At 43.3% G+C, this 144,179-nt stretch overlaps 2 protein-coding genes across 6 annotated transcripts; one reads left to right on the plus strand and one right to left on the minus strand.

The window, feature by feature from the left end:
- Window positions 1–10,213: 10,213 nt before the first annotated feature.
- tmem123 (transmembrane protein 123) lies at window positions 10,214–85,088 on the plus strand. Of its 2 annotated transcripts, XM_070891458.1 has the most exons (5): window positions 10,282–10,377; window positions 45,117–45,268; window positions 71,051–71,260; window positions 72,242–72,395; window positions 84,000–85,088. In XM_070891458.1, the coding sequence occupies exons 2-5, from the start codon at window positions 45,205–45,207 to the stop codon at window positions 84,022–84,024; spliced, it is 453 nt and encodes a 150-aa protein (XP_070747559.1). In that variant the 5' UTR covers window positions 10,282–10,377; window positions 45,117–45,204; the 3' UTR covers window positions 84,025–85,088. The 2 variants fall into 2 exon arrangements, with proteins under 2 accessions (XP_070747558.1, XP_070747559.1); XM_070891457.1 differs by lacking the exon at window positions 45,117–45,268 and having other exon boundaries at window positions 10,214–10,377.
- A 14,145-nt stretch (window positions 85,089–99,233) lies between these two features.
- Window positions 99,234–143,310, minus strand: birc2 (baculoviral IAP repeat containing 2). Of its 4 annotated transcripts, XM_070891902.1 has the most exons (10): window positions 142,784–142,919; window positions 135,108–135,364; window positions 120,844–123,200; window positions 119,968–120,067; window positions 118,618–118,699; window positions 118,478–118,523; window positions 111,765–112,004; window positions 105,978–106,229; window positions 100,095–100,133; window positions 99,234–99,784 (listed from the first exon to the last, which is right to left on the minus strand). In XM_070891902.1, exons 3-10 carry the CDS (start codon window positions 121,739–121,741, stop codon window positions 99,591–99,593), a joined length of 1,851 nt encoding a protein of 616 aa, XP_070748003.1. In that variant the 5' UTR covers window positions 121,742–123,200; window positions 135,108–135,364; window positions 142,784–142,919; the 3' UTR covers window positions 99,234–99,590. The 4 variants fall into 4 exon arrangements, with proteins under 4 accessions (XP_070748003.1, XP_070748004.1, XP_070748001.1 ...); XM_070891903.1 differs by lacking the exons at window positions 135,108–135,364; window positions 142,784–142,919 and adding an exon at window positions 143,190–143,310 and having other exon boundaries at window positions 111,765–111,974; XM_070891900.1 differs by lacking the exons at window positions 135,108–135,364; window positions 142,784–142,919 and adding an exon at window positions 143,190–143,309.
- Between the last annotated feature and the right edge of the window lie 869 nt (window positions 143,311–144,179).

Consider the following 144,179-nt stretch of genomic DNA (forward strand, 5'->3'; position numbering starts at 1 on the left):
CGCCTCGGGGAAATCCCCTCCGTGCCTTTCAGTTCCGCGCGGAGGGGTTTCCTGTACGGGCTGCTCCTGCACACCCTCAACTTTGCCATCCTCGCCGGCCGTCCGGACACGCCATGGCGTACCATCTTGCCGTCCGGAGGAGGCGGGGGTCCCCGATGGAGGGCACTCTACGCAGGGGTCCTCCCACTATTCATCGGGGACTTGGCCTGGAGGGTGCTGCACGGAGCAGTGCCGTGTAACAAATTTTTAAGCCGGTTCACGGACTCCCAGGCCGCCTGCAATTTCTGCGGTTTGGAAGAGTCCGTGTTCCATGTTTTTATGGAATGCACAAGGTTGCAGCCCCTGTTTTATTAATTGAAGAGGCTGCTCCTGAAATTCTGGCTGCACTTCAGTCCCACTCTCCTGATCTTTGGGCACCCTATTCGGAGGGGAGCGGGTACGTCCGAAGGCCTCCTCGTAGGACTGCTCCTGGGCACGGCCAAGGGTGCCATCAGCCGGTCCAGGCAGCTGGCGGTCGAGGGGGTCGTTCAACCTGACTGCCTGCCTCTCTTCCGCTCTTACATCCGGTCCAGGGTGTCCTTGGAGATGGAGCTCGCGGTGTCCACCGGTACGCTCGCGGCCTTCCGCGAGAGGTGGGCACCGGAGGAACTGGAGTGCATCATCACGCCCGGCAACCAAATTTTAATTTGATTTTACGTTTTAAAGTTTAATTTGTTTTAATTGCCGGTGTTTTTAGTGTCCCCTTCCCTTTTATAGGTGGCACCGGAAAAATTGTGATTTTAGTGCCCAAAAAAAAAAGAAAGAAAGAAAAACACAAAAAAAAAAACAAAAAAAGGAAAAAAAGGGCTTTGTAAATGGCTGGTGTGTCACCCAGGTCGGGTGGCACAGTTTAATGTTTATGTTTTGCAGGTAGACTCTAAAAGAGTTTCATGCACAAGGACCCCCAGGTCCCTCTGCACCGCAGCATGTTGTAATTTCTCCCCATTCAAATAATATTCCCTTTTACTGTTTTTTTTCTCCAAGGTGGATGACCTCACATTTTCCGACATTGTATTCCATCTGCCAAACCTTAGCCCATTCGCTTAACCTATCTAAATCTCTTTGCAGCCTCTCTGTGTCCTCTACACAACCCGCTTTCCCACTAATCTTTATGTCATCTGCAAATTTTGTTACACCACACTCTGTCCCCTCTTCCAGGTCATCTATGTATATTGTAAACAGTTGTGGTCCCAGCACCGATCCCTGTGGCACACCACTAACCACCAATTGTCTCGGTACAAATGCGGGTGTGGGTGGGTTGGTTAGTTCTTCACTGGTCTGTTGGGCAGCCAACCTTGCCAGGCTGCTGGGAATGATGAGTTCGGTTTCGTGGTCAACTATGATGTCAGTTGCCACTTGTGTGTGTGTTGGAAGGTCAAAGTTGGTGGTGTCCTCTTCGGGTTGTTCGTAGCTGTTGGTGAACCGCAATTTGATTTGGTCCAAATGTTTTCTGTGCATTTGTCCATTGGTCTGTTTGACCTGAAACACTCTACTCCCCTCTTTGTCTGTGACCGTGCCAGCAAGCCATTTGGGACCATGCCCATAATTGAGCACAAAGACAGGATCATTGATCTCAATATCGCGTGACAAATTTGCTCGATCATGGTACATACTTTGTTGATGCCGCTTGCCCTCCACATGATCATGGAGATCAGGGTGGACAAGAGAGAGCCTTGTTTTAAGCGCCCTTTTCATGAGCAGCTCAGCTGGGGGAATCCCGGTGAGTGAGTGGGGTCTGGTGCGATAGCTGAGCAGCACTCGTGACAACCGTGTCTGCAGGGAGCCTTCCGACACACGTTTGAAGCTTTGCTTGATGGTCTGAACTGCCCGTTCTGCCTGGCTGTTGAATGCGGGCTTAAACGGGGCAGATGTGACATGCTTGATCCCGTTGCGGGTCATGAATTCCTTGAATTCAGCACTGGTGAAGCACGGCCCATTGTTGCTGACTAGAACATCAGGCAAGCTGTGCGTGGCAAACATGGCTCATAGGCTTTCAATGGTGGCCGTGGATGTGCTTAGACATTATTGCACATTCAATCCATTTTGAGTAAGCACCTACGACAACCAAAAACATTTTGCCTAGGAATGGGTCCGCATAGTCTACATGGATCCTCGACCACGGTTTGGATGGCCACAACCACAAACTTAGCGGTGCCTCTCTGGGTGCATTTCTCAACTGAGAGCAGGTGTTGCACTAACGCATGCATGACACTAAATCTGAGTCAATACCAGGCCACCACACGTGAGATCTGGCTATGGCTTTCATCATTACGATGCCTGGGTGAGTGTTGTTCAGTTCACAAATAAATGTGTCTCTGCCTTTCTTGGCAAGAGCAAGCGCTTGCCCCATAAAAGACAGTCCGCCTGCAGGGCCAACTCATCTTTGCGTCTGTGGAACGACTTTATCGCTTCCTGCATCTCCACTGGGACAGTGGACCAGCTCCCATGGAGGACACAGTTTTTTTTACCAAGGACAGTAAAGGATTCTGGCTGGTCCAGGTCCTGATCTGGCGGGCCGTAACGTGGGACTTCTCGTTCTCAAATGCCTCCAGGACCATGAGCAAGTCTGCTGGCTGTGCCATTTCCACCACGGTGGTGGGCAATGGTAGCCGACTGAGAGCATCTGCACGGTTCTCTGTGCCCAGTCTGTGGCAGATTACATAGTTGTATGCTGACAGCGTGAGCGCCCATCTTTGCATGCGGGCAGAGGCATTGGTATGAATCCCTTTGATCTCAGAGAACAGCGATATGAGCGGCTTGTGGTCAGTTTCAAGCTCAAACTTGAGGCCAAATAAGTACTGGTGCATTTTTTTTACCCCATAAATGCATGCCAGAGCCTCTTTTTCAACCATGCTGTAGGCCCTTTCGGCTTTGGACAAACTCGTGGATGCATACGCAACCGGTTGTAAAATCCCCACATCCCTAGCCTGTTGTAACACACACCCGATCACGTATGATGACGCATCGCAAGCTAGCACTAATCGTTTACACAGGTTATACAGGACAAGCAATTTGTTAGAACACAACAGATTCCTGGCTTTCCTAAAGACTGAGTACTGTGTGTAATGAGCAAGTGTGACCGTAGCTCCTTTATTAAGGTTCCAGAGTGTAGGTACCTCGTGGGTGGCCTGCTTATATACTATGCTCCCAAGGGATTTTGGGATCCCTTGGGACTTCAATAGGTGGGCCCTCTGGTGGTCAGGTGTAATGCAAGTTACAAAGGGTTAAATATAAAACAGATTGCAACCTTCCTTCGGCTTCCTCCTCTTCTGCATATTCCTCTTCTCTCTGCAAGCAGATGCTGTAAATCTGAAATGACAGCATAAAATGTTGGAAATACTCAGCGGGTCAGGGAGCATCTCGGCCCAAGATACAGGCCGGGATTTTGCTAACCTTGGCGGGTCCGTGGCAGGCGACATCGATGGCAGCTCCCAATCCTGCTGCTGGCTCCATCCCACTCTGTGAAATGAATTTATCTTGATTGGACTTGTTAAGCCCACCCAGCTTGTTTCCAATTAGAGGAAGCAGGTCATTTGATGATGTGCCATCAACCGGTTTCCTTAAATCGACCATGTCCAAATTTATTTTGACATTTGTGCTGTCAGTGTTCTACAGCATTGAGGTGGGACAAACACTGACAATGACTGCACAAAGACACAGCTTGACAGACGTGGGCGAGCTGTCAAATGCAAACGGTGAGCTGAGAATCATTCTTAAGTGGCTCTAAACGAGCCACTAATTACCTGAATTGGGTCGCCCGCTGCTGCCTGTCCGGTTTTCTCAAAATTGACAGACCCGACATCGGGAAAGGCGCGTGGCAGCATGTTCACAGCGGGGTCCGGATCTGCAGTGAAGAAAAAACTTTCCCACCTGACCCGCCACCGATCGTGTCCGCTGACCCCCCGCAAAATTCCAGCCACGAACTCTGATTCTCTGTCCACAGATGTTGCCTGATGTGCTGAGTATTTGCAGCATTTTCTGTCTTCTCAGAGGCCTTTCTTTACCATCTAAGACCCTTACAAGCAGCCAGCAGCAATCCCGACACACTAAAAAAGCTTTTAACATGTATTGCAGCAAGCCACTACTTAAATAAAAAATTTTAAAAGCTTAAATGCAAACTTACCTGAAACATAGAAACATAGAAAATAGGTGCAGGAGTAGGCCATTCAGCCCTTCGAGCCTGCACCACCATTCAATAAGATCATGGCTGATCATTCCCCTCAGTACCCCTTTCCTGCTTTCTCTCCATACCCCTTGATCCCTTTAGCCGTAAGGGCCATATCTAACTCCCTCTTGAATGCATCCAATGAACTGGACTCAACAACTCTCTGCAGTAGGGAATTCCACAGGTTAACAACTCTCTGAGTGAAGAAGTTTCTCTTCATCTCAGTCCGAAATGGCTTACCCCTTATCCGTACACTATGTCCCCTGGTTCTGGACTTCCCCAACATCGGGAACATTCTTCCTGCATCTAACTTGTCCAGTCCCGTCAGAATTTTATATGTTTCTATGAGATCCCCTCTCATCCTTCTAAACTCCAGTGAATACAGGCCCAGTCGATCCAGTCTCTCCTCATATGTCAGTCCTGCCATCCCGGGAATCAGTTTGGTGAACCTGCGCTGCACTCTCTCAATTAGGAGACCAAAACTGAACACAATATTCCAGCTGAGGCCTCACCAAGGCCCTGTACAACTGCAGTAAGACCTCCCTGCTCTAAGACCTCCCTGCTCCTATACTCAAATCCCCTAGCAATGAAGGCCAACATACCATTTGCCTTCTTCACCGCCTGCTGCACCTGCATGCCAACTTTCAATGACTGTTGTACCATGACACCCAGGTCTCGTTGCACCTCTCCTTTTCCTAATTTGCCGCCATTCAGATAATATTCTGCCTTTGTGTTTTTGCCACCAAAGTGATAACCTCACATTTATCCACATTATACTGCATCTGCCATGTGTTTGCCCACACACCTAACCTGTCCAAGTCACAATGCAGTCTCTTAGCGTCCTCCTCACAGCTCACACCACCACCCAGCTTAGTGTCATCTGCAAACTTGGAGATATTATGCTCAATTCCTTCATCTAAATCATTAATGTATATTATAAATAGCGGGGTCCCAGCACTGAGCCCTGCGGCACCCGACTAGTCACTGCCTGCCATTCTGAAAAGGACCCGTTTATCCCGACTCTCTGCTTTCTGTCTACCAACTAGTTCTCTATCCATGTCAGTGCATTACCCCCAATACCATGTGATTTAATTTTGCACACCAATCTCTTATGCGAGATCTTGTCAAAAGCCTTTTGAAAGTCCAAATACACCACATCCACTGGTTCTCCCTTGTCCAGTCTACTAGTTACATCCTCAAAAAATTCTAGAAGATCTGTCAAGCATGATTTCCCTTTCATAAATCCATGCTGACTTGGACCGATCCTGTCACTGCTTTCCAAATGCGCTGCTATTTCATCTTTAATAATTGATTCCAACATTTTCCCCACTACTTCTGTCAGGCTAACTGGTCCATAATTACCCGTTTTCTCTCTCCCTCCTTTCTTAAAAAGTGGTGTTACATTAGCTACCCTCCAGACCATAGGAACTGATCCAGAGTCGATAGACTGTTGGAAAATGATCACCAATGCATCCACTATTTCTAGGGCCACTTCTTTAAGTACTCTGGGATGCAGACTATCAGACCCCAGGGATTTATCGGCCTTCAATCCCATCAATTTCCCGAACACAATTTCCCGCCTAATAAGGATTTGCTTCAGTTCCTCCTTCTCACTAGACCCTCGGTCCTCTAGTATTTCCAGATGGTTATTTGTGTTTTCCTTCGTGAAGACAGAACCAAAGTATTTGTTTAACTGGTCCGCCATTTCTTTGTTCCCCATTATAAATTCACCTGAATCTGACTGCAAGGGACCTATGTTTGTCTTCACTAATCTTTTTCTCTTCACATATCTATAGAAGCTTTTGCAGTCAGCCTTTATGTTCCCAGCAAGCTTCCTCTCATACTCTTTTTCCTCTTCCTAATTAAACCCTTTGTCCTCTTCTGCTGAATTATAAAATTCTCCCAGTCCTCAGGCTTGCTGCTTTTTCTGGCCAAATTATATGCCTCTTCCTTGGATTTAACACTATCCTTAATTTCTCTTGTTAGCCATGGTTGAGCCACCTTCCCCGTTTTATTTTTACTCCAGATAGGGATGTACCATTGTTGAAGTTCATCCATGTGATCTTTAAATGTTTGCCATTGCCTATCCACCGTTAACCCTTTAAGTATCACTCGCCAGTCTATTCTAGCCAATTGACGTCTCATACCATCGAAGTTACATTTCCTTAAGTTCAGGCCCCTAGTCTCTGAATTAACTGTGTCACTCTCCATCTTAATAAAGAATTATACCATATTATGGTCACTCTTCTGTCAGTCTGCTTGCACGCTGGGTTTACTTGACCTGCTTAGGACCAGCGCATTGCTAGGGTCGAAGTTCGCCGTGGTAATGTTAAGTCGACGTTGCACGACAACTGATGTCACCGTTGCGCCATTTTACTTTTTAGGGCGACACTGCTTATCGGCTGCGCTACCGGAACCACGAATATGGAGGATGCTACCAGCTGGCAGAAGAGCGGTAGCTGCCGCTTTCTCCGTGCAGATGTAAGGTAGGGAATTTCTCCCCCTTGGGCTTTACATCCTGGAAAGGAGATGTACGACAGCAATCGTATTGTTCAGAAAAGGTAAATCTGGAATATTACTGTCAATTAAATTGTTGGACTGGGTCTGGGGTCACAGGTTCAAACTAGTAAAAGGTAACTTTAGGACTGATATCAAAAGTTATGTTTCCCGCAGAGTGATGATACTTGAAAATCCTTGATGCATTTAAGAAAAAAGGAAGACTTGGATTTATATAGAGCCTTTCACGACCACCAGACATCTCAAAGCGCTTTACAGCCAATTAAGTACTTTTTTTTTTTGAGTGTAGCCACTGTTGTAAGGTAGGAAACGTGGCAGCCAATTTGTGCACAAGCAAGCTCCCACAAACAGCAATGTGATAATGACCAGATAATGTTTTTTTGTTATGTTGATTGAGGGATAAATATTGGTCAGGACACCGGATTAACTTCCCTGCGCTTCTTCGAAATAGTGCCATGGGATCTTTTATGTCCACTTGAGAGAACAGACGGGGCCTCAGTTGTCTCATAACTGTTTAACGGTGCAATAGTGTGTGGTGGGGACGAACTGTTGGGTGCAACTGGCTGGATGAATCAAGATGGGCTGAATGGTCGTCATCCATTAAAATCTCGTGATGTTATAAATTGTTTTGCAAGAAAGTTTATCATGGAAACAATAGGCCTTTAAAAGAAACAATATACATAAAGGCCAAAGCAAAATACTGCGGATGCTGGGGTCTGGAATAAAAACAGAAAATGCTGGAAATCTCAGCAGGTCAGGCAACATTTGTGGAGGGAAACAGTTAACGGCCCAGAAATCCCGGTGTCGAGGCCTCCTCTTCTTGCGCAACGGAGCACGTTCACGTTGGGACGTGCGCAGGCCTGGAGCTGGAATCACATGGCTCTGGGCAGCCAATCAGGTATAGTATATTCTCATTCCTAACAATGGGAACTCTGTAAGTTGGAGTTCCTATTATTATGAATGAGAAACAGCCCCCAAAACACACATAACCAATAATAAGATAGAAAAAATGCACACCATATTTTTATGAATTTAAAGTTATTTATGTATTTAAAAAAATATATTTTTCCGATTTTTAAAAAAGATTTTTTAATTATGGTTTAAAATAAACTTACCGTAGTGGGGAGGGTTTTTAACAATAACATGCGTTTTTAAAATTTTATTTTACAATGTTTTTGTGTGTTTTAAAACTCTTACGCCTGTAAAAGTAGGCTATGCGCCTGCTTTTATAAGGCACAAACAAGAGTTTTGAGGACATTTGCTGGGCAAGATATAGGTAAATCTCACAATCTTGCCCTTGCAAATGTCCTCGCTCCTGATGTGCGCGAGATCTGTCAAACCAGAAACTTGACAGATCGGAAAAGCTGGTTTTCAGTACGGACCTGGGGAGGCCGGGATTTCTGGGCCAACGTTTCGGGTCAATGACCCTTTGGCAGAACTATATATAATATACAAAAAGGTTTGTGCTTCTCATTCCAGCACGCCGCTTCTCCCTCCTCCCATGCTCTCACTTATTTTTGTTACTAATCATTAACCATACCCACAAGTTGCAATTTGCATTTACTGTTCCTATGAATTGTTCCTGTGTGAAGTGCAGGAGCTGTTTATCTTCTCAATCTTCCTCACTGACATGCTCCACCTCACAGTTGATAAGCTCCCCGCTGGAGTGGAACTAAACTACAGAACCAGTGGGAAGCTGTTCAACCTTCGCCGTCTCCTGGCCAGGTCCAAGACCACTCCAACCTCTGTCGTCGAGCTACAGTATACGGACGACGCCTGCGTCTGTGCACACACAGAGGCTGAACTCCAGGACATAGTCGACGTATTTACCGAGGCATATGAAAGCATGGGCCTTACGCTAAACATCAGTAAGACAAAGGTCCTCCACCAGCCTGCTCTTGCTGCACAGCACTATCCCCCAGACATCAAGATCCACGGCGCGGCCTTGGACAACGTGGACCACTTCTCTTATCTCGGGAGCCTCCTATCATCATCATCGTCATCATAGGCAGTCCCTTGAACCGAGGATGACTTGCTTCCATGTCAAAAAGTTCACAGGTCTTTCAATGATGGACCTAAAGTTCCAGGTCCAAACTAAATCTTGAAGGGTGGAAGATTCCTGTGCTTGGATTTTTTTAATGTGTGATGATCGTCGCACACCAGCTACCACATGGGCTTGACAGAGCTAGGTCTTGGTCCAGTAGCAAGGATTAAACAAGACGACTGGAGACCTGCTCTGCTGCATGGACCTAATGCACGCACATATCGCAGTGTGGGCTGGCCCGTACTGCCCCTGGGCCCTCGCCTCTTCTGGGCCCCAAACTCACGCCTCTCCTGGGCCCCGATCATGTCCCTCGACAGTCTCTCCGATCTTGCCAGTCCTGCAGTACCTGCCCACACTCCAATCACCGACCTGGACCTTGATGACATCCCTTTTCACTGCCATTGCTCTCCTGCTCCAGCACATGTTGCTCCCTGGAGTGGTACACCACCACACTGCTCCTTCCGCTCCCCGGCCTGTTCCGATGGTGCTCGCAGACCGGGGGCCGCGCAGAATGTTGTGCTAGGCTGCCATGCTGTTCCTTCCGCTCCCCGGCCTGCTCCGATGGTCTCTCGCAGGCCGGGGGCTGCGCAGACAGCGACTGAGACACAAGAGCAGGCATTGACGACGAGATCCAACACCGCCTTCAGTGCGCCAGTGCAGCCTTCAGTGCGCCAGTGCAGCCTTCAGCCGCCTGAGGAAAAGAGTGCTTGAAGACCAGACCCTGAAAACTGTCACCAAGCTCATGGTCTACAGGGCCGTAGTAATACTCACTCTCCTGTATGGCTCAGAGATGTGGACCATTTACAGTAGACACCTCAAGTCGCTGGAGAAATACCGCAAGGTCTTACAAATCCAGGCCAACATTCCCAGTATTGAAGCACTGACCACTCTTGATCAGCTCTGCTGGGCAGGCCACATAGTTGGCGTGCCAGACACGAGACTCCCAAAGCAAGCGCTCTACTCGGAACTCGTCCATGGCAAATGAGCCAAAGGCGGGCAGCGGAAACGTTACAAGGAAACCCTCAAAGCCTCCCTGATAAAGTGCGACATCCCCACTGACACCTGGGAGTCCCTGGCCAAAGACCGCCTTAAGTGGAGGAAGTGCATTCGGGAGGGCGCTGAGCTCCTCGAGTATCGCCGCCGAGGGCATGCAGAAATCAAGCGCAGGCAGCGGAAGGAGTGTGCGGCAAACCAGACTCCCTGCCCACCCTTTCCCTCAACGACTATCTGTCCCACCTGTGGCAGAGACTGTGGTTCTCGTTTTAGATTGTACAGCCACCTAAGAACTCATGTTAAGAGTGGAAGCAAGTCTTCCTCGATCCCGAGGGACTGCCTGTGATGATGATGATGATGACGAATTGTTCCTGAGTGAAGTGCCGGAGCTGTTTATCTCTCAAGCTCTCAGAAAGCTGCATCCGGCGCCAGGCCGAAGGACGTTCCGCTCGTCACGTGGCTTTGCAGGAGCGCGCGGTGTCGGGAGCGCGGCGCGAGGGGACACTTTGTGGAAACAGCTTCAGGAGACATTCCTCCGTTTAAAGCATCCGCAGCATGAGTCCAGCGCGAATTCCTTTCTGTGTAGCATTGTTGCTGGCTCTAACCGCTTTCATCCCTAGTGAGTACCTCTTACTTTTGTTCTTTACATTATAACGTATCCGAGACGAATGAGGATCTCCATATCAGAACAGTTGAGTGCAGCGGAAAGTTTTAATTTTATATCTTTTACTCTGATAAAAGGTACAGGAAACGTAGTTTTACTGAAAAGATGGAAGGACATTGAGGCACGAGTGCTGACAAGATATATTTAATATTGAAGTCCATGAAAAAGTGTTTAGTCCACATTTTTTGAGGACAGGCCAGTGCCATGTTGTCATGCTGCAGTGTATTCCCGTGACGATTCCATTATTGCTTTGTAAATAGACACACCGATAGGTGCGAAATATGTGGTGGGGGCTGAAGAACTGCAGGAATTTGTAGTCAGATCAACACAGCCAACAGCACATTTATCCAGTTCAATTCCAGCTTACACTTAATACATTTATTTGTAGCACGAAGGATTGCTGTACTTGTCATTAAATGCACAAACTTTTTATGCTGCTATTCAATTTAATTGGGTTTACGGGTGATAAATAACATTTCATACCAAGACTGTTAAAATCGCATAGTTATTTGCAATGCACATCTCCGGCTACATTAATAAATGATTATTCACTTTATTTTATGTCAAACTTTATTTGGTGTAAATGAACTCATGAATGTTATGCAAGCCTCTTTATTTACAGAGTAAACCAAGAGCGCTGTTTATACAGTAACTATCGTCCAAAATATTTGGAAAACATTTGTTATTTTGAATCCATGTTGTTATAATCGCCATAGATTACAGGAAGCCGAGGTCAGAGTGGGAGTGGAGCGGAGAATAAAAATGACAAGTGACTGGGTCACGCTTACAGACTGAAAGGAGGTGTTCCCAATCTGCGTTTGCCATCCCCAATGTAGAGGAGACCGCATTGTGAGCAGCGAATACAGTGTATTAAAATGAAAGAAGTACAAATAAATCGCTCTTTCCCCTGGAAGGAGTGTTTGCGGTCCTGGACGGTGGGAAGGGAGGAGATGAAAAGTGCAGGTGTTGCATCTGGTCGTTGCTTTTTGTGGGAGCTTGCTGTGGCAAATTTGACCGCCGCATTTCCTACATTACAACAGTGGCTACACTCTGTGGCCCCCGGCCTGCGAGCACCATCGGAGCAGGCCGGGGAGCGGAAGCAGCAGCGTGGCAGCCTAGCCCAGCAGTCTGCGTGGCCCCTGGCTTGCAAGCACCATCAGAGCAGGCGGGGGAGCGGAAGGAGCAGCGTGGCAGCATACCACTCCAGGGAGCAGCACGTGCTGGAGCAGGAGAGCAACGGCCGTGAAAAGGGATGTCATCAAGGTCCAGGTTGGTGATTGGAGCATGGGCAGGTACATCAGGAGCGGCGAAAGACTGTAGAGAGACGTGATCGGGGCCCAGGAGAGGCGAGGGCCCAGGGGCTGCACGGGCCAGCCCACGCTGCGATGTGTGTGCGCACTATGTCCGTGCAGCAGAGCAGGTCTCCAGCCGTCTTGGTTAATCCTTGCTACTGGAACAAGACCTAGCTCTGTCAAGCCCGTGGGTGGCTGGTGTGCAACGGCCACCACACGTTAAAAAATTCCAAGCACAGGCATTTTCCAAATTTCAAGATTTAGTTTGGACCTGGAATTTTAGGTCCATCATTGAAACACCTGTGAACTTTTTGACGTGGAAGCAAGTCATCATCGATTCGAGGAACTACCTATGATGATGAGATTACAGCGCAGAAGGAGGCCTTTTGGCCCATTGTGCCTGTGTCAAGGCTCTCTGAATGAGCAACCAGTTGGTCCCACTTAATTGTTCATTCCCCATTGTCCTGCAAATGTTTCCTTTTTTTTAAGTAGAGATCCAATTCCCTTTTGAAAGTTACTTATGAATCTGCTTCCACCTCCCTTGCGGGCAGTGCATTCCAGATCATCATAACTCACTGAATTTAAAAAAAATTCTCATCTGCCCCTTGGCTTTTTTGCTGCTTTATTTCAAATCTGTGTCCTCTGATTTTTAACTTACCTTCTGACAGTGGAAACTGAATTTCCCTATTTACTCTATCAAAACACCTCAATTTTGAACACCTCAATTAAATCTCTCCTTAACCTTTTCTGTTCTAAGGAGAACAATCCCAGCTTCTCCAATCTCTCCAGATAAGTGAAGCCCCTGGTACCATTCTAGTAAAGCTCCTCTGCACCCTCGCCGAGGCTAAGGCCAAGAGCTGAATGACCTTGTTATTTCATGCAAGTTCCTTCTCCTTTCTGTGTTATACCAGTCTTGGAACCAGGCAAATTATTGGGTGTAGATTTATTCATTGTAGAAAAAAGCATGTTTTGATACTAAAATTGTCAGTATGAACACACAAAATTACATTTAAAAATGTTCTTGTTTTCATTTCCAGTTCCATGATTAATAGGACTATAAATAGATATGATTATGGATAATTGTGCTACATAATTTTACATATGGAGTACTATTTACTTTAACTGTACAAAATAAATGACTTTTGCAAATTCACACATGTATGCTTGACTCATAATTTTCGGAATATTAATAAGTTAAAACCAATCTTACGAGTAAGCACTCAGCCCAAAAAATATTCCCTATTTCTAAGCTACATTCAGCAGCTTTTACTCAAGCACAAAGCGGGACTAAAATTATTTGATAGCCCTTTTTACTAGTAGGATTGCAGTGTTAACACCAGTAGAACATAAGAACTAGGAGTTGGAGTAGGCCATATGGCCCGTCGAGCCTGCTCTGCCATTTAATACGATCATGGCTGATCCGATCATGGACTCGGGTTCCTGCCTGCTCCCCATAACCCCTTATCCCCTTATCGGTTAAGAAACTGTCCATCTCGGTCTTAAATTTATTCAATGACCTAGCTTCCACAGTGCTCTGAGGCAGTGATTTCCACAGATTATGCCCCCTAGCTCTAGTCTCTCCCATCATTGGAAACATCCGCTCTGCATCCACCTTGTCAAGCCAACTCATAATCTTATACATTTCGATAAGATCACCTCTCATTCTTCTGAATTCCAATGAGTAGAGGCCCAACCTACTCAACCTTTCCTCATCTCCGAAATCAACCTAGTGAACCTTCTCTGAGCTGCCTCAAAAGCAAGTATATCCTTCCTTTAAATATGGAAGCCAAAACTGTATGCAGTATTCCAGATGTGGCCTCACAATACCCTGTGTCTGTAGCAAGACTTCCCTGCTTTTATATTCCATCCCCTTTGCAATAAAGGCCAAGATTCCCTTGGCCTTCCTGATCACTTGCTGTACCTGTATACTAATCTTTTATGTTTCATGCACAAGTACCCCCAGGTCCTGCTGTACTACAGCACTTTGCAATTTTTCTCCATTTAAATAATAACCTGCTCTTTGATTTTTTTTCTGCCAAAGTACATAACCTCACTTTCCAACATTATACTCCATCTGCCAAATTTTTGCCCACTCACTTAGCCTGTCTATGTCCTTTTGCAGATTTTTTGTGACCTCCTCACACATTGCTTTTCCCCCCCATCTTTGTATCGTCAGCAAACTTGGCTACATTACACTTGGTCCCTTCTTCCAAGTCATTAATATAGATTGTAAATAGTTGGGGTCCCAGCACTGATTCCTGTGGCACCCCACTAGTTACTGATTGCCAACCGGAGAATGAGCCATTTATCCCGACTGTTTTCTGTTAGTTAGCCAATCCTCTATCCATGCCAATATATTACCCCCAACCCCGTGAACTTTTATCTTGTGCAGTAACCTTTTATGTGGCACCTTGTCAAATGCCTTCAGGAAGTCCAAATACACCACATCCACTGGTTCCCCTTTATCCACCCGATTCGTTACATCCTCAAAGAATTCAAGCAAATTTGTCAAACATGACTTTCCTTTCATAAATCCATGCTGACTCTGCCTGACAGAATTATGTTTTTCCAAATGTCCTGCGACTGCTTCTTTAATAATGGACTCCAACATTTTCCCAACCACAGATGTTAGGCTAACTACTCTATCGTTTCCTCCTTTTTATCTGCCTCCTTTTTAAAATAATTTGCAGTTTTCCAATCTGCTGTGACCACCCCCCAGAATCCAGGGAATTTTGGTAAATTCGAACCAATGCATCCACTATCCCTGCTGCTACTTCTCTTAAGACCCTAGGATGCAAGCCATCAGGTCCAGGGGATTTATCCGCCTTTAGTCCCATTTTCTTACTGAGTACCACCTCCTTAGTGATTGTGATTGTGTTAAGTTCCTCCTCCCCTATAGCCCCTTGACTATCCACTGTTAGGACATTTTTAGTGTCCTCTACTGTAAAGACTGATATAAAATATTTGTTCAGAGTTTCTACAATCTCCATGTTCCCATTATTAATTCCCCGATCTGGTCCTCTAAGGGACCAACATTTACTTTAGCCACTCTTTTCCTTTTTATATACCTATAGAAACTCTTGCTATCTGTTTTTATATTTCGTGCTAGTTTACTTTCATAGTCTATCTTCCCTTTCTTAATCATTGTTTTAGTCATTCTTTGCTGGCTTTTAAAAGTTTCCCAATCTTCTGTCCTTCCACTAGTTTTGGCCACTTTGTATGCTCTAGTTTTGAATTGGATACAATCCTTTGTATAGTTAGTTAGCCACGGATGGCTATCTTTTCTTTTACACCCTTTCTTCCTCACTGGAATATATTTTTCTTGAGAGTTGTGAAATATCTCCATAAATTTACGGCACTGTTCATCAACCGTCCTACACTTTAATCTATTTTCCCAGTCCACTTTAGCCAACTCTGCTCCCATTCCTTTGTAGTCTCCTTTATTTAAGCTGAGTATGCTGGTTTGAGATCCAACTTTTTCACCCTCCATCTGAATTTGAAATCAACCATGCTATGATCACCTATTCCAAGGGATCCTTTACAAGGAGATTGTTTATTAGTCCTGTCTCATTACACAGGACCAGATCTAAGATAGCCTGCCCTCTGGTTGGTTCTGTTACATACTGCTCAAAGGAACCCGTCCCTTATGCACTCTGTGAACCCTTCCTCATGGCTGCCATGACCAATTTGATTTGTCCAATCAATATGGAGGTTAAAATCACCCATGATTATTGCTGTTCCCTTTTTACAAGCCCCCACTATTTCCTGGTTTATACTCCGACCAACAGAGTTGCTACTGTTAGGGGGCCTATACATTATGCTCACCAGTGACTTTTTCCCCTTAATTATTCCTTATCTCCACCCAAACTGTTTCAACATCCTGATCATTTGAGCCAATATCGTTTCTCACTATTGCAGCTACCCCACCTCCTTTTCCTTTCTGCCTGTTCTTCCGGATTGTCAAATACCCCTGAATATTTAGTTCCCAGTCCTGGTCACCTTGCAACCATGTCTCTGTTTTGGCTATCCGATCATACACATTTGTATCTATTTGTGCCGTCAACTCATATTTTGTTAAGAATGCTACGTGCATTGAGACAAAGAGCCTTTAAATTTGCTTTTTTACCCTTTTTTCCTGCTTGTTTCCTCTCCTTTAAACTCACATTTATTTTTGCTTTCTAATTCCAGCTTTACTCCTCTCCCATCCCCCTACCTAGCTAGTTTAAACCTTCCCCAAGAACACAAACAACCCCACCCCGAGAATATTGGTCCCGGCTCTGTTGAGGTGCAACCCATCCGACTTGTACAGGTCCCACCTCCCCCCGACGTGGTCCCAATGCCTCAGGAAACTAAAGCCCTCCCTCCTGCACCATCTCTCCAGCCATGCATTCATCTGCTCTATCTTCCTGTTTCTGTACTCACTAATTCGTGGCACCGGGAGTAATCCGGAGATGATTATCTTTTGAGGTCCTGCTTTTTAATCTCTCTCCTAGCTCCCTAAATTCTGCCTGCAGGACCTCATCCCTCTTTCTACCTATGTCATTGGTCCCGATATGCACCATGACCTCTGGCTGTTCACCCTCTTCCCCCCAGAATGCCCTGCAGCCGCTTGGTGAAATCTTTGACCCTGGCACCAGGGAGGCAATGTACCATCCTGGAGTCACATCTGTGGCCGCAGAAACGCCTGTCTGCTCCCCTGACTATTAATCCCCTACCACTATAGCTCTACCATTCTTCTTCCTCCCTCCCCCGTGCAGCTGATCCACCCGTGGTGCCATAGATTTGGCTCTGGCTGCATTCCCCAGAGCCACTATCGCCCCGACCGGTACTCAGAACTGAATACTGGTTGGAGAAAGAGATGGACTCGGGGGACTCCTGCACTACCTGCCTAGTCGTCCTCTTCTGTCCGGCGGTCACCCACTCCCTCTCTGCCTGCACACTCTTAAGCTGCTGGGTGACCACCTCTAGAAACGTGCTATCCACGTAGCTTTGTCTCGTGGATGCACCACAGTGACTCCAGCCGCTGCTCAAGCTCCAAAACACGGAGCTCGAGTTGGTGCAGCTGGAGACACCTCCTGCACACATGGTCGTCCCGGCTGTGCGAAGTATCCAGGATTTCCCACATGCCACAGAATGTGCAATCCACGGGACTGAGCTGCCCTGCCATCTCTCTAGTTAGACTCTCTCAAGTAGAAATAAACTCTAAACCTTAGCAAAACACACCCAGCCGCTATTCAGCAAACAGCTGATTTAATTAATTAGTTTACCTTAGATAATAAAGATCACTTATCTGTTTAATTGCAGTTCCTAACTTACACCAATGCCCAAGGTTTTTTAACGAAAAGAATAATACTCACCAATCCACCAGCCAGTCACTTACCTGCTTGGCTGTGACGTCACACTTCGATTTTGAATCTTTTTACTTTTTGTCCCTTACTGTTGTCACTGCTGCAGCTTGCTCCTCCGAACTGCCGCCGCCCTTTGTAGTCCCGTGCCCGCTCAGGTCTCGTGATGCTAGCCGCTCCTCCCGATCTGTAGATCACTGAACCAGAAATTCAAACCAGGACTTTGGCAAATTATTAAAATCTATTATTTTGGTTGTTCTGACTTATTTATACCACAATTTTGGATCAAATGATTACTTTGTCCTGGTTCTCCACAAACAGTTCTCCATAATCGGTACTCCTTAGAGAGAGACGATGGAGTAGCATTAATTATTCTCTCTTTGGGCCAATGAGCCTTGGCTATATAGTCTGAAGCCTTAATGACTCACCCTTCTAATGTATGTCTGCTCCCTGTGTCTATTCCTGTTTCTATCTTTTTTTTTAAAATGTTGCTAGGTTCATGTGTGAATTTGGCACAGGCGGTAGTTTGTAAAGGCCTGTTTCAAGATAAATCCTAAATGTGCCAATGAAGAATTGGTGCTGAGTACAGAATTTTATGAAATGCCAATCTTGGTTAAACAGATGAAATGCATTGCATAAGTAGGTGGATCTCCTGAAGTTGTATTTATGTTTACAAGTTATACAAAAATATTTACCGTATATACTCGCGTATCATGCGACTTTTGAAGACCTAAATTGTAACCTAAATTTGGGGGGGTCGCATGATACGCGAGATACAAAATTTGCGGGTGTGAAGTGCTGGCCAAGATTAGGCTGTTAGGCTGTTAAGCAGACCGTATCCACGCTGAATCTCGGCAGGTATCTCCTGGGCTGGATTGCAGCCTCTATTGTCGCTTGTACTGTATCTTTGCTGTGGTCTAGAGATCGCCACCTACAACTCCCTCTGAAGTTTGCTGCATTATTAGAGGCTCCATCTATCTCAGCCCATGCTTCTTTTACCCGCAAACACAGTAGAGGCTGTGGCTGAACGACGCTAGTCAAGCCAGCTGGAATGATTGCTATATCGGTGTTCGATTCACGAACAGCTTTCACAGCAGAATCCACTCGATGTTTCATGTTAAGGTCTGTATTCGATCGTTGTTATGTGTTAGGGTACTTGTTACGTGTTGGGTACTTGTTAAACTTATTTGAAAGCCTAGCCTAGTGGCATCTGGTATCTCAAAAAAGTGACTCGCATGATACATGAGATTTATGATAAAATCATGTTTTGGGGACGAAAATTTAGGGGTCGCATGATACGCGAGATCGTAGGATACGCGAGTATATACGGTAAATAAAAAAGCTGTTTTAAAGTGGATGCAGGAACAGAGAGACCTGGGCTGTATGTACAAAAGTTTTTGAAGATGGCAGTATAAGTTCAGAAGGCTGTTAAAGAGGCATATGGGATCCTTGGCTTTACAAATAGAGGTATGGAGTATATAAGCAAATAAGTTATGTTAAACCTTTATAAAACACTGGTTCGGTCCAGCTGGAGTATTGTGGCCAATTCTTGGTATCACACTTATGTCCAGGTCTTAGTCAAGGGGCTAGACTTTCCCTAAAGCAACTCACCGCCCGATTGCCGCCCAGAAACACCGTTAACGTTCTGTAACTAATGCTGGCGCAAATTTCCATAATAAAGGTAAAAGATATCGCCCGGCGAGAAAATGGATCATGCACCAATATTCTCGGCGGTTAAAGGCGCAACTAGGTGAAATGGGTGGTTCTTACCGGAATGGACAGTAAGTACTTAAAATTTAATCTGAAACTGCGGTTGGGCCAATGGAGGGGGGGAAAGGTCAAAAAATATTTTTTCACTTAAACAAAAAATAAAAAGTTACAAAACATTCTCAAGACACTTTTTAATGTAACTGCTGTTTTAGAATTTTAAAAATAATTTAAAAAAACCTTTAACTTGCCTTTCTTTGCAGGGTACTCACCTGGCAGCTTTTCGTGGGCGGTTTCCACGGCGGTGTGTACGGGTCCTCTGCTGAGACAAAACTTAGATCCTAGCGGTTTTCGCGGCGGTGCACATGGGCGGTTTGCTGCCCGGCAGTCTTTTCAAAATGCTTGCGGAACTCTTTTTTAAAAAAAAAATAAAGAGGAAACTTTTGCCGGGTGTTTTTTTATCAATAAACAGCTGTACCTCCAAGAAAACTGCTGAAAATGAAGGTGAACTTCTAGCCCAAGGTCTTCGAGAGCATGCAGAGGTGATTTACTAGTGTGGTACCTCATGAGGAACTTCAGTTATTTGGAGAGACTAGAGAAACTGGGTTGTTCTCTTTAGAGCAGAGATGGTTAAGGGAAGATTTGATAGAGGTGTTCAAAATCTTGAAAGGTTTTAATAGAGTAAATAAGGCGAAACTATTTCCAGTGGCAGAAGGGTCGGTAACCAGAGGGCACAGATTTAAGGCAATTGGCAAAGGAATGAGAGATGACATGAGGAAACATTTTTATGCAAGAGTTGTTATAATATGGAATGGACTGCCTGAAAGGGTGGTGGATGCAAATTCAATAATAACTTTTAAAAGGAAATTGGATAAATACTTGGAAGGGAAAGACCAGGGGAGTAGGATCAATTGGATAACTGTCAAAGAGCCGGCACAGGCACGATGAGCCAACTGGCCTCCTTTGTTGCATCATTCAATGATTTACAACTGCAACATGCATTTATATAGTATCTTTATTGTAGAAAAATATTCCAAAGTGCTAGTGAGTTTGATCCATGTGCTCCACTATAAGCCTAAGCTTGGGAAAATAACTCATCTGGGATTTCCACTAAAATGGTTGGCATTGTAACACTAGAGTATTTTAATATTTTTCTATAAGCAAAAGCAAACTTTCTGCCAGTTTGTAAATTTAGGCCCTTTATAAATCACTGGTTAGGCTCAGCTGGAGTATTATTTCCAATTCTGGGTACCACACTTTAGGGAGGGTGCAGAGGAGATTTACAAAAATGGTACCAGAGATGAGGGACTTTAGTTATGTGGGATTGTTCACCTTCGAACAAAGAAGGTAAAGGGGAGATCTAATGGGGGTGTTTAAAATGATGAGGGATTTTGATTGAGTAAATAGGGAGAAAATGTTTGCACTGGTAGGAGGGTCAGTAACCAGAGGACACAGATTTAAGGTAATTGACAAAAGAACCAGAGGGAAGATGAGGAATTTTTTTTATGTGGGGAGTTGTCGGGATCTAGAATGCAAGCAAGGGTGGAGGAAGCGCATTCAATAATAACTTTCAAAAGGGAATTGGATAAATACTTGAAAGGGAAAAAGTTGCAGGGCTCTGGGGAAAGAGTAGAGGAGTGGGACTAATCGGATATCTCTTTCAAAGATTTGGCACAGGCACGATGGGTGAATGGCTGCCTTCTGTGCTATATGATTCTATGATTTCTAAATATTAATTTCTACGGTGCAATCTATGTTGATGTTTCTGTGGGGGAGGAAAACAGTTTCCAATGATCTGACCTTGACACTGCTGCTGTGATACAGTAACGTGTTATCCCAGAAAATTGTCAGTCATAATAGTTGCAGGTGATTTGTTGAGTGAGTTTAACTCAATCTTGTTATCTGTACATGCACACCATCCACGCCTCCTCCATACTCAAATTTTGGATGAATTTTCCAACAGGTCAAATATATCATACTTCACTCATCTGCACTCAAGACGTCTGCTGCTGTTCCAATATAGTAGCAGTGTAATTATGATTGGCCTTACTACTGAGAGTTGAAAAGGTACATTTTTGTAAACAAAATTACATGGCAAGAATGGATTATGTCAGTGAACACTATGATCTAGGAGTGATGAGCACAGAGCTGGGAGGCAACATTATGCTTGAAAGAAAGACTTGCATTTATATAGCGCCTTTCACGACCACCGGACGTCTCAAAACACTTTACAGCCAATGAAGTACTTTTTGAAGTGTAGTCACTGTTGTAATGTGGGAAACGCGGCAGCCAATTTGCGCACAAGCAAGCTCCCACAAACAGCAATGTGATAATCCGATAATCTGTTTTTGTTATGTTGATTGTGGGATAAATATTGGTCAGGACACTGGGGATAAGGCCCCTTCTCTTCTTCGAAATAGTGCCATGGAATCTTTTACGTCCACTTGACAGAGCAGACGGGGCCTCGGTTTAACGTCTCATTCCAAAGAGGAGAAAGGAAGTTGGGAGAAGGGGTGCTGGTTGGAAAAGACAGATGGATTGAGTATGGGGTTTTAGAAGACAGGTGTGATGACACCAGTTTTGACTGGGAGTACTGGAGGATAGTAACAATTGATGTCCGTTAGTATGGGGCAGATAGGAAGTTGAGTGGGAAGGTGCTAGAAGGAATAGAATAACTCTTGGATGTGATAAGGCTGGAGGGGGCAGTGGGCAAGAACTACAAAAAGATGCATCATGGACTAGATTGAGGGGAGGCTTGGGGCAGGAAATGGCAGTGGTAGCTGGTTGGATGATCTTTGTGTTGAAGATAAAGGGCTGGACTTTCCATCGGGTTCGCCCGCTACCGCCCAGTTACCACCCATTTAACCGCTAAGATTTAGTCTAACGCCCATATTTCAATAAAAATGGAAACTAACGCCCAATTATCGCCTATTTATCACCGGCGTAAGTTGCGGCATAAAGTTAACGCCGAGAATTAGCTGAACCGCCCGCCCATATTTTTTTTTAATTGTGACGTCAGCAATCGTGCACTGCCCAGAAGACTGTTTATAATGCAAACTAATGCGCAGAAACCGTCCAGAATATCGCCGAGCATTACTTTCGGCATCTCGCCCATATACCGCACAAAAAATCGCTCACCCAAAAAACGCTCAAAGAAAGCTGCACTCACCTGACCTTAACCCAGCGGTATGGACGCCATTTTCTAATAAAAGGCTGCTTCCAAGTTCATTGGAGCTTTGAAGTAATTCATGAGTGCTTTTAAGGTGGTTTTAAAATCTCTTGACAACCATCGAATCATATTGTGGAGAATGTGCATTTTTTATTGAGTTTAAGAGAACAATTTAATAATTCCGGACACATATAAATAGGGCCTTTAGTAATAGTAATGGGGCCTGTAATTTCTCAGCCAGTATTGATGACTACTCACATGCTGCAGACTAGAGATGGGAGAAGGTTTATTGAAGAGCATTATGTGCCCAATCAAAGAGGTGGCAGACTGCAGAGGAGGAGACCTTACACCCGACACACTTAAAGGGATAAGCGGTTATACCTGAATTTGTCTAAAAACACGTGCCTTAGGAGGCTGCGCTTCCAAAAGGAGGTCATCAGTGAGATATGCCAGCTCATTAAGGGAGATCTGCAGCTTAACAGCACCATCAGGACCATACTGTCCGTTGAGGTCAAGGTTACTGCAGCATTTTCCTTTTATTCATCAGGCTCCTTTCAGGCCTCAGCTGGCGACATTTGTGGTATCTCTCAGCACGCCACACATTGCTGCATTCGACAGGTGACTGAAGCCCTTTATACATGCAGAATGGACTTTGAGGTTCCCTATGACCAGAGAGGCACAGACTGAGAGGGTTTTGGGTTTCTTGAGAGTAGCAAACTTCACCAAGGTGTGGGGAGCAATCGACTGCATGCACATCGCCATGTTGAGCACCTTTTCAGGATGCAGAGGTGTTTCAAAACCGAAAGGGATTCCACTCCCTGAATGTGCAACTCGTCGTCGACCACAAGCAAATAATCATGGCAGTAAATACTAATTTTCTGGCAGAGCATCCATGATGCGCACATCTTGCGTGAGAGCACTGTCTCTGACTTGTTTAAGAGTCAGCCACAAGGTCACAGTTGGATGCTGGGGGATAAAGGATATGGCCGTGCCAGTTTGGCTCATGACCCCCCCTGCATAAGACCTAGACAGTCGCCGGGAAGCGCAACAACGAGAGCCATATAGCCACGCGCAATATCGTCGAAAAGACAATTGGTGTGCTTAAGCAGCACTTCAGATGCCTGGACCACTCGGGAGGCGAATTATAATACCACCCAGAGCAGGTCGCTCAGTTCATTGTGGTGTGCTGCATGTTGCATAACTTAGCTATCAGGTGGGGACAAGAATTGCCAGATGGGACTGCTAGTCCACCTCAGGAGAGAGGAGAAGACGATGAGAAGGTGGATGATGACCTCGGGGAGGACAATCAGGCTGGCGTTGAAACCATGCCCCCACCCCACCCTAGCCCGCAGGAAAAGCCTGTTGCATCAGCAGCTCATAAATGAACACTTTGCTTGAACTAACATTGGTAGTAATTACGCAGCTGCAAGACGTTGGTGACAGTTAGTTGTGTTATGTTACGTTACATTTCATTTTTGCCTTTCCTGGCCTCGCCAGTGTTTGCAAACTTTGTATATGCTTAACGTTTCTGCTATTTGAAAACACTGCACAACAATGTTAAGTTAAATTTTTAAAAAATTAATGTTATAAAAATGTAAATCTTTTCAAAACAAACACCATTAAAAGTTAACACCCATGTACCCCCCACTCCAATAGTGAAAATGTTATAAATAATAGTAAAAATAACAGCAACAACATAATTTAAAAAAAAACAATTATAAATATAACAAACACCCACCCACCTAAAATTCAACAAATTTTTTAACAGCAACAATTAGAAGAATCCCCACCCTCCCTACCTGCAGCCACGCTTTTCCTTTCCTTTACACCCCCCCACCCCCCCCTCATCTTAACCACACCTCTTCTCCTTCCCCTAGCAACTCCAACTCCAAGCCATCTTGGAGCAGAGCACCTCGAGCGCTGCTGCTGTGTCGGGGGTGACGACAGATTAATAGATTGGGCTCGAAATGGAGAGGATGTCCTCCGAGTCAGAAGCAAGAGCTTCCTCCTGACCTACATGTGTCGGTAGCAATGGCAGTATGGCATCTTGGGGTGCAGTGTCGTATTCCGGGACCGCTGGCTGCCCTCTGGCATCCATGGACTCAGCTATCCTCTCCATCACCACTACCATCCACGACATCTCCTGCGAGACGATCGCGGTTAGAGCGGCAACGTGGCCAGTTAACCCGCCCATTGCCTGGAGGAGCTCTCGACCTATGTCGACGCTCGTCCTGGACAGGTTCACCATGTCCACACTTAAATCTGTTGGTCTTGGAGCAGACCAACCTCGCCGAACCAACATCCGCGGGGTTGGCACAGGCATGGAACCACTCTGGGTGCCCTGCTGTAAGGAGTTTGGCCCCGCTACCTTCTCGGTGGAAGAGGACGTGGCCGCAGGAACACATGATGAGAGGGTTGCAGGCTCCTCCTCCATCTCCTCACTATCCACGGTGGATAGGAGGACCTGCAGAAGCACATGAGGCTCTTGCCTCCTCGCCTCTGGAGATAACGGGTGCGACCACTACCACGGGAACCTGGGGATCCTGTGAAGGCTGATGAACCTGGGGAACCTGGAAAGTCTGTGAGGCCTAGTGACCTAGAAAACATAAATAGGTTCGTAGAAGAGAAGGGGATGCCAGGGTCACGTGAGAATGCTTATGCTGCTCAGGCATATGCATGAGGAGCAACACTATAAATATACTGACAGACATCACATAATTAACATCATGATAGAACAGAAGCTGCATTGCATTACAATGATATTTCATGATTCCATCATTAACTACATAACATTACATCAATCATATAATATTTGGAAATGGCATTAAATTACTTTAAATCATCAATGGTTAATACATTACTCACGTGGCGCAGGAACTGGTTCAGCACCACCACGGGTGGCCGACCGGTTGTGGATCCCCACCAAGGCCAAAGCCCGCTCTTCCAGGTCGGTCAGCGAGATGAGGTCTCCTGGTCTGCCACCAATAAACCTCTTCGGCGCGATTCTTCGAAAGTTTCTTCTGCCAAGGTGACAAGGGCATGGCATGGCATAAGATCATTGCCTCGGTACTATTACAGATATGACATATCAGATTACTGACATATTATTACTATTACACAACACGACAATACACACAACACACAGACGTTCCACAATTAGTCATCCCAGGCTAATCATGGTCAACGTTAATGTTATATACTAATACACTTCACATGCAATTAAATGCATGGTTATATCTACCGTCTGAAAATATCTTGAATAAGATTGAGGTTAGGATTAAACGCATGGCACCAAGATTACCAGCCTAACTACAATCCAGCAGATCTATATTTAAATTAATCATTGCATCATTACAATTTATTAAATAAATAAATGTAATACTTACTCTGCCAGAACCAACTAGATCGTTCCAGCGCTTGCGGCACTGGTTCGGCTCTTTCACTTCGTGCCTGGTCGACGACACGACCTCCGCTATTTCTGAACAGATTCTCTGGTACACCCTGGGGGTTGGTTTCCCACGACCACCCCGGGTCAATTTGGGCCCATCGATTCTCCACAGCAGAGACCAAGGCAGCATTGGGCTCCTTGCTGAAGCGTTTCACGTGCCTTCATCCGCCCATCACACCCACTTCGGCCACATCCTCCTCCTTCGCTCACATTTACCACCTCAAACAATTGTATATTCTCCATTTTTCAAATAAAATTTCCAATAATACCAATAACACACCGATACTCGACACAAGCTTCCTCCTCTCTCTCTCTCTCTCTCTCTCTCTCTCTCCTGTGCATGTGCAGATGACCCCTGACCTGAAACGCGGGAAAAGACCGTTGCTATGGAAGCCGGCCTTGCACGATGGAATAAATCGCTAACGCCCATTTCACATTGCTATGGCTAACGTCAAAATTAAAAAGTGGAAACTAGCGGGTTTTAAAATGGGCGCTATTCCGGCGATCATGAAAAAATATATAATCGCTAACGCCGGAAATGTCACCCATTTTGGGGCAATCTGGACACCAATGCAAAGACTAGCCCTAAGAGCTTTGTGAGCTCCTTGCATTTGGTGTTTGAGTTGATGGTTCAGAGGTTGAGTAGGAATGGTTTAAGGATGTGGTTAGTTGTGGAGAAAAGGAACCTGTCTTGTTCTTCAGAGTGATCCTGGAGTAATAGGTGATTTGGGATGAGGAAAGCAAAGAATGGCAATTCTCAATGTGGTTAAGTTGGATCTGGCAATTGATGAATTGGTCAGTTGTGTTACAGGTAGGTATGCTTTATCTTCCAGCCTTTCCAACTTGAGGGAGTGAAGAGAGGGTATACTGGTGGAGTAACAAGGGTAGAAGACAGTGATTCATTTAGAAAATGTTTTAAAACTTTGTCAACTCTGTTATATCATATAATTGTTTAGCAGTGCTAAAAGCAAGTAAAAATGTGTTACCAAATAATAAAAGTAAAGCAAAATACTGTGGAACCTGGAAATATGAAACCAAAACAGAAAATGCTGGAAATGCTCAGCAGATCAGGCAGCATCTGTAGAGAGTGAAACAGTTAACATTTCAAGTCAATGACCTTTCATCAGAACATAAGAAATAGGAGCAGGAGTAGGCCACCTGGCCCCTCGAGCCTGCTCCGCCATTTAATAAGATCATGGCTGATCTGATCATGGACTTGGCTCCACTTCCCTGCCTGCTCCCCATAACCCTTTTTCTCATCGCTCAAAAATCTGTCTATCTCTGCCTTAAATATATTCAAAGACCCAGCCTCCACAGCTCTCTGCGGCAGAGAATTCCATAGATTTACAACCCTTCGAGAAGAAATTTCTCCTCGTCTCAGTTTTAAATGGGCGGCCCCTTATTCTGAGATTATGTCCCCTAGTTTTAGTTTCCAACAAGAGTGGAAATATCTTCTGCATCCACCTTGTCGAGCCCCCTCATTATATTATGTTTCAGTAAGATCACCTCTAAGTCTTCTGAACTCCAATGAGTATAGGCCCAACCTACTCAACCTATCTTCATAAGTTAACCATCTCCTCTCCGGAATCAACCTAGTGAACCTTCTTTGAACAGCCTATCCAATGCAAGTACATCCTTCCTTAAATACGGAGACCAAAACTCTATGCAGTTCTCTAGGTGTGGCCTCACCAATACCCTGTACAGTTGCAGCAGGACTTCTCTGCTTTTTATACTCTATCCCCCTTGCAATAAAGGCCAACATTCCATTTGCCTTCCTGATAACTTGCTGTAATTGCATACTAACTTTTTGTGTTTCATGCACAAGGATCCCCAGGTCCCTCTGATCTGCAGCACTTTGCAATTTTTCTCCATTTAAATTATAATTTGCTTTTCTATTTTTTTCTGCCAAAGTGGATAACCTCACATTTTCCCACAGTATATTCCATCTGCCAAATTTTTGCCCACTCACTTAGCCTGTCTATATCCCTGTGCAGATTTTTTGTGTCCTCCTCACAATTTCCTTTCCCACCCATCTTTGTATCATCAGCAAACTTGGCTACATTACACTCGGTCCCTTCATCCAAGTCATTAATATAGATTGTAAATAGTTGAGGACCCAGCACCGATCCCTGCGGCACCCCATTAGTTACTGTGTGCCAACTGGAAAATGACCCATTTATCTCGACGCTCTGTTTTCTGTTAGTTAGCCAATCCTTTATGCATGCTAATATATTACCCCCAACCCCATGAACTTTTGTGCACTAACCTTTTATGTGGCACCTTAGAACATAAGAACATACAGAATGCCTTCTGGAAATCCAAATACACTACATCCACTGATTTCCCCCTTATTCATCTTGCTCGTTACATCCTCAAAGAAGCCCAGCAAATTTGTCAAATATGATTTCCCTTTCATAAAACCATGCTGACTCTGCTTGATTGAATTATGCTTTTCCAAATGTCCTGCGACTGCTTCCTTAATAATGGACTCCAGCATTTTCCCTACGACAGGTGTTAGACTAACTGGTCTATAGTTTCCTGCTTTTTGTCTGCCTCCTTTTTTAAATAGGGGTGTTACATTTGCGGTTTTCCAATCTGCTGGGACCACCCCAGAATCCAGGGAATTTTGGTAGATTACAACTTCTTTTAAGACCCTAGTATGTAAGCCATCAGGTCCAAGGGTCTTGTCTGCCTTTAGTCCCATTATTTTACCGAGTACTACTTCATTAGTGATAATGATTGTATTAAATTCCTCCCTCCTATAGCCCCTTGATTATCCACTATTGGAAGGTTTTTAATGTCTTCTACTGTGAAGACCGATACAAAATATTTGTTCAATGCCTCTGCCATTTCCCTGTTCCCCATTACTAATTCCCCAGTCTCGTCCTCTAAGGGACCAACATTTACTTTAGCCACTCTTTTCCTTTTTATGTACCTGTAGAAACTCTTACTATCTGTTTTTATATTTCGTGCTAGTTTACTTTCATAATCTACCTTTCCTCTCTATCAGTTTTTTAGTCGTTGTTTGCAGGCTTTTAAAAGTTTCCCAGTCCTCTGGCCTCCCACTAGTCTTGGCCACATTGTATGCCCTTATTTTCAATTTGATACCATCCCTATTTCCTTAGTTAACCACGGATGGTTATTCCTTCTCTTAGTCTTTCCTTCTCATTGGGATATATTTTTGTTGTGAGTTATGTAATATCTCCTTAAATGTCTGCCACTGGTTATCAACCGTCCCAACTTTAATCTATTTTCCCAGTCCACTTTAGCCAATTCTTCCCTCATACCTTTGTAGTCTCCTTTATTTAAGCTTAGGACCCTGGTTAGAGATCCAACTTTCTCACCCTTCGACTGAATTTGAAATTCAACCATGTTATAGTCACTCATTCCTAGAGGATCCTTTACTAGGAGATCATTTATTAATCCTGTCTGATTACACAGTACCAGATCTAAGCCTGCTCCTTGGTTGGTTCCGCAACATACTGTTCAAGGAAACTATCCTGGATACACTCTATGAACTCTTCCTCAAGGCTACCCTGGCCAATTTGCTTTGTCCAATCAATATGAAGGTTAAAATCGCCCATGATTATTACCATTCCTTTTTTACAAGCCTCCATTATGTTTTAATTTATACTCCGTCCAACAGTGTAGCAATTGTTAGGGGGCCGATAGACTACACCCACAATTGATTTTTTCCCCTTATTATTCCTTATCTCTACCCAAACTGATTCAACATCTTGATCTTCTGAACCAATATTGTTTCTCATTAATGCACTGATCTGATCCTTTATTAACAGAGCTACCTCACCTCCTTTTCCTTTCTGTCTGTCCTTCCGAATTGTCAAATACCCCTGAATATTTAGTTCCCAGTCCTGGTCACCTTGCATCCACGTCTCTGTAATGCTATCAGATCATACCCATTTGTATCAATTTGTGCCGTCAACTCATCTATTTTGTTGCGAATGCTATGTGCATTCAGATAAAGAGATTTTAAATTTGTTTTTTTACCATTTTTTCCTGTTTTGACCCCACTTTCTGATTCACCTTTATGCTTATACATTCTGTCTCTTCCTGGCACGCGCTCATTTTCATTTCACCCAGTGCTACCCTGCTCTATTGCCTTCTCCTTACTCTTTGACTTTTTAAATTTTTGCTCACCTGAATCCTCCCTGTCACTGATTAGTTTAAAGTACTCTCTACAGCCCTAGTTTTAAACTGGAAGAAGTTAGAGATGCAACTAATTTAAGCAAGTACAGAGGCAGGGAAAGGGGCGGGGGGGGGTGGAAGTATGTGATGGGGTGGAAGGCAGGAGAGATTAAATGACAAAAGTGATGATGGTGCATGGCAAAGGAGGTGGTAATGGGACTTTGACTCTGACTCGAGTGTTCTCAACTCCATCCCGCAGCATGCAACCCGCCACCACCTCAATGCTGCACGAGGTAGGCAAAGTCATAAAACGGCTCAAAAATAGGTTACGGGTGCGGATGGAATTCCTGCTGAGACGCTAAAATATGGCGGGGAGGCGCTGTTGGCGTGGATATCTGGCCTCATCTCTCATTTGGAGGGAGGAGAGCATGCCGGGAGATCTCAGAGATGCAGTGATCATGTCCATTTTTAAAAGGGGAACAAATCTGACTGCAGCAACTACAGGGGAATCTCCCTGCTATCAACCACTGGGAAGGTTGTCGCTAGAGTTCTCCTCAACCGCCTTTTCCCTGTGGCTGAGCAGCTCCTCCCGGAGTCACAGTGTGGATTTCATCCCCTACAACGGGGAACAACAGATATGATCTTTGCAGCACGACAACTGCAGGAAAAATGCAGGGAGCAGCGCCAGCCCTTATACATGGCCTTTTTCGATCTTACAAAAGCCTTTGACACTGTCGACCGTGAGGGCTTATGGAGCGTCCTCCTCCGTTTTGGATGCCCCCGAAAGTTTGTCAACATCCTTCACCTGCTCCACGACAACATGCAAGCCGTGATCCTTACCGGCGGATCCATTACAGACCCATTCCATGTCCGGACCGGGGTCAAACAGGGCTGCGTCATCGCTCCAACCCTCAACTCAATCTTCCTCGCTGCCTTGCTCCACCTCGCTGTCAACAAGCTCCCCGCTGGAGTGGAACTAGACTACAGAACCAGTGGGAAGCTGTTTAACCTACACTGCTTCCAGGCCAGGTCCAAGATCACCCCAACCTCTGTCGTTGAACTGCAGTACGCGGGCGACGCCTACGTCTGCACACACGCTGAGGCTGTACTCCAGGATATAGTCAATATATTCACCGAGGCATGTGAAAGCATAGGCCTTACGCTTAACACCCATAAGACAAAGGTCCTCCACCAGCCTGTCCTTGCCGCACAGCACTGCTCCCCAGTCAAGATTCACGGCGCGGCCCTCGACAACGTGAACCATTTCCCATACCTCAGGAGCCTCTTGTCAACAAAGGCAGACATCGTTGCGGAGATTCAACATCGCCTCCAGTGCGACAGTGCAGCCTTTGGCCGCCTGAGGAAAAGAGTGTTCGAAGATCAGGCCCTCAAACCTGCCACCAAGCTCATGGTCTACAGGGCTGTAGTAAGTCCCGCCTTCCTGTATGGATCGGAGGCATGGGCGATGTACAGAAGACACATCAAGTTGCTGGAGATATATTACCAACAATGTCTCCGCAAGATCCTGCAAATCCCCTGAGAGGACAGACACACCAACATCAGTGTCCTTGCCCAGGCTAACATCCCCAGCATTGAAGCGCTGACCACACTCGATCAGCTTCGCTGGGCAGGTCACTTAGTCTGCATGCCAGATGCGAGACTCCCTAAGCAATTGCTCTACGCGGAGTTCCTTCATGGCAAACGAGCCAAAAGTGGATAGCGGAAATGTTACAAGGACACCCTCAAAGCCTCCCTGGTGAAGTGCGACATCACCACTGACACCTGGGAGACCCTGGCCGAAGACCACCCTAGGTGGAGAAAGTGCATCCAGGAGGGCGTTGAGCCCTCCAAATCTCAACGCTGCCAGCGTGAAGAGGTCAGGCGCAGGCAGCGGAAGGAACGTGCGTCAAATCTGTCCCACTCTCGTGTTGGACTGTTCAGCCACCAAAGAACTCACTTGAGGAGTGGAAGCAAGTCTTCCTCAATTCCTAGAGACTGCCTATGATGAGAGGTAATGGGACAAGTAAGTAAATAAAAATGGGGCTAGAGGAACTGTAAATTGCAACAGCAGAGCCATTACCAGCACCTGCTGTCTGGATAAAATGGGAGCAGTGGTTATGATCTGAAATTGTTGAACTCCGTGTTGAGGTTAGAAATTTGTGCCTAATTGAAAGATGAGGTGTTGTTCCTCGAGCTTCCGTTGAGCTTCATGAGAACAGTGTGGAAGGCTGAGGACAGAGAGGTGTGAGTGGGGCGGAGAATTAAAATGGTAAGCAAATGGAAGCTCGGGGTCACGCTTGCTGACTGAATGGAGGTGTTCAGCAAACATTGGGTAATCTTGTGGAAGCTGACCCTGTGTCTGCAGATGATGATGCTAAGGGTTCAGCTTATAGTTGAGAAAGAGGATGGGGCTGAAGATAGATCCTTGAGGAGCTAACGGTGAAGAGGTGGGAAGAGAAGCTATTGTTGCAGCCATCTAGCTACAATCAGATAGGTAAGAGTGGAAACAAGCGAGGGTCGGCCTACTGAGCTGGACAACGTAGGAGAGGCATTGAAGGAGGATGGTGTAGTTGCATGCGTTGAAGGCAGCAGAAAAGTATAAGAGAATGAGGAGGGACATTGCACCATAGGATGTCAATTGTGACTCTATAGCCATTTCAGTGCTGTGACAGGAGAGAAATGTAATTGAAGAGATTTAAACATGAAATTGCCAGAAAGATGTGTACGGATTTGGGAGGCGGCAACAACATGCTTGAGGACTTTGGAGAGGAAAAAGAGATTTGAGATGAGGTGGTAGTTTGTAAGGACTGGGGTTGATGATGGGTTTTCGAAGAATGGGTGATTGACAGGTGTGAAAAGGATTGAAACAGAGCAGCGTTTACAATGTCAGCCAGTAAGTGCCGGAAAGGAATGTTGGGCGAACAACAGTTTAGTTGGAATGGGTTCGGAAGCAGTTAAACCATTTTATGACTTAAGGGAAAGACTGACTTCATATGGGAGCATAAAGTATCAAAAAATAACACTTCTGTGGTTTGATAATTATTAAAGAAAAAAATCCTACAGTTGCCACATGCTCGCCTACCCTAATACATGTCTTCCTCTCTGAGGCTGCTGTGATTGCTAACAAGAGCATCGCTTCTCTAAAACTGGGAGCAATAAATAGAATAACTATTAAGTGGGCTGTTGCTCAAGGGGCAGGCAGAGTTGGGGCGGGGCAACAACATCAACTGGAAGGATTGAGGGGGAAGGAAAAGCTAGGGTTTAGGAATGGCGCGCCTGGGCCAGAGATTGGGCAGTTCATATCTTTGACCAAGATAGCTTGCCCCATAAAATCCTAAGTGAGCTGTAAATGGTGTAATTTTTTAAAAAGACTATAAGCATGCAAACGTTAATGGGGCCATACAAAGTTGGGAGGGCCTAGAAAAGTTGGGGTTGGAAAGAGTTGGGGTGCAGGTGACAAAATCAGCTGGCAGGGCTGAAATGAATCTGGTTTCAGGATTTTGGGCAGCTTTTATGCTGATGAATGGGATCAGAAGCTGAGGAGGCCAAAGAGTGGATGGAGCTGGAAATTGGGAGCTGCATAGTGGATGGAGCTGGGAATTGGGAGCTTGCACAGTGGATGGAGCTGGGAATTGGGAGCTTGCACAGTGGATGGAGCTGGGAATTGGGAGCTTGCACAGTGGATGGAGCTGGGAATTGGGAGCTTGCACAGTGGATGGAGCTGAGAATTGGGAGCTTGCACAGTGGATGGAGCTGGGAATTAGGAGCTTGCACAGTGGATGGAGCTGGGAATTGGGAGCTTGCACAGTGGATGGAGCTGGGAATTGGGAGCTTGCACAGTGGATGGAGCTGAGAATTGGGAGCTTGCACAGTGGATGGAGCTGAGAATTGGGAGCTTGCACAGTGGATGGAGCTGGGAATTGGGAGCTGCATAGCAACATCCATGGTGGGAAGCCTGCAAATACACTGACAGCTAAGCGCTTACATTGGAAGTTGCTATTATAAATGCTTAATATAGGCAATTTAAATTATAAATGCGAACAAAAATATTACCAAAAATCATGACTAGATATGCACACATGCAACACTCTGTATTTATATTATAGAATATTCCTACGCTATTTAAGTAACAAATATTCCATTAGCATTCAGGTTTTTAACTATGATGTGCTCACCTGGACCAATGATACAAACCTGCATCTGTCTGATTTGATAGATGCTTCATTTTTCTTTGCAGAATTTGTGCTGAATTGGTTGCCCTGATTAGATTTGTAGCTGTCATCTGGCTCTATAGTGGGATGTCACTTATTCTGCAGTGTAGGGGGTCTCAATTGGATGATTATCCAAACTGCCTGGACCTTCTAGTAAGGCCTATATAAAGAAAATAAATACTTGCATTTATATAACCTTGGACATCCCAAAACACTTTACAGATTTTAAGTAGATTTAAAGTGTAGTCACTGTTATAATGTCAGAAGTACGGTAGCTAATTTGCTCACAGCAAGCTCCCACAAACAATGTGATAATGACCAGGTAATTTGTTTTAGTGTTGGTTGAGGGTAAAATATTGGCCAGAACACCAGGGAGCACTCCCCTGCTCTTCTTTGAAATGGTGCCATGGGATCTTTTACGTCCATCTAAGATGGCAGACCGTGCCTTGGTTTAACGCTTCATCCGAAAGACACTGTAGCAATCCCACAAGTCTCCAGTGGGACTTGAACTTACAACCTTCTGACCCAGACAAGTGTGCTGCCACCTGAGCCACAGCTAACACCATAAAAATTACATTCATATAATTTTTTTCATTTTACTTCTCTGCTATTGTTAAAATTCATAAACAACCCCCCATGTCCCTCTAAAATAGTTTCTAATAATTGTGAAATTGTTCCTGACACTGTATAGCCATCACAATCTGTCAAGTGTCAGCTTGACCCAGTGGTTGCACACTCAACCCAAGTCAAAAGAGCGTAGATTCAAGTTACAATTCTGTGTCGGCAAAAGGCCAGTTATGTAAAACCTGAACTTATCAGTGATTTTTAATGGGGCAAAAATCCTGGCCTCTCCGGGTCCGTATGGAGTGTGTATGGAAGGCATCACAAAAGCCGGTTTTCAGCGCACAATGCGCATGCGATAAAACCGGATTTTCCAATCTGTCAAGCTCTGGCTTGACAGATCTTCCGTAGCCCTACAGACAGGATATTCGCATGGGCAAGATTACAGTATTTACCCATTTCTTGCCCAGCAAATGTCCTGAATACTCTTGCACCTGGTAAAAGCAGGTGCATAGCCTACTTTTAGCAGCGTAAGAGTTTTAAAACATCATAAAAACATATAAAAATAAAATGTAAAAACAAATGCTTGTTTAAAAACCCTGCCCAATAAGGTAAGTTTATTTTTTAACCCTAATTACAAAACTTAGAAAAAAAATATTTTTCCGATTTAAAAAAAAAAGACATTTATTAACTTTAATTTCAATTATTTTTAATGATATGAGGTGTGTTATTTATTTTTTATTGTATTTAGTGTGGGTTTTTTCTCATTAATAGCAATGCGAACTCGTAGATACGGAGTTCTCATTGCTATTAATGAGAATGTTGTGGAATACTTTATCTGATTGGTTGTGCAGTCACATATGACTGCACCTTCTGTGTCTGAACCTCAAGGACGGGAGCGCACTCCGCAGCATGGGAAGAGAAGGCTTCCTACAGGAATCCGAGGCGTCTCCGAGACCACCAGGTAATTTCGTAAAAATTCTCCAGTCGGAGGCGTCCGTTTGAAAGAAGCCTCCGACCGGAATTTCAGGGCCAAAATGTTTCAGATAGGTTCAGAATTTTGGAGTTCCTTCGGTAACTGTTACCCAAGTACCTAAAATTCTGAGTTTGTGTATTTTTCTGTGATTAAAAGTGATCTATCTGTTCACCTCTAATTCTATAGATTGAAAAAAGAATGCTACGTACCAGGAAAGCTTTGACAGTTCTTATCTACTCAGAAGGATAGAAATTAGATTTTTGTTGCATTTGTATAAACATTTAACATGCTCATACCAAGTTGCACAATGTGCTATTTTAATGTAAGGCTTTAACCTCTTTAGAGGAACAAAGCAAAAATAAGCTTGCATCTAGTTGTGTCTAGGCATGTAACTATAGTACTGTAAGGGGAGGTAGTCGAGAAAATGCAAGAATCTATTATTAAGGATATAATAGAGCACTTGGAAAATTACTGATTAGGCAGCGTCTGCACTGTTTTATGAAAGAGAAATAGTGTTTGACAAATCTAGAGTTTTTTGAGGATGTAACTAGCAGGGTAGATAAGAAGGAACAATTGGATGCAGTGTATTTGGATTTTCAGAAAGCATTCGATAAGGTGCCACACAAGAGGTTGTTGCACAAGATTAGGGCTCATGGGATTGATGTAATATATTTGCATGGATTGAGAATTGGATAACAGACAAAAAACAGAGGGGTAATTTTAGGGATGGCAAGGTGTAACCAGTGGGGTGCTGCAAGGATTAGTGCTTGGGCCTCAGCTATTTATAATCTATATCAATTACTTGACCGAGTGTAATATATCCAGGTTTGCTGACAATACATAGCTAGGTGGGAAAGTTAACTGAGGATGCAGAGCCTGCAAAGGGATAATAGACAGGTTAAGTGGACAAAAAGGTGGCAGATGGAGTATAATGTGGGGAATTGTGAAATTATGCACTTTGGTAGGAAGAATACAAAAGCAGAATTTTTTTCAAATGCTTGGAGACTAGTTAATGTTGGTGTTCAGAGGGATTTGGGGTACTTGTACACATGATGGAAATCACAGATTCTAACATGCTAGCGGTACAGCAAGCAATTAGGAAGGCAAATGGTATGTTGGCCTTTATTGCAAGGTGGTTGGCGTATAAGAACCAGGAAGTTTTTCTGCAATTGTATAGGGCTTTGGTGAGACCACACCTGGAGTACTGTATACAGTTTTGGTCTCCTTACCTAAGGAAGGATATACTTACCTTAGAGAGGTTGCAACGAAGGTTTACTAGTTGGATTCCTAGGTTGAGAGGGCTGTCTTACTAGGGGAAATTGAGTAGATTGGGCCCATCTTCTCGAGTTTAGAAGAATAAGGTGATTTCATTGAAACATATGAAATTTTTAGAGGGCTTGACAAGGTGGATGCTGAGAGTCTGTTACCCCTGGCTGAAGAGTCTAGAATTAGGGGCTATAGTCTCAGGATAAGAGGGCGGCCATTTAGGACTGAGATGAGGAGAAACTTTTTCACATGGAGGGTTGTGAATCTTTGGAATTCTGTACCCCAGAGAGCTGTGGATGCTCAGTTGCTGAGTATATTCAAGACCGAGATCAATAGATTTTTGGTCACTAAGGGAATTGAGAAATACGGGGGATAGGGCAGCGAAGTGGAGTTGATGTGGAAGTTCAGTCATGATATTGATTGGTGGAGCAGACGCAATGGCCTGTATGGCCTACTCCCGCTCCTATTTCTTATGTTCTCAGACCCTGTCACTGGACATTTTAGTTTTGTGATAAATCATTTTTTAAATGCTTTTGTCAACAATTTATTTTTATATACATGGTGCATTTAATATATATGGGATTTCTGGCCCTTTGGGTGACTACACAGAATTCCAGGAATGTTGTGTGCAGAGTGAGGCTTTGTTAGCTGCATTTTAAGAGGTGTGGAAAGGGAGAAGATATTGGGCTGAAAATTGCGGTCGGAGGCTTTCCTCGTATGATTGCCTCTGACCCGAAAAAAAAATCTACGAAAATACCTATTGTGTTCCTAACACAGATGAGACTGCACACAGGGAGGTTAAAGTAACAGTGACCTCAGTCTTCAATAAGACACTCCAGAGTGAGGAACAGGCCTTAAGGGGCTGGCTTATATACAGTGCTCCCAAGGGATGCTGGGATCCCTTGGGACTTCAGGGGATGAGCTCCCTGTTGGCGGAACATGGGAGTGCATACTTTACAGATACACAACATCACACCTCTTTCCTCCCCCCTCCCCCTCCCCCCCCCCCCCCCCCCCCCCCCCCACCAAAGTCAAAGTGAAAATTATTTACAAGGTGAAGGCGGGTCATGAGCCTTTCTTTCCCTGGTGGACTGCCTCGGTACAAATATCTGTTCTGGTGTGTTGGCTGTGTCCTCGCTGGGCTGGCGTGTTGTTGGCTCTGCAGGGCTGCTAGGTGAACCTGGTCTTGTTGGGTTTTTGGGCATGATGGGTTTGATTTCCTGGTCCGGGGTGGTGTCGTTGATCCTTTGGGTGTGTGTTGTGGGCTCGAAAAAGGTGGTGTCTGCTGTGGGTTGTTCAGGGCAGTCTGTGAACCGCAGCCTCGTTTGGTCCAGGTGCTTTCTGCAAATTTGTCCATTGTCTAGTTTGACTACAAACACCTTATTCCCTTCTTTAGCTATCACCTTGCCCGTGATCCACTTGGGACCATGTCCATAGTTTAGCACATACACAGGGTCATTCAGATCAATTTCCCGTGACACAGTGGCGCGACCATCGTTTATATTTTGTTGCTGCCGCCTGCTCTCTACCTGATCATGCAGGTTAGGGTGAACCAGCGAGAGTCGGGTTTTAAGTTTCCTTTTCATGAGTAACTCAGCCGGGGGCACCCCTGTGAGCGAGTGGGGTCTCGTGCGGTAGCTGAGCAGTATTCGGGACAGGCGGGTTTGGAGTGAGCCTTCTGTGACTCATTTAATGCTCTGTTTGATTGTTTGTATTGTTTGTACTGCCTGCTCTGCCTGCCCTTTGGAGGCTGGTTTAAATGGGGCCAAGGTTTGATCCCATTGCGGGTCATGAATTCTTTAAATGCGGCACTGGTGAAAAATGGCCCGTTGTCACTGACCAGTATGTCAGGCAGGCCGTGGGTGGCAAACATGGCCCTCAGACTTTCAATGGTGGCGGTGGCGGTGCTTCCCGACATTATTTCACATTCAATCCATTTTGAAAAAGCATCCACTACCAGCAGGAACATTTTACCGAGAAATGGGCCTGCATAGTCGACATGGATCCTCGACCATGGTCTGGAGGGCCAGGACCACAAACTTAGTGGTGCCTCTCTGGGCGCGTTGCTCAACTGAGCACATACGCTGCATTGCTGTACACAGGACTCTAAGTCAGAGTCGATACAGGGCCACCACACGTGGGATCTGGCTATCGCTTTCATCATTACTATAGCCGGGTGTGTGCTGTGGAGATCCGAGATGAAAGTCTCCCTGCCCTTTTTGGGTAGCACTACGCGGTTACCCCACAACAGGCCATCTGCCTGAATGGACAGCTCGTCCTTTCACCGCTGGAACGGCTTGATTAGCTCTTGCATTTCAACGGGGATGCTGGCCCAGCTCCCATGCAGTACACAGTTTTTTTTACTAGGGACAGCAGAGGATCTTGGCTGGTCCAAGTCCTAATCTGGCGGGCTGTGACAGGTGATTTATCATTTTCAAACGCTTCCATGACCATCAACAAGTTGGCAGGCTGCGCCATTTCCACCCCCGTAGTGGGCAATGGCAATGGTAGCCGACTGAGAGCATCCGCACAGTTCTCGTTGCCTGGCCTGTGACGGATGGTATAGTTATACGCTGATAGCGCGAGTGCCCACCTTTGTATGCGAGATTTATCCCCTTGTTTTCAGCGAACAGGGATGTGAGGGGCCTGTGATAGGTTTGCAGCTCAAATTTAAGGCTGAACAGGTATTGATACATTTTCTTTACCCCGAACACACACGCTCATGCCTCTTTCACAATCATGCTGTAGGCCCTCTCGGCCTTAGACAAGCTCCTGGAAGCATAGGCGACAGGTTGCAACTTCCCCGCAACGTTAGCTTATTGTAATACACACCCGACTCCGTACGACGACGCGTCACATGCTAGCACAAGTCTTTTACACGGGTTATACAATACAAGCAGCTTGTTGGAGCATAAAATATATCTGGCTTTCTCAAAAACAATCACTTGTTTTTTTTCCCCATACCCAGTTCTTCATCTTTGCGCAATAACACATGTGGGGGCTCTAAGAGGGTGCTTAACCCCGGTAGAAAGTTACCAAAATAGTTGAGGAGTCCCAGGAACGACCGCAGCTCCGTGACGTTCTGTGGCCTGGGCGCGTTCCTGATAGCCTCTGTCTTGGCGCCTGTGGGCCAAATGCCGTACGCCGCGATCTTTCCTCAAAAACTCCACTTCTGTTGCCATGAAGACTCATTTCGACCTCTTCAGCCACAGCCCCACGCGATCCAGTCGCTGGAGAGGACCTCCTCCAGGTTTTGTAGGTGTTCGGCGGTGTCCTGACCTGTGACCAATATGTCGTACTGAAAGACCACCGTGTGTGGTACCGACTTGAGTAGGCTCTCCATGTTTCTCTGGAAGATCGCTGCAGCCAACCGAATTCCAAACGGGCATCTGTTGTAGATGAACAGGCCCTTGTGCGTGTTGATGCAGGTGAGGCCCTTCGAAGACTCCTCCAGCTCCTGCGTCATGTAGGCCGAAGTCAGGTTGAGCTTGGTGAACGTCTTGCCTCCTGCCAGCGTCGCAAATAGGTCGTCTGCCTTAGGTAGCGGGTATTGGTCCTATAGCGAGAAACGATTAATAGTTACTTTAGAATCGCCGCAAATCCTGACCGTGCCATCACTTTTGAGTGCTAGAACAATCGGGCTGGCCTACTCGCTGAATTCCACTAGGGAGATGATGCCCTTGCGTTGCAGCCTATCCAGCTCGATTTCCACACTCTCTCAACATGTGAGGTACCGCTCGCGCCTTGTGGTGAATGGGTCGTGCCTCAGAGACCAAGTGGATCCGCACCTTCGCCCTGGAAAAGTTTCCAATGCCTGGCTCAAAAAGGGAAGGAAATTTGTTAAGAACCTGGGTACATGAGGCCTCATCGACATGTGATAGCGCTCGGATGTCATCTCAGTTCCAGCGGATTTTGCCCAGCCAGCTCCTTCCAAGCAGTGTGGGGCCATCGCCCGGGACAATCCAGAGTGGCAGTTCGTGCACCGTGCCCTCGTAGGTGACCTTGACCATGGCGCTGTACAGGACAGTGATGAGCTCCTTGGTTTACATTCTCAGTTTCGTGCGGATGGGGCTCAGGGCTGGTCTGAATGCCTTGTTGCAGCACAGTCTCTCAAACAACTTTTTACTCATGATGGATTGGCTAGCGCCAGTGTCCAGTTCTATGGCTACGGGTAAGCCATTCAATTTTACGTTTAGCATTATCGGTGGACATTTCATCGAAAATGTGTGCACCCCGTGTACTTCAGCATCTGCCGCCTCTTTCTCGGGCTCGAAATTGCTTTGATCCACCATGGACCGATCTTCCTCTGCCATGTGGTGGTTAGCAGGTTTTGCAGAGCTTGCAGCTCGTTTGCAAGCTCATTGGAGGTACCCCATTATTCCATAGCTCTTGTAAACATACCCTTTGAAGCGGCATGAATAGGCTGAATGGAAGCCTCCACAATGCCAACAAGGTGTGAATTGCCTTGTTGGGGACTCTGAGTCATCTGGGTCACCTGAGGCCTGCTGGCAGTTGCAGACTCGTGGGTTCTGCTCTGTACATTGCTGCTCGCAAACACAGTTCCAGTTAATTTATGAACATTGTTAGCACTTGTGCGCTGAGAGATTTGTTTCGTGTTATCACTGGTGGACATAAATGGCTGTGCTATCGCAATGGCCTTGCTGAGGGTCGGTGTCTCTACAGTCAAAAGTTTTCGTAGGATGGTCTCGTGGCCAATGCCCAGTACAAAAAAGTCTCTGAGCATTTGCTCCAGGTAGCCATCAAACTCACATTGTCCTGCAAGTCACCTTAGCTCGGCGACGTAGCTCGCCACTTCCTGACCTTCAGATTGCTGGCACGTGTAGAACCGATGCCTCGCCATCAGCACGCTCTCCCTCGGGTTAAGATGCTCCCGAACCAGTGTACACAGCTCCTCATACGACTTATCTGTGGGTTTCACCGGAGCCAGAAGATTCTTCATGAGGCTGTAGGTCGGTGCCCTGCAGACTGAGGAGGAGGACCGCTTTCCTTTTTGTAGCACTTCCTTCTCCGTCCAGCTCGTTGGCTACAAAGTACTGGTCTAGCCGTTTGACATCGGCTTCCGAGTCCTCATCTGCCGAGAACTTCTCCAGGATGCCCACAATTTGCTGCATCTTTGCGTTGGATTCGTATTCTCATCGCCAGTTATTGTGTTGCTAACACAGATGAGGCTGCACACAGGGAGGTTAAAGTAACAGTGACCTCAGTCTTTACTAAGACACTCCAGAGCGAGGAACAGGCCTTAGGGGCCAGCTTTTTACAGTGCTCCAAGAGATGCTGGGATCCCTTGGGACTTCAGGGGATGCACTCCCTGGTGGCGGAACATGGGAGTGCATGCTTTACAGATACACAACATCACTCCTGTTGGTCCCGAAGGAATGTAGGATTCCGGTCGGAGGCCTTCATTCGCTGCGCAGCATACGGAAAGATGTCTTCCACGTACAGATGCAAATGTTGGAGTCACATGGGCCTGGACCACCAATCATGGAATCAAAGAATCATAGAAGTTTACAGCACAGAAGGAGGCCATTTCGACCCATCGTGTCCGTGTTGGCCAACAAGAGGCTATCCAGCCTAATCCCACTTTCCAGCTCTTGGTCCATAATCCTGCAGGTTACGGTACTTCAGGTGCACATCCAAGTACTTTTTAAATGTGGTGAGGGTTTCTGCCTCTACTACCCTTTCAGGCAGTGAGTTCTAGATCCCCACAACACTCTGCATGAAGAAATTTCCCCTCAAATCCTCTCTGAACCTTCTATCAATTACTTTAAATTTATGCCCCTGGTTGTTGACCCCTCTGCTAAAGGAAATAGGCACTTTCTATCCATTATATCTAGGCTCCTCATAATTTTATACAGCTCAATGAGGTCTCCCCTCAGCCTCCTTTGTTCCAATGAAAACAAATCCATCCTAGCTAATCTGCCCTCACAGCTTAGATTCTCCACTCCTGGTAACATCCTCGTAAATCTCCTCTGTACCCTCTCCAGTGTAATCACGTCCTTCCTGTAATGCAGTGACCAGAACTGCACGCAGCACTCCAGCTGTGGCATAACCAGTGGTTTATACAGTTCAAGCATAACCTCCCAGCTCTTGTATTCTATACATCGGCTAATAAAGGCAAGCATTCCGTATGCCTTCTTAACCACCTTATCTACCTGGCCTACTACTTTCAGGGATCTGTGGACATGTACTCCAAGGTCCCTTTGTTCCTCTACACTTCTCAGTATCCTACCATTTAATGTATATTCCCTTTCCTTGTTAGCCCACTCCAAATGCATTACCTCCCACTTCTCTGGATTAAATTTAGGGTTAGGGTTCTGCCCACCTGACCAGTTGCAGTCCGCAGTTTGCTTCTTAAAATCGGCTGTGTGATAATTAGTATCATCTGCAAACTTCTTAATCATACCCCCTATATTCAAGTCTAGATCATTGATGTATATCACAAAAAGCAAGGGACCTAGTACTGAGCCCTGCGGAACCCCACTAGAAAACATATTTTCAGTCGCAAAAACACCCATCAACCATATTACCCATTGCTTTCTACCTCTGAGCCAATTTTGGATCCAACTTGCCACTTTGCCTTGGATCCCATGGGCTTTTACTTTTGTGACCAGTCTGCCATGTGGGAACTAATGAAAAGCTTTGCTAAAATCCATATACACTACATCATACGCTTTTCCTTCATCAACCCTCCTGGTTACCTCCTTGAAAAAATTCAATCGAGTTAGTCAGACACGACCTTCCTTTAACAAATCCATGCTGACTGTCCTTGATTAATCCGTGTCTTTCTAAATGAAGATTTATCCTGTCCTTCAGAATTTTTTCCAATAACTTTCCCACCACCGAGATTAGGGTGACTGGCCTGTAATTACTTGGTCTATCTCTTTCTCCCTTCTTAAACAGAGGTACCACATTAGCAGTCCTCTGGCACCATACCTGAAGCCAGAGAGGATTGGAAAATGATGGTCAAAGCCTCTGGTATTTCCTCTTTTGCTTTGTTTAACAGCCTGGGATACATTTCATCCAGGCCTGGGGACCTACCACTTTCAAAGCTGCTTAATAGCTCCTCTCTCACTGTTTATTTCATCTAATATTTCACATTCCTCCTCCCAGATATCAGTGGCTGCATCGCACCTTCTTTTCCTTTGTGAAAACAGATGCAAAGTATTCATTAAGAACCATACCTACATCTCCTGCCTCCACACACCTCATGGTCTCTAATAGGCCATGCCCTTTCTTTAGTTATCCTCTTGCTCTTAATATATTTATAAAACATCTTTGGATTTTCTTTGATGTTTACTTGCTATGAATTTTTCATGCTCTCTCTTTGCTTTCCTAATATCCTTTTTAATTTCACCCTGGACTTTCTAGATGACCCTCCCCCATACGCCCCTCCCCCTGGCCGATTTCTTTAACTCTTCACAAGGGTTTTCTTGAGAGGCCACATACGCTGGCCTAAGTAGAAATGGAGTAACTATTAGCTGCCCAAAGTTGCCTAAATGGCCAGAATTGGCGTAGGTGGCTGGTAACGCCCCCTTTTGAGAAAAAAAAACTTAGCTAAAAAAAACTTAACTAACTGAGTTACGCTGGGGCAAATTGATTGGGGAAACTGGGGATTTTTAAGTTAGACCAGAAAAACAAGCCTACTCCAAAAAAAAAAGCACAAATACTGGAGAAAATTGAGCCCATAGTTTCCTGTTTTCTGTCTCCCTCGCTTCTTAAATAGAGGTGTTACATTTGCGGTTTTCCAGTCTGCTGGGACCTCAAGAATTCAGGGAATTTTGGTAGATTACAGCCAATAAATCCACCATCTCTGTAGCCACTTGTTTTGAGACCCTAGGATGCATGCCATCAGGTCCAGGGGACTTGTCCATCTTTAGTCCCATTAATTTGCCTAGTACTTTATCTCTCGTGATTGTTTTAAGTTTCTCCCCCCCACCCCCCCCCCGCAACAGCTCCTTGATTATCAATTATTGGCATGTCTTTAGTGTCCTCTCCCGTGAAGACCAATACAAAATATTTGTTCAAAGTCTCTGCCATTTCCCTGTTTCACATTATTAATTCTCCAGTCCCATCCTCTAAGGGACCAACGTTTACTTTAGCTACTCGTTTCCTTTTTCCATGATCACCTTTAAATGTCACATCCCACCATCTCTACCTCGAGACTCTCAAACTGCAAGGAGTGTTAGAAGCAAATTGTTAGAATTGCAATCCTATGCTGTGTTGGAGAATTTAGACATAATGGGCTAGATTTTCGTTTTATGGTGAAAGCAGTAGTTTTATGCCAAAATTACCATTTTCGCTGCGCTACCGTTTTTAGGCCTAACTTTCAGCCTTTAGGTCGGTAAAGTTGGTGTTGCATGAGGATTCGCAGCCCAAACCGCAAGTTTCAGCAACTTTAGTCAGGGGCCGGGAGCGCTGCAAGACAGGCCTTGGGAGGGGGGAAACCTAAAGAAAAATTGCAAAAAACATTCACAAAACATTTAAAAAACCCTTGCCTACTAAATCGCTGAAAAATAATTAAAAAATAAAAACTTTAACTTGCTTTTTTGCAGGTCTTCATACTTACCGCTGTTGGCAGGGCTGCACCGACAGGGCACAGCATACGGGTCAGGAGAGTGCCGAAAGTACGACGGTCACACAATGTGCGGCGTTTCACGTCTGTGCACCTCTCCCCGGCAATACTTGAAAGCGCCGCTGCAAAGAGGTACCCGAGGATCCCACCTACCGGGTTTTCACCGCAGGTGGTCAAATCGCAGCAAAAACCCAGTCGCAAAGTCGGCAAAAATCCAGCCCATTGTGTATATTTGAGACATGGCTAGATGATGGCACAGAAATTCATTTAAAGGGCTACAAGGGTTTCAGAAAGGATAGGGTAGGTCAAAGGGGAGGTGGGGTTGCTATTTTCATCAGTGAGAATCTAACTGCTAGAGAGACTTGATATTGCCTCATCAGGCTCAGCTGAAGCTATCTGGGTTCAAGTGGACGAAGCTCACGGGCAGGGATTAATTATCAGTAATTGTTATAGGCCCCCGGGTCAGACCGAACGTGATGAGTCATTATGGAATCCGATCACTAATGCTTTTAATATAAAATGCCACCTTTATCTAGTGGCTGATTTTAATTTTCCTGGCATTCAGTGGCATGATGGGTTTACCTGCTGTTGTGGTAGGAAGTGCAGTTGAAAAATTTATTGAAAATATCCAAGACTGTTTTTCCTGACTCACCGTGTTAATGAAGTAACTAGGGAAAATCATATATTGGATCTGGTGTTTAGTAGTGAGCCTGACCTTGTATCAGGCCTCCATGTGGGGGAACATCTGCGCAACAGTGATCACAACATTATTCGGTTCCAATTGGCTAGTAGAAATAAAGGTACTGAGAACCTGCAATTCGTACCGGATTTCAGAAGAGCAAACCTCTCCAAAATGGCAGATGACTAGGAATGGGTAAATTGGCTAACCCTCCTCAATGGTGATGTGACCGATGTTGATTATAAATGGAAAGTTTTTAAGAACAAGATTCAAAATTTTGAAAACAAACATGTACCCAAAATCAAAAGAAGGAAATGTGGTAAGAAAAAGCCAAGGTGGCTGACTGGCTATGTACAAAGACAAATAAGATGTAAAGAGAAATGTTTCTATAAATTAAAGACATTTAACACTCAAATAAATAGGGTTGAATATAAGGCTAGTGGAAAAAAGGATTGTAGACAACTGGCAGTAATGGGAAGAGCTTTTTTAGTTTTGTGAAGAGTCAGAGAACTATCAAAGACTGTATTGGGCCACTGAAGGGTGTACAAAGGACTCACTAAGCATGGCGGAAATATTAAATGAGTATTTTGCATCAGTCTTCATCCTTGAAGATGATGCTCGAATATTAGAATGTAATAATACTAGTTTTGTTCGTAACATTAACATAAGCATATTGTTTTAGAAAGAATTAAGAATTTGAAAATAGATAGAGCAACCGGGCCAGATGATATCCCGAGGGTCCTCCAGGAGATGGGACATGTGCTATGCGAGCCCCTGGCCTATATTTTTAATTAGCTTACTCCCATCTAGAATGGTTCCTAGATTGGAAGAGGACTAATGTAGTGCTCATTTTTAAGAAAGGTGACCAGGCAAACCCGGGTAACTATAGGCCCATCAGTTTAACATTAGTAACAGGTAAGATGCTTGAAAGAATCATAAGGGATGCAATATATGAATACTTGGATAGAGAGGGACATATTAGGGACACCCGACATGGCTTCATAAAAAAAGGGTCATGTCTCTCAAATCGAATTGTACTTTTTGAAAAAGTTACAAAGTTGGTGGACCAAGAGATTTGGGCATTCTGGTGCATACATCCTTAACGATGCATGAGCAATGCCCTGCAGCGATAGCTAGAGCAAATAGGGTATTGAGGTGTATCCATAGGACAATTGAGTATAAGACTAGGCGTACTGTTTTGTCCTTTTACAAGACCTTAGTCAGGCCGCACTTGGAATACTGTGTCCAGTTTTGGTTTCCTCATATGGTGGGTGATGTTGAGGCTTTGGAAAGGGTGCAGAAGAGGGCCACTAGACTAATTCCAAGTCTAAAGCATCTTAGTTATCAAGATAGGCTAAAAGAATTGGGACTCTATACCTAAGAGCAGTATAGACTTGGTGGGGGAGATGATTGAGGATTATAAGATAATGAGGGGAATAGACGGTGCTCCAGCTGACAGTTTCTTTCAATGGAATAGGTTAGGCAGGACCAGAGGTCACAAATTTAAGTTGTATAGGGCTATATCTAGGTTAGATGTCAGGTGGTGGTTCTTTTCCAGGAGAATAGTAGACCTCTGGAAAAGCTGCCGTTTCATGTGATGGATGCAGACTTGCTGAATTCCTTCAAGCGAAAGGTGGATTTGTTTCTGGCTGCGGCAGAGAGCACCTCCTACAGAAGGTAGGTACTGCAGGGAAATTACTGGCCAGAGTTATCTCCTGGACTAGTTTTGATCATCTAGATGGGCCAGAGAGAAATTTCCCAGATTTTCTTTTTCCCAAATTGGCATGGGTTTTTAATCTGTTTTTTTGCGCCTCCCAGGAAATCACATGGTTTTGGGTGGGATGAGTGTGTACATGCTGTGATACACAAGGTATCGCAATTGTGTGGCATAGGCTCGATGGACCAGATGGTTTTTACCTGTCTGTCATTTTTCGAATGTTCATACTGCTCAATATGCCACACCCCATCACTAGCCTACCAACAATCTCTACCAAAAACGACTCATACCTCGCATTCATAGCTTAGCCCACCCTCACACACTTGCCTCAGCTGCAAGCCTCATACGCACATCTCACAGCTTGCACTCACCTGGCAGCTATTCACCATGACAGACACATCATCCAAACATGTTGCACCACACTCACTGACACATTTCCATTTTTCTTGCAGGAAAAGGTGGCACATAAACAGTCTGGCAGAACCTAACAGGCAGACAGGTTCACCTGCATCACCTCACCACTTTGGAAGGGATGGTGCTGGTCATTCTGGGAAGCGGTGTGTCTGTGCCTGTGGCCAGCAGCAGGGCTGAAAGAGTGCAACATACCGGTGGTATCATTTGTTATCCTCCTTCTCGCCTCCCCTTCCCCCTTACCCCACAATCTCTTCTGATTTATAGTCTGCATATGGTGTTAGCATCCACCTCTTATTTTCCCCCTCCCCACATCACAATCCTACCCTAGTGCCTTTCTCATTTCAGATATCCAAGAAATCCAATCTGCCTGTGGTTGAAGAAGAAGAAATACAGTCACTCGACTTGACACTCGCAGCCACCAGCTCAGACACTCACTGTGTGGAGTTTAGAGGGTAGCTTCGAGGCAAGATCTGCCCGTGGTGAGTCACCAGCCACGAGTGGACTACAGCCAGGGCAGAGGGAAAACGATAACGCAGGTGCCATCTCCCCAGAGGGTGAGGTTGCACATAAGTTTTACTGCAGAAGACTCAGATGTGGGCTTCGATGGGGCAGCCTACAAAAGAGTGCTGATGGGGATGCACAACAAATTGCTTGATGCATTAGCAGAAAGACTGAGTGCAATGTCAAGAAGCATAGAGGAGTCCTGCACCAACCTTGCAAAGGGCTTTGCACAATGCTTGGAGCTCCAGCATGGAAGAGGTGGGCAGATACATTAGCGCACTTCTGGAGCCAACCATAATGCTGTGTCTGATGGCTGATGTTCCTGCTTCCATTGCAGCACAAGCGCAAGCCACGCTACGTCTGAGTGCTGCAGTGGAAGCTCAAGTTGATGTCATGCAAGCAGAGCTTGCTGCCACCCAAGCACAGACTGCTGTCATCATGGCTGGGTTTACCAGTGTGGAAAGGGGCTTGCAGGGTGTCACAGCAGTCCAGCAATCTGTCCTCCCAACAGATGGCTAGGAATGCTGAGGCGCCACCCCGGGGGAGTGGCAGTGGCTTCATGGGTACAAACCTGCTGTCCTTTCTCAGGATAACAGCATTTGTCTTCCCACCACTACCATTCTTGCTGTTGTCTGTCAGCCAGCCTGTCCAGACTGCTGCCCCCCATGCCAAGATGGTGCAGTCCGCAGCCGGGCCCAGAGGTGTTCGACGTCATTTTGCAAGGCTATCTACAGTCTTTCCCCATTGAAAATCAGCAACTTTCCACCAGTCATGCTGCAGCCACTGGGGTAGCACATCATAGGAGCACTAGTACAGGCAAAAGCACACTGAAGACAGGCACTAAGGGAATGCACAAGGGTGCTCAACTTTGTTAGGTTACATTGGATGGATTAGATGGATAAAGTTGGATTGGAATGTTTCTCTTGTGATGGCTTTTATGCCACCATAATGGCTGTTGTAACGGCTGTCTTGCTCTTTTTCGCTTTGTTACTTTAAACGTCGAATTACACACGCACACTCAGTTGTACCAAAGGCCGGATCGGGCCTTTTATTCAAACATTCATACTAAACAATCTCTGCTTGCAAAGGCAGCTCTCCAAGAAGTGACACACCTTTTGAGATTCCAGTGTCACGTGTGTGTGTGTGTGTGTGTGTGTGTGTGTGTGTGTGACAAAAGCCAGTTCCATCCCTTTATACCTAAAAAGCCTTTAAACTCTTATTTCTTTGCATTTAAACAATCACGGCTAACTGCTTTCTGAATTACTTTACACAAAACAGATTATTTAACATACAAATATCATCAAATAGTAACAAGGTACTCAAATACAAACAATGTCATGAATTACTATTATAGTAACAAGGTACACTCAAATACTTAACAACATTTAACATGCAGATGATGCCATCAAATAGTAACAAGGTACACTCAAATACAGACATGTCATGAATTACAATTATTTACATAGTAACAAGGTATACTCAAATACTTAAAATACAGACAGTGTTATGAATCGTTTCCTCGCATTGTAACAAAGTTACACTCAAATACTTAACATACAGATAAATGACCAGCTACTCATTCCAGTGGCTAAATGGCTCCATATCGTCTAGCAGCCTGTCTTGATCCAATCATCCTGTTTTAATCCAAACTTCAATCTTCCAACTTTTAACCCTTTCGATATGTCCAGACTGCGCCGAAGCAAAGCGTTTCAGAAATGCAGGTTTGCGCTCCCACAGTGGCCAAAAGGACTTTTCATGAGTCATGACTTTGAATACCTTTATCAAATCACCGTTTAATCTTCTCTGCTCCAAGGAAAACAATCCCATCTTTTCTAGTCTCTCCACACAACTAAAGTCTCTCATCTCTGGTACTATTCTAGTAAATCTCATCATCACCCTCCCTAAAGTGTGGTGCCCAGAATTGGAAACAATACTCCAGCTAAGGCCTAAACAGTGTTTTATAAAGGTTTAGCATAATTTCCTTGCTTTTGTATTGTATTTCTCTATTAATAAAGCCAAGGATCACACATGTCTTGCCTTCTCAACTAACCTGCTACCTTCAAAAGATTTGTTTAGATGCATCCCAGCTCCCTCAGTTCCTGCACCCCTTTAAAATTGCACCATTTAGTTCATATTGCGCCTCATTCTTCCCACCAAAATCTATCACTTCATACTTCTGTGTTAAATTTCACCAGTCTGTCTATGTCCTCCTGAAGTCTGTTACTACTCAACTCCTTGTTTACTACATTTCCAAGTTTTGTGTCATCTGTAAACTTTGAAATGATGGCCTGTATACCTAAGACTAATGTATATCTGAAAGAGCAGCGATCCTAATACCAACTCTGGGGACCACTGTATACTTCTCTCCAGTCTGAAAAGCAACTGTTCACCACTGCTTTCTGTCCCTTAGCCTATATTGTACCAATTCTGCCACTGTCTCTTTAATCCCATGGGCCTTAGGTTTGGTAACAAATTATTGTGTGGTACTTTGTCAAACATCTTTTGAAAGTCCATATGCACAACATAACCGCACTACCCTCATCAACACTCACCATTACGTCATCTTGATAGAGAAAAGGTTTTTTTAAATGCCAGCTCAGATTTCAAAAGCGATGATTGTGCTTGATAAACCTCATAGAATCTTTTCAGAAGCTAACAGACGTGGTAGATAGGAGCAATACAGTGGATATAGTGTCCATGGACTTTTGGCAATGTACCACACGGGAAATTACCAGAGAAGATTAAAGGGTGTGGAATTAGCAGACACCTCAAATCACTGGAGAAGTACCACCAACGCTGCCTCTGCAAGATCCTGCAAATCAATTGGCAGGCTAAGCACACCAATATCTGTGTCCTCGCTCAGGCCAACCTTGAAGCACTGACCACGCTCAATTAGCTCCGCTGGACGGGCCACATCGCCCGCATGCCTGATACGAGACTCCCAAAACAAGCGCTCTACTCTGAGCTCCGACACGGCAAGTGAGCCCCATGTGGGCTTCAAGGACATCCTCAAAGCCGCCTTGAAAAAATGTAACATCCCCACCGACACCTGGGAATCCCTGGCCCAAGATCACCCAAAGTAGAGGAAAAGCATTCGGGAAGGCGCTGAACACCTCGAGTCTCTTCACCAAGAGCAAGCTGAAGCCAAGTGTCGACAGCGGCAGGAGCGCGTGGCAACCCAGGCCCCCCCACCCACCTGTTCCTTCAACCACCGTTTGCCCCACCTGTGACAGAGACTGTAGGTCCCGCATTGGACTCTTCAGTCACCTGAGAACTCATTTCTAGTATGGAAGCAGGTCATCCTTGACTCCGAGGGACTGCCTATGATGATGATGGAAATAGGGGTAGTATAACAAACTGGATGTTAAAAATTGGTTAGAAGGGAGAAACCAGAGAGGAGCAGTTGAAGGTACTTTTTCAGTGGTTGGAAATGGGTAATTGAGTCATACAGGCTTCAGTACTGAGGCCACTTCAATTCACTGTGCATATCAATGATTTATATATAGGCCGAGTGGTGTTGAAATTTGTAGATTATACCAAAATAGGAGGTGTTAATTCTTTAAAACACTTAAGGACTCTGCAGAGGGATATTGACGAGTTGGGGGAGTGGACTAAAATATGGTAGATGGAATTCAATGTCAATAAATTTGATGTGATACAATTTGTTTTAAAAAGCAGAAACTATACACTGAACATAAGTAAGCTTGGTGCTGTAGAAGAACAGAAGGAATATGCTTAGAGTATTCTTGGTGATCTAACCAATTCATTACTTTGCTTATTGTTTATTTATCATTTGTAACGAGTTGCTTCTTTTACTTAAAGATCAAATTGCATCTTTTGATCAAAAGAGAAAACTCCATGCATCAAAGATTGAATTATATAAATTTTATGGGTCTTCAGCTGCTGTAGTATTTGGGCCTGAATCTTATTGGACTTCAGACCCAATAAGGGCTGACAGCACACTGCCAAAAAAAAATGGGGAAGACTGTGCTTGCAGGCTGTAGGTCGCCTCTTTAGCTCTGTTTTTCTGCAACATGAGGAGCAGTACTTAAAAAATATATTGGTACTGTTTCAAGTATAGATGAGATGTTGGTTAAACATCTCATCTATACTTGAAACAGTACTAATATATATTTTTTAAGTACTGCTCCTCATGTCTCAGAAAAGCAGAGCTAAAGAGGCGACCTACAGATGAGGTCTTGGGAGAGGTCCTACTGGCTCCAATAAATTGGATGATTGGGGCAAGAGGGTTTATTTGAGAGCACTTCCAATTAAGGATGGCTGTGTATCAGATACAATTGATGAAGTTTGCCCATCTACAGTGGCTTGTTTGATCTGTCACAAGGTCGTAGTAGCCCCTGTGAAGTGCATTTTAATGCATAATATTTTGCAGATAACAAAACTACGATAGAGCTGTTCTGTTGGTGCTCGTGAGGTAGGTTGCAACTGGCTTGTGTACAGCTCCACTCAAACTGGCCAACTTCAGGCTAAGATTCTGTAAAAGAAAAACATTATTTGGGAAGCATATTAAAGAGTCACTAGTGTCAGTAAAACCTGACTCATGAGTCAGCCTGAACCTCTGTTCATTGACCTCAAAGGGGATAAAGTGGATCAACCTGCTTTACAGCAAAGTATTGGATTGTGGGCTCTATAGCTTTTTAAAACATATTGTTCTCTGCATGTGGACTATGCTGGAAAGGTTGCATTTATTGCCCTGAGAATATGGTAGGGCCAGCCTTCTTGAACAGCTTCCGTCTTTACACAGTGAGTTCCTGGTTTTGGCAAGGAAGTTGAGAGTGGTGGTAAGTTGCTTTCCCTGAAAGAGGAAGGGAAAACCATCATGTAAACCAACTTTATCTCCTCCACACCCTATATTAAACAGTTCAGAATGGTAAAGATAGCAGGCCAAAAAGATGGTAGCATAGTGGTTATGTTACTGCACTATAATCCAGAACCCTGGATGATCCAGAGAAATTGGTTCAAATCCCACTATGCCAATTGGGAATTTAGATTCAGTTAATTAAATAAATCCAGAATAAAAAGCTAGAATCTGTTGTAAAAACCCATCTGGATCACTAATGTTCTTTGGGGAAGGAAATCTGCCATCATTACTTGTATGTGACTCCAGACACAACAATGTGGTTGATTCTTAACTGCACTAGCAAGCCACTCCATTGTATTCAAGAAGGTGGCTCACCACCACCATCTTGAGGGCAATTGGGGATGGGCAATAAATGTGGGCCTTACGGCTAAGGGAATCAAGGAGTGTGGAGAGAAAGCAGGAAAGGGGTACTGAGGGAATGATCAGCCATGATCTTATTGAATGGTGTTGCAGGCTCGAAGGGCCAAATGGCCTACTCCTGTACCTATTTTCTATGTTTCTATGAATCTCACGCTCCTCCGGGACCACCAGGTACTTTCGGAAAAATTCTCCGGTCGGAGGCTATTGCCCGCAGGAAGCCTGCGACCGGAATTTCAGGACCAATAAGCCTCTTCAGGACCATATGTCACTCGTGGCTAACATAGTGGCCAACACTACTCTAAACTTGGTGCTTGCAATGGCTTGAACTTTGAGATCCCCTCACTGTTGGTGCCTTATGGCTTTATCTGGCCCTGCTCTTGCATGTGATTTCAAGCCACACCTCCTCTGCCTCTGGGGTTTTATCTCTCTCTCCATCCTCAGTCCCTCTTGTGGCTATGGGCCAAACTACCCATTGCTTCAGATCTCTACACTGCACTTAAAAACACCTTTTGAAGTGTGAGTCTAGGATTTTGGTGAAGCCCCGGTTATTTAATGTGTTGCTATTTTAAATAATGGGGACTTCCCTAAATTTGTGGGGGAGCCCTTTAGGCAATCCCAACCTGCACTTCAAAAACCCAATATGGATATGGACTAGAAATTGGCATTTGAACTACAGCCAGGAACCTCGCTTAAAGGTTCCTCAATGACTTTGTACAGTTAACAGCTTCCTCAAGAATTTAAGACTTCCACTTCCTCCTCCCACCCTGACCAGCTGTTCTTGTTCTCTCTTCCTTTCCTTCCCCATCCCCTGCCAACTCCTACTGTCTTCTGGACCTGGCCATCATCCCACATTTGCCACTGAAAAATGCAACCTCTGACAATCGCCCCTCCCCCCCCCACCTGCAACCCAAAAGGCACCCTGGACTGTAGCATCAGCTAGACTCCTCCCTTGCCCAGTGCCCTCCATCCATCACCAGTAAATACTGCCCTCACTACCTCGCCACCTGAAAGGACGAAAGAGAGAGAGAACAGTAGAAAAGTAGAACAGTATGAAAAGTACTCTGGTGATCCATTGGATCTCCTGGACATTTTAGAAACTTTGCATTAAAAGGACTCTACTACGACAAAGGAGATGTTGATGCCCATTTTCTTGTACTGATTTTTTATTAAATGGCCATCACAGGAGCAGAAAACTGTTTTCCCGTATAAGGATGGTCTTGCCGGTCATGATTTGCATTCAACAACTCTCAGTCTTGGGTTGCAGTTAAACTACATTACTGTTCTCCATTTGTGCCTGCTGATCAGTAAATATTCTTTTCTATTTTTTAAATGTTTTTCTCTTACCACTGCTCTTGTGGAATGAAGACAACCTTGAAACTAATTTAGTGTGAGGCTGTCTAATAATGTGAAATGCATACTGCAAAAGAGGGTCATAGAAATGTTGAGTCTTTGAGATATGATCTAAAACAATCTGCTAGAGTTCCAAGGTATATTCAATGGATGCTTGAAACCAAGAACTCTGGAAAAAGATGCTTACCAAGGTAAAGAGAAGGATACTCTTAATACTTTATGCATCTAGCCAGAGAAAATGTCCACCTAGGCAAGATGATCATATTGAGAAAAATGAAAGGCCAAATGCTAAGAGAAGAATCAAAGAAAAGACAACATAGGGAACTAGATGGGGATGCCAATTAGATTTGCATTGCAGCAGCACATGACATCATGTTTGTGACTGTTTGACATGAGGGTGATACTGTTGATTTCTGGATTATTTTCCCTCAATCTGGTTCAGTGAAATCACTGAGTCAAATACCGATTGTGCTTTAAACAAAGCAAGCTTTTATTTAAAAAGCAAATCCCGATCGGGGACCTTATCAGACAGAAGGAATGCTTCCTGATAGATTGCACTCACTTCCTACGGACACAGTGACGTTACATTGTAAAGGCACGACGGTTATACATTTTTGGAAAAAGATAACAAGATACAATATGAGTGACATCCTAGTTCAGCCTATCCTCTTTGATCCCTCTTTCCCTTTGTCCACTCATAAGCCGATCTAAGAATGGTCTGATTTTAAACAAAGACCTTCTGTTAATGTTTCAGGGTAATAACATGATCTAATAATTGAGGTTTTTTGCAAGCTGTGGGTTTTTTTTCAAGCTGTGTTAGTATTGTAACATTTTGCAGTCTCGAGTCTGAGATTTTCATGGCTATTCCTCCATGAATTCTTTGTTAGCTTATACTGTTCATATATAATTCCCACGTTCTCAACTTCTCGACTTTAATGTCTGTATACATTTAATATCCAGTTCACTTCACTGTCTTTATTGCTTATACATTTTCACATATCCACATTCCCCCCTTTTATCATTCCATGATAACACTTAGGATCATTCTAGGAGTATCGCATTCATCCGTTCACACTCTATTTCCTGAATCATATTGTTGTTGTCGAATAGTTCTTTAGTTCGTTGGATCATAACCCGGGAGCCCTTGACCACAAGAGGGTTTGCTAACCTTGCCATCATGACTTTACCACAAAGGTTAAAGCAATCAATAATCAAGCAACAGGTAATTATTATTACGATGAGAATAATTGCTCCATGCATTAGATACGATCCCCAAGATCCACCTAACAGCCAATCAAACCAGCCTACTCCTCCTGCAGGGGTGGATAACTTCTTTACCTCCCTTCTTATGTGATCAACGAGATTGATTATGTTTTCTGAATTATCGGGGATGTAAGTGCAACATTCAGATCCTATCAGGGCACACGTTCCCCCTTTCTCAGCTAATAGGTAATCGAGGACCATTCGGTTTTGTAATGCTACGGTCCTTATTGCTACCATTTCAGCTGTGATGCCCTCCAGAGCTTCAGCAGTATTGTTAGCTATCTGTTCCAATATGGTCTCTAGGTTCTGTACTTCATCCATGAGACGTCCTATCCCGATTGGGAACATTATGACCCCAAAGAACTTGTCGGCGGGGGTGATGGCTCGCTTGTATCGGCTGGAGGCATGTGCTTCCGCCAGGGTACGTGCTTTTAATATCCAGTTCACTTCACTGTCTTTATTGCTTATACATTTTCACATATCCACAATACTTGGGAAAAACGTATTCCCTTCTGAAGGCACTGACTCTTGCAGAGTACAATTCCATGGTTGCCAGCAGCACTGCAGTCTTTTACCCAAATAGCCAAACTTTGTGTATAATGTATGAATGTCAGTGGGATATCTGACTAGGAGGATATTGCCATTTAAAACCAATCTCTCCTTTCCCAACATCCACTTTGTGCTTTCCAACAACATAGCAAGACAATAGTCAAGCGCCTCCTTGGATCAGGAACATTGAGCAGATTGCAGCGACCTCTGTGCCATCCTGGCTGAGACCAACTAACAACCCTGACCGGGGATCACACCTGGGCCCTTTCTGGTCTACATAGCTCATTACCATTCCATATGGTGCATTTATCCACTGAGCCATTGGGGGGGAGTTCATTTGTTATTTGTCATTGAAAGGAAAAGGCCATCTGCACTCGATCTAGAGCCACTGACCTTACCGGCAGAGTTAGCAGCAGTACCCAGATAGTAGATTGCTTTCCTGTGGTAGGGATTGACTCCCAGATTGGTCTGAAGTTACCATTACCATTGAAATGAAAGGAGCTGTTCTGGACCAAGATTACCTTTTCCCCCTCATCACCATAGTGGGTATGGAGGGAAGAATATCCAAAATGTTGGGTATGTGCTGAAATCACTGATTCCAATTGTGATGCAAGTGCAAAAAGCTACTTTCCATGCAGTATAGAAACCATGCTGAATAGAACAATGGGAAAGCTTATAGTTATGGAGGTATATATACACTGCATGTATCTGGGGGAAATAATGTTGCCCCATGCAGCACCTTTGCTGTTCAGGCACTTTAAGCAGGTGCATTTAAAAGTGCTTATCTTGTGTATTAACACAAGGTCAGTTTATTTACATAATTTACTGGTGCTCCAGCTATATATGTGTACCTCACTATTCCAGGAGCGTCAGGGTCCTTTTTAAAAATTAATTCACAGGAGATGGACATCTATTGCCTTTGAGAAGGAGCCGTCTTCTTGAACTGCTGCAGTCCGAGTGCTGTTAGGGAGTTCCAGGATTTTGACCGAGCGATGATGAAGAAACGGTGATATATTTCCAAGCCAGGGTGGTGTGTGACTTGAAGGGAAACTTGGAGATCCCATGGGCCTGCTGCCTTTGTCCTTCTAGGTGGTAGTGGCCGCAGGTTTGGGAGGTGCTGTCAAAGGAGCCATGACAAGTTGCTGCAGTGCATCTTGTAGATGGTACACTCTGCAGCCACGGTATGCCAGTGATGGAGGGAGTGAATGTTTAAGGTGGTGGATGGGATGCCAATCAAGAGGGCTGTTTTGTCATCTTTGGTATTGAGTTTGTTGAGTGTTGGAGCTGCACTCATCCACGCAAGTGGAGAGCATTCCATCACTTGTGTCTTGTAGATGTTGGAAAGGCTTTGGGGAATCGGGAATGTTCCCAATAAGCTGCGTACATGCACAGCAATCAGGAAGGTATTGTGCAATTTAAAGGTACCGCGCACCAATTTTTTTATTAACAGGATATATTGGTCAGGAGGTGAGTCACTCACTGCAGAATACTCAGAATGGCAGGCAGTGACTAGTGGAGTGCCGCAGGGCTCAGTGCTGGGACCCCAGCTCTTTACAATACACGAACGATTTAGATGAAGGAATTGAGTGCAATATCTCCAAGTTTGCGGATGACACTAAACTGGATGGAGGTGTGAGCTGTGAGGAGGACGCTAAGAGGCTGCAGGGTGACTTGGACAGGTTAGATGAGTGGGCAAATGCATGGCAGATGCCGTATAATGTGGATAAATGCGAGGTTATCTATTTTGGGGGCAAAAACACGAAAGCCGAATATTATTTGGATGGCGGAAGATTAGGAAAAGGGGAGGTGCAACGAGACCTGGGTGTCATGGTTCATCAGTCACTGAAAGTGGGCATGCAGGTATAGCAGGCGGTGAAGAAGACAAATGGTATGTTGGCCTTCATAGCTAGGGGATTTGAATACAGGAACAGGGAGGTCTTACTGCAGTTGTACAGGGCCTTAGTGAGGCCTCACCTGGAATATTGTGTACAGTTTTGGTCGTCTAATCTGAGGAAGGACGTTCTTGCTATTGAGCGAGTGCAGCGAAGGTTCACCAGACTGATTCCAGGGATGGCGGGACTGTCATATGAGGAGAGACTGGATCAACTGGGCTTTTATTCACTGGAGTTTAGAAGGATGAGAGGGGATCTCATAGAAACGTATAAGATTCTGACGGGACTGGACAGGTTAGATGCAGGAAGAATGTTCCCGATGTTGGGGAAATCCGGAACCAGGGGACATAGTCTTAGGATAAGGGGCAGGCCATTTAGGACTGAGATGAGGAGAAACTTCTTCACTCAGAGTTGTTAACCTGTGGAATTCCCTACTGCAGAGAGTTGTTGATGCCAGTTCATTGGATATATTCAAGAGGGAGTTAGATATGGTCCTTACGGCTAAAGGGAATGGAGAGAAAGCAGGAAAGGGATACTGAGGTGAATGATCAGCCATGATCTTATTGAATGGCGGTACAGGCTCGAAGGGCCGAATGGCCTACTCCTGCACCTATTTTCCATGTTCCTGGCCAGCTCTTGTAACCACAGTATTTATGTTGCTGATCCAGTTAAGCTGCTGATCATTGATGAATCCTCCAGGATGTTGGTGGTGGGGGATTCGACGATGATAATGGCATTGAATGTCAAGGGGAGGTGGTTAGATGGTCATTGCCTGGCACTTGTGTGGCACGAATGTTACTTGCCATGTACCAGCCCAAGCCTGAATGTTTTTTTTTCTGTTCTTCTACATTAGTAATAGTCTATCAAGCATATGCTGATCCTGGGTTGCTTGTTTATAATTTGTAAAAAATTATTTGGGATTCCTCCTGTCGAAATCTCGATTCTCAATTTAACTTTCAATATAAGACTCTGACACAAATAGCTCCAGTAGATGTTCCTTTAATAAGTTTTACTTGCTGCAAGAAAAAGCCTCACTCAGTCAAAGACTGAGCGAAGACTTCGACAGTGGTACATAATCACAATATCTTTATACAGAAGAACAAACAAATTCAGGGTGTGATAAAGTGCAGCAGACAACTGTTTTGTACAAAGAAGGTATGGATTTTATTCAAGAAAGAAAATAACACAAACACTCCAATAAAACTGTAAAATCTTACAAAAAGGTTTTAAACAATGGGGAATACTTTATTACAGGTAATAAATACAACAGAAATACCTCCCACCTGCCACTCACTCTCTAACTAGGTCAAACTCTTGGGCTCCGGGGATTCATGCTCACCAAATCCTTCCTTTAACAGCTAGGGCTGTTTCACAGTTTCGGGGTTCCTTGGTTAAACTGGTTTGCCTTGCCGTACCCTGGACGTGGTAGAAGACCTCTGCTGCATATTGAAGCCAGTTGGGTTGAGTCCACTGACGCGGTTAGACGCGTTTTGAATTTTTCTCAAGTCAGTTGGTATTGATGTTCCACTGGTTTTTGACGTTCTTTTCTCCGATGTCGCAATGTTTCTTCCTGTGGTTTCTCGCCGTGTGCTCTCGATCTTGTTCCGAAGTGCTTGGTCAGAAAAGTTTTCCTGTGATGATCAAAATAGAGTAGTTCTCTTGGTACTATAGGCCCTCAATTATACTCAGAGGCTGCTTAATCTTCGCGCCAAATGTAACGTTTCTTTTGTTTGAGTTTTGTTGTCCATTGATTTTAAGTGGTCTTTTTTAAGTTTTGGCAGGCTAGCTAATTGAAACTTGATTAAATGTTTTAATCTGGCTTTGATAGACTTTGGGATTGTGATACCTCTTATTTATGAGCTGATGAACCAGCTATTGTTAGTTATATTCTGGTTTCGAGTTGCCTGTCTGGGTCCGAGATTTCTATGCAGGTTGGAAAGGTGATTAGAATTATGCATATGTTGAATGGGTCCTGTGATTTAGGGTGGGGACTGCTCTTCCGTGGGTCGATTGTTGGAAATGTTAATGTCTTCTAGGGGACTGACTGAGGTTAAACAGTTCCCCCAGACAATTTGATTAACTCCAATATCCAAACTGGCTTTACAGAGGTTGATCCCATCCACTGGTTTGCAGCCTTTTTCCCTTTACAGGCACAACATGCATCTTTTAAAGTTCTTCCGTATGCATTTTAGGATCCCAAACTTTGTTTAATAGGCCCAAATCGAATTTCCTTTTCAGTGAGTCCAAACACTTGGGGGGGAGGTTGCCACGAATTTTGGAATCTTACACTAGTAAATGTGGGGGGTGGGGGAGGGCTCTGGCAAATTACAGTACAAATAGTAGTTCAAAAAGAGTAGAGTAGCAGTCAGAAATTGTGCTTTAGGCACTACAAGGTAAAGGGAAAACTAAAAAATGTAAAGCTAGTATAGTACAGGCTGAGAAAGGAGAAATTATAATAGGGAATAAGGAAACGGCAGAGAAATTAAACACATACAATGTGTCTTCAAGAAAGAAGACGCAAATAACTTGCTGGAAATAGTGGAGAACTAAGGGTAAGGGTCTAGCGAGAATGAGGAACTAAAAGAAATGAGTATTAGTAAAAAAAAATGGTACTGGAGAAATTAATGGGACTGAAAGCCAATAAATCCCCAGGACCTGATGGCATACCTCCTAGGGTTTTGAAAGAGGTGGCTATAGAAATAGTGGATGCATTGGTTGCCATCTTCCAAAATTCCATAGATTCTAGAATGGTTCCTGCGGATTGGAAGGTAATAAATGTCACCTCACTAATTAAGAAAGGAGAGAGATAACAGGAAACTACAGACCAGTTAGCCTGACATCAGTAGTAGGCAAAAAGTAAAATCTATTATTATTAAGGACGTGGTAACAGGGCAGGTCGAAAATAATAAGAAGATTGGGCAGAATCAACACAGAGTTATGAAAGGGAAATCATGTTTGACAAATCTGTTTGAGTTTTTTGAGGTTGTAACCAGCAGAATAGATAAGGGGAGACCAGTGGATGTGGTGTATTTGGATTTTCAGAAGGCATTCAATAAGGCACCACACAAGAAGTTATTGAACAAAATTAGGGTTCATGGGATTGGGAGTAATATACTTAGCATGGATTGAGGTAAACGGACAGAAAACAGAGTCGGAATAAACAGATAATTTTCAGGTTGGCAGGCTATAATGAGTGGGGTACTGCAAGGATCAGTGCTTGGGCCTCAGCTATTCACAATATATATCAACAATTTGGATGGGGGGTGGAGGGGGAGAGAGAGAATTGAGTAGATTAGGTCTATATTCTCGAGATTAGAAGAATGAGGGATTATCTCATTGAAACATACAACATTCTTACAGGGCTTGACAGGGTAGATGCAGGAAGGATGTTTCCCTTGGCTGTGGAGTCTAAAACCAAGAGTCACAGTCTCAGAATAAGGAGTTGGTCATTTAGGACTGAGATGAAGAGAAATTTCATCACTCAAAGGATTGTGAATTCTCCACCCCAGAGGGCTGTGGAAGCTCAGTCGTTGAGCATATTCAAGACCGAGATTGATAATTTTTTGGATATTAAGGGAATCAAGGGATATGGGGATAGTGCAGGAAAGTCGAGTTGAGCAAGATCAGCCTTGATCTCATTGAATGGCAGAGCAGGCTCGAGGGGCCAAATGGCCTACTCCTGCACAGAGAAAAATAAGAAACATGAGTAAAATATTAGAGCTGAAGGACAGCGTGGCCCAAATAAGTTTTCTTTATACAAACGCATGGAGTATAAGGAATGAATTGAATGAACTGCAGGCACAAATTCAAATTGGAGGGTATGGCGTGGTAGCCATTACTGAGACTGAGACATGGCTCACAGAAACATAGAAAATAGGTGCAGCAGTCGGCCATTTGGCCCTTCGAGCCTGCACAACCATTCAATAAGATCATGACTGATCATTCACCTCAGTACCCCTTTCCTGCTTTCTCTCCATACCCCTTGATCCCTTTAGCCGTAAGGGCCATATCTAACTCCCCCTTCAATATATCCAATAAACTGGCATCAACAACTCTCTGCGGTAGAGAATTCCACAGGTTAACAACTCTCTGAGTGAAGAAGTTTCTCCTCATCTCAGTTCTAAATGGCCGACCCCTTAACCTAAGACTGTCCCCTGGTTCTGGACCTCCCCAACATCGGAAACATTCTTCCTGCATCTAACCTGTCCAGTCCCATCAGAATTTTATATGTTTCTATGAGATCCCCTCTCATCCTTCTAAACTCCAGTGAATACAGGCCTAGTCGATCTAGTCTCTCCTCATATGTCAGTCCTGCCATTCCGGGAATCAATCTAGTGAAGCTTCGCTACACTCCCTTAATAGCAAGAACATCCTTCCTCAGATTAGGACACCAAAACTGAACAGAATATTCCAGGTGAGGCCTCACTAAGGCCCTGTACAACTGCAGTAAGACCTCCCTGCTCCTATACTCAAAGCCCCTAGCTATGAAGGCCAGCATGTCATTTGCCTTCTTCACCGCCTGCTGTAGCTGCATGCCAACTTTCAATGACTGCTGTACCATGACACCAGGTCTCATTGCACCTCCCCTTTTCCTAATCTGCCACCATTCAGATAATCTGCCTTCGTGTTTTTGCCACCAAAGTGGATAACCTCACATTTATCCACATTATACTGCATCTGCCATGCGTTTGCCCACTCGCCTAACCTGTCCAAGTCACCCTGCAGCCTCTTAGTGTCTTCCTCACATCTCACTCCGCCACCCAGCTTAGTGTCATCTGCAAATTTGGAGATATTACACTCAATTCCCTTATCCAAATCATTAATGTATATTGTAAAGAGCTGGGGTCCCAGCACTGAGCCCTGCGGCACCCCACTAGTCACTGCCTGCCATTCTGAAAAGGACCCGTTTATCCCGACTCTCTGTTTGTTTCCTGTCTGCCAACCAGTTCTCTATCCACATCAGTACATTACCCCTAATAGCATGTGCTTTAATTTTGCACACCAATCTCTTGTGTGGGACCTTGTCAAAAGCCTTTTGAAAAGTCCAAATACACCACATCCACTTGTTCTCCCATGTCTACTCTACCAGTTACATCCTCAAAGTTCTAGAAGATTTGTCAAGCAGGATTTCCCTTTCATAAATTCATGCTGACTTGCACCGATCCTGTCACTGCTTTCCAAATGTGCTGCTGTTTCATCTTTAATAATTGATTCCAACATTTTCCACCCTACTGATGTCAGGCTATATTTACCTGTTTTCTTTCTCCCTCCCTTCTTAAAAAGTGGTGTTACATTAGCTACCCTCCAGTCCATAGGAACCGATCCAGAGTCGATAGACTGTTGAAAAATGATCACCAATGCATTCACTATTTCTAGGGTCACTTCCTTAAGTACTCTGGGTGCAGACTATCAAGCCCCAGGGATTTATCGGTCTTCAACCCTATCAATTTCCCTACCACAATTTCCATCCTAATAAGGATTTCCTTCAGTTCCTCCTCCTCACTAGACCCTCGGTCCCGTAGTATTTCCGGAAGGTTATTTGTGTCTTCCTTCATGAAGACAGAACCAAAGTATTTGTTTAACTGGTCCACCATTTCTTTGTTCCCCATTATAAATTCACCTGAATCTGACTGCAACGGACCTACGTTTGTTTTCACTAATCTTTTTCTCTTCACATATCTGTAGAAGCTTTTGCAGTCAATTTTTATGTTCCCAGCAAGCTTCCTCTCATACTCTATTTTCCCCCTCCCAATTAAACCCTTTGTCCTCCTCTGCTGTATTACAAAATTCCCCCAGTCCTCAGGTTTGCTGCTTTTTCTGGCCAATTTATATGCCTCTTCCTTGGATTTAACACTATCCTTAATCTCCCTTGTTAGCCACAGTTGAGCCACCTTCCCTGTTTTATTTTTACTCCAGACAGAGATGTACAATTGTTGAAGTTCATCCATGTGATCTTTAAATGTTTGCCATTGCCTATCCACCGTCAACTCTTTAAGTTTCACTCGCCAGTCTATTCTAGCCAATTCACATCTCATACCATTGAAGCTACCTTTCCTTAAGTTCAAAACCCTAGTCTCTGAATTAATTGTGTCACTCTCCATTTTAATAAGGAATTATACCATATTATGGTCACTCTTCCCCAAGGGGCCTTGCACAACAAGATTGTTAATTAGTCCTTTCTCATTATGCATCACCCAGTCTAGGATGGCCAGCACTCTAGTTGGTTCCTCGACATATTGGTATAAAAAAAATCATCCCTAATACACTCCAGGAAATCCTCCTCCATCGCATTGCTACCAGTTTGGTTAGTCCAATCTATATGTAGATTAAAGTCGCCCATGATAACTGCTGTACCTTTATTGCACACATCCCTTATTTCTTGTTTGATGCTGTCCCCAACCTCACTACTACTGTTTGGTGGTCTATACACAACTCCCACTAGCGTTTTCTGCCCTTTGGAATTCCGCAGCTCCACCCATACCGATTCCATATCATCCAAGCTAATGTCCTTCTTTACTATTGCATTAATTTCCTCTCTAACCAGCAACACCACCCCATCTCCTTTTTCCTTCTGTCTATCCTTCCTAAAGGTTGAATACTTCTGGATGTTGAGTTCCCAGCCTTGGTCACCCTGGAGCCATGTCTCCGTGATGCCAATTACATCATATCCGTTAACTGCTATCTGTGCAGTTAATTCGTCCACCTTATTCCGAATACTCCTCGCATTGAAGCACAGAGCCTTCAGGCTTGTCTTTTTAATGCCCTTTGCCCCTTTAGAATTTTGCTGTAATGTGGCCCTTTTTGCTTTTTGCCTTGGGTTTCTCTGCCCTCCACTCTTACTTTTCTTCTTTCTATCTTTTGCTTCTGCCCCCATTCTACTTCCCTCTGTCTCCCTTCCTAGGTTCCCATCCCCCTGCCATATTAGTTTCCAAGACAGTCAGGACTGGGAACTAAATATACCAGGTTATAAGGTCTACAGGACAGATAGGGAAAATGGCACAGGGGGAGGAGTAGCCTTAGTGATTAAGGATGAAATCACTTCAATGATGAGAGATATAACGAGAGGTAAGCAGCCAGTGGGGACCTTGTGGGTTGAATTAAGAAATAGGAAAGGATCTAAGATTGAAATGCTAGATTGTATAAATTCAGAAATTAGACAAGTGTGTAGCAATGGAAGATTTTAATTTTCATACAAGATTGGGAAAAGCAGTCTAGCACCTGTCAGAAAGGTAGTGAATTTCTTGAGTGTGTCTGAGAATGTCCTGGAGGCAACAAGGGGGAAAAGCCATATTAGATTTTGTAATGAGTAATGAGCCAGATTTAGTTAACTGTGTGTGAACATTTATTCAATAGCAATCATAACATGATTGAGTTCAAAGTAGCATTTGAAAGGGAGAAACACAAAACAGCTAAGTTTCTAGATTTAGCTAAGGTCAATTTCAACAGGTTGAGGCAGAGACTGACCACAGTGAACTGGGCAAACTTGTTGATGGGTAAAATGACAGATCAGTGAGAGATGCTTAAAAAAAGAATTTAAAGTGACACAGAACAAGTTTATACCCCTGAGGGGCAAGAGCTCTACTTGCCAAAAAACAGCCAGGGACAACTAAAGAGGTAAGGGACAGCGTAAAACTAAAGGAAAGGGCATACAAAAATGCTAAAAAAATAGCACAGATCCTGGAGAATGGGGAAGATACAAAGAACAGCAAAGGCTCACAAAACAGACAGTAACAGCTACAAAAAGGGAGTATGAAAAGAAACTTGCAAGGGATATCAAAATCAATGAAGAATTTTTACAGTTCCATTTGGAAAAAGAGGGTGGTCAGCAGCCTAAAAAACAAAGTGGTGATAATGGTGGACATGTTGAGTAATTACTTTGCATCAGTATTTACAGTAGAAGAGGATAGCATGCCGGAAATCTCAAAGAAACTAATATTGAATCAGGGACATAAGAAAATTAACAATAATGAAAAAAATAATGACACTAAAGAGTGACAAATCCCCAGGGCCAGATGGTTTCCATCCCAGGGTTCTGATGAAAGTAGGTGAGCACATTGCAGATGCTCTGACTATAATCTTCCAAAATTCTCTCGATTCAGGAACCGTCCCTTTTAGATTGCATGTCACTCTGCTTTTTAAGAATGGCGAGAGGGAAACGAGGGAATTATAGACCAGTTAGCCTAACATCTGTTGGGAAATTTCTAGAGTCTATTATTGAGAGGGTGACTGAACACCTCAAATTGTCGGTTGATCAGAGATAGCCAGCATGGATTTGTGAAAGGTAGGTCATGCCTGACAAACATGACTGAATTTTGAGAGGAGGTGACTAAAGTAGTGGACAGCGGAATGTCTATGGATGTTCTTTATCAAATGCCTTCTGGAAGTCCATATAAAGACCCAGCTGTTATCAAGGTAGAAGCACACGGAATTGAGGGCAAATTATTCAACCTGATTAGGAAGTTGGCTGAGCGGCAGGAAACCGAGAGTTGGGATAATGGGTAGGTACTCAATTTCGCAGGATGTGACTAGTGGTGTGGTGTCTGCAGGGATCTGTGTTGGGGTCTCAACTATTCACAATATTTATTAATGACTTGGATAACAGCATAGAAATTAGGACAACCGAAGCCATTGTCTTTGGTCCCCGCCACTGACTCCATCCCTCTCCCTAGCATCTGTCTGAGGCTTAACCAGACTGTTCGCAACCTTGGTGTCATATTTGATCCTGAAATGAGCTTCCAACCACATATCCGCGGCATAATTACAATTGCCCATTTCCACATCTGTAATATTGCCTGCCCCTCCCTCAGCTCATCTGCAGACACCCTCATCCATGCCTTTGTTACCTCTAGACTGGACTACTCTAACGCACTCCTGGCTGGCCTCCCATATTCTGCCCAATGTAAACTTAAGGTCATCCAAAACTCAGCTACCCATGTGCTAACTCGCACCAAGTCCCGTTCACCCATCCATCATCATAGGCAGTCCCTCGGGATCGAGGAAGACTTGCTTCCATTCCTGAAGTGAGTTCTTTGGTGGCTGAACAGTCCAATACGAGAGCCACAGACTCTGTCAGAGGTGGGACAGATAGTCGTTGAGGGGCGGGGTGGGTGGGACTGGTTTGCCGCCGCTCTTTCTGCTGATTGCGCTTGATCTCTGCATGCTCTCGGTGTTGATACTCTGTGACCTCTCGGGTGCACTTTCTCCACTTAGGGCGATCTTGGGCCAGGGACTCGAGTAGAGCACTTGCTTTGGGAGTCTCGTGTCTGGCATGCGGACGATGTGGCCTGCCCAGTGGAGCTGATCGAGTGTGGTCAGTGCTTCAATGCTGGGGATGCTAGCCTGAAATGAGGACGCTGACATTGTGCGCTTGTCCTCCCAGGGGATTTGTAGGATCTTGCGGAGACATCATTGGTGTTATTTCTCCAGCAACTTGGTGTCTACTGTACATAGTCCATATCTCTGAGCCATACAGGAGGGCAGGTATTACTACAGCCCTGTAGACCATGAGCTTGGTGGCAGATTTGAGGGCCTGGTCTTCAAACACTCTTTTCCTCAGGCGACCAAAGGCTGCACTGGTGCACTGGAGGCGGTGTTTGATCTCGTCGTTGATGCCTGCTCTTGTTGATGGGAGGCTCCCGAGATATGGGAAGTGGTCCACGGTGTCCAGGGCCGCATCGTGATCTTGATGACTGGGGGACAGTGCTGTGCGGTGAGGACAGGCTGGTGGAAGACCTTTGTCTTACGGATGTTTAGCGTAAGGTCCATGCTTTCGTATGCCTCAGTAAATACTTCTATTATGTCCTGGAGTTCAGCCTCCGTATGTGCGCAGACGCAGGTGTCGTCCGCGTACTGTAGCTCGACGACAGAGGTTGGGGTGGTCTTGGATCTGGCCTGGAGGTGACGAAGGTTGAACAGGTTCCCGCTGGTTCTGTAGTTTAGTTCCACTCCAGCAGGGAGCTTGTTGATTGTGAGGTGGAGCATGACAGCGAGAAAGATTAAGAGGGTTGGGGCGATGACACAGCCCTGTTTGACCCCGGTCCGGACATGGGTTGGGATCACGGCCTGCATGTCGTCGTGGAGCAGGCGGAGGATGGTGGTGAACTTTTGGGGGCATCCGAAACAGAGGAGGACGCTCCATAGACCCTCGCGGTTGACCGTGTCAAAGGCCTTCGTAAGGTCGAAAAGGGCCATATAGAAGGGCTGGAGCTGTTCCCTGCATTTTTCCTGTAGCTGTTGCGCTGCAAAAAATCATGTCCGTTTTGCCCCATAGGGGACGAAGTCCGGGAGGAGCTCCTCAGCCACAAGAAGAAGATGGTTGAGGAGGACTCTAGCAATGACTTTCCCAGTGGCTGATAGCAGGGAGATTCCTCTGTAGTTGCTGCAGTCGGACTTGTCCCCTTTTTTAAAGATGGTCGCGATTACTGCATCTCTGAGATCCCCGGCATGCTCTCCTCCCTCCAGATGACCCCTGTGCTCACTGACCTACATTGGCTCCCGGTTAAGCAACGCTTCAGTTTCAAAATTCTCACCCTTGTTTACAAATCCCTCCATGGCCTCGCCCCTCCCGATCTCTGTAATCTCCTTAAGCCTCACCCCCCTCCCCCCTGCCCACCACCACAGAGATATCACGCTCCTCAAATTCTGTCCTCTTGAGCATCTCTGATTACAATCGCTCAACCATTGGTGGCCGTGCCTTCAGCTGCCTAGGCCCTAAGCTCTAGAAATCCCTCCCTAAACACCCCTGCCTCTCTTTCCTCTTTAAGATGCTCCTTAAAACCTACCTCTTTGACCAAGCTTTTGGTCATCTGCTGTAATTTCTTCTTGTGTGGCTCAGTGTCAATGTTTTGTTTTCTAACACTCCTGTGAAGCATCTTGGGACATTTTACTACGTTAAAGGCACTATACAAATACAAGTTGTTTTGGAAAGTCATATATCCAAATTTGCCAGTGATGCAAAGATAGGCAAAAGCATAAAATTACAAGGGGATATTGATAGATTAAGTGAATGGATAAAACTGTGGCAAATGGATTTCAATGTAAGCAAATGTGAGGTCATCCACTTTGGACCTAAAAAGAATAGAACAGGGTACTTTCTAAATGGTAAAAAGCTAAAAACAGTGGATGTCCAAAGCGATTTGGGGGCTCAGTTACATAGATCATTAATTTTTGTACCTGTTCATGACATTTTAATCAAAAAGGCTAATGGAATGATTGTCTTTATATCTAGAGATCTAGAATACAGACTTTATGCTGCAGCTGTACAAAATCCTGGTTGGACCACAACTGGAGTACTGTGAGCCGTTCTGGGCACCACACATTAGGAAGGATATAATAGCCTTTGAGGGAGAACAGCGTAGGTTTACCAGAATGTTATCTGGACTTCAAGGATTAAATTTCGAGGAGAGATTACACAAATTAGGGTTGTATGCCCAGAATTTAGAAGGTAAAGGGTCTGATCAAAGTATTTCGGGTATTAAGGGAACAAATAGTGAAGATAGAGAGAAACTATTTCTGCTGGTTGGGGATTCTAGGACTAGGGGGGCAGTCTGAAAATTAGAGCCAGACCTTTCAGGAGTGAAATTAAGCAACACTTCTACACACAAAGGGTGGTAGAAGTTTGAATCTCTCTTCCGCAAACGGAAATTGATGCTAGATCAAAAGTTAATTGTAAATCGGAGATTGATGGCTTTTTTTAACCAAAGGTATTAAGGGATATGGGCCAAAGGCAGGTATATGGCGTTAGATCGCAGATCAGCTATGATCTTGTTGAATGGTGGAACAAACTTGAGGGGCTGAATGGCCTGCTCCCGTTATGTTCCTATTTTCTGTACAACGTAATTGAATTACAGCCATAATGGTTCTTCAGTTGTTGAAAAAAATCCAGGGTGCCAACAATTTTGCTCATTGCTTCTATTTCTCCTTCCTACTCCCCACCCAACCACCAAAGTGTAATAACATTACCGTAGTATAACAGTTGACCAAGTATTTAAAAATTGGTAACAAATCACTATTATAGATGCATTATAAATCTTACTCATGCTTGGCCAGGAATCTTGTCAACAAGGTTCAAGCTTAAGACATCCAGTAAACATATCCTCAGTAACTTTGCCATAAGTGTTGTTTTAAAGTTACTTTTGGGTTATATTTAAGTTCCTCTAGGCACAATTGTTTTGCAGTATCTGATACTTCAGATAGTTCTGAGTCAGTTTTTAACATGTATTTTATTTAATTACTGTGTATTTTCTAATGCCTGAAAGATATCCTGTGTCATCCATTTATGACTGCTTGATTTTTTTTCCATTACCAGCTGCAGGTATTACGAACCTAACAACTGTGCCAACAACCAATAAACCTGGGAACATTACGACAACTGTGCCAACAACCACTAAATCTAGGACCATTATAACTGTGCAAACAACCATTCAATCTGGGAACATTACGACAACTGTGCAAACCATCACCAAATCTGGGACTAGCACTGCAACTGCTACCACAGCAGCTTCTGTTACTAATACAAGTAAGTATCTTTTTAAAAGGGGTGGGGAAGTTTTAGGATTAATCTATTTTTTTTGTCTAATTGGAGTGTATGATCCGATAATACAAAAGTTATTGCTGTCATTTCTAACATTGAATTTTGTTAAGTTTTCAGTCAGAAATTATTCCTCATTTTCTTAAAATGTAAGCGTGCAGGATGAATGGTGAGAGCCAATGCGCCCCTTATACTGGGCCTTATTTCCATAATGCCTGCAAGAAGAGCCTGCTAGTGAAGAGTGAAATAAGTTCAGGCCTCTGCTATCTGAGGCCAGTGGGGGAGAGATTGAGGTGGGAAGCAAGATTGGAGGCCGGGGCGCTGGACAACACCAGCAGCCTGCCTCCTTTTAATGCAGGATCAAGAGGAGCACTGGCTCCACATTTCACTATCAGACACCCAAGGCTTCGTTTTCTTGTGCCGGCTGCCTCGACTGGGGGGGGATCTCATGGGTTAGGCTGTTATATTCATATACAAAAGGCCTGTTTCAGGAGTGGCTGCTAATTAACAATTTTTGTCTTTTTCCAGTATGGTAGGGGGCATGATTCGAGCCAAGAATGTGCGTGTGTTTCCTACCCACCATATTGGAGGCTTAGAAGGCCCATTAGCACTAGAAACAGGCACTGTGTAGCTTAATTTCTAGGCAATAATCTGTCTTTATAATAATTAGGAATTATGCACTAATCAACGAGTACACATTCCTTTTAATTAATAAGATTTAAAACTATTGCAGTATCATTATTGCAAGACTGTCAGCAGCTTCTGGAACAGAATCTTGATTCCATTATGAAGTTTTGTTATAGTATTCTGCACAAGATGTATCTATTTGCCCGGGTTGGTTGTGAGTTAAGTGTTTGGTCTGTGATCAGTTCTACCTGTTTGTTCACAAAGATTCATATTCAGTTTCTATTAAGCAGCATTAGATGACAACATTGTTATTATTGTTTCATTTCTTTTCTCCTTTTTCAGGTGCTGGCATTGCTACAGCCGCCTTGCCCATAGGTTCACATTTTGATATTGGAAGTTTTGTAGGTGGTATTCTGCTGGCTTTGGGTGTCATAGCTGTTTTCTACTTTGGACGAAAATTCTGCATTTCCAGAAGCGGCACTCGGTACAGAACCATGTAAGAAACCAGCATGAAGTCCTTTCTACTCTTGTGTTTTTAAGTTCCATCTTTAAGGCTCCTCAATAGCTCAACTAGTTAAAGCAGTGAATACCTGAGCAATACAGACCAGGATAGTTGCAGATTCAATCACTTGATCTTTGCTGAATTAGCTGGGCAGCGGTGGAAAATTGGCCTCATTGCCCCTGGTTCAGGGATGAGAACATAATGCAAAAATTCCTGATCAGTGGACTGTGGTACCAAGGGTGACTGTTGTCTATCTGTGGAACTGTATCAAGAGAGGAGAAGCGAAAGTAGAAAATTGGTGGAAAAGGGGCATTAAAAGATTCAAAATCCTGATTTCCGATTTGCTCTATTTTAAACTTTAATATTAAAATTAAGATTTGCCACAGGCTCGGTGCTGTACAGGAGTAGAAGTATTTGGAGGAGTTCAGGTCCAAAGGCAACAACTCTGATTGATCAGGCAGTTTTAAAAAAAAGCTAATGGATTTTAGGTTTTATTACACATTATAGTATGTAAAAGCTAAGAGGTATTATCAAGCCTAAAGGTAAACTTTAAGACCTTGGTTAGAATACTATGTGCAGTATTGGGGTGTGCACTATACAGAGAATGTTGAGGCTAAAGAGCCTGTTCAATGCAGATTCACTAGGATACCAATAAAGACTTGGAAAAATAGGGACTTTTTTGATTAGAACTCAGATTATGGGGCGATATGATGGAAATGTTTAAAATTATGAAAGGATGGGACAAGATAGATAGTAAATTGTTTTTAGTAGTTGATGAGTCTACAAGGACCCATAGATTCAAATTAAAATGCAATAAATTTAGAACAGAGGGCAGGAAAAACTTCTTTACATTGAGAGTTGTGAAGATTGAAATTCACTTCGAATTGGTTGATATAGAAACTATGTCAACATTTAAGATTAGATTGGATAGGTGCATGAAGGAAAAGGCAGTTGCCTATGGCCATACTAGTCTGAAAACGCCCGATCAAGTCTGATCTCAGAAACAGAGTCAGGCCTGATTAATACTTGGATGGGAGACTGCCTGGGAGTACCAGTTGCAGAAGGCTTTAATCCTATTTCTTATGTTCTTGTATGATAAGGGAGTGAAGGATTATGGGGAGCGGGCAGGGACGTGGAGCTGAGCACAAGATCAGATCAGCCATGACCTTATTAAATAGCGGAGCAGGCTCGAGGAGCCAAATGGCTGCCTCCTGCCCCTATATGGGTAGAGTGGGTAAATGTAATCAGGACAATTTGTTCGCATGGAGGATAAATGCCAACCCAAACTTGTTATACATCTGTGTGTAAAATAATAAGGAATGGATTTATGTCATCAATTCCTCAGTGAAGTCCAGATTGGAGTCTGGGAAACTATTGCAGTTTCAGAAGGTGGGTGGGGAGGGAGAAATTGGAAGCTGAATTAACCAAGGCTGTATGCTCATAGCTTTTCAATGTAGTTAATTACAGAGTAGCATGGGAGGAGCCAGGAACCAGGTCACTTTCACAGTGGCTTTTGGAATGTTGTGTGGCACAGATAAGACCAGAAATAATATCTAACCAATTTTAAATAACCTATCTGTTCATATTTGAGATATCTGTGCTCTGGCCTCTTGCACATCCCCAATTTTAATCGCTCCAAAACTAGCGGCTGTTCCTTCAACTGCCAAGGCCCTCTGGAATTCCCATCCTAAATCTTTCCGCCTCTTTTTCCTCCTTTAAAACACTCCTTAAAACCTATCTCTTTGATCAAGCTTTTGGTCATCTACCCTAATATCACTGTATGCGGATCGATGTCCAATTGTTTTATAATACTTCTGTGAAAGGGGGAAAAAAAACTCCAAAAGTTTCTTTATTGCTGATTTGTACAAAGCAAGGTGGCCCTTTCATTTTATCACCCCCCCCCCCCCCCCCCGGCCAAACAACATCCTTATCGAACGCTAGCTGCCAGAAACTTGGTGTTGCTGACACTCAACATTGATAAGGCATTAACATAGAAAATAGGTGCAGGAGTAGGCCATTCGGCCCTTCGAGCCTGCATCGCTATTCAATATGATCATGGCTGATCATTTTTGCAACTTCAGGACCCCATTCCTGCTTTCTCTCCATACCCCTTGATCCCTTTAGCCATAAGGGCCACATCTAACTCCCTTTTGAATATATCTAACCAACAACTTTCTGTGGTAGAGAATTCCACAGGTTCACAATTCCCTGAGTGAAGAAGTTTCTCCTCATCTCGGTCCTAAATGGCTTACCTCTTATCCTTAGACTGTGACCGCTGGTTCTAGACTTCCCCAATATCAGGAACATTCTTCCTGCATCAACCCTGTTCCAATCCCATCAGAATTTTATATGTTTCTATGAGATCCTCTCTCATTCTTCTAAATTCCAGTGACTATAAGCCTAGTCGATCCAGTCTTTCTTCATATTCAGTCCTGCCATCCCAGGAATCAGTCTGGTGAACCTTCATTGCACTCCCTCAATTGCAAGAATGTCCTTCCTCAGATTAGGAGACCAAAACTGAACACAATATTCAAGGTGTGGCCTCACCAAGGCCCTGTACAACTGCAGTAAGACCTCCCTGCTCCTATACTCTCATCCTCTCACTATGAAGGCCAACATGCCATTTGCTGCCTTCATCGCCTGCTGTATCTGCATGCCAACTTTCAATGACTGATGTACCATGACATCCAGGTCTCGTTACACCTCCCCTTTCCTAATCTGTCACCATTCAGATAATATTCTGCCATCCTGTTTTTGCCACCAAAGTGGATAACCTCACATTTATCCACATTATACTGCACCTGCCATGCATTTGCCCACTCACCAAACCTGTCCAAGTCATCTTGCAGCCTCTTAGCATCCTCCTCACAGCTCACACTGCCACCCAGCTTAGTGTCATCTGCAAACTTGGAGATATTACATTCAATTCCTTCATCTAAATCATTAATGTATATTGTAAATAGCTGGGGTCCCAGCACTGAACATTTTGGTACCGCACTAGTCACTGCCTGCCATTCTGAAAAGGACCCGTTTAGTCCTACTCTTTGCTTCCTGTCTACCAACCAGTTCTCTATCCATATCAATACATTACCCGCAGTACCATGTGCTTTAATTTTGCACACCAATCTCTTGTGTGGGACCTTGTCAAAAGTTTTTTGAAAGTCCAAATACACCACTGGTTCTCCCTTGTCCACTCTACTAGTTACATCCTCCAAAATTCTAGATTTGTCAACCATGATTTCCCTTTCATAAATCCATGCTGACTTGTAACCGATCCAGTCACGATAGAAACATAGAAAATATGCCCTTCGAGCCTGTACCGCCATTCAATAAGATCATGGCTGATCATTCCCTCAGTACCCCTTTCCTGCTTTCTCTCCATACCCCTTGATCCCCTAGCCGTAAGGGTCATATCTAACTCCCTCTTGAATATATCCAATGAACTGGCATCAACAACTCTCAGCAGCAGGGTATTCCATAGGTTAACAACTCTCTGAGTGAAGAAGTTTCTCCTCATCTCAGTTCTAAATGGCCTACCCCTCCTCTTAAGACTATGTCCCCTGGTTCTGGACTCCCCCAACATCGGGAACATTCTTCCCGCATCTCACCTGTCCAGTCCCGTCCGAATCTTATACGTTTCCATGAGATCCCCTCTCATCCTTCTAAACTCCAGTGAATAAAAGCCCAGTTGATCCAGTCTCTTCTCATATGACAGTCCAGCCATCCCTGGAATCAGTCTGGTGACCTTCGCTGCACTCCCTCAATAGCAAGCACATCCTTCCTCAGATTAGGAGATCAAAACTGAACACAATGTTCCAGGTGAGGCCTCACTAAGGCCGTGTACAACTGCAGTAAGACCTCCCTGCTCCTATACGCAAAGCCCCTAGCTATGAAGGCCAACATACCATTTGCCTTCTTCACCGCCTGTTGTACCTGCATGCCCACTTTCAGTGACAGATGAACCATGACACCCAGGTCTCGTTACACCTCCCCTTTTCCTAATCTGTCATCATTCAGATAATATTCTGCCTTCCTGTTTTTGCCACCAAAGTGGATAACCTCACATTTATCCACATTATACTGCACCTGCCATGCATTTTCCCACTCACCTAACCTGTCCAAGTCACCCTGCAGCCTATTAGCGTCCTCCTCACAGCTCACACCGCCATCCAGTTTAGTGTCATCTGCAAACTTGGAGATATTACACTCAATTCCTTCATCTAAATCGTTAATGTATATTGTAAAGAGCTGGGGTCCCAGCACTGAGCCCTGCGGCACTCCACTAGTCACTGCCTGCCATTCTGAAAAGGACCCGTTTATCCCGACTCTCTGCTTCCTGTCTGCCAACCAGTTCTCTATCCACATCCGTACATTACCCCCAATACCATGCGCTTTGATTTTGCACATCAATCTCTTGTGCGGGACCTTGTCAAAAGCCTTTTGAAAGTCCAAATACACCACATCCACTGGTTCTCCCTTGTCCACTCTGCTAGTTACATCCTCAAAAAATTCCAGAAGATTCGTCAAGCATGATTTCCCTTTCATAAATCCATGCTGACTTGGTCCGATCCTGTCACTGCTTTCCAAATGCGCTGCTATTTCATCTTTAATAATTGATTCCAACATTTTCCCCACTAGTGATGCCAGGCTAAACCGGTCTATAATTATCTGTTTTCGCTCTCCCTCCTTTTTTTTTTTTAAAAGTGGTGTTACATTAGCTACCCTCCAGTCCATAGGAACTGATCCAGAGTCGATAGACTGTTGGAAAATGATCACCAATGCATCCACTATTTCTAGGGCCACTTTCTTAAGTACTCTGGGATGCAGACTATCAGGCCCCGGGGATTTATCGGCCTTCAATCCCATCAATTTCCCTAACACAATTTCCTGCCTAATAAGGATATCCCTCAGTTCCTCCTTCTTACTAGACCCACTGTCCCCTAGTACATTCGGAAGCTTATTTGTGTCTTCTTTCGTGAAGACAGAACTGAAGTATTTGTTCAATTGGTCTGCCATTTCTTTGTTCCCCATTATAAATTCACCTGAATCCGATTGCAAGGGACCTACGTTTGTCTTCACTAATCTTTTTCTCTTCACACATTTATAGAAGCTTTTGCAGTCAGTTTTTATATTCCCTGCAAGCTTCCTCTCGTACTCTATTTTCCCCCTCATAATTAAACCCTTAGTCCTCCTCTGTTGAATTCTAAATTTCTCCTAGTCCTCAGGTTTGCTGCTTTTTCTGGCCAATTTATAAGCCTCTTCCTTGGATTTAACACTATCCTTAATTTGCCTTGTTAGCCACAGTTGAGCCACCTTCCCCGTTTTATTTTTACTCCAGACAGGGATGTACAATTGCTGAAGTTCAGTCATGTGATCTTCAAATATTTACCATTGCTTATCCACCATCAGCTCTTTAAGTATCCTTTGCCAGTCTATTCTAGCCAATTCACGCCTCATACCGTCGAAGTTACCTTTCCTTAAGTTCAAGACCCTAGTTTCCAAATTAATGTGTCACTCTCCATCTTAATAAAGAATTCTACCATATTATGGTCACTTTTCCCCAAGGGGCCTCGCACAAGATTGCTAATTAGTCCCTTTTCATTACACATCACCCAGTCTAGGATGGCCAGCTCACTAGTTGGTTCCTCGACATGTTGGTCTAGAAAACTATCCCTAATACACTCTAGGAAATCCTCCTCCACCGCATTGCTACCAATTTGGTTAGCCCAATCAATATGTAGATTAAAGTCGTCCATGATAACTGCTGTACCTTTATTGCACGCATCCCTTATTTCTTGTTTGATGCTGTCCCCAACCTCTCTACTACTGTTTGGTGGTCTGTACACAACTCCCACTAACGTTTTCTGCCCTTTGGAATTCCGCAGCTCCACCCATACCGATTCCACATCATCCAGGCTAATGTCCCTTCTTACTATTGCATTAATTTCCTCTTTAACCAGCAACGCCACCCCGCCTCCTTTTCCTCTCTGCCTATCCTTCCTAAATGTTGAATACCTCTGGATGTTGAGTTCCCAGCCTTGGTCACCCTGGAGCCATGTCTCCGTGATGCCAATTACATCATATCCGTTAACTTCTGTCTGCGCAGTTAATCCGTCCACCTTATTCCAAATACTCCTCGCATTAAGGCACAGAGCCTTCAGGCTTGTCTTTTTAACACACTTTGCCCCTTTAGAATTTTTCTGTAATGTGGCCCTTTGTTTTTTGCCTTGGGTTTTTCTGCCCTCCACTTTTACTATTCTCCTTTCTATCTTTTGCTTCTGCCTCCATTTTATTTCCTCTGTCTCCCTGCATAAGTTCCCATCCCCCTGCCATGTTAGTTTAACTCCTCCCCAACAGCACTAGCAAACCCCCGAGGACATTGGTTCTGGTCCTGCCCAGCTGCAGACCGTCTGGTTTGTACTGGTCCCACCTCCCCCAGAACCGGTTCCAGTGTCCCAGGAACTTGAATCCCTCTCTCTTGCACCACTCCTCAAGCCCCATATTCATCTGAGCTATCCTGCGATTCCTACTCTGACTAGCACGTGGCACTGGTAGCAATCCTGAGATTACTATTTTTGAGGTCCTACTTTTTAAACTTAGCTCCCAGCTCCCTAAATTCATCCCGTTTTTTTACCTATATCGTTTGTACCTATATGCACCACAACAACTGGCTGTTCACCCACCCTTTTCAGAATGTTCTGCACCTGCTTAGAGACATCCTTGACCCTTGCACCAGGGAGGCCACATACCATCCTGGAGTCTTGGTTGCGGCCGCAGAAACGCCTATCTATTCCCCTTGCAATCGGATCCCCTATCCCTATAGCTCTGCTACTCTTTTTCCTGCCCTCCTGTGCAGCAGAGCCACCCACGGTGCCATGAACTTGCTGCTGCTCCCCCCCCCTGATGAGTCATCCTCCTCAACCATACCCAAATGCGCTGCTATTACATATTTAATAATTGATTCCAATATTTTCCACACGACCGATGTCCGGCTAATCAGTCTATAATTCCCTATCTTCTCTCCCTCCTTTTTTTAAAAAGTGGGGTTACATTAGCTACCCTCCAATCCATAGGAACTGATCCAGAGTCTATAGCATGTTGGAAAATGACTACCAATGCATCCACTATTTCTAGGGCCACTTCCTTAAGTACTCTGGGATGCAGATTATCAGGCTCTGGGGATTTATCAGCCTTCAGTCCCATCAATTTCCCTAACACAATTTCCTGACTAATAAGGATTTGCTTCAGTTCCCCCTTCTCGCTAGACCCTCGGTCCCCTAGTATTTCCGGATATTTGGTGTTCTCATCCAAATCATTTATTTATATGGGCTCCAAGTGCTGACCCCTGTGGTACCCCACTAGTCACTGCCCGCCACCCCGTTTATTCCTACTTTGTTTCCTGTCAGTTAACCAATTTTCAATCCATGCCAGTATATTACTCCCAATCCTATATGCTTTAATTTTGCACACTAACCTCTTATGTGGGACTTTATCAAAGGCCTTCTGGAAATCCAAACACGCTACATCCACTGGTTCTTCCTAATCTATTCTCAGTTACATCCTCAAAAAACTCCAGTAGATTTGTCAAACATTATTTTCCTTTCATAAATCCATGTTGACTTTGTCTAATCCCGTTGATATTTTCCAAGTTTGCCGTTTATAATAGACTCTAGCATTTTCCCTACTACTGATGTTGGGCTAACCAGTATTTCGCTCCCTGTATTCTCTGCCTCTTTTTTTAAATACTGGGGTTACATTTGCCACCCTCCAATCTCCAGGAACTATTCCATAATCTTTAGAATTTTGGAAGATCATTATAGGTCGTCCCTCAAAGCAAGAATGACTTGCTTCCACGCCAAAAAGGGAAGAGTTGACAGGTGTTTCAATGTAGGACCTAATATCCTAGATCCTGAACTACATCTTGGAGGGTGGAAAATGCCTGTGTGGATTTTTATTAACGTGTGGTGGCTGTTGCACACCAGCCACCACATGGGGTTGACGGAGCTAGGTCTTGGTCCAGTGGCAAGGATTACCCAAGACAACTGGAGACCAGCTCTGCTGCACGGACCTAGTGCACGCGCACATAGTAGTGTGGGCTGGCTTGTGTTGCCCCGGGGCCCTCTCCTCTTCTGGGCCCCCAGACTCTCACCTCGCCTGAGTCCCGGTCACTTCCTTCTACAAACTCTTGTCGCTCCTTCACCCCTCCTGCTGTGCCTGCCCGCACTGCATTCAGCGACCTGACTTCGCAGCCGTCGCCCTCCTGCAGCAGCACGCGCTGCTCCCTGCAGTGGTATGCCCCCGCACACTGCTTCCTCCAATGGCCCCAGCCTGCTGATGTCTTGCAGGCTGGGACCGCGCCGATTTCCAGGCCGGGCCATCGCACACTGCTCCCTGGAAGATGACAACCAATGCATCCACTATTTCCATGGCTACCTCTTTTAGTACTTTGGGATGCAGATTATCAGGCCCTGGGGATTTATCGGCTTTCAGTCCCATTAGTTTCTCCAGCACTATTTTCTTCTTAATAATCATTTCCTTTAATTCCTTGTGCTCACTCAACCCTTGGTTCCCCAGCATTTCTGGAATGTTTTGTGTCCTCTGCCGTGAAGACAGAACCGACGTATTTATTTAATAATTCTGCCATTTCCCTGTTCCCCATTATAAATTCTCCCGTTTCTGACTGTAAAGGACCTACATTTGTCTTCACTAATTTTTCTTTTTAAGTACTTGTAGAAACTTTTGCAGTGTGTTTTTATGTTCCTTGCAAGTTTACTCATACTCTCTTTTTCCCCTCTTGATCCTTTTTGCTAAATTCTGAACTGTTCCCAATCCACAGGCTTGCTACTTTTTCTGGCAACTTTGTATTTTAATACTTTCCTTAATTTCTTTTGTTAGCCATGGTTGGGCCACTTTTCATTGTGTTTTTGCGCCAGAAAGGAATGTATAACTGTTGCAATTCATGCATTCGTTCCTTAAATGTTAGCCATTGCCTATCCACAGTCATGCCTTTTAATGAATCTTCCCAATCTATCATAGCCAATTAATTCCTCATACCATCGTAGTTTCCTTTGTTTAGGTTTAGGACCCTAGTTTTAGATTGGACTACTTCACTTTCCATCTTTAAAGAATTCAATCATGTTATGGTCACTCTTCCCTAAAGGACCCCGCACAACAAGACTGTTAATTAACCTTCTCTAGATTGGGTATTGTGCAATGAGGATAGCCTGTTCCCTAGTAGGCTCCTCAAGGTACTGGTCTAAAAAAAAAATCTCATACACACTTCAGGAATTCATCTTCCACAGCATTATTACTAATTTGGTTTGGGCAGTCTATATGTAGATTAAAGTCACCTACGATTACTATTGTACCCTTGTTACATGCATCTCTAATTTCCTGTTTGATGCCATCCCCTACATTACCACTACTGTTTGGAGGCCTATAGACCACTCCCACCAATGTTTTCTGCCCCTTAGCTGCACCCAGACTGATTCTACATCTTGATTTTCTGAGCCAATATCCTCTCACTATTGCTCTGATTTCATCCTTTACAAACAACGTCACACCACCCACTTTTCCTTTTTGCCTGTCCTTCCTAAATATCGAATATCCTTGGATATTCAGTTCCCAACCATGTCTCCGTAATTGCAACTATATCGTATCTGTTTACATTTATTTGTGTTGTTAATTGTGTTTATTACGGATGCTTTGTGCATTCAGATAGTGCTTTTAGACTTATCTTATTTTGTACTATAGCCCTATTTGTTTTAGCTATTTTTTCTTTCTTGGACCCTATTTGTTAGTGCACTCTTGTTTGTATGCTCTGTCCCTTCTTGACATAATCTGCTTACCATAATCACTTTTCTGCATTGCTTCCTTTTCATTTCTCTCTACTGGGATCCTCTTCCTCTCCCTTATTTAGGGAGGTAAACAGGGCTTTAAACTCGTTATTCGATTCGCTAGAACTCTGGTCCCAGCAGAGTTCAGGTGTCATCTGTCCCCGTGGAACAGCTCTCTTTCCCGAATATTGGTGCCAGTGCCCCACTATTCGAAACCCACTTCTCCCACACCAACCTCTGAGCCACACATTCATCTCCCCGATTCTCTTGACCCTATGCCAATTTGCTTGTGACTCAGTTAATAATGCAGAGATTATTAGCTTTGGTTCTGCTTTTAAATTTAGTCCCTAGCTGCTCAAACTCTCAGCAGAACCTCTTTCTTTGGTACCAATGACACAGATAGGGCTATGTGTACCATGTCAACTGGATCCTCCCCCTTCCATTCCAAGTTCTTTTCCAGCCTTTACTGTTACCCTGGCACGGGATAAGCAACACAGCCTTCGGGACCCATGCTCTCGGCTGCAGAGAACCCTATCTATCCCCCTAACTATACTGTCCCCTACTTCAACCATCTTCCTCTTTACTCCCCCCACTTGAATGGCTTTCTGCACCACAGTGCCTTGTCAGTCTGCTCGTCCACCCCGCAGTCTGCACACTTGTCCACAAGGGTTGGAAGAACCTCAAATCTACTGGGGCTGAAGCTCCTGCAATACTACCTCCTGGATCCCCATACCTGTCTCACTCGCAGTCACACCCTCCTGTCCCTGCCCATGTGTCAATTCTAAAGTATTTAATTGAGAAGGTGTGGCTGCCTCCTGGAGCAAGAGGTCCAGGTAACTTCCTCCCTGATGTCTCGCAATGTCTGCAGCTCGGACTCCAGCTCCTCAACTCAAAGCCGAAGTTCATTGAGCCGTAGACACTTACCGCAGATGTAGTCACCCTGGACCAAAACCTCTCACTTATTGCAGCAGCAACACATCTCCTGTTTTCCCATTATTTGATTTAATTAATTAGTTTAGTGTAAAAGTATTTATCCTATATAGTTTATTAAATTAGTTAAACAAATAAAGGCTCGTTTTTATAATTTAGTTATATGCTATGTTAATTTAAAAGAAAAACTTAGCCCACAATCACTTGCCTGCCTTACCTGTGATGTTACACTGCAGTTCTCCCCACGCGGAGCTGCACGATCTCCTGGGAGAGGCAAAAAAAGATGTAAAATCCAGGCCAATTGGGGGAAAAATCTGGGAAAATTCCTCTCCAACCCAACCAGGAAACTAGTCCAGAAGATCACACTGGCCGTATTAGATTCCTTGAAGTTGCAGGTCTGTTGTGGCTTTTATCCCCACTCTCGGGCCTTGGTCTGCTCCCGCTCAGGTACGCTGCCGCTCTGCGGAAAAATTAAGAAAAACACAGCAAAGCAGCATCTCCTGCCCCCCACTTAGCAAACTCTCAGGTTTCCCACTCTGAGCTGTTGCACTCCATTAATGACCGAAAATATATCAAATGGTGGTTCCTGTCAGTACTCTTATCATTTTCATAAGCCTGCCAAAATACAAGTGGGTATAGTCAACATCTGCAAACTCCCCTGACATAGCAGCAGACGTCAGTGAGTTAAGGGTAGAGTTCACTGCCACTTGTCCCTTAATGTGGATCTAAACATTTCCAGAAAACTGTAGAGTTTTAAATTGTTTTAAGTTTAATCGCAAATAGAATTGACTTTATTACAAAAGCACTAACTTTATTTTTTTTTGCATTCTAGTGAAGAAACTGAGGCAATAATCTAAACATCGTTAAAAGACGACGACTCCTTGACAGTGCTTTTTCCATGAATTAGAATCTGCAATTGCAACATTTGCATTTTTTAGTAAATCTATCTCCAGATTTTTACCTCTTAAAATAGTCTTTTTCTAGAAATCTTTCTACCTAAAAGCACTGTTGTTGGGTTGGATTAATGCTTTACATTTTAACGTATCCAGTATAATTTTTTCCATCTGAATGTGCCTTTTGAGCTTAACTAGCTAGTGACTAGGAGTCAGGGTTGGATGACTGAAGTCATGGGTAATAAAGCACTGAGTACAGAAATTGTCAGGAATCCAGAGATTATCATTCAAAGTTAGCTTTAGATACAATGTAAATGGTACAAAGCCAAATTTTCTCTTACAAACTTTAGATTTTCTTAATTGCTTGAGAAGTCGAAAGTTGAGATTTAGATCATTAGAAATCCAAACTTTTCAAACTTGATCATCCAAGGCCAAAGTCTCAAATGTTCAACCCTACTGCTATCAATCAGAATGTCAACATCATAATTTGATGTGCAGAAAAAGGCAATTTAATATCTAAACTATATTAAATGTTTGGTTGCAAGAGGCACCTATAGTAATTTCTAGGTTGCCAGCTATATTTTACTGAGTTTTATTGCTTAAAATGTAATTTTAAATAGTTAGTTACAATTTTTTTAATTCTGTACTGATCACTTGCATGGCAGTTCAATTGGGCCTTAACCCATTTCAAAATAAATGCTTTTATTTAAAACTATCTAACCTGCAAAGCATCCTCTTTGTTGAACTTAAGTACATAGTTAAAAATTACAATACCTGTAGTTTAGATGCCAGATGTCGTCACGGTTTATTGTCCTGCTGAAGTTGCTCAGTTGCATTTTATAGAATCTGTACAGGACATGTTAAAACTTGGTTCACTTTATTAATTTGTTTATAATGACCTGATTCTGGCAATTTTGAGTTCAGCTTATTTAGTTAAGGAAAAGGGATATTCCACAACATGGGGTGGATTTATGATAGGTAATGTTATGCATTTTGTAATTTCAAGATAATAAACATTACAAACCTTGTTCTGTGTTTCATATGATTAAACTTGTTTAAATACTTCTTGTACAGCTGCTGCTAAAGCAGATAGTATTTTCATAATCAATCAACATATATTTCATTTAATGGAGAATTCCTTTGTGATCAGAAAGCAAATCTGAAGTATTGTTCAGTGATAGCACTCTGACAACTGTCACAGGATATTGAAAAAAAATTGCTGATCCTGCACCTGTGATTCTGAAGCTGTAAGCTTGAACCCTCCGTTGTGGCACTACAGACACAACACTATTTCAACCACATTGCCCTTTATAATTTGCAATGATGTACAGACTATGCTGGAGTCTTTTCCATGGCTGCCATCTTGCCACTTAGCTGGAATTGGTTCCAAGAACAGTTCTGTGAATTCCCTTATAGTTCAATAGCAACCCTTTGCTAACCGTGTTCCTTTGCATGATTTTGATTAACAAAGAGCCCATTCAAATGAGGCAAGTATCAAAGAAGTTTAAAGCACGGAAGGCGGCCATTTCGGCCGATTGTGTCTATGCTGGCCAACAAGAGGCTCTCGCGCCTAATCCCACTTTTCAGCTCTAGGTCTGTAACCCTGCAGATTACAGCACTTCAGGTGCACATCCAACTACATTTTAAATGTGGTGAGGGTTTCTGTCTCTACCACCCTTTCAGGCAGTCAGTTCCAGATTCCGACAAGAAATTTCCCCTCAAATCCCCTCTAAACCTTCTACAAATTACCTTAAGTTTATGCCCCCTCTGCCAGGAGAAATCAGCTCTTTCTAGGCCCCCTCAATTTTATACACCTCAACGAGGTCTCCCCTCAGGCCGAATGTGTTTTCATTGGAACAGAGGAGGCTATCTAATCTGTCCTCATAGCTTAGATTCCCCACTCGTAAATCTCCTCTGTACCCTCCACGTCCTTCCTGTAATGTGATTACCAGAACTGCACGCAGTACTCCAGCTGTGGCCTAACCAGTGTTTTATACAGTTCCAAGCATAACCCCCCCCCCCCCCCCCAACTCTTATATTGTATACCTCAGCTAATAAATGCAAGCATTCCTTATGCCTTAACCACCTTATCTACCTGGCCTGCTACTCAGGAATCTGTGGACAGGCACTCCATGGTCCCTTTGTTCCTCTACACTTCAGTATCCTACCATTTAATGTGTATTCCCTTTCCTTGTTAGCCCTCCCCAAATGCATAACCTCACACTTCTCAAAATTAAATTCCATTTGACCAGTTGATATCTTCCTGCAGGCTGCAGCTTTCTTTATCAGCCACACAGACAATTTTAGTATCATCTGCAAACTTCTTAATCATACCCCCTATATTCAAGTCGAGATCATTGACATATACCACAAAAAGCAAGGGACCTAGTACTGAGCCCTGCAGAACCCCACTGGCAACATCCTTCCAGTCACAAACACCCATCAACCATTACCCTTTGCTTCCTGCCTGAGCCAATTTTGGATCTAACTTGCCACTTTGCCCTGGGTCCCATGGGCTTTTATTTTTGTGACCAGTCTGTTATGTGGGACCTCAAAGGCTTTGCTAAAATCTATATACACATCATATGCACTGCCCTCATTGACCCTCCTGGTTACCTCCTCAAAAACAATCAAGTTAGTCAGGCATAACCTTCCCTTAACAAATCTGTGTCTTTCCAAGTGAAGATTTGTTCTTCAGAATTTTTTCCAATAATTTTCCCACCACTGAAGTTAGGCTGACTGGCCTGTAATTACTCAGCCTATCCCTTTTTCCCCTTCTTAAACAAAAGGTACCACGTCAGCAGTCCTCTAGCACCACACCTGAGGCCAGCGGATTGGAAAATGATCAGTCAAAGCTTCTGCTATTTACTCTCTTGCTTCACTCAACAGCCTGGGATACATTTCATCCGGGCCTGGAGATTTATCCACTTTCAAAGCTGCTAAACCCTTTAATACACTTCTCTCACGGTTTTTCATCTAATTTCACACTCCTCCTCTCTGATAGTGTCTGCATAAGAACATAAGAATTAGGAACAGGAGTAGGCCATCTAGCCCCTCGAGCCTGCTCCGCCATTCAACAAGATCATGGTTGATCTGGCTGTGGACTCAGCTTCACTTACCCACCCGCTCCCCGTAACCCTTAATTCCCTTATTGGTTAAAAATCTATCTAGCTGTGACTTGAATACATTCAATGAGCTAGCCTCAACTGCTTCCTTGGGCAGAGAATTCCACAGATTCACAACCCTCTGGGAGAAAAAATTCCTTCTCAACTCGGTTTTAAATTGGCTCCCCTGTATTTTGAGGCTGTGTCCCCTAGTTCTAGTCTCCACAACCAGTGGAAACAACCTCTCTGCCTCTATCTTGTCTATCTCTTTCATTATTTTAAATGTTTCTATAAGATCACCCTCATCCTTCTGAACTCCAATGAGTAAAGACCCAATCTACTCAATCTATCATCATAAGGTAACCCCCTCATCTCCGGAATCAGCCTAGTGAATAGTCTCTGTACCCCCTCCAAAGCTAGTATATCCTTCCTTAAGTAAGGTGACCAAAACTGCACACAGTACTCCAGGTGCGGCCTCACCAATACCCTATACAGTTGCAGCAGGACCTCCCTGCTTTTGTACTCCATCCCTCTCGCAATGAAGGCCAACATTCCATTCGCCTTCCTGATTACCTGCTGCATCTGCAAACTAACCCTTTGGGATTCATGCACAAGGACCCCCAGGTCCCTCTGCACCACAGCATGTTGTAATTTCTTCCCATTCAAATAATGTTCCCTTTTACTGTTTTTTTTTTTTCCCCCACCCCCCCCCCCCCCCCCAAGGTGGATGACCTCACACTTTCCGTCATTGTATTCCATCTGCCAAACCTTAGCCCATTCGCTTAACCTATCTAAATCTCTTTGCAGCCTTTCTGTGTTCTCTACACAACCCGCTTTCCCACTAATCTTTGTGTCATCTTCAAATTTTGTTACACTACACTACACTCTGTCCCCTCTTCCAGGTCATCTATGTATATTGTAAACAGTTGTGGTCCCAGCACCGATCCCTGTGGCACACCACTAACCACCGATTTCCAACCCGAAAAGGACCCATTTATCCCGACTCTCTGCTTTCTGTTAGCCAGCCAATTCTCGATCCATGCTAATACATTTCCTCTGACTCTGCGTACCTTTATCTTCTGCAGTAACCTTTTGTGTGGCACCTTATTGAATGCCTTCTGAAAATCTAAATACACCACATCCATCAGTACACCTCTATCCACCAGGCTCGTTATATTCTCAAAGAATTCCAGTAAATTAGTTAAACATGATTTCCCCTTCATGAATCCATGCTGCGTCTGCTTGATTGCACTATTCCTATCTAGATGTCCCGCTATTTCTTCCTTAATAGTTGCAAGCATTTTCCCCACTACAGATGTTAAACTAACCGGCCTATAGTTACCTGCCTTTTGTCTGTCCCCTTTTTTAAACAGAGGCGTTACATTAGCTGCTTTCCAATCCGCTGGTACCTCCCCAGAGTCCAGAGAATTTTGGTAGATAATAACGAATGCATCTGCTATAACTTCCACCATCTCTTAATACTCTGGGATGCATTTCATCAGGACCAGGGGACTTGTCTACCTTGAGTCCCATTAGCCTGTCCAGCACTACCTCCCTAGTGATGATTGTCTCAAGGTCCTTCCTTCCCACATTTCTGTGACCAGCAATTTTTGGCATGGTTTTTGTGCCTTCCACTGTGAAAACCGAAGCAAAATAATTGTTTAAGATCTCAGCTATTTCCACATTTCCCATTATTAAATCCCCCTTCTCTTTTAAGGGACCAATGTTTACTTTAGTCACTCTTTTCCGTTTTATATATCTGTAAAAACTTTTACTATTAAGGGTTACGGGGAGAGGGCGGGTAAGTGGAGCTGAGTCCACGGCCAGATCAGCCATGATCTTATTGAATGGCGGAGCAGGCTCGAGGGGCTAGATGGCCTAATCCTGTTCCTAATTCTTATGTTCTTAATCTGTTTTGCGCAAGTTTACCTTCGTAATCTATCTTTCCTTTCTTTATTGCTTTTTTAGTCATTCTTTGCTGTCATTTAAAATTTTCCCAATCTTCTATTTTCCCACTAACCATTGCCACCTTATACGCATTGGTTTTTAATTTGATACTCTTTTATTTCCTTGGTTATCCCTTCTCTTACTGTCCTTTTTCACTGGAATATATTTTTGTTGAGCACTATGAAAGAGCTCCTTAAAAGTCCTCCACTGTTCAATTGAGCCACCGTTTAGTCTGTGTTTCCAGTCTACTTTAGCTAACTCTGCCCTCATCCAACTGTAGTCCCCTTTGTTTAAGCATAGTACGCTCATTTGAGACACTACTTCCTCACCTTCAATCTGTATTACAAATTCAACCATACTGTGATCACTCATTCCGAGAGGATCTTTTACTAGGAGATAGTTTATTATTCCTGTCTCATTACACAGGACCAGATCTAAGATAGCTTGCTCCCTTGTAGGTTCTGTAACATACTGTTCTAAGAAACAATCCCGTATGCATTCTATGAATTCCTCCTCCAGGCTACCCCGTGCGATTTGATCTGACCAATCGATATGTAGGTTAAAATCCCCCATGATTACTGCCGTTCCTTTTTCACATGCCTCCATTATTCCCTTGATTATTGCCCGGCCCATCGTGAAGTTATTATTTGGGGGCCTATGTACTACACCCACCAGTGACTTTTTCCCTTTAGTATCTCTAATCTCTACTCATTAGAGCCAATATCATCTCACAACTGTCCTGATATCATTTATTAACAGAGCTACCCCACCTCATTTCCCTTCTTGTCTATCTTTCCGAATCGTCAGATACCCCTGTATGTTTAATTCCCAGTATTGGCCACCCTGCAACCACGTTTCTGTAATGGTCACCAAATCATACCCATTTGTAATGATTTGTGCCGTCAACTCATTTACTTTATTTCGAATACTGCGTGCGTTTATATAGTGTTTTAATACTAGTTTTTAAACCATGATTTTTAGTTTTGACCCATCCTGCAGCCTCTTTACATTCAGTGGCCCTTTTTGTTTTTTGCCTTGGGTTTCTCTGCCCGCCATGACCCTTCTTTGTGAAAACAAACATTATTCATTAAGAACCATACCCACATATCCCACCTCCACACACAGATTACACTCATGGTCTCGAATAGGCCATACTCTCTAGTTATCCTCTTGCTCCTAAATGTATTTATAAAACATCTTTGGGTTTTCCTTGATTTTACTTGCCAAGAATTTTTCATGCTTTAATATCCTTTTTAATTTCACCCTGGACTTTCTGTACTCCAGAGATCCTGCAGTATTTAGCCCACCGAATTAGTCATAAGCCTCCCTTTTTTTCCTCTTTATCCAACCCTGTATGTCCCTCAACATCCAGGGGGCTCTAGATTTGTTAATCCCACCCTTTTTATATAAGGGCACATATTTGGCTTGAACCCTACTGATCTCCTTGAATGCCTTCCACTGCTGATACTGATTTACCTTCAAGTAGCTGTTTCCTGTCCACTATGGCTAAATCACTTCTCAGCTTAGCAAAGTTAGCTTTTCCCCCAATTTAGAACTTTTATTCCTAGTCTATCCTTGTCCTTTTCCATAACTACTTTAAATCTAACTGAATTATGGTCACTTGCACCTAAATACTCTCCCACTGATGTCCCATCCACCTGCCCAGCTTCATTCCCTAAAACTAAATCCAGAACCACCCCCTCCTGTGTTGAGCATTAAGAGGACCCATGAGAAAATTTGTACAGGCCTTCACACAAAGTGTAGGCACAGTGTGTGGACTGTCATAAATCCAAACTGAAATGGTTCCAGAGAAAGACCAGTGCTGTCCAATAGAAATTTTTGACCATCCCTAGGTGTGCCTACGCCAGTATGGTTTCAGCCACATAGATTATTTTATTTACTTATCTGAATTGCAGTTCGCCACATTTGATTCTCAATTGGTTGGTAGCTAACATATTGAACATTAACTCGTCAAAAGCTTCCTTTTTAGTGACCCTCAAATGTTTTAAACATTACGTTGGAGAGTTACGGAGAGTCAAATAACGAGGGATATTACATATATTTATATACTTATAAACAAGTTGAAGATTTTTCTTTCCAAGAGACTATTTCTGGTGATCTTTGCCACTAGAGCTGTTGAGGACTTAGGTTATTGATATGTCTGAAAATTTAATGCACGGCAAGAAAATGGTCTGGGTATCAACTTTTATTTTGATCAGTATATAGGACTGCCCAAAGTGACTCAATTCTACTTTTTAATTTTACTTCATTTGCAATATACATTTAAATGTACAATTAAAGCAAATGACAAGAGCTGCAGCGTAAAAGTACTTACTGGCTACGGAGATATTTGCAGTATATCGCTGAAGAAATGGTCATGTGGCAGTGAATTCTTTCTCCAATATAAAACAAACTAATTCATAGCACTAACAGCAATAGTTTGGGATAATATTTTTAATGAATTCAGTTTTGCATATTGTGTGCGTCTGTACTTGTAAACTTCATTGGACTGCAGATGCAATGCTCCTACCCCCACCCACAATTGTTTATTCATTAAGATTTGAAGTACTGGAAGTGCTTTTGTACAAGCTAGATACAGTATTGTTTTTGCAGTTATGTAGGCAAATGTAGCCATTTTGCTCACTAAGATCTCGCAACAGCATTAAGATGAATGGCCTGTTAATTTACTTTTGGTGATGTTGGTTGACAGATCAATATTTTGTCAAGACACCAGGTGCGATATAAATCCAAGTCAATCCTTTTCCTGAAGATAGAGACTCCTGCTAGGGTATTGTTCCACAACAATGCTCCCGTACCACCGTGTGCAAATAGTTAACCCCCTCCCCCCTCTGCTGCATACAAATCTGGTTCTGGGTCACCTCTGTTCTATTTTATCACTGGAAAATTTTATTTCTATGGTCTCCTGGATCAGATAAAAGTTGAAATTGCTACAAGTTGTTTTGGTTCTGCTTTACAGTCCATATTGTTCCCTGCAGTCCATTTTAGTTCTGTAGCAAGCTTTTTATAATTACTTTAAAAAAATTACCAATGCCACCTTTGGCTGGCTAGCCATCTTGGGTGCATTTAGACTGCAAATATAGCACCAGTGCAATTAAGTTTCCACATTGCACCAAAAGGGCAGCCAATAAGTATCTGCCAACTTGCCCTTGCAAATTTAGGTTTTTAAATCATTTGTGTGGCAAGTCATCAATAATCTCAGGAAAAAGAGGATTCAGTGAACAGGGCATCTCCTTAACGAATCAGATGAAAAGTTTATGAAATAAACAGTGCAAGGACCGAGAAGGAAATGCAAATTAAAGTGGGGAAAATTCTATGTCAAATCGGATCCAGAAACAGCAAGAAAGTTTAAAGAATGTTTTAAAAATCTCCAGCATTTAATACTTAAAGGAATGAGTCTCCATGCTTGCAGAAGTTAATTTTCAGTACCAGAGGTTGATTGGCAGTAATTAATACATCACAAAAAGTGGTACAAATGCAAGTCTGTGTCTTTTTAAAAGGGTACTTAGAATTGAAATTACAATACTTAACTTGCTGTGCAAGTTTAGTTAATATCTACTGCACAAATACAGTAACCTCACCATTCAATGTATTTCAATGCTGAGGCAGATGTGAGATGCCATTTTTGCAAAGCTAACACCCCCAGCTTGAAGTTACTGTACCATTTGTGCATAACTAATGGAAAATGCCATTGGCCTTGTGTTATTTTGACAGCAAATTATGGCTCAATGTGAAATTCCCTGGAGGAAATGGCCTGCTTTGGCTTGACAGAAGAGAGTGTAAATCCAGTGCAGGGTCAAACCTGGTTCACAATGTGCCCAGTGTCGAAATCTCGACCTCCGAAAAGAATGACTCCGACACTTACAGCTCCGGCAGAAGTTTCTTTAATTTACCTGCTAGCAAGGGGCAGGTCACACTCAGTCAAGGGCTAAGTGAACACCTCTGAAATGGTACAGTTTCACAAGATATTTATACAGTAAAACCCAAGTTATGGCCTCTCCCTGTGTATTGGCTCTGTCTCGTAGTCAGTGAATACAGATAAAGAGTTAATTACTATATCCTGACATGGTTTACAGATATTTCCTTTTGACAGGGTTATCAGTTGGCCAGCCGGCCATTACTCCATGAGAATGAGGTAATGGGCTATCACCTGTCTTGTATTGCGTCAGGATTGTTCAATTTCCTGGTCAGTTTATCGTTTACCTCAAAAGGATGTGGTCTCTCTACAAGAGATAGTGGCTGGTGGTTTGAGTACATAGAAAAGGGTGGGGTGACATGGAACTCTTGTCGTGTAGACAATAGGAGAGCACCATGGGGGGGGGGGGGGGGGGTGCTTGTCTCAGCATGACTTGTCTCCTAGCTGTCTGCTGGCCATCAGCCATCTCCAACCAGGTTTAGCTGTTTACGCAAGCTGACTGATTTTATGCAGAAAGTTCTGGAAGGACCAGGACTCCCTCTTGTAATATATTGCAAGGGGCACACAAATACCGTATAGTATCAGCTTAGATAAAAATACATTTCCACATTCCCCCATTTTGTCCTTCACAAGGACAACTCAATCCATTCTGATCTTGTACAGTCTCTCCATTTCCATTTCCACACAAGAGCCTTCAGCAGTTGTTGCTACCATAACTCTAGCCGTGGTCTCGGTAGGTAACATAGTTTCTCCCACCCTGGCACAGCAACACTTAATGACGACAAATAATAGATACAGGGCGAAGGCTATCAGCAGGAATATGATCAAACCCTGCACCACAGATTTCCCCAGGGCTCCCAACCATCCTGATGCCCAACCCCACAAGGTGATACCGTCCTGGCCAACTGTCTGTTTATACTCTATTACCTTTTTCCTGATGTTTTCAGCTAGACTGCCGATATCTTCTGATTTATCTGGGATATACGTACAGCATTCTTCACTTATTAATGCGCATGTCCCTCCCTCCTTGGCTAGGAGATAATCTAAGGCCATACGATTTTGGAGAGCCACTGTTCGAATAGCTACCATTTCGTCATTTATCCCTTCAAAGGCTTGGGAAGTTGCGTTGGCTACTGATTCGACTAAGTTAGCCAGTTCCCGTAACTGCCATTCGGTCGATGCTATTCCATAGGGTGGCACCATTACCTTGAATATTCCGTTTAGCCACGTCAAATCCCGTTTAAATCTGTGACTTCCATAGGCCTCCCTTAGAGTCTTTTCTGATCTGATAAGGGGTACCATATATCCTAAGTAACAGGACCCTGTCCAGTTGGCTGGTAACCATGGGTAGGCTTTATGGCCACAAATAAAGTAGGTGCAATTATAGGACGTCAGCTCCTGGTCCTTTCGCACTATCCCTACTCGAGTGGTCTCACCTTCCCACCCTTTACCTGGGGCTTTGTTTGGACCGTTGTCCAGCCAACGGTTGCTATCTTTCTCTCAGTGGGATTAGTTGTGGCTTGCCATTTAATCATTTGGGAACACTTGCTGCGTCCCATTTCTGGTCCTTAAGTCTCATTACTCACTAGGCATATTATACCTTCGGGATTTTCTATTCTGGGAGTAATGCTTAGGAAGGGAGGCTGATGGTTATTATCATAATTGGGCTGGTACCATCCCTGGAAGTTTATACCCTGCCGACCTCCATTCTGTTTGCTCCTTCGTTTCTGGCCCCTTAGTTAGGTTTGTCCTATTTTGCACTGTCAACCATTCTACCATTTCTGATTCGTTAAAGGGGACAGATCTCAGGGTAATACCCACTTCGGAGTGGACAGGTACATGGGAACATATCCAACAACTCGTCAAGTTTCTTTCTTGAGCATACTTATGACTCAGTGCCATAAATAAGTTTACTTGCAGTTCCCTTCGGTGGCGGGTCTGTACCCCTGGTGTAATCAATAATGTAAAGTAAAACACTGTCAAGCCCAGCACCATCAGTCCCCATAGTCCATACAATTCCTTATTCAGTCTTCCTTTTTCTGTTCCTCTGGTTCCTTCTTCCCTTCCTCCTGGTCGGGTGCCCGTTTGCAATGGGATGCGTGGATCCATGTTGGTCTTTCCTTTACCTTGATTGCAGTATTGGTCGCCAACAAGACCTGGTATATGGTCCTTCGAATCTGAGCTGTAGACTGCTTTTTCTCTTAAAAATCTTGATGTAAACGAATTCCCCTGGCTCCAGGTTATGACACTTCCCTTCCGCTGGCTTGACTTGAGCTTCCTTTACTGGTGAATGAAAGCTGGAAATACATTTGGTTAGTGCAATACAATAATTCAACATATTTTCCTCCATTTTGTGGATGTCCATTTGTTTTGCAGTAAATGGTGCTGTAAAAGGTAGTCAGTGGGGACGTCCCATAACTATCTCATGTGGTGACAGGCCTGTTGTTCTGTTGGTTGTAGATCACATTACCATCAAAACTAAGGGCAGCAGGTCTGTCTATTTCAGTCCAGTGTCATTGCATAGTTTTGCCAGCTTATTTTTAAGCATTCCATTATATCTTTCAACAAGGCCAGCTGATTGTGGATGATAACTGCAATGAAAACGTTGATTAATCTGCAAAGCTTTACACATTTCTCTTATAACAGTTCCCGTGAAATATGACCCGTTATCACTAGAAAGCTTAGCAGGGATTCCGAAGCACGGTACGATTTCCTTTAACAAACATTTAGCAACAGTAGTGGCATCGGCCTTTTTACATGGAAAGGCTTCAATCAATCTAGAGAACACATCTACAATAACTAATACATACTTGAATCCCATACACATAGGTAATTCAATAAAATCCATTTGTAAATGTACAAAAGGCCCGACTGGATTTAGGTGGGAGGCAGATTCTACTTTTTCCGTCTTACCCGGATTCATTGACAGGTAACACAATTTTCACAGATTTGTTTTGCAATTGCCGAAATACCTGGTGCATACCAAGTTGCCAAAATATAATCTGCCAATCCCCCTTTGCCTGCATGTGTGAATGAACAAACACATCAGGCAATCCATGGAAGTAATGATCTGGGCGCCACCACGCAGCCGTCATGGTGAACCCATATTCCTTCTGGATTCTTATAACATTAATCCTTCGTCCAGGTCACCACCTCCTCCGTACTGGCCTGTGTCTGAAAAGTCAGCACGTCATTAATAGTAGGTGGCAGGTCTGAGCAATTATTGTTCCTTAGTGGGAACAATGACACCTGCATCCCCCCTTTTGACAGAGCTGCTGACTTAGCTGCATTATCAGCTCTGGCATTCCCAAGTGCCATCTCATTCGACTGGCCTGTATGTGCTTGGCATTTGATAATGGCAAGTTTCAAGGGGCATTGAATGGCTCGCAGAAGATTTTCCACTTGTTCTGCACTTTTGATAGTGGTTCCCGAAAAGTCAGGTACCAGCGAATCTTCCAAATTTGTCCAGAGTCATGTGACACCCCAAAAGCATACCTGGAGTCAGTGTAGATATTAACTGTTTGTCCTACAGCCAGAATACAGGCTCGAGTTAACGCAAACAATTCGGCTTGTTGGGCTGAAAAGGAGTCTGGAAGAGAGGCTGTTTCGACAACATTAAACTGAGTTACAATTGCATAAGCCGCTCTAGGTTGGCCCCTATCATTTCGTAGGGCTGATCCGTCAATGTAGTACACTAAATCAGGGTTACACATTGGTACATCTGTTAGATTGATACGTGGTTTAGTCACTAATTCGGTTACCATTTCACATGAATGGGGTTCGCCGTCTTCTTCCGTGGGGAGTAGAGTGGCTGGATTTAAGGTAGTGCATCTTTTGAGGATAAGGTTCGGATTTGATAACAGTTCGACCTCATATTTAGTGGTTCTTGGAGGTTAGGTGTTGGGTGGCACACTTAGTATGTAAAATCTCGACAGAGTGTGGGATATACAAAATGGTCTGATGATTTAGAGTTATTGTCTGAGCCTGTTGCATAGCATAATAAGTTGCTGCCAACGAAGGAAGACATCCTGGTAGTCCGCGTGCCACTGGGTCTAGTTGGGTACTGAAATACGCTACCGGTCGCTGCCTGTCCCCGTGTAACTGAGTCAAAACAGATTGTGTAAAACCTGACGTGATGCACAAATAAGTTGAATAGCTTAGTGTAATCTGGTAATCCCAAGGCTGGTGCTGAAGTGAGGGGCTGCTTAAGACTCTGGAAAGCATTCCGGGATACTTCATTCCAAATCCTTCTTTAAGCATTGAGAGAATATAGTAGATTCATTCACAGCTCGTAGGTCTTGGACAAACCTCCATTTGTGTGGGCTTCTGAACTGGACGAATCTATGTGTTACATGGACTTCTCATTTATGCTTATAGTGATTCACAGATCACAATGTAAAGTACTTGTTTTCTAATCTTATTAAAAGGCTTCCAAACCCAAGATTTTTCCAATACACCCAAAATGTTGATCAAGGAGATCACCTGAAATATCTCAAAATCCCAATTCAAATATTGTACTGCCACTATCTAAAAAAAAAAAAAAAATCCTCTTACTGAGCTAGAAGCTTTTGTACCAAGATTTTACACCAAGGACAATGAGAGTGTACTCCCCCAGCCTGCACCTCGAGAGACCCACAAAGGTTTTTTTTAAAAAAAAGGCATTACAACTTTTAACCACCGGGACCATGTCTCAACAAACCTATCCTTTGTGCATTTCCTAGCTCCGTAACCTCTCATCCGAATAAATCCACACCTGCGCTTCTAACTTAAAATATCTTAAACTTCCCACATACAGGACAACACTATGAAGGGTTAAAAAAACTTCACTGTTTGAAAAAGTGGGTGGAGCTAAAACAAACAGGCAGCTCCACAACCTTTCCAAACAGGTTTCCAGACACGAAAAAACACAGAAGCACTCTCATTCAAAGACAAGACATTCACGCACTCTCATTCAAAGACAAGGCATTCACAAAAGTCTCTCTCCATTCAATAAAGCTTTTTTTTTTGGCTAGCTTTATTTTTTTTTGAATCCATAAGTCACTATCAGGTTCTTTTTTTTTTACATTAGATTTACTTCCTCTGTTAATTTTACATGGGCTTGAAGAATTGGAACCCAGACCTTTTCTATTACTTTCCTTTTTTTTTCTTCTACCTGGATCTCTGGTTATAAGACACTCCTCTGGACATATTGTTCTCTCTAAATTAAATGAACCATCGGGTGGAAATGGCCTGTTTTCACCCTTAGTCCACTTTACCGTTTTTTTTTTCTTTGGTCAATTGAAGACTGACCACAATTCTGGAGCATGACATAGGCTGGTGTGCCTTTTGTGGTGTTTTAACTTGCTCTGGTACCCATTCTGGATGATTAAGATTTTCCAGTTTCTGATCTCACAATCATTTCGGCCAACCGAGTTCTCTGCGCCCACTTCTCCTGGCCGTTACGTATCAGCTTAGATAAAAATACATTTCCACACCAGGATCACATCACTGGATCCCCACGGTATCTTTTAAACATACCCAACAATTTAAATGTTTAGAGCGGGAACTCTGCTTCACACTCAAGATTAAAATTCTTATTGTTTGGAGAGAAGCGTTGTAAATAAGTATGCTCCTAAACACATCTCTTCTGAACAGGGCAATAGAGAGCCAGCCACACACCCAATGAAAAGGTGCCCCTATTGATGCATTTAATGATTGGTTTCTCAAAGCATGATACCAAGTACATTTTCCCTATCCAAAACTAACTTTTCAGACACCTTGTACATCTTCCTACATTTTTTTCTAGAGATTAATTGGGATTATAAAAAGCCCAGTCTCAAATTGACAAATTTACAGCACATATGTGGCTTCGCCCACCTTATTTCAACTCATCCCATCAAAATCCTTCTATCTCTCTCATATACTTGTATAGCTTCCCCTTAAATGCACCTATGAGTTAAACTTTACTTGATAAAAGGATTGGTAATTACAAATTTCAAGTTTTGTTGTTGGATGGCACAGGACTCAAACTTTGTCGAGCAGGTTATCTGCAGCTTTCGAGGAACATTTTGCTAAATATTTGTGCGAATGGTTTTTCTTTATGTATGCATGGCTGAACATTGAGGAAGTTCTGGAAACTGAAGGGAGTAGATTTTAGAGTAGAGAATGATTAGGGCTAGTGTCCAAGCAACAACTGTCCACATCCTTAGTTGTTCTCATACTATATATGAAGTAGTTTATTTCACATGAGCCAAGTAATAGTGCACAAAAAGTATGCTGCTCCAGTATAATGAAACCTTATAAACACCCAAAAATGGAAAAACAAGCACTCTTCACAACTTGTATCCCAAAATTAGTTTAAAAACTTGGTTGTTATGCACTGTGGGTTTAACGATAATGGGTGGGCGCAAAGATTAATAGCATCCTTATCCGTTCTCATATGAAAACTTTAAATCAAGGCAAAACAGCAATTCAAAAGATAAATGTAATCAGTTCAATTGCTCTCCATGAATGGAGCATACATCTAGGCAGAGATTATATACTTAGTAGCATTCTAGTTCTCAGGATTAGGATAAGAATGTTCTAACTGTTCCTTTGATGGTACCACGGCAGATTGGGCATTTCCTAAGGGAAGGTGCGCAGTCCGTACAAACCACCAAATGACCACACATTATAAACACAACCGAGACCTCTTTGTCCATACACACTTTACAAGTTCTTTCTTCCTGCAATCTTCGTAATTGCTCTTCCATGGTTAGGCCTAAAGAAAATAAGTTGTGATAGCTTAATGTTTGTAAAACTACTAGTGGTACAGTAACAATAAGCATTTTAATGATGATCAGGAATCCAGACTTGTGTGCCAATTCCATTCCAATACATATTAACAGGAAGCACAATGGGAGACAATTTTAGAAAGGACCTTGGGTTTCCCCCACCCCCAATCCATTACTTAGCACAGATGTTAGAATATATTTAAACATATAATTCAGTTTATGTTTACAATTAGTGTATAAATATAATTCTACTTAACAGGAGAGGAACTGAGTGAAAACAGAAAAAGAATAACTTACCCAACATATCTGATGCTGAATAAGGCAGGCTTTTTTGAACTGAAATTTAAAAACAGAGGAGACTATAATTATACATAAATAGCAACTACAAATCTGCACAGGTCAGTTGAAGACGCTTGCACTTATATAGCACCTTTTATAAAAGGTAGAAAGCACGAGTGAGGAGGAAATGGATGAGTTAAGAGGAATGATTGAAAGATTTGGTGTGTGTTTAAGATAGCTTTTAAAAGGCAGTAGGAGTTAGGGAGGAGATTCCAGGGAGGAAAATTGAGGTGGCTAAAGGCTCTGCAACAAAAGATATGTAGGGAGTTGGGATGAGTGTTGAGAACAATGGAGACTGCCAGATTCAGAGGACTGAAGTGTATTGGAGGAATTGAGAGGTAAGGTAGGGCAAGGAAATGGAGGGAACGGAGGACGAGAACAAGGAATTTAAAATCCAATACCTTGAGGGATAGGATTCCAGTGTAGGTCAGTTAGACTTAGTTAACCACAAACTAGGACAAGGAGTAGACCCATGAAAAGATCTTTAAAGAACTCAAAAGGGACTGTAACAAGCAGATAAGCCATTGCTGAAGATGCACCTGTTGCACTGAGTTAGGACTGAAACCACACAAGGCACTGTCATGGAGCTAAGCAATAGGATAACGGAGCACTGCAGGAACTTTTCATTTCACAAAAAGAGCAACAATTTTGAACAGTTATATGATATGATGAGTCTCAAATGACATCTTTGCTTTCCCTCTTGAATATTCTAAAGCATGCTGGGATAATATTCCAAGACCTTGCCAAGTCTGGGGGGGGGGGGGGGGGGGGGGGGAAGAAAGAGGAGGATGAGGAGGAAAGAGAAATACATCCCATTTAGGACCAATTGTACCCCCAATGTTCATATGTACTTATCACCATCAGTCATTAACAGGGAAACTAGGTGATTTGTTTCCCCGTCCTGGCCCAGGTTCATTGAAGCCACTTATGGCTTTCAAGATTTACCAGCTCATCACATTGGACAGATTCGCACACACATTTTCTTGGTACCATGACAGTGCAGTCATGGTACAGGAAGGCGTAAGGACAGATCATTTCATTGTGACTAGCTTAATTTTGTACGGGAGAAACTAACAATTCCGCCAAGGAGAAAACTGCCTCACATTGAACAATGTAAATCTTTTACTGCTAGCAAAAGGAGGCAAAGTGTAAGCTTTTTTAAAAAAAAACAAAACTGCTTACATACAAACTATTTTTGACTTGAAGCAATTCATTAGCACACAGCACGGTCATCAATAATTGAGCAATTATGCATGACAATATATCACCACTCGTGATCCAACAAAATAGGTGAATTTGAAGCAGAGTGGAAAGTGGTGGTGTGGGAGAAGAAAGGAATAGGTTCTGCTGATAGTGTGAGGGGGAGGATGGTGTGGAGCATAACCACCAGTGGGGTGGGGCAGATAGCCAGTTTCTGTACTGTACATAAAATCAAAAATTTAAAAAGCCACAATCCATTATCCCTTCCCCACATAACTAGACAAGTTTATAGTACAAAAGGAAGCCATTTAGCCCATTGTACCTGTGTAATAATAAAAACTAATCCCACTGCACTGCTCTTTTACTTGTTTCCACATAAAAGATGTAATGCTCTCTGCCTCAACCATTTCTCATCGTATACCCATCCCCATGAAGGCATTCTATTGAGATTGCAACCTCTCCAGGTGCATACGATGTGTGCGCCCGCCCTGCAAGTTCTGGGTTTGGGGGCGCAAAGCACATGCGCCTAAACCCGGCACTTACGATCTGTCAAAATGTCTTGACCGATCCAATACATCCCCGGGTGAAGGACCTTCACAGGCAGAGATTTGAGCTATTTGCCCAATTCTTGCCCAGCGAATGTCCTTCAAACTCTTAGGCTGGCAAAAGCAGGCGCAAGGCATGCTTTTACCAGCCTAAGTTTTAAAAGATAGAAAAATTAAATTTTATCACTAATTTTTATATTAAAACCTTGTCCATTAAGCCAAGTTTATTTTTAACCCCATTAAAACATTGTCAAAAAAATATTTTTTTTCCTAAAACATTTAATTTAATTCAATTTATTGTTTATGTTTTTGAGGGTAGTCTCATTGATAGTAACAGGAGCTCGTACAAACGGAATCAGTGAAAATTTTACATTGTGATGGTGGTCCAGGCCCATGTGATCCCAGGATGCACTTACGAACCTGGGATTTGTGGCCCTCTGCGCTGGGTTGCGCATCTAGGCCTCGGACCGGAAGTGTTTGTTCCTCCGGGACCACCAGATACTTTCTTAAGAAAAATTTTGGTTGGAGGTATCCACGGAAAGTCACCAACCGCAATTTGTGGCCCATTGTTAAAATGTAACCATATATGGGAAAAACAAATAAATCACACTTTTACAGCTTTACATCCCATCTGCAACAATTGCATCCTTTTCAAATAAATGTTCACATTAAGTACTGCAGTTGCTATGTACCAACGATCAGAATCAGCAAGGAAAAAAAAACTCAATGTAACTAGTAATGTTGTAGTGTAGTCTCCTCTGGAATTTAAAAAGGGAGAAAGAGTTAGACCGAGTAGCTACAGGCCAGTCAGCCTAACCTCAGTGATGGCAAAATTATTGGAAAAAATCCTGTGGTACAGGATAAATCTTCATTTGGAAAGACATGGATTAATCAAGGACAGTCAGCATGGATTTGTTAAAGGAGGTTGTGTTTGACTAACTTGATTGAATTTTGAGGAGGTGGTAACCAAGAAGGTCGATGAGGGCACTGCATACGATGTAGTGTATGTGAATTTTAGCAAAGGTTTTGATAAGGTCCCAAATGGCAGACTGGTCACGAAAGTAAAAGCCCATGGGATCCAGGGCAAAGTGGCAATTTGAATCCAAAATTGACAAAGGCAGGAAGCCAAGGGTAATGGTTGATAAGTTTTTGTGTGACTGGAAGGCTGTATCCAGTGGGGTTCTGCGGGGCTCAGTACTAGATCCCTTTTGTGGCATATATCAATGACTTGGACTTAAATGTTGGGGGTATGATTAAGAAGTTTGCAGAGGACACTAAAATATGCAGTGTGGTTGATAATGAAGAAGAAAACTGCAGGTCAGGTGGGCAGAACTGGCAAATGGAATTCAATTCGGATATGTATGAGGTAATGCATTTGGAGGGGTCTAACAAGGCAAGGGAATACACATTAAATGGTACAACACTGAAAAATGTAGAGGAACAAAGGGACCTTGGCGTGCAGGTCCACAGATCCCTAAAGGTAGCAGGCCAGATAGATAAGATGGTGAAGGCGGTATATGGAATACATGCCTTTATTCATCGAGGCATGGAATACAAGAGCAAGGACATTATGCTTGAACTGTAAAAAACACTGGTTAGGCCACAGCTAGAGTACTGTGTGCAGTTCTGGTCACCACATTACAGGAAAGATGTGATTGCACTGGAAAGGGCGCAGAGGAGATTTACAGGAATGTTGTCTGGACTGGAGAATTTTGCTATGAGGAACAATTGGAGATGCTGGGTCAGTTTCTTTGGAACAGAGGAGAGACCTGATTGAGGTGTATAAAATTATGAGGGGCCTGGATAGAGTGGATAGGAAGGACCCATTTCCCTTAGCAGAGGGATCAACAATCAGGGGGCATAGATTTAAAGTAATTGGGGGGGAGGTTTAGAGGAGATAGGGTGAAGAAATTTCCCCTCCCGATGGTGGTGGGGGTCTGAAATTCACTGCCTGAAAAGGGTGGTAGAGTCAGAAAGCCTCACCACATTTAAAAAAATACTTGGATGTGCATTTAAAGCGCCGTAACCTACAGAGTTATGGACCAAGAGCTGGAAAGTGGGATTAGGTTGAATAGCTCTTGGTCGGCCTCCTTCCGTGCTGTAAATTTCTATGATGCAAGGTTAAGATTAGTACTGGATGAAAAAGGCGTGTCTGGTTAGATTCACAGGATCGGTTTGAACTCTATGAAATACTCTAAATTTGAAATTTAAGTACTTAACTGGTTTCTAAGCTATCAGAGGGAATACAATTATCTTATGTAATTAAAAAAAAACTAATCACCTTCAAAAAATAAATTCTCAACGGTCATGTTGCTCAATGTCATTTAGTGTTACAATTGCTTTGATTTTCTAGCGTTTACGGTACAAGCTTAAAGCAAAGGGTAGCACAGGAGTAAGTTACAGGTACTCATTTTAAACCCACCCCCCTTCTAGTCTTAATTAATTCCTCTGCTATAAAGAATTATCTAGCCAATACTAGATTTTCTTCATCTTAGTCTGAAATATTGAGTTCCACATTAACAAATTAAGCTGCTCAAGAATGCCTCAGACCACCCCATAACAGATGTTAGAGCAACTCCTTGTAGTGGAGAACCAATTTCTATTACATCTATGGCCATCTTAAATAGAAGAATATGTTACTTAAATCAAACAAGTCTTTACCAAGTAAGATTTGCTCCCCTCCCCCACACCAACAAAAAAAAGCTGTACTGAAAAACTCTCCTAAAACAAAGCAGAAATAGCAAAATGAGTAAGACAACGATATTGGACGATCAAATATAGCATTTAAGGAGGTATTTCTTGAGATGAAAATGTAAAGCTCACTGCCACATGGAGTAGTTGAAGCAAATAATGCATTGAAGAGCAGACTTAATGCATAAATCAGGGGTATGGGAATAGAGGAATTGGGGGGGGGGGGGGGGGGGGCGGGGTGAGGGGGCACCGTGCTAAGAGTTAACTAGAGTGGGAGGAGGCTTATGTGGATTATAAACACTGACTTGGACCAGTTGGGCCAAATGTCCTGCTTCTGTTTAGAATCCTGTAGATTTTATGTAACAATGCAGCAGAGTCACTAAATAGAGGTAAGAGGACAGAAAAGGAAACGGTTTCTAGAAACGTTGGAAATTAATGAGGATCTAAAAATATTGAAGAGGGCGGTTTCCAGTTACTCAAATAGTGCCTGGGAATGCAGCAAGGAGTTCAAAAAAAAACACTAATGGGACTCGGTGTATCTAATGATGCACAATTGTTACATTACTCAGTTTATCAAGCAGCCAACGGTCAGAAGCTGTTCTGGATAATGTTTAATAATCCAGTTCAAAATAATTGTAAAAAGGAAATGTAAAAACAGCTTAGAAAGGGAAATTGGAACACAATAATGGGTTCAAGTCTAGAGTGAAAAATACTTAATGAACATTCTGGTCAAATCAAACCAATTAAAAAAGGGGAAGGAAAGTGGGCAAGAGGAAGGGGAAGAGGTACTTTTTGGTCAGACAAATTCACCGATCTGAATACTAAACAGCATCAGTTACGCAAATACGCTTCATGGTAACAACTTTATATAGCCAACGTCTTTGTAGTTTAAAACCTTAATTGCCAGGCAATACTGGAGCTGGTGAAAATATAAGCATAATTCTCTAAAGAACTGGACTATCTACCCATCTACTCAGCAGCAGAATGGGTGGGCATAGTTTGCAAGGAGAAAGCCAATGTGCCCTCATAGCATGGTTTGGAATGTCAGTTTTTAAACATTATTTAATACTTAAATTGACTGAAGTTATATGAAGAATTTAAAATGATTTATTTATAACTATGGTCATCATTTCTTGGCTGAATAAGAAGGGCTATTTTGGGAAGGAAAGAAAAAAAATGGTCTCAACTATTGATTTCCCATTCCTCCACATTCTAATTGAGCCAAGAAAAACATCAACATATAAATCTACTATGTTTCACACAAATTAAACCTACAGACACAATACAAGCCACTAATACACAAAAATCTTGCAATATTTGCAGGCAGTTTTCTATCACAATGAATGTCCTAGTTTAACATGGGATGGAAAAATAGTAAAACAAACTGGCACCAGGAATTACTTACCATATAGCTTTTCATGCAATTCAGGTTCATGTACCAGCAGGACATCTCTAAGCGCTTCAGCTGCTGCACTTCCTTTGCGAATTACCATATCAAGTAGCTCTCTGGCTTGTTCATTTGCCTGAGGTTTTTGTTTGATTGTTTCACTTTCCATTTTGTTAATTAAGGATCGCATTTCCAGATCTTCAAGTAAAGGTGCTATATTTGTCAAAGTCTGACTCAAAGCAACACAATTTTTCTTCAGTAACAATACATCTGAAAAGGGGAAAACAAATCTATTTCAGAATTTGCTAATTTTCCAATGCTTTCCCTTCCTCTTTCGAAAACCAAACTGAAGTAATTTACTGAAACACTCTCCACTTTCCAGTGACTTATTGCCAAACTGCAGCATGATGCAATGGATTTTTGCTACCTGCTTTGTACAGGAACTACACACCATGCAAAGAATCCACTCCTTTGGAGAAACAGGAAGCTTCTAACCAATGTTCCCGTTAAGTTGCACAAGCCGCTCACCAGCTTTACAAATGGAAATAACTGTGCATGCGCAAAAAAATTGAATGGGCCGCGCAGCCAATTAAAGGGCCAGCGCACCAAAAATTAGAGAACATTGCTTCGAACTACTAGAGATATTGGTGCCGAAATTCTGTTTTGGCCTTCCTGTGGGCATTTTAGAGAAAAAATACACACCTACCTTAAGCTGCTGAGGCCTCCTTCGACTGCGATTCGCAGCATGTGCACGTCGACGCATGCGCAGGCCTCGAGCTGGAGTCACATGGCTCTGGGCAGCCAATCAAGTAAAGTATCATAGAAATAGGAGTTCCACAGGGTCCTAAACCCCTATTACTATGATTGTGATGCAGCCCCAAACACCCAAAACACTAAAAAATTACCCTATTCATTTAAATTAGTTATTAATGTCTTAAAAATAATTTCCTGATTTTTTGAGTTTTTAAAAATAAACTTACCGTTGTGGGGAGGGTTTTTAAATGATATAAAAAATTAAAACATATTTTGTGTGTTTTTTTTTTTAAAAAACTTACGCCTGTAAAAATAGGCTGACAGGCGCAAGATTTGGGAGGACATTTGTAATCGTAAATATCGGAAATTTCCACTTACAAGTGTCCTCGCTCCAGAGATGCGGCGATCTGTCAAGCCAGAAACTTGACAGATCGGAAATGCCGGTTTCCAGCACATGCGCATTGCACGCTGGAAACCGGCATTTCCGATGCCTTTCCAGGTCCATAGGAACTCCATACAGACACAGGGAGGCCGGAATTTCAGGGCCAATATCAGATTTCTTTCCAAACTCCAGCAACAAGATAATAAGAATGCTTATGGAACGGAGAGCATATCTGTTGATTTTGTACCAACGCGAGTAACATTTTGAAGGAAAAAAAAAATTCTATCAAAGACAGGATTTCTAAATGCAATATAAGCTATGCACAGAAATGCTAGGTTATCAAATGCAAGTCTTGTGTCCCTCAATGTAATTTACTTTATATATACACAAAAGAATATTCACTCAATAGCAGAAGCATTAAAGGGACACTGTCCCAACATTTCTGGTAAGCTGCATGGCCGTGCCGCTATCTGCCAGTCCCATGCAGCCCGGGACCAGCTTTTCAAATGTGAAATTTTGCACATGTGTGAAACCTTGAATGGGCCACACACCCCCCAAAATGATTAAAGGGAACAATGCACTCTCCCATCATTAGTTTCATAATGTAAGGATACATCTTTACCAGACACTCTCCTCCACATGTGTACCAGGTTTTGTTTTGAACAACATCTAAATTCTCTGACAAACAGCACAGAGACAGAAGAAATTATACCAAAAGGCAACAGACAAATCAATCAGAAAGCTCCAAGTTGCATAGACGAGAAAGATAACTGAAAAGATAGGAAGGTTTGTAGATGAAATCTCAACTATAATCAAATGGACAGTTCATCATTTTTGGCAGGGCCCTTAAACTGTAAAAACAAGCATTTTATATAAAATGCTTGAAGGGGAATCGGGAGAAAGAGAAAGAAAGCAGATACTCCAAGCACAGAGGCAACTGGAGTAAGTATGTGTGTGTTCCCCCATGCCCCTTTTCCTCCAATTTATCTTTGTTCTGAACAAGGATCCTGACAAAAATTTCAGCATGTACTTTCAAACCGCAAAGGCTGATTGACCTGCTGTATATTTCCATCATGTTTTTGCTTTAGATTTCCAGTTGCTGTTCCACTTTTATTTAAATAGTATAGATTATTGGCTAAAAACAAAGGCCAGTTTTCTCAAGTAGCAAAAATGTTAATAGTTGCATCATGCTCAACCAAGCCAATCTTGCACCAAAAGGGTAACTTTGAAGGTATGAGGCGTGAATTAGCTAGGATTGATTGGCGAATGATACTTAAGGGGTTGACTGTGGATGGGCAATGGCAGACATTTAGAGGCCGCATGGATGAACTACAACAATTGTACATTCCTGTCTGTCGTAAAAATAAAAAAGGGAAGGTGGATCAACCGTGGTTTTCAAGGGAAATCAGGGATAGTATTAAAGCCAAGGAAGTGGCATACAAATTGGCCAGAAATAGCAGTGAACCCAGAGACTGGGAGAAATTTAGAACTCAGCAGAGGAGGACAAAGGGTTTGATTAGGGCAGGGAAAATGGAGTACGAGAAGAAGCTTGCAGGGAACATGAAGACGGATTGCAAAAGTTTCTATAGATATGTAAAGAGAAAAAGGTTAGTAAAGACAAATGTAGGTCCCCTGCAGTCAGAATCAGGGGAAGTCATAATGGGGAACAAAGAAATGGCGGACCAATTGAACAAGTACTTTGGTTCGGTATTCACTAAGGAGGACACTAACAACCTTCCGGATATAAGAGGGGTCAGAGGGTCTAGTAAGGAGGAGGAACTGAGGGAAATCCTTATTAGTCAGGAAATTGTGTTGGGGAAATTAATGGGATTGAAGGCCGATAAATCCCCAGGGCCTGATGGACTGCATCCCAGAGTACTTAAGGTGGCCTTGGAAATAGCAGATGCATTGAGAGTCATTTTCCAACATTCCATAGACTCTGGATCAGTTCCTATCGAGTGGAGGGTAGCCAATGTAACCCCACTTTTTAAAAAAAAGGAGGAGAGAAAACAGGGAATTATAGACCGGTAAGCCTGACATCGGTAGTGGGCAAGATGATGGAATCAATTATTAAGAATGTCATAGAAGCGCATTTGGAAAGAGGTGAGATGATAGGTCCAAGTCAGCATGGATTTGTGAAAGGGAAATCATGCTTGACAAATCTTCTAGAATTTTTTGAGGATGTTTCCAGTAGAGTGGACATGGGAGAACCAGTTGATGTGGTATATTTGGACTTTCAGAAGGCTTTCGACAAGGTCCCACACAAGAGATTAATGTGCAAAGTTAAAGCACATAGGATTGGGGGTAGTGTGCTGACATGGATTGAGAACTGGTTGGCAGACAGGAAGCAAAGAGTAGGAGCAAATGGGTACTTTTCAGAATGGCAGGCGGTGACTAGTGGGATACCGCAAGGTTCTGTGCTGGGGCCCCAGCTGTTTACACTGTACAGTAATGATTTAGACGAGGGGATTAAATGTAGTATCTCCAAATTTGCAGATGACACTAAGTTGGGTGGCAGTGTGAGCTGCGAGGAGGATGCTATGAGGCTGCAGAGCGACTTGGATAGGTTAGCAATCATTTTCCAACATTCCATTGACTCTGGATCAGTTCCTATCGAGTGGAGGGTAGCCAATGTAACCCCACTTTTTTAAAAAAAGGAGGGAGAGAAAACAGGGAATTATAGACCGGTAAGCCTGACATCGGTAGTGGGTAAGATGATGGAATCAATTATTAAGGATGTCATAGAAAATAGATTGGATAGTGGGCAAATGCATGGCAGATGAAGTATAATGTGGATAAATGTGAGGTTATCCACTTTGGTGGTAAAAACAGAGAGACAGACTATTATCTGAATGGTGACAGATTAGGAAAAGGGGAGGTGCAATGAGACCTGGGTGTCATGGTACATCAGTCATTGAAGGTTGGCATGCAGGTACAGCAGGCGGTTAAGAAAGCAAATGGCATGTTGCCCTTCATAGCGAGGGGATTTGAGTACAGGGGCAGGGAGGTGTTGCTACAGTTGTACAGGGCTTTGGTGAGGCCACACCTGGAGTATTGTGTACAGTTTTGGTCTCCTAACCTGAGGAAGGACATTCTTGCTATTGAGAGAGTGCAGCGAAGGTTCACCAGACTGATTCCCGGGATGGCGGGACTGACCCATCAAGAAAGACTGGATCAACTGGGCTTGTATTCACTGGAGTTCAGAAGAATGAGAGGGGACCTCATAGAAACGTTTAAAATTCTGATGGGTTTATGCAGGAAGAATGTTCCCAATGTTGGGGAAGTCCAGAACCAGGGTTCACAGTCTAAGGATAAGGGGTAAGCCATTTAGGACCGAGATGAGGAGGAACTTCACCCAGAGTGGTGAACCTGTGGAATTCTCTACCACAGAAAGTTGTTGAGGCCAATTCACTAAATATATTCAAAAAAGAGTTAGATGTAGTCCTTACTACTAAGGGGATCAAGGGGTATGGTGAGAAAGCAGGAATGGGGTACTGAAGTTGCATGTTCAGCCATGAACTCATTGAATGGCGGTGCAGGCTAGAAGGGCCGAATGGCCTACTCCTGCACCTATTTTCTATGTTTCTATGTTTCTAAAATAGTAACAGGTGCCTGATAGGTAAGTAAACTAGCTGACAACCCCCAAAAGAGGAAATCCAGTAAGTACTCGAATGCAGTACATCAAGAGTTAAATAGTTTGCGATGTTTAATCCTAACACTTGAAAACAATTGTTTTTGTTACTCCTACTCTTACCCATATTCCTTCCTCATCTTCTGAAGAAGTAAATTCCTTACTGGAGTACAGTTTCATGGAAGCCAATCATCCTCAGTCCCGCCAATATTCAAGTAAGAGCCTGGATACAAGGGCCAGGAAGAAATTGGGAGTATCACATCTAAGCCCAAACCTGCCTTTGTTCAATAACCACGTGCACTCTTCCATATGTTGCTGAACAGCAATGAAAAGCAGCAACTTTTGATTCTCTCATCCCCAAGTTAAGGTCATGAGAGCAACCAGATTCCTACTACTGCCCCAGTCAAAACCAGTTAACTCAGCATAGTCAGAGGATCAAACCTGGAAGCAGAACCTTCCTAGTCTGTATGATTCAGCAACTCACCCATTGAGACAGTTGGATAGTTTTGACATTTAAAACTTGTTCTTTTAGTAAGAATTCTTTGTCCAAATTAATTTTGTTGCCTCAAGAGATTCAAGATATTTTGGGTGCAACTGGGAAGATAGATGAGGTTTATGTATTTTGAGCAGTTTAAAAAAAAAAAAGAGGTGCCTCGAGCATTTTGAAATCTTAAAAATAACCTTTGTACACTCAAGAGTAGGACACTCTGGGCAAAAAACAACTATTACTTGTACACAGTAACTAATTTTATTCAAAAATCCACAAGTTAGCGATAGGTATACAGGTCAGAGGTCGACTCCACCGTACACATTTTGTCGTGGCAACCAAGACAAGTTTAACCACAAAATTGCATTACCAAGTCACATTTTAGTATGTTAAGTATAATTGGTTTATCATAAATGAGGAATTGTGTAATTCTTTGAACGATGATAAACTATGACTAAACTTCAGGATTCAAAAGATTCAGCTTGATAGCAAGCTGGCCTTCTGTCATTAATGCAACAGCACAGTAAAAGGGCAAGCACCACCATTATATACCTTCAGACATTTCTTCCAGTTTTCTTTCTCTGTCTTCTTGTCTTTCTTCATCTTCGGCATGCAACAAGTCAGTCACGAGTTCTATAACGGATTTGTAATTCTCCCCAGTTGTAAGGATTTTTCTTTGGACAGTCTGTTTCACGAGTCTTCGCTCAAAACCCATTTCCATAGCTCCCTTAACCACCAGTGTATTCATCATGACTGCATCTTCTGATCGTTCCCCAGGTCCAAAATGAAGTACTAAATTAATTGAAAATATTGTATTTTTCCAGGCATAAAATATATAAATTATAAAATCGCATTATAGGTACAACATTCGAAATCCAGAATCCTCGGGACTGACTCCATTCCAATTTTTCCAGATTTCAGACAAGAAAATCAGTAGTCTGAAATCCGTAATCCTCGACCAAATACGCGCCGGATTTTGACGAGAGGTCCGAAATCCGGCAAAACCCAAAATGCACACTGATTTCGGTGGAGGATTCCAGACTTGATTTTCTTGTCTGAAATCCAGAATCCTCGATTGAATCCGTGCTGGATTTTGGGTTTTGCCTCAAAATGTCCGGTTTTCGGACAATGATACAAACTCCGGACGACTCCTCCAGCTATGTGCAAAATGTTCGGTTTTCAGACAATTCTGGTTTTCAGAGTTCCAGACGTTACACCTGTACTCCAAATGAACAATTTAAAAACAATAAAACATATTCTAACTATGCGTTATCTTGGCACCACACTTTAGAAAGGACGTATTGGCCTTGGAAGGAGTGCAACACAGATTCACCAGAATGTTGCCAGGGCGCCAAGGGTTAAATTATGTGGAGTAATTACATAAACTATATTCCCTTGAGGTTTTTAGGATTTTGAAAGAAATTGATGGGGAGTAGAGAGAGAGAAGCTTTTCCCGCTGGCAGGGTAGTCTAGGACAAGGTGACATAACCTTAAAACTAGAACTAGGCCTTTCTGGAGAAAAGTTAACACTTCTTCACACAGAGGGTGGTAGAAGTGTGGAACTCAAAATGCAGTAGATACTAGTTCAATTAATTTTAAATTAGAGATCAATAATTTTTTTTTTACTAGCCAAGGGTATATATTAAGGGATTAAGGAGCCATGGTGGGTAAATAAGAGTTAGGATACAGATCAGTCATTACTTCATTGAATAGTGGAAGAGACTCGAGTGGCTGAATGGATTACTCCCATTCCTATGACCCTATCTAGAAAGTTGATTTGAGCGGAGAACTTGGTTTATCTGGCTAAGGAGTCTTAGATCACCAATAATCATGGGGACTTTAATCTACATATAGACTGTGCAAACCAATTTGCAGTAATAGTGTGGAGGACGAATTCATGGAATGTATACAAGATGGTTTTCTAGATCAGTATGTTGAGGAACCAACGAGCTATTTTCGATCTAGTATTATGCAACGAGAAAGAGTAGTAAAGGGGCCCTTAGGGAAGAGTGACCATAATATCATAGAATTCTAAGTGGTTTAGTTAAATCCAAAACTAGGGTCTTAAATCTAAACAAAGGAAACTACGTAGGTATGAGGGGAGAGTTTGCTAAGGTATGCAGTAGACAAGCATACATTCCTTTAAGGCACAAAAACTCTACAGGAAATGTGGTCCAACTATGGCTAACAAGAGAAGTTAAAGATAGTATTAGATCAAAGGAAAAGGCTTATAATGTTGCCAAAAAGAGCAAAAAGCCTGAGAATTGGGAGCATTTTAGAATTCAGCAAAGGAGCACCAAGATAAAGAAAGGTAAAATAGAATGAGAGAATAAACTAGCAAGAGACATAAAAACAGACCATAAAAGCATCAATAGGTATGTAAAAATGAAAAGATTAGCAAAAGTAAATGTGGATCCCTACAGGCTGAAACAGGAGAAATTATAATGGGCAATAAGGAAAAGGCAGAATACTTTGTCTGTCTTCATGGAAGAACACAAAAAACCTCGAAGAGTACCACCAATGGTCCACGAGAAAGAGGAACTGAAAGAAATTAGTATTAGTAAAAAAATAGTACTAGAGAAATTGATGGGACTGAAAGCCGATACATCCCTTGGATTTGACGGCCTACACCCTAGGGTTTTGAAAGAGGTGGCTGTAGAGATAGCAGATACATTGGTTGTCATCTTCCAAAATTGTATAGATTCTAAACGGTTCCCGCAGATTGGAAGGTAGCTAATGTAACCCTGCTATTTAAGAAATGAGGGAGAGAGAAAACGGGGAACTACAGACCAGTTAGCCTGACATCAGTAGTAGGGAAAATGCTAGAATCTATTATGAAGGACATGGTAACAGGGCACTTAGAAAATAATAGGATTGGGCAGAGTCAACATGGATTTATGAAAGGGAAATCATGTTTGACAAATCTGTTAAGAGTATTTTGAGGTTGTAACTAGCAGAATAGATAAGGGGAGACCAGTGGACTTGGTGTATTTAGATTTTCAGAAGGCATTCAATAAGGTGCCACACAGAACAAAATTACAGCTCATGGGATTGGGGGCAATATACTTGCATGGATTGAAGATTGGTTAAGGAACAGAAAGTAGGAATAAACGGGTCATTTTCAGGTTGGCAGGCTGCAACTGGTGGGGGGCCGCAAGGATCAGTGCTTGGGCCTCAGCTATTCACAATATATATATCAATGATTTGGATGAGGGGACCAAATGTAATGTATCCAAGTTTGCTGATGATACAAAGCTAGGTGGGAATGTAAGTTGAGGAGGATGCAAAGAGACAAGGGGATATAGACAGGCTAAGTGAATGAGCAAGAACATGGCAAATGGAATGTAATGGAGAAATGTGAAGTTATCCATTTTGATTAGGAAATAGAATAGCAGAGTATTTTTTTAAATGGTGAGAGATTGGGAAATGTTGGTGTTCAGAGAGACACCTTGTACACAAATCACTGAAAGTTAACATGCAGGTACAGCAAGTAATTAAAAAAGCAAATAGTATGTTGGCCTTTATTACAAGTGGATTTGAGTATAAGAGTAAAGACGTCTTACTGCAATTATACAGGGCCCTGGCGAGGCTGCACCTGGAGTATTGTGCAGTTTTGGTCTCCTTGAGGGAGTGCAATGAAGGTTCACCAGACTGATTCCTGGGATTGTGGGGGGGGGCGGAGGGGAGGGGTTGGGAGGAGAGAATTGTCTTGAGCAGAGATTGAGTAGACTAGACCTATATTCTCTAGAGTTTAGAAGAATGATAGTTGATCTCATTGAAACATACAAAATTCTTACAGGGCTGGACAGGGTAGATGCAGGGAGAATGTTTCCTCTGGCTGGGGAGTCTAGAACCAGGGGTCACAGTCTCAGAATAAGACGTCAGCCATTTAAGAATGAGATGAGGAGAAACTTCTTCACTCAGAGGGTGGGTGAACCTTTGGAATTCTCTACCCCAGAAGGCTGAGGAGGCTCAGTTATTTATATTCAAGACAGAGATCGATAGATTTTGAGATATTAAGGGAATCAAGGGATTATGGGGATAGTGCAGGAAAGTGGACTTGAGGTAGATGATCAACCATGATCTCACTGAATGGCGGAGCAGGCTCGAGGGGCCAAATGGCCTGCTCCTAATTCTTATGTTATTAGCAGTTTCTAGTCCTTTAGAACAGATCCTCCTGCAGATTGAGAATTAAGCCAACTTCAGATTTAATAAATTTGAAGATAATACATTAGCACGGTTTACTTCCTGACCATAACCCAAAGGACGAACACCATCTGCATGCAGTAAGTGCACAGATCCCAGAATTATGATGTACACAAATTTATCATTAACCTGTATATGAATATATAGGATTGTGCTGATAAGTTTATATAAAAAAACAAGTCTAAAAAGAGCCCTTTTCAAACCTGCAGTCCACAAAATTCAGCCAATCCCATTTAAATGATTAATAAAAAATGTTTTAATAAAATATCCACGCACAAATCCCTTTATCTTTTCCAATTAACAGCTGTCAAAATAAAACATTTAAATGAACTGCAAAAATCTGGATTTAAGCATTGTATTGCCTTGCCAAAAATGCGTTTTTGTTTAAGTGTGAAAACCACCTAGCAACCAATTCAGGTGATGTTTGTCTTTTTCGCCTCTTCAGGTGCTCACATTTTTAGCAATCATAGAAACTTACAGCACAGGAGGAGGTCATTCGTGCCTGTGCTGGCTCTTTGAAGAGCAGTCGTGCTTAGTCCCACACCCTCACTTTTTGTCCGTAAACCTGTAAGTACCTGTCCAACTCCCTTCTAAAATTAACTTATGAAATCAGTTTCCACCATCTTTTCAGGTAGAGGGTTCCAGATCCCAACAAATTTCTCATCTCCTGTCTAGATCTTTTGCCAGTGATTTTTAATCGATGACCGCTGGTTATTGAGCTACTTGCCAGAAGGAATAGTTTTTCTCCATTTACTCTATTCCAATGAGAACAGCCCTAACTTTTTCAACCTCCCTTCATAACTGAAGTCCCTCATTCCTGGTAATATTCTGGTAAACCTCCTCTGCGCCCTTTCTAATGCCTTTACATCTTTCCTGAAGCGGGGTTCCCAGAATTATTCACAATACTTCAGTTGAGGCCAAACCAGTGATTTATAACATTCTAGCATGATCTCTTCTATGCCTCTATTTCTAAACCCAAGTAACCCCTCTGCTTTTTAACCATCTTATCAACCGCACCATATTAATTTGCCCTGCCACCTTTAAGGATTTGTGTAGATGGACACCAAGGTCTCCCGTCTCCCTGCTTATCTACACTTCTCAAAATAGTGTCATTTGCAGCATACTGTCTTTCCATTTTAGTCCTCCCAAAGTGCATCACTTCACAGCACTAAACTCCATCTGCCATGCTTTTGCCCAGTGCACCATCCTGTCTATGTCGTCCTGAAGTCTTCAACTATCCTCATCACTATATACCAGTAATGAGGATAGTTGCTACGTTTCACATCTGCAAACTTTATAATGCTGCTCCCTACACCAGAGTCTAGGTAGTTTATTTTAGAGTAATGGATCCAAAACTGAGCCTTGGGGAACTCTACTGCAAACCATCTCCCAGTCTGAAAAACATCCATTCATTCCCACCCCTTGCTTCCTGTCACTGAGCCAATTCCAATATCCATACCACCACTTTCCCCTCTCTTTCATGGGTTTTCATGATCTTAACACGCCTCCTGTGTGGCACTTTGTCAAATGCTATCCAAAAGTCCATAAATGCACTACCCTGATCAATCTTCTGCTACCTCAAAATAATGAAATCAAGTTACTCCGACACAATTTGCTTATGCTGGCTCTCCTTGATTAACCCATGTCTTTCCAAGTTTTGTTCCCAATAACTTCCCCACCACCGAAGTTAGGCTCACCAGTCTGTAGTTTTCCAGTTTATCCCTCTACCCTTTTTTTTTTAAATAGTGGTATAACATTAGCAACCCTCCAGTCCTCTGGCACTACTCCTGTAACCAATGAGGATTGAAAGATTGTGACCAATGCCTCGGCTATTTCTACTGTTGCTTATTACCAATGTTTTCACAGCACAAACTGTGGCAAGACCTCGGTCTCTGAATAATTGGTCCTTTTTAAAGATTTTAAAAGTCCTTTCTAAAAGATTGTCCTTTTTAAAAAAGATTTGTTGTGCTGAACTGTAAGTGTGTGTTGTGCTGCACTGCAATGTATATATTGTAATGAAGCAAATAACATACACTATCAACTGAGTAACCATTTTTCTACAGTACTGTAACTAATATAGGTTCTATTTTGTTAGCTTCTTGCCAAACTTGATGATACTTTAATTGGACTTAACTGATGTAAGTGAATAAAATTATAGAATTAGAGTCTACTACAGCACAGAAACAAGCCATTCGGCCCAACTGGTGCAAGCCAGTGTTTATGCACCACATGAGCCCCCTCCCACCTCTCCTCTTCTAACCCCATCAACATATTCTTCTATTTCTTTCACGCTTGTGCTTATCCAGCTTCCCCTTAAATGCATCTATGCTATTTGCCTCAGCTACTCCTCATGGTAGTGTATTCCACATTCTTACCACTATTTGGTATTAAAAAAAATTCTAGCCAAATATTTAATTAATTTCTACATTCTAACCAAATCCAGTGGTCTTTATACTTGGTGGGCCTGATAGATGGTGCCTCATGCTGCGGTGGTGCTGAAGTGAAAATGTAACTCCTTAAGTTACAAATACTGCTGAACTTTATAAAACACGCTTACCAAGTTGTTGAAAATGTTGTAATTGAAAAAATGTGTTTGAGATACTCCAGTTTGACAGTTTGTAGGATGATCACAGACTAATTACTTAAAAATCATTGCCCCCAGCATAGAGAGTGGCATTGCAGGTGGAAAAAGATAAATAATGTAATTGTTTTGTACACTTTATAAATATGAATAGAACCAAGTTGCCTGGGCTTCGAGGGCTGAATTAACAGGGCATGGGAGCCACATTTTACCCACAGGACACTTTGACAACCCTGTTCTGCACAAGATTCCAAATTGATAAATGTGCATCAGAAGTAGTTAAATAGAGACTAGGTACTTTACACAAGGAAGTACCTCTCTCACTTCTCCCAATAGAGGATTATAAAGTAGCATAGCCTTAGAAAAAGTTAAGACAGCTAGATATGAATAAATAGTAATCAAGAACTAAATAGCAACAGAAACACATTTTTACTTTCTCAAAGTGTTTTCACATGGTTTTAAAGGATTACAAAGTTACCTGGTGCCTGAGTTTCCTCCAAGATGTCATCTGAACTGGAATGTAGCTTTACAAAAAAAAAGGAAAAAATTGGTGAAAAGTGGTTTCAAAAAAATAAACACACATATAGACTTCATGTAGCAGTTGTAGGCAAAGGTTACCTGGAGATCAAATAGATTTGGAAACCTTGTCTGGATCTGATTTACAAATGGCTGTCCCTTCTCTTGGAGAAGATATTCACACCTGAAGTGAAAATAAAATTGGCAGATTAAAACCACATCAGTTAGGATTAATATTAATGTAGAAAAGGTGGAGGGACGGGAGAGCAAAGATTGTGATCATACAAGTTTAAAATTAAAATATTAGAAATCCCAAGCAAATGATATACACCCATTGCAGATATATTTTTTAAGCCATATATTTCAGGAGATTAAAATATGCATAACAACATGATCAAGTCTGACTTAAAAGACTGATCACATCAATACAGGTGTATCACAATGGGCTATAGAGTTTCCCTAACCTGTTTTTCTGGCGCCCTCACTAGAGGTGCACCGTTTTTGTCCGCTTCCAAGCGCGCCGAAAAAAGAAGTCGGTATTCTGGCCGCACCCCAGCCCCTCTTCGGTCGTGGCGCAGCGTAGCCCAATGGATTGGAGGCGGAGTCAGGTCCCAGTGCTGAAAACAGTGCCAGGACCTTTGCACATGCGTGCTAGAGTCTGCGCACATGTGCAGTAGCTCCTGGCAGGCCGTTTCTGCAAACGTGCGCTGCACGCCGTCCCTAGCCCTGGCCGAATGGGCTCCCTCATCGGCCCACTACGTTCCCCAAGGTAAGACTTCTATTTTTTTTTATTTGTTATTTACCAATTGATTTTGGTGCTTTAGGTGCAGGGTTCCTTCTATTTTATTTGTTAATTAATTGCTTATTACTTTTTGTGCTTTGTTTGCTGCTTGGTGGTGCTTTAAATGTAGTTACTTGTGCCGATTCTTTAACTGTAAGTAAGGTTCTTCTGTGCGGACAAAAGTGGATACATACGCTGGCCCAAGTTAGTTTGGAGCAACTATTTGCTGGCCAAATACCTAAAACAGGGTAAGTGGCTGGGAACGCCCCCTTTTGGAAAAAACACGAACTAAAAAAACCTAACTAACTCACTTGCACAAACTAAATGGCCAGAATTGCAACTAAAAAGATAGTCCAGAAAAATCAAGTTGCTCCCAAAAAAAAGCAACTCCTGGGGAAACTTGGGCCCAATAAAACTCAGGCTTTAGGGTGAGATTTCTGGATTTGTTGACAGAAAAAAAAAACTGGATATTGGTCTTGTACCCAAAGTATTCTCTTTTCAAATTAGGTCAAAATACTACACAGTTAGGCTCATATCAATTATATTTCATGGAGGATTTGTAATTGAGATATGAAGTAGGAAATTTCTAATTTATTCAATAGGATGCAAGTCTATCTGTGCACTCAACATATTAAAGCATTTCCTGTTATATACACAGCTGAACAATTTACCTTGGAAACCATTTTGCATGTTCCACCCACGGGTCATCGCCAGCCTCCCAGCTCCTCAGGCCACCATCACAATAAAAACACTTCACATCATCATTTTGTCCTGAGTTTAACAAAATGCAATCAATTCTCAACTTCATTGCTGGTAATGCAAAATATTCCACAATATTGTTAAGTCCCTTCCAGTTAAAAACATTTGCCAGAGACGATAAAAGGCAGGTGAAGAACAAAGATACAAATTACTAAGATGAAGGCAGTTTATTGAAGGGATTGGGCACAGTTTTTTAAAAATCTCTTGACACCTAGGGTTAGACTCAGTGTAGAATGATGGAATGAAGAGAGTCTTTCAGCTGTGAAAATCTTCCAGAAAGCAAGCTTGGATAGCCTCAACCATAAGAACTTTGCAGGGAAATGGAAAAATTCACACTGGTATAATAGGAATGCTTTGGAAGTCAATGGCCTCTCACTATGCATCTAGCCAAGCTGTACCCAAAGAAAAGTGTCGAGCACTTGAGCCTTATGCACCTATTTTTTTGAAATGTGATACACTAGAGCACAACAAAGAAGAATGGCAGTAATTAAATTTCCCATGTGACAGTTTGCAGTCAGTCCTATTTTTGAGGTGTCCAGTACAAGTAGAAAATAGATGAATCGTATACCCGGAGAAGTTTAGAAATCAGTCTAAAAAACAATGAAGTCACATTTTAAAAGAATATCTTTCCTCCTCTTCACCACCGCCCCCCACTCCAAGTGGCCTAACAACCCATTCAACATTTATAAGCAGCTGCGGTGCTTCCTCACATTTGAATGCTTTAGTTACAATTTTAATTAACACCTTCAAGAGATATGGGGAAAATTGAAATAGAAAAAAGCTCTTACCAACGTAGTAGAACCCAGCTCTAGATAACTGTTCAGGTTGAATAAAATTTCTGACCGGCCATCTTAAAAAAGTCTGTAGTCGAGTATCATAAGATTGCATCTCAGGATGTCGTGGATGCATAGCTTGGACCATTTCAGTTCGCTCATCCGGTCTTTGAGATTCTGTATTACTCATGGGAATGTTACCCATCTGATTGCCCAGAACAAAAGGGCACGAAGGAAAGTGCCTTCTATGTTCAGATGTTGCACGATCTCCAGGCTCCCAGTTACTTAACCTTCCACCACAAACAAAACATGCAACTCTATCCTCTTCCCCAGTATAGTAAAACCCAGCTTTGGCAAGCTCTGTTGGTATTAAAGAAGAATAAGAGGGCCAATTCTGAAAAGTTTGCAGTCTCATTTCTTCATTGCACATAGCTGCATTGCACTGTGGGTATCTCAATTGATGGGAAAGGTCTTCCACACTTCTGGAGATCACTGGATCACCAGGAATGCTGCGGTGTAAGCCAGTCTGTGCTCCATTTTCGTGAAAGGATGACTGAAAAAAGGAAGCTGCATTTGGCGGAGAAAATGCAGAGCGTCTTGAAGAGTGATCAACACCTGGAGGCAGGCTATGAATGAAACTGCAGCTCGGGTTGCACCTCTTGTGCCTTTCACTAGCATTATCTCCTGGTTGCCAGTTATCAACAGTGCCTCCACAACTGAAACACTGTACTCTATCATCTGTACCAGTGTAATAGAATCCAGCACGTGCAAGACTCCTTTCAGACACCAAAGCACTTGAAGGGAAGTGAGCAAATGTTGAAATTCGGTAAAGTTCTGAGGACAGGTCATATTGCAGTTCTTGATCTCTGCCTATTCTGAAGTTGCCAAAACTCTGATTTTGAAATATATTCATGAAGAATATTCTATAGAATATAAGGGCTTACCTTTTTTGGGAGGAGCTTTGTTACTAGTTTCTAAAGTGAAATGTTTATGAGCATTGGCCTCGATTTTAAGTCGGGTAGGATCAGTGCATATGGGAGTGGGCAAGCAATAAACCATGCAGAGGGCCAGAGAGATTTTCACTCTTGGGCCTCATTTAAATAATAAGGCCCTAGGCCCCGACTCCTGCCCTAACCAGATAGGTTTCACTGCCTGGCCAGCTGATGGGTGCTGGAATTCAGGCGGCAGGAGGCCACCGCTAGCAGTCCGCAGGGTTGATCCCCAGCAGTCGGCCAAGTGGTGAGGGAGACCAGAGATGATATGGGAAGGAGCAGTCGAGGAGCCCAGGGCAAGGGAGGCCCAACTATTTGTTGTGGGACCTGGGAGGTGCACTCCAGTTCCTCCCTGGCCCACAAGGAAACTTAAAAAAAACATTTTAAACTTGCCTTGCTGAACCCTCCTCTGGCCAGATCCAGGAAGGTTTGGACTGTCTCCTCTGCTCAAGCTTCAGGTTGAAATCGCAGATAGGGACTCCGATAACATCGGTATCTAACCTGCACACCCCCCACCCAGGTAGCCACTCAGTGGGGCAAGTTAAAATCGAAGCCATTGATTGTGTGTTATGAGAGAAACTTTAAAAAAAAAAATTCTATGAAAAAAGAAAAGAAAAAGGACTTGCATTTATATAGCACCTTTCATGACCATGGGACATCCCAAAGCGCTTTATAATCAATTAAGTACTTTTGAAGTGTAGTCACTGTTGTAATATTCGAAACACAAATTCTGCAGCCAATTTGCACACAGCAAGGTCCTACAAACAGCAATAATATAATGACCAAATAATCTGTTTTACTGATGTTGGTTGAGTGATTGAGGAAGTCAAAACAATTTCAGAATTGCTTTTCTTATTCCTATTCAGTTTGGTCTCTTGAATTGGCCCAATATCCTGTCGTAGAGCAACAGACAGTTATTTTAAGAGCCCACACTCAAATCAATTAGGTATTCAAAATTATCACATGGCTTTGCTCATGTAATTGAATTTAATTCCAAGAGCAAATATAATTCTTTGCTGACATAAGTCAAATTCTTAATTGTCTTCATTTTCTTTCTTATTTGTAATCTAAACATTTCCACAAGCTTAGAGGTTACTGTTTAAAATGCAGCTGAATGTTGCATTTGAAAAAGCAAAGGCTTACAAGGAACATAAATTTCAAAAACTGACAGAAAACCACTTCAACACAGTACCATTTCTGAAAAGAATTAAATGATAGAAACAAAGCTCATTCCAAAAAAGGTATATGCCCCATTTAAGTTTAAACCTCCATCATGAAGTTAAAGCTTCAAATTCAGAAACCACTACATTTTCATAGTTGGGAATAATAGCATCACAAAAATGGAACCAATAGGTGATTCTGTCCGTCTTCCTAAGAAACCTGAGGATGAAAGAAAAAAATGGTAGTCAGCAAAAATAGTTTGATTTTACTGCAAAAGTATCATCTTACAACCTTCACATTTCAATCTAATTATTATTAGGAGTGTTGTCATTAAATTTATTAAATTGCACATAAGCCAATATACCTCAATGTTGTGTGATGCTCTAACATTGTCAAATTACTTAACACATGTGGGGGTGGGGGGTGGATGCAAATAACTTTAAAAACAAGTGCAAAAACAAAGATATATGTAAACACTGGAGCAGCGGGCCCTGCAACATCGTGCCCTTCCCGATCTGCGTGCAAACACCTCCGCAGGTCAGGCTACAAAAGAGCTGGAGTGACATATCACTACAACTTCCAGCGTGAGCCATTCAAAATGTGCGATGACTGAGGTGGGCAACCAGGTGACGTCATCAGGATCTAGGTCGCAGTTTGGTGTGTGGACAGGAGTACCGGCGGTGCCCAGGTACAGCAGAGGAGCGGGAAGGTCGCGGCGGAGGTGCGGCGAGTGATCATGGCGGAAAAGCGATGAGATATCGTGGCAGAGATTCGGCAAATGTCTGTGGCGGAGGAGTGGTGAGAGATCATGGTGGAGGTGTGGCAAATGAGGGTATGGGACCCAGAAGAGCAGAGGGCCCTGGGGCAGCACGGGGCCAGTTCACACTGCGATGTGTGCGCGCACTCGGTCCGTGCAGCAGAGCAGGTCTCCAGTCGTCCTGGTTAACCTTTGCCACTGGATAAAGACCTAGCTCCGTCAAGCCCGTGTGGTGACTGATGTGCAATGGTCATCACACGTTAAAAAAATACACGCACAGGCATCTTTCACCCCTTCGATTGGAGTTCAGGACTGGAATATCGGGTTCTTCATTGAAACATCTGTGAACTCATCCCTTTTCGTGTGGAAGCAAGTCATCCTCGTCCGAGGGACTGCCGATAATGAGTTTTAGCACATTTAGCATCAGATCTGGACTCATCACCCCAATCCTCGCTAAACCACACTGGCTCCATAATGCAAAGTAAAGGACTTCTTTTTGAATTAGAGACTCAAGTTAGAATACACACAGGCTAATGATCTCTGTATTGCTCTTACTTGAAATGAATTTATGAAACTTCAAATCAATTTCTAGCAAGTACCAGCCATAAGCACAAATTGGAAATCTACTTCAGAGAAGCCATAAGTCAATTTTTCCATTTCCCTTGTTGGGAGGTGTTAGCTTGGGATCACTTGATGGCAACACAGATTCTAGGTGGAAAATTGTTCTAATCCCTGGAACGAACACTAATCCCTCATCTCAAGCAGCATGGTTATGTAGTTATACAGAAAATCTGCTTTTCTTTAATATATAAAATATTTTAAAGAAAAGCAGATGTTTTGGGCGTATTTGAAGAGTTACGCCTTTTTTTTGGGCCCCAACTACGCCAAAAAAAACATCCAACTTTTCCCGTTTGAACTGTTCATTTTGGCACTGCCAAACCTGTCCTTTAGCTTTGGGGGTGGAGCCTAATATCTGCGCCAAAAAGATCGGGTTGCCAGGGTAACCAGGGACACACTGCGGGCTGAGGCTGGAAAGTGACATACAACACATTCTGGCCAGCCCACATCAACCTGCATAAGCACCTTGCAGCAGTATTCCAGCATTAAATTATTAGTGTTTGTGCCAAAAGTCTATCTACCACCTCCTGCTAGCCCTGGCCAAAGGGCCTCCCGGTGTCAGTTACCGCTGCTAGCCCTTACCAAAGGGCCTCCTCCTCCCAATGCTGGTTACCGCTCCTAACTCTGGCCAAAAGGCTTCCCTCCCCTGCAGATTGCTGCTCCTAACCCTGGTCGGTCAGCCTCGCTCTCCTCTCTTCACCCCACCCCCCCCCTGCTGGGCCATGGAACTGCATCTGCTGCGCTGATATTCTTAACTGCTCAGAAGGTTTTTCCACAGCAGTCACATACGCCATCCTGAGAAAAATTGGGAGTAAATCAGAACTAGCCAAACTTGCTTAAATGGCCAGAATTGGCACGGGTGGCAGGTTACGCCCCCAATGACGCAAAAGAAATCGTAACTAATGGAGTTACACTGGGTACTTTAATTTAGGCCCAAAAAAGCAGCACAGATAACTGGGGAAAATTGAGCCCTGTATAGCAGCCATAAATATAAAGTTACCAATAAATCCAGTAGGAAAATTAGAAGCTTCTTTTCCCAGGGAGTGCCAAGAACCTGGAACACACTGCCACAGGTTGAGGCAAATAGCATAGATGAATTTAAGTGGAAGCTATATAAATACAATCAGGGAGAAAAGAATAGGATATGCTGATAGAAGAAATGGGAAGAGGCTCGTGTGGAGCAGTTGAGCTGAAAGGATTTACAACACGGAACAGGCCAATGTAATCAGCAGTTGCAGATTATTCACTCAATCAAAAATATGGGTGTAGTAAGTATACTTTTTTTTTTAAAGTTATTATTAATGACAACACTGTACCCCACAAGAGAAAAATACAGGACCAGACCAGAAACATGCAGGATTGATCTTCGCTAAGTGAAGGCCAAGTATCTCCCTTCACAAACTTGATAAATAAGGTAGTGGCAATATTTGCATTGGGAAATATAGGAACAAGAACAGGCCATTCAGCCCCTCCAGTCTGTTTCACCATTCAATGAGATCATGGCTGATCTGTGACCTATAACTCCATATACCTACCTTTTCCCCATATCCCTTAATGCCTTTGGTAATGCCTCAGTGCGGGGAGTGTTCAGAGTGGAGTGGACGGGTTGACTGCGCAGATGTCGGTTGGTGGACATGGTGTGGTTAGCGTCGCGGGGGCTTGGCTCCGGGATGGCCGGGGCTGGGGGCTCGACATCCAGGGGTGTTCAGCATTTGGGAAGGATTCTGATGGGACGGGGCGGGTTGGGTGCAGGGGGAGTGTTCCCGGTGTTGGGTGGGTCCGGAGCCCGGGGCACGCTCTTGGGATGGGGGATGGGCTGTTTGGGGCTGGGATTGGGAGAGACTTCTTCACTCGGAGAGTTGTTGGCCTGTGGGGTTCCCTGCCGCGGAGAGTTGTTGATGCCAGTTCATTGGATGTGTTCGGGAGGGAGTTGGATGTGGTCCTTGCGGCTGGGGTGGGTGATCAGCCATGATCTTGTTGAATGGTGGTGCAGGCTCGAAGGGCCTAATCCTGCACCTATTTTCTATGTTTCTATGTTAATTTTAAATCTGATTGATTTTTTTATTAACAATTGACCTAGCATCAATTGCCATTTGCGGAACAGAGTTCCAAACTTCTAACAGTTTGCGTGTGCAAGTGTTTCCTAACTTCTCTCCTGAAAGGCCTGGCTCTAATCTTTAGATCAAACCCCTAGTCTGATATACAGCATTATACATACACATAGGCTGTATTGTCAACTGGCAAATATCCAGTTACCTCTGCTTTGAGGTAAAACCAAAAAATGATTCTATGTGCATGCTTTGCTTAATTATTAGTGACAAGTAACCAATGTACACAGGAGAAAATTAAGCTTGCATTTATATAGCACCTCTTAGCGTAGTAAAACCTCCCAAGGGCTTCACTGGAGCGTTACCGAACAAAATTTGATACTAAGCCACACAAGATATATTAGGACAGGTGATCAAAAGCTTGATCAAAGATGTAGATTTTAAGGAGCAGTTGGCCTTTATTGCAAGGGAGTTGAAGAAGAGCAAGGAGGTCTTGCTGCAATTGTACAGAGCTTTGGTGAGACCACACCTGGAGTACTGTGCATAGTTTTGTCTCCTTATCTGAGGAATTGTCTTAGGAGGCAGAGCAATGAAGGTCCATCAGATTGATTCCTGGAATGAAAGGGTTGTCATATGAGGAGAGATTGAGTAAATTGGGTCTATACTCAAGTTTAGAAGAATGAAAGGTGTTCTCCCTGAAACACAAGATTCTGAGGGGAATTGAAAGAGTAGATGCCAAGAGGTTGTTTCCCCTGGCTGGAGAGTCTAGAACTAGGGAGCATAGTCTCAGGATAAGGGGTCAGCTCTTTATGACTGAGATGAGGAGCATCATCTTTGGAATTCTCTACCCCAAAAGTCTGTGGATGCTGAAGCGTTGAGTATATTCAAGGCCGAGATAGATTTTTGGCATCTAGGGATATATAGAGGTCGAGCAGGAAAGTGAAGCTGAGGTCAAAGATCAGCCATGATCTTACTAAATGGCAGATCAGACTCCTGCTCTTAATTCTTGTGTTCTTAAAAAGGAGGGGGGGCAGAGGATTAGGGAGGGAATTCCCGACCTTGGAGCCTAGGCAGCTGAAGGCACAGGTGGAACCTGACCAGAGTGTTTTCGGAAAGACAATGAGAAATAGGAGGGGGCCAAGGACAGATCCTTGGGAGAGTCCAGAGACCATGGGGTCAAGTTTAGGCCGCCCGCTAGAACGGCACACATCAGAGAGGCCCGCCTAATTTATAGAATAAACATTGCGCCGAATGCTCATCTCGCAATTCTCAGATAGCTGCAGGCCCAATTCCACCTCGGCGCTGCGCAGCAGGAGCTGCTGGGGGCAGAGCTACAGCCCTGCACCAAAAACAGTGCCGGCAGCTGTGCGCATGCGCAGTGGAGGCTGCATGCATGCGCAGTAGTTGTCGGCATCCTGTCTCTGGGGCGACGACCCTATCCCAGGCCGAAGGGATGTCGCCCCTATCCCTGGCCGAGTGGCCTGCGCATCTTACCTCGGCAGCGTGGCCCACCCGGCCTCTTGCTGGGGGCGGGCCCCGCCCAAAAAACTCCTGGCAGCCGGTGTAGTTGTCTACGTCAGCGGGGCCCGCCCACCCGCAGGTCAAGAAGGATGAAGAGAAATAGTTTACTACAATTATGATCTTGAGACTTTGATAAGGGCAGTTTCAGTGCTGTGGCAAGGGCAGCAACCGGATTGGAAGGGTTCAAGGAGTTGCAAAAAAGATGGATTCAGATTTAGGAGGCAGCAATTTTTGAGAGGGGAAAGGGAGGTTGGAGATGGGGCAGTAGTTTGCAAGGACAGCGGGGTCAAGGGTGTTTTTTTTTTTATATGGATGGATGACTACAGGTTTGAATAGGATGGAGGCAGTCTGAGGAATGGGAACCGTTACAGTTAACATGGGGGCCAGAAAAGGAAGTTGGGTGGTCAGCAGTTTAATAGGAATAGGACGGAGTTAACAGGTGGTGTCTCTCATGGGCAAGAGGAGCTCGAAGAGGAGAAATAGGAGAGAAACTAGAGAAAGATGCCAGTTTAGGGCTAGAGCAGGGGGAACTTTAGGAGTTGTTTGGCTTGGTAGGTTAGGGGAAAGCAGGAAAATGGCAGAGGCAGCTGAACAGTTCATCTAAATCTTAGTGACAACAAAGCAAAACTGAAAATATTTAGGGTTAGAGGGTGGAAATCAAATAACTGAAATTTGTCATTAGTACAGACTGAAAAAGTTAAAGCCCAGTTTACCATAAAAAGACAATGAAACCCCTAACAAGTTACAATATTACCCTGCAAGAGTAGTTTGAGTAAGGATTTTTGAACAAATTATTTGTTTCCAAGTGCAGTCGAGCAATAAAATAATTCAGACCCACAGTTCAATTATGACAAACTAAACTACAAGTTTAATTTTACACTGGACTTTTATACTAAACTTTACATTTTGTAAAAATGCCCCACTTGAAAAATACAACTTCACCATACAGTACAGGAATTAGTCCAAGATCTGATCTTACCAGCAGTGATTAAAAAAAAGGAAATCCCTTACAAAGCAAATTTACCAAGAAAGCAACACAAAAGTCCTCTACATGTACAACATTCCAACAGTACAAGGAGAAAAAAAAAAACAGTACAAGACTTCAGATTGTGTGCCATTTACCTTATTTTCAAATTATATTTCCAAAAGAAAGCGTCCACAAAACTGTCCCGATGCGCCCCAAAAGGTAATTCAATTCCAGAATATGTATTGAACATTATTCACCTCTGGGTGCTTTCCACTGCATTATTTCTGCCCTTTGATCATCTCTCTATGTGTAATCTTATTACTTTTAATCCCAATCGGACTCCCTTAAGGAGGAGAATATAGCATATTCTCCAGAATATATCCTACAGGTATATCAAGCCCCGTTAATTTTCTATTTGCATCTTTAGATTCTGTGCTCAAGTACAAGTTAAATGGATTGCTTACATTCATGGGGTATAGATAAAAAAAAATATCAAGCATTTTCTAAATCTCTGCTTCTCCATTAAAACCGGTTCAGTTCTAAGTTTCTTTCTTCATAACTTAGAGATGGCTCTTGGACTTGTTCCTTAAAATTACTAAACTTCACATAACTTTTTTTTTTAAAACATATTTTCAACATGAATCAAAGGAAGGCTGCTGAAGGTTGAGCTACATTAAATCATAGAATAGACCTCTTGCAATCAGGCTAGCCCAGCACCATTTTCTGACAAATTCCTCTAAATTTCTGACTCCCTCAAAAAAAAACTGCAGATACTTTCATACAAACACTATCCACATTTTTTTTTTAAATGTAGGGCTAACATTCACAGGTCTGCAACAAAGTTAAAAATACTCAATCCATAAACAGGGAGATAGCGACATAGGACACAACTCAACCTCGGCGGGGAGCGTAAAACAGCTGGCCATTATACACCTTGCACAATTTTCCTTTAAATTGATGTCCTCCCTCCCTTCCCCCTCCACCTTACCAGATCAAAGTCTACCTGGATGTGGGGAATGCAGAGAGGAAGAGGATTTTTTGTTCCCAAGTGGAGGCTGAGGAACCAGTTAACTCAGTTCTCATGTGTTCTTAAAAGATGTTTGACGAGTAACATACTTGATGTAGGCACTCCCTTCTACGGTGCTCAATACCGGCCACCACCAAGCCCTTTGGCCACCTACTCAATAGCACGTGGAAGGCCATGCCAGTCTCCCCAGGCAGTTGCAAGAGATGCAGCTCACTACAGGTGCTTCCCAGGACTCAGCTGTCACAAGGCAAGGACTACCACAACAAGGGACTGTTAGTCAACTTGTGCAACCAACCACCTCCCGTGACACTACCCTTCAGTTAAGTGTCTAGAAAAGCAATGACTAGGGCATTGGAAAACATGTCTAGGGACTGGACGTGCTTCCAGAGGAAAGACAGTGATAATTAGTGACTTATATGCAAGGTGTCCTAAAAAATAATTAAACAAGTATCCATATTTGCATTTTCCTTGTTGTGCAATGAGCTTATGTTTCCTGGAGGTCTGTTTGACCTGTGTGATCCAAGGACTGATGTTATCACACTGAGGGATTGGAACAGCCATAAAAGCTGAAATGCTGTGATGGAGGTTTAGTGATGGTAATTTCAAAAGAGAATGTCAACTAATAATCTTCTTGCATATTTCACTGGCAGCCAGGACAATGGCCTTTTCTAAAGCAAGTTTTCAGATTTTGGCTCCCAGCTGCCTCTCACCTTAGCAGCTAGACCTTTTCCCTCCAGGGATTCCAATTCTTTTTGAAATGCAATGGTATCTAGGGTAGCGGTTCTCAAACTGGGACCCGTTTCCAGGGTCTGCGAAATAATGAGTACTGAGCAGGTCCAGCATTATAGGATATGTGGCTGCCACACTCCACTCCTGGCTTGCACTAAGCCCATCCCCGGTCTATATAATATATGCGTGTACAGTATATACAAATCAGAGGGTTGGTTTGTTCCATTTTTTTTTCCTGAGTTTTTATTTCTGCGACGGTGGATCTTGTATTACGACAAATATTGATTGATGGCAGGTTCCCGAATCAATCACACATTTGGTTTGGAACTTAATTTGATTGTATATTTTATACAATATGGGTATTAAAAAGTGGAACATCTATTATCTGCATTTATGATTGACTGCCAAAATCTCCATGGTACAAAACCTTACATAAGACATCAAAATTACATGATTTTTTTCTAATTTGTATCATACTTGGTTTTATTTTCCAGCATAGGGATGTACCTTATGTGCAAGACTGCAACATGTGGACTCAACATTTTACCAATTTGCAGTCAAGAGCAAATAATGAAGGTTTCACTGGATGTATGGGTATAATATAATACTGGATGTTTTTCTTGCATTGTGTGTGAAAGTTGTGTGTATAATTACATGCATACAATCACTTATAAAAGTGTTAGACCAGTGAATGTTTAAAAATGTAGAGACATTGAAGTTGAGAACATGGGAATTGTATAGGGACAGTATAAGCTAACAAAGAATTCATGGAGGAATAGCCATGACATCTCAAACTCGAGACTGCGAAATGTTACAACACTAACACATATTGAAACAAAACCCACAGCTTGCAAAAAAAACCTCAAGATCTTAATGTTTCAGGTTAATAACATGATTTAATAACAGAAGGTCTTTGTTTAAAATCAGACCATACTTAGGTCAACTTATGAGTGGACAAAGGGAAAGAGGGATCAAAAGGGATAGGCTGAACTAGGATGTCACTCTAGCCCTATCTTGTTATCTTTTGCCGAAAATGTATAACCGCCGTCCCTTTACAATGTAACGTCACCTTGTCCGTAGGAAGTGTGTACGCTCTATCAAGAGAGTATTCCTTTTGTCTGATAAGGTCCCCGATCGGGATTTGCTTTTTAAATAAAAGCTTGCTTTGTTTAAAGCACAATCGGTATTCGACTCAGTGATTTCACTGAACCAGATTGAGGTAAAAGAATCCAGGAATCAACAGACCAACACTATGGGCACATTTATAATCAATTCAGGAAGACCTGATTAGTAAATGGATACTTTAACACTAATGAGTGCATTATTTAAATGAGCATACACATACTTTCTGGTCCTGTCTAAGAGCTGAATAAATGTAGCTGAACACAGAACAAGTCTTAGCTACCACACTGCAATTACAGAACACAAGTAGTGACTAAACCAAGGTATACAAGTGCAAATACAGTTTACAGGTATGTGGAAAAAAAAAAGTTTTTTTTAAAAATTCATTCCGGGATGTGGGAGTCGCTGGCAAGGCCAGCATTTATTGCTGAAGATGGTTGCAAATGCTTCAACCATGTCTTTTACACTCATGTGCTGGGCTCCACCATCATTGAGGATGGGGATATTCATGGAGCCTCCTCCTTCAGTTAGTTGTTTAATTGTCCACTACTATTCACAACTGGATGTGGCAGGACTGCAGAGCTTTGATCTGATCCGTTGATTGTGGGATCGCTTAGCTCTGTTTGTATCATGCTGCTTCCGCTGCTTAGCATGTAGTCCTGTGTTGCAGCTTCCCCAGGCTGGTACCTCATTTTTAAGTATGCCTGGTGCTGCTCCCGGCATGTTCTTCTGCACTCATTGAACCAGGGTTGGTCCCCTGGCTTGATGGTAATGGTAGAGTGAGGGATATGCCGGGCCATGAGGTTACAGATTGTGTTGGAATACAATTCTGCTGCTGCTGATGGCCCACAGCGCCTCATGGATGCCAAATTTGGAGCAGCTAGATCTGTTCTGAATCTATTCCATTTAGCACGGTGGTAGTGCTACACAACACAATGGGGGGGGGGGGGGGGGGTGGGTGTCTTCAGTGTGAGGATGGGACTTCATCTCCACCAAGACTGTGCAGTGATGAATGCTACTAATGCAGTCATGGACAGATGCATCTGCAACAGATAGATTGGGGAGGAGGAGGTCAAGTAGGTTTTTCCCTTGTGTTGGTTCTCTCACCAGTCTGGCAGCTATGTCCTTCAGAACTCACTCGGTCAGTAGTGGTGCTTCCAAGCCACTCTTGGACATTCAAGTCCCCACCCAAAGTACATTCTGTGCCCTTGCTATCTTCAGTGCTTCTTCCAAGTGGTGTTCAACATGGAGGAATACTGATTCATCAGCTGAGGAAGGGCAGTAGATGGTAATCAGCAGGAGGTTTCCTTGCCCATGCCATGCTTGACCTGAAGCCATGAGACTTCATGGGGTCCAGAGTCAATGTTGAGGACTCCCAGAGCAACTCCCTCCCAACTGTATACTACTGTACCACCACCTCAGGTGGGTCTGTCCTGCTGGTGGGACAGGACATACCCAGGGATGGTGATGGAGGAGTCTGGGACATTGACTGAAAACTATGATTCTGTGAGTATGACTGTCAAGCTATTGTTTGCTTAGTCTGTGGGACAGCTGTCCCAAATTTGGCACCCAGATGTTAGCGAGGAGGACTTTGCAGGGTGATCAGCTGGGAGTACAGTCGTCGTGTCCGAAGCTGGTGTCACGGTCGATACTGGGTAGTCTGTCCGGTTTTCTTATTATTGTAGCTGGTTTGTTACAACTTAGTGGCTTGCTAGGCCATCAGAGGGCAGTTAAGAGTCATAAGAATATAAATGGAGCAGGAGGCATCCATTTAGCCCCGCGAGCCTGCTCCGCATTCAATAAGATTATGGCTGATCTGATCTTGGGCTCAGCGCCACATCCTGCCCACTTCCCATAACCCTTTACTCCCTTATCATTCAAAAATCTGTCTATCTCCACCTTAAATATATTCAATGACCCAGCATCCATAACTCTCTGTGGCAGAGAATTCCACAGATTTCTGACCCTCAGAAGAAATTCCTCCTCATCTCAGTTCTAACTGGGCAACCCCTTATTCTTAAATTGTGTCCCTCAGTTCTCGATTCCCCCACAAGTGAAAACATCCTTTGTGCATCTACCTTGTCAAACCCCTCGGTATCTTGTGTGTTTCAATAAGATCACCTCATTCTTCCAAACTCCAATGAGTTAAGGCCCAACCTTTCTTCATAAGTCAACCCCTTTATCAGGAATCAACCTAATGAATCTTCTCTGAACTGCTTCCAATGCAAATATATCTCTCCTTAAATAAAAAGAGACCAAAACTGTATGCAGTACTCTCGATGTGGTCTCACCAATAACCTGTACAGGTGTAGCAAGACTTCCCTGGAGTCATCCACATTGCTGTGGGTCTGGAGTCACATAAAGGCCAGATCAGGTAAAGACAGGAGATTTCCATCCCTGAAGGGCATTAGTGAACCTGATGGGTTTTTCCAACAATCCGGTAGCTTCATGGTCACCATTACTGACACTAGCTTTTTAATTCCAGATTTATTTAATTAACTGAATTTAAATTCCACAGCTGTCAGTGGGATTTAAACTCATGTCTTCAGATTATTAGTCCAGGCCTCTGGATTACTAGTCCCGTAACTTAACCACTATGCTACTGTTCCCGACCATTTTAAAAGTTTATACAAGTCGTTAGTATTACTATCATTTAGGTGGGGTGGGGGGAGGGAGGCAGTGATTAATAATCCATTTGAAATGGTGTTCTTCAGCCAAAAATAAAATCCCAACAGTTCTCTAAATTACCACGACGGTGGCTGAATTTGTATTTCTGTACCAATGTCTAGTTGCTTCAAGTGAAGGTCAAGAACCATGCCTTGTCCCTCCAGAATCCTTCCCAAATCTACCATCTTTCCTGACTAGAGCTGGTAAGCTTGACTGCCTCAAGGCAAAACTTCCAGAAAACAGGACATTCATGTCACTGCTGTTGGTCACAAACTATTTGAACATTCAGGTGTGGAATCCATTTTCATTAAAAAAAAGTGCAATGGGTTCATAAGGGCCCACACAGAAACTTGAACTTTGGGGAATTTAGCAACATTGTAGACCTGAATGGCACTTTAATGTTGCTGGATAGTGTGATTCCAAAATGGATAAATTCTCCAGCTTTCCTAAAGGGAACATTCATTATCTGATGAATGCAGGACCAGACGGCACCCTCGGTTGTACAGGCCACTGTTGTAGTCTGGTGACATAAATGTGATACTCATTTTGACTGCCAGTGGCAGAGCAGTTTGAGCACTTGATCTGGGTGCAGAAGCGGACGTGGGTTGTCCAACAACAATTTGCATTATATAGTGCCTTTAAGCTTTGGCTCAAGTGGTAGTATTCTCACCTCAGAGTTAGAAGATTGGAGTTTCAAATCCCACTCGAGACTTGAGCACGAATTCTAGGTTGACACTTAGTGCAGTATTGAGGGAGTGCCACGCTGTCAGAGGTGTCGTCTTTCGGATGAGACATTCCAACCAAGGTCCCGTCTGCCCTCTCAGGTGGGCATCAAAGATCCAGCGGCACTAATTGCAAAGAAGAGCAGGGGAGTTCTCCCCGATGTCCTGGCCGTTATTTGTCCCTCAAGCAACTTCACGAAAAAACCTACGTGGTCATTATCACATTACAGTTTGTGGGACCTTGCTGCGCACAATTTAGCTGCTGCGCTTCAGATGTTACAACAGTGACTAAATTTCTAAAAAGTAATTAACTGGCTGTAAAGCACTAGGGTACATCGAGGTCATGAAAGACACTTATATAAATGCAAATTCTCTCCTTAAATGTAGTAAAACATTCCAAGGTGCTTCACTGGAGCAGTAACAAAATTTGACTGAGCCATACAAGGAGTAATTAGGACCAAATGGTAGGTAGGTTTTAAGGAGTGTCTTAAGGAGGGGAGAGCTAGAGGTTTAGGGAGGGGATTCCAGAGCTTAGGGTCTAGCAGTTGAAGGCACAGCTGCCAATAGTGAAGCAATGAAAATCAGGGATGCACAAGAGACAGAATTGGAGGAGCGTAGAGATCTGTGGATTGTAGGGCTGCAGGAGGTGAGATAGGGATGGGCTAGACCATGGAGTCACATCTATTCACTCATGCCCTCCCAAGAGCTCCAGGATCAATATACAGGATCCCACTGACTGCTGCAGGGGTATTCAACATTTAGGAAGGATAGGGAGAGAGGAAAAGGAGGCAGGGTGGCATTGCTGGTTAAAGAGGAAATTAATGCAATAGTAAGGAGGGACATTAGCCTGGATGATGTGGAATCGGTATGGGTGGAGCTGCAGAATACCAAAGGGCAGAAAACGCTAGTGGGAGTTGTGTACAGACCACCAAACAGTAGTAGTGAGGTTGTGGACAGCATCAAACAAGAAATAAGGGATGCGTGCAATAAAGGTATAGCAGTTATCATGGGCGACTTTAATCTACATATTGATTGGGCTAACCAAACTGCTGACAATGCAGTGGAGGAGGATTTCCTGGAGTGTACTGGGATGGTTTTCTAGACCAATTTGTCGAGGAACCAACTAGGGAGCTGGCCATCCTAGACTGGGTGATGTGTAATGAGAAGGGACTAATTAGCAATCTTGTTGTGCGAGGCCTCTTGGGGAAGAGTGATCATAATAATGGTAGAATTCTTCATTATGATGGAGAGTGGCACAGTTAATTCGGAAACGAGGGTCCTGAACTTAATGAAAGGGAACTTTGACAGTATGAGGCATGAATTGGCTAGAATAGACTGGCAAAGGATACTTAAAGGGTTGACGATGGATAAGCAATGGCAAACATTTAAAGATCACATGGATGAACTTCAGCAATTGTACATCTCTGTCTGGAGTAAAAATAAAATGGGGAAGGTGGCTCAACCGTGGCTAACAAGGGAAATTAAGGATAGTGTTAAAGCCAAGGAAGAGGCATATAAATTGGCTAGAAAAAGTAACAAACCTGAGGACTGGGTGAAATTTAGAATTCAACAGAGGAGGACTAAGGGTTTAATTAAGAGGGGGAATAGAAGAGTACAAGAGGAAGCTTGCAGGGAACATAAAAACTGACTGCAAAAGCTTCTATAAATATGTGAAGAGAAAAAGATTAGTGAAGACAAATGTAGGTCCTTTGCAGTTGGATTCAGGTGAATTTATGATGGGGAACAAAGAAATGGCAGACCAACTGAACAAATACTTTGGTTCTGTCTTCACGAAGGAAAACACAAATAACCTTCCGAATGTACTAGGGGACAGTGGGTCTAGTGAGAAGGAAGAACTGAAGAATATCGTTATTAGGTGGGAAATTGTGTTAGGGAAATTGATGGGATTGAAGGCCGATAAATCCCCAGGGCCTGATAGTCTGCTTCCCAGAGTACTTAAGGAAGTGGCCCTAGAAATAATGGATGCATTGGTGATCATTTTCCAACAGTCTATCGACTCTGGATCAGTTCCTATGGACTGGAGCGTAGCTAATGTAACACCACTTTTTAAAAAAGGAGGGAGAGAAAACGGGTAATCATAGACTGGTTAGCCTGACATCAGTAGTGGGGAAAATGTTGGAATCAATCATTAAGGATGAAATAACAGCATATTTGGAAAGCAGCGACAGGATCGGTCCAAGTCAGCATGGATTTATGAAAGGGAAATCATGCTTGACGAATCTTCTGGAATTTTGAGGATGTAACTAGTAGAGCGGACAAGAGAGAACCAGTGGATGTGGTGTATTTGGACTTTCAAAAGGCTTTTGACAAGGTCCCGCACAAGAGATTGGTGTGCAAAATCCAAGCGCATGGTATTGGGGGTAATGTACTGACGTGGATAGAGAACTGGTTGGCAGACAGGAAGCAGAGAGTCGGGATAAATGGGTCCTTTTCAGAATGGCAGTCAGTGACTAGTGGAGTGCCGCAGGGCTCAGTGCTGGGACCCCAGCTCTTTACAATATACATTAACGATTTGGATGAAGGAATTGAGTGCAATATCGCCAAGTTTGCAGATGACACCAAACTGTGTGGCGGTGTGAGCTGTGAGTCTGCAGGGTGACTTGGACAGGTTTGGTGAGTGGACAAATGCATGGCAGATGCAGTATAATGTGGATAAATGTGAGGTTATCCATTTTGGGGGCAAAAACACGAAGGCAGAATATTATCTGAATGGCGGCAGATTAGGAAAAGGGAAGGTGCAACAAGACCTGGGCGTCATGGTTCATCAGTCATTGAAGGTTGGCATGCAAGTACAGCAGGTGGTGAAGACGGCAAATGGTATACAGGCCTTCATAGCTAGGGGATTTGAATGTAGGAGCAGGGAAGTCTTACTGCAGTTGTGCAGGGACTTAGTGAGGCCTCACCTGGAATAGTGTGTTCAGTTTTGGTCTCCTAATCTGAGGAAGGACATTCTTGCTATTGAGGGAGTGCAGCGAGGTTCACCAGACTAATTCCAGGGATGGCTGGACTGACATGAGGAGAGACTGGATCAAATGGGCGTTTATTCACTGGAGTTTAGAAGGATGAGAGGGGATCTCATAGAAACGTATAAGATTCTGACGGGACTGGACAGGTTAGATGCGGGAAGAATGTTCCCGATGTTGGGGAAGTCCAGAACCAGGGGACACAGTCTAAGGATAAGAGGTAAGCCATTTAGGACTGAGATGAGGAGAAACTTCTTCAATCAGAGTTGTTGTTCGGTGGAATTCCCTGCCGCAGAGTGGTGTTGATGCCAGATCATTGGATATAGTCAAGAGGGAGTTAGATATGGCCCTTATGGCTAAGGGGATCAAGGGGTATGGAGAAAAAGCAGGAAAGGGGTACATTGGGAATGATTAGCCATGATCTTATTGAATGGCGGTGTGGGCTCAAGGGGCCGAATGGCCTACTCCTACACCTATTTTCTATGTGCACATATTTCAATCCCTGGTAGCCATACAATTCTGGTTACAATTATTGTCTATTGCTAGCTGCGCTGGGGTGGTTGTGGTGGATTATATTCTTTAAATGCTGTTGTCTTTGAGGTGATGGTGATCACACCAGGATGTGGGATAGAAAATTATTGTATCTGCAAATGAGTGGCTTGCTAGGCTGTTTCAGAGGGCAATCACAAATGTGTGGATGAGGAAATGACCACAAGATGAATAAAGGGGAACCAGTGGATGTGGTGTATTTGGACTTCCAGAAGGCATTTGACAAGGTGCCACATAAAAGGTTACTGCACAAGATAAAAGTTCACAGGGTTGGGGGCAATATAGATTAGCATGGATAGAGGATTTGCTAACTAGCAGAACGTAGGGATAAATGGTTCATTCTCGAGTTGGCGATCAGCAACCAGTGGGATGCCGCAGGGATCAGTGCTGGGATCTCAACTATTTACAATCTATATTAACAACTTGGAGGAAAGGACCGAGTGTAACGTAGTCAAGTTTGCACACGGCAGAAGGAAAAGCAATGTGCGAGGACACAAAATTTGCAAAAGGACATAAACAGGCAAAAATTTGGCAGATGGGAGTATAATGTTGGAAAGTGTGAGGTCATGCACTTTGACAGAAAAAAAAAATCAAAGAGCAAGTTATTATTTAAATGGAGAAAGATTGCAAAGTGCTGCAGTATAACAGGACCTGGGGATACTTGTGCATGAAACACAAAAGGTTAGTATACAGCAAGAAATCAGGAAGGCAAATGGAATGTTGGCCTTTATTGCAAGGGGGATAGAGTATAAAAGCAGAGAAGTCCTGCTACAACTGTATAGGGTATTGGTGAGGCCACACCTGGAATACTGCGTGCAGTTTTGGTTTCCATATTTACAAAAGGATATACTTGCTTTGGAGGCAGTTCAGAGAAGGTTCACAAGGTTGATTCCAGAGATGAGGGGGTTGACTTATGAGGAAAGGTCGAGCAGATTGGGCCTATACTCATTGGAATTCAGAAGAATGAAAAGGTGATCTTATCGAAACATAAGATTATGAGGGGGCTTGGCAAGGTGGATGCAGAGAGGATGTTTTTTCCACTGATAGGGGAGACTAGAACTAGAGGGCATAATCTTAGAATAAGGGGCCACCCATTTAAAACTAAGGAGAAATTTCTTGAGGGTTGTAGATCTGTGGAATCACTGCTTCAGAGAGCTGTGCAAGCTGGGACACTGAATACATTAAAGACAGAAATAGACAGTTTCTTAAACGATAAGGGAATCAGGGGTTATGGAAAGCAGGCAGGGAAGTGGACCCGAGCCCATGATCGGATCAGCCATGATCTTATTAAATGGCGGAGCAGGCGCAAGGGTCCATATGGTCTTCGCCTGTTCCTATTTCTTATGTTCTTATGCGAAGGCCAGCACAGGCAAGTCCATTAGGTTCCTTTTCCTGAAGGGATTAATGAACAAGTTCGGTTTTTAAAGCAATCTAACAGCTTTCATGATAATCTTTTTCTGGTACAAGCACACATTAGTACCATCTTTATTGAATTCATTTCCACAATGTATCTGTAAATCTCAACTTCAAAGAAATTAAAAGGTATTAAAAACAGGAAATTGCTTCAGTTAATCAATTCTGATGACTCACTTAACTCTGCTCAAGAAATGTGTTTCACTTTACATCTGAACAATATTGAAAGCAGTACTGAAGCAAAAATCTGTAATTTTGATCAGTAACCAGAGCATTGTGCTTTCAAATTGAAAGGATGTAATATTTCTTCAGGGGAAGTGTTTACCAAGGGCTTTTAGTCCATTACATACTTTTCTCGACATACTGTATTTAGGTTTACAAGCTTATGGCCTGGCTAACAAGTCAAAGGGATATATGTTATTTTATAGTAGAAAGATTAAAAGATTATAACACATAATGCTCAATGTCCAGATATATACTGACAACACCTAGATCTACCTCTCCACCATCGCCTCTGTGTAGTCAGAGTGTTTGTCCGACAACCAGTCCTGGATAAACCGCAATTTCTTCCAGTCAAACATTGTGAAGACTGAAGCCATTGTCCTCAGATCTGTCTCAAACTCTCTACCCTCGCCACTGATTCCAACCCCTTCCCCAGACATTGTTTTATTCATTGCGAGAGGGATGGAGTACAAAAGCAGGGAGGTCCTGCTGCAACTGTATAGGGTATTGGTAAGGCCGCATCTGGAGTACTGCGTGCAGTTTTGGTCACCTTACTTAAGGAAGGATATACTGGCTTTAGAGGGGGTACAGAGACGATTCACTAGGCTGATTCCAGAGATGAGGGGGTTACCTTATGATGATAGATTGAGTAGACTGGGTCTTTACTCGTTGGAGTTCAGAAGGATGAGGGGTGATCTTATAGAAACATTTAAAATAATGAAAGGGATAGACAAGATAGAGGCGGAGAGGTTGCTTCCACTGGTCGGGGAGACTAGAACTAGGGGGCACAGCCTCAAAATATGGGGGAGCCAATTTAAAACCGAGTTGAGAAGGAACTTCTTCTCCCAGAGGGTTGTGAATCTGTGGAATTCTCTGCCCAAGGAAGCAGTTGAGGCTAGCTCATTGAATGTATTCAAGTCACAGATAGATAGATTTTTAACCAATAAGGGAATTAAGGGTTACAGGGAGCGGGCGGGTAAGTGGAGCTGAGTCCATGGCCAGATCAGCCATGATCTTATTGAATGGCGGAGCTGGCTCGAGGGGCTAGATGGCCTACTCCTGTTCCCAATTCTTATGTTTTCGGCTGAACCAGACTGTTCACAATCTTGGCATCCAATTTGACCCAGAGCTGAGCTTCCAACCCCATATACACTATGCCGTAAAGACTGCACATAGCTCCGTAACACTGACTGTCACAACGCTTCTAAACCATCATCCTCACCTCTAGACTTAACTATTTCATCCAAAGCTCTCTAGCTGGGCTCACATCCTCCACAAACTTCAGCACATGCAAAGCTCCACTGCCCATGCGCTATTTTGCAACAAGTTCAGCTCACCCACCATTCCAGTCCTTGCAGACCTACCCTGTCTCCCAGTCCCCATTGTCCTCCTGTCTGACATTGTGGGTTTTCCCAATTAAAAGCTGGTGAGCCAGCTGCACAGGCTATTTCCACATCGCTGCCTGGCTGCGCAGATTATTGGGAACATTGGCACCCAGGCATTTAATTTACTAAGAAGCTGACTCGTGTACACCAATAAAACTATTAAATGGTTCAATAGTTTTTAAAATAAATTCAGTGATTTTAAAATCAGGTTACTCACAGGTACAGGACTGGACAGCCTTATTAAAAATGTTTATTTCTGTGATAACCAATTTTCAGCTGTACCAATAAAACAGCACCAGGTTACCACTCTTAAATATATCAAGGAAAGAAACTATTACATCCAATTACACCACCCAATTGGACTGGTTCATGGAAGATTTTACATTTGTAATTATGCAAATGAATTTTAGCAGAAACAAAATGTCACCGAACCACCTCAAGTGCAGTTTCCTGATTGTGCCCAAAGCAGAAACTACCCCTTGACATGTTCAAGTACTGCCATCTTGAAACTGCACTAACACATTCTTTCCCCCTCCTTTTGCCAAGCCCAATTCCATTTAAGTTGACTGTAGAAGTTAATTATACTGAAATGAATATACTGATTAGCCGCTTGGTAAAAGCTCAAGGATTTACTACCATACCCATCTATCTAGACCAGTATCTTAAAGCATAAATGTTACATTAGTTTTATGTATTTAAAATGCATTTTCAGCAAACTGAAAGTTGGGATTAATTACCTTAATTTTTCGTGCAACACTTACAGACCGCTGCAAAATCTCTGTTTAAAAATTGGTACACGTTATTGTGAAAATGAGTAGCTGTTCAAAAAGATTTATAACTGGCCTACTTGTGAATTCAACTGAGTTTCAAACTTAACTTCCTTTCCGGCAGCCCTTATACTGTTATTTGAAAGATCAACGTCTCCTATCATTACCCTCGCTCCCACCCCCACACAAAAGATCAAAACAGATGCAGTGCAGTATTTCGCACAAGGTGCGCACTAAGTCTCCAGATCCCCCAAAAAACAGCGCAGACAAAAGAACTGAAATATTTAAGACTTGAATGTCTTACCTGAACTGTGACAGTTGGCCCCTTTTTACCACCCTGGTTAGTAAAACGAAAGCGCAAAGTGTTTTTTTTCCAGTCAAGAGTACGGTCAACCCTTCAGGGCAGGGAAGGGTGTCGTCAGCAAATTATAGTTCGTGTTCTTTCTGACTCAGGAACCACCCGCGACGTGTCGGGATGAGTCAGACCGAGAGGCACCTAACCGCAGGAGGCAGCGGCCTTTCAGAGCAGCAGCCTGCAGCCCGAGGCCTAATAAGGTAATGGCGCATTGCACAACCGGGCGGGGCAGCCAATTCCGATCAACACTCAGCGCTGAGTCACCAACAGCCAGCCACCCTCTCCTCGACATTTATAAATACAATCCATTAATAAAATCCAAATCTTTCTTGACTCCCCATGAATCATCACTTACCCGGTTCAGGAGATTCGCTCGGTTTGCGACTCCTGGAAGCATAAAGCTTCCCTCCGCAGTGCGGCCGCTGCCACAATTCCTCCGCTCAGTGACTCGGTTCAACCCGTAAACAAACCGTCGCCCCTAATCTCTGCCTTCCCATTGGTCCATTTGATTATAAACCTGGCAACTGCCGATTGGCCGTTAGATAGGGACTTTCCGCAAAGTCTCGTCAACCCATGACAGACATTCAATTTTCTTCTTGTGTTCACTTCTACTTTATTTTTCGAGTGATTATTTTCTTATATGAGCCTTTAAAAGTGAACAGCGTTTGCAACCATCTTCAGCCAGATAAGTGCTGACTGTATGATCCTTCTCCAATATTGCTAACCCCATCGTCTCCTAAATCAAGAGACAAACTCTAAAATAGGTGGTGGGTGGGGTGGCTTGACCTATCCACCTCCACGGAGGTGTGTGGGGGGCCTGACCCATCCACCTCCATGGCACGAACCTGATATTGCAGTACTTCCAGGAACGGTGCAGTGGCTCTAGGCCTTTTGGCTAAGAGCATTGGCGCAGAATGATCCTTGATGTGTGCAAGGTGACCTCTGGCGTTTGTAATCTGACAAGATGATCTGACAAAGAATTGGAAAGATTGGCAACGAATAAATAAAAAAAAAAGAGACAAACTCTTAAAAATCAAGAAATTTGGTATAAAAATCATGAGTTGCTATTTTTCCCTCAACCAACCCCTCACTGACCTTTGCTCCCAGACAGGGAACGCATTCAGCGGTCATGAACCCCTCGAGCCTCAATTTTTTTCTATTCGTTCATGGGATGTAGGCGTCGCTGGCAAGGCCAGCATTTATTGCCCATCCCTAATAGCTCTTGAAAAGATGGTGGTGAGCTGCCTTCTTGAACCGTTGCAGTCCATGTTTTTTTTTTATTTCAAAATATACTTTATTCATATAAAAATTTGTACAGTACATTCAAAAGCAGTTCAGTCCATTT

Source organism: Pristiophorus japonicus, chromosome 10 (genome assembly GCF_044704955.1).
Source record: "Pristiophorus japonicus isolate sPriJap1 chromosome 10, sPriJap1.hap1, whole genome shotgun sequence".
In the NCBI taxonomy this organism is placed as follows: Eukaryota; Metazoa; Chordata; class Chondrichthyes; family Pristiophoridae; genus Pristiophorus; species Pristiophorus japonicus.

Bases quoted from the DNA above. Each gene is read 5' to 3' on its own strand.
- tmem123 (XM_070891457.1), top strand. From the start codon at position 10,314: ATGAGTCCAGCGCGAATTCCTTTCTGTGTAGCATTGTTGCTGGCTCTA. The intron at 10,378-71,050 runs GTGAGTACCTCT...TTCCATTACCAG, and splicing joins TCTAACCGCTTTCATCCCTA to CTGCAGGTATTACGAACCTA. The intron at 72,396-83,999 runs GTAAGAAACCAG...TTTGCATTCTAG, and splicing joins GGCACTCGGTACAGAACCAT to TGAAGAAACTGAGGCAATAA.
- birc2 (XM_070891900.1), bottom strand. From the start codon at position 121,741: ATGAATATATTTCAAAATCAGAGTTTTGGCAACTTCAGAATAGGCAGA. The intron at 118,524-118,617 runs GTAACCTTTGCC...TTTTTTGTAAAG, and splicing joins CAAATCTATTTGATCTCCAG to CTACATTCCAGTTCAGATGA. The intron at 99,785-100,094 runs GTAAGTTATTCT...TATTTTCTTTAG, and splicing joins TTCAGCATCAGATATGTTGG to GCCTAACCATGGAAGAGCAA.